Source organism: Bombyx mandarina, chromosome 15 (genome assembly GCF_030267445.1).
Source record: "Bombyx mandarina strain Sakado chromosome 15, ASM3026744v2".
In the NCBI taxonomy this organism is placed as follows: domain Eukaryota; kingdom Metazoa; phylum Arthropoda; class Insecta; order Lepidoptera; family Bombycidae; genus Bombyx; species Bombyx mandarina.
Genome location: NC_143221.1, coordinates 6,687,470 through 6,806,550, shown reverse-complemented (window position 1 = coordinate 6,806,550; position 119,081 = coordinate 6,687,470). Strand labels below are relative to the sequence as shown.

At 35.8% G+C, this 119,081-nt stretch overlaps 9 protein-coding genes, 3 long non-coding RNA genes and 1 pseudogene across 23 annotated transcripts; 6 read left to right on the top strand and 7 right to left on the bottom strand.

Annotated features, from left to right (window-relative positions):
• Window positions 1-1,955: 1,955 nt before the first annotated feature.
• Window positions 1,956-6,396, bottom strand: LOC149501445 (uncharacterized). The gene is made up of 2 exons (XR_016324178.1): window positions 4,015-6,396; window positions 1,956-3,933 (listed from the first exon to the last, which is right to left on the bottom strand). It is a non-coding gene; the product is annotated as an uncharacterized LOC149501445 (long non-coding RNA).
• An 11,662-nt stretch (window positions 6,397-18,058) lies between these two features.
• On the bottom strand, window positions 18,059-19,056 carry LOC114247147 (leucine-rich repeat-containing protein 57). Its single transcript, XM_028180011.2, has one exon. It carries the CDS (start codon window positions 18,862-18,864, stop codon window positions 18,148-18,150), a length of 717 nt encoding a protein of 238 aa, XP_028035812.2. The 5' UTR covers window positions 18,865-19,056; the 3' UTR covers window positions 18,059-18,147.
• Window positions 19,057-20,541: 1,485 nt separating this feature from the next.
• On the top strand, window positions 20,542-31,476 carry Pcl (polycomb protein Pcl). 3 transcript variants are annotated; one of them, XM_089732702.1, is made up of 11 exons: window positions 20,542-20,898; window positions 23,153-23,365; window positions 24,464-24,757; window positions 25,041-25,186; window positions 25,447-25,542; window positions 26,201-26,283; window positions 26,976-27,147; window positions 27,646-27,813; window positions 28,537-28,640; window positions 29,109-30,003; window positions 30,688-31,476. In XM_089732702.1, exons 1-11 carry the CDS (start codon window positions 20,883-20,885, stop codon window positions 31,087-31,089), a joined length of 2,589 nt encoding a protein of 862 aa, XP_089588828.1. In that variant the 5' UTR covers window positions 20,542-20,882; the 3' UTR covers window positions 31,090-31,476. The 3 variants fall into 3 exon arrangements, with proteins under 3 accessions (XP_089588828.1, XP_028035831.1, XP_089588829.1); XM_028180030.2 differs by having other exon boundaries at window positions 26,952-27,147; XM_089732703.1 differs by lacking the exon at window positions 20,542-20,898 and adding an exon at window positions 21,798-22,851 and having other exon boundaries at window positions 26,952-27,147.
• A 2,865-nt stretch (window positions 31,477-34,341) lies between these two features.
• Window positions 34,342-37,954, bottom strand: LOC149501444 (uncharacterized). Its single transcript, XR_016324151.1, has 4 exons — window positions 36,778-37,954; window positions 36,530-36,601; window positions 35,954-36,074; window positions 34,342-35,862 (listed from the first exon to the last, which is right to left on the bottom strand). It is a non-coding gene; the product is annotated as an uncharacterized LOC149501444 (long non-coding RNA).
• A 3,302-nt stretch (window positions 37,955-41,256) lies between these two features.
• Window positions 41,257-44,267, top strand: LOC149501443 (uncharacterized). The gene is made up of 4 exons (XR_016324152.1): window positions 41,257-41,847; window positions 42,024-42,095; window positions 42,551-42,671; window positions 42,763-44,267. It is a non-coding gene; the product is annotated as an uncharacterized LOC149501443 (long non-coding RNA).
• A 1,995-nt stretch (window positions 44,268-46,262) lies between these two features.
• Window positions 46,263-78,014, bottom strand: LOC114247133 (bromodomain-containing protein 3). 4 transcript variants are annotated; one of them, XM_028179998.2, is made up of 21 exons: window positions 77,532-78,014; window positions 71,871-71,935; window positions 70,728-70,881; window positions 70,193-70,249; window positions 69,945-70,115; window positions 69,661-69,855; window positions 69,296-69,577; window positions 68,843-68,941; window positions 61,902-62,051; window positions 61,620-61,799; window positions 61,300-61,547; window positions 60,885-61,213; window positions 60,384-60,647; window positions 60,149-60,307; window positions 59,939-60,061; window positions 58,916-59,032; window positions 55,188-55,255; window positions 54,136-55,113; window positions 53,861-54,003; window positions 52,630-52,840; window positions 46,263-52,113 (listed from the first exon to the last, which is right to left on the bottom strand). In XM_028179998.2, exons 3-21 carry the CDS (start codon window positions 70,770-70,772, stop codon window positions 52,048-52,050), a joined length of 3,885 nt encoding a protein of 1,294 aa, XP_028035799.2. In that variant the 5' UTR covers window positions 70,773-70,881; window positions 71,871-71,935; window positions 77,532-78,014; the 3' UTR covers window positions 46,263-52,047. The 4 variants fall into 4 exon arrangements, with proteins under 4 accessions (XP_028035799.2, XP_089588824.1, XP_089588825.1 ...); XM_089732698.1 differs by having other exon boundaries at window positions 58,916-59,029; XM_089732699.1 differs by having other exon boundaries at window positions 70,193-70,253; window positions 77,532-77,971.
• On the top strand, window positions 63,298-64,413 carry LOC149501442 (uncharacterized). Its single transcript, XM_089732708.1, has one exon. The coding sequence runs from the start codon at window positions 63,488-63,490 to the stop codon at window positions 64,244-64,246; it is 759 nt and encodes a 252-aa protein (XP_089588834.1). The 5' UTR covers window positions 63,298-63,487; the 3' UTR covers window positions 64,247-64,413.
• Window positions 78,015-79,551: 1,537 nt separating the features above from the next.
• Window positions 79,552-86,756, top strand: LOC114247163 (Copper transporter 1A). Of its 2 annotated transcripts, none has more exons than XM_028180035.2 (7): window positions 79,552-79,881; window positions 81,190-81,294; window positions 81,866-81,985; window positions 82,546-82,658; window positions 82,759-82,881; window positions 84,676-84,705; window positions 86,352-86,756. In XM_028180035.2, the coding sequence occupies exons 2-7, from the start codon at window positions 81,190-81,192 to the stop codon at window positions 86,551-86,553; spliced, it is 693 nt and encodes a 230-aa protein (XP_028035836.1). In that variant the 5' UTR covers window positions 79,552-79,881; the 3' UTR covers window positions 86,554-86,756. The 2 variants fall into 2 exon arrangements, with proteins under 2 accessions (XP_028035836.1, XP_089588823.1); XM_089732697.1 differs by lacking the exon at window positions 79,552-79,881 and adding an exon at window positions 79,990-80,292.
• Window positions 86,757-88,582: 1,826 nt separating this feature from the next.
• LOC114247166 (uncharacterized) lies at window positions 88,583-89,608 on the bottom strand. The gene is made up of 2 exons (XM_028180037.2): window positions 89,224-89,608; window positions 88,583-89,142 (listed from the first exon to the last, which is right to left on the bottom strand). The coding sequence occupies exons 1-2, from the start codon at window positions 89,472-89,474 to the stop codon at window positions 88,839-88,841; spliced, it is 555 nt and encodes a 184-aa protein (XP_028035838.2). The 5' UTR covers window positions 89,475-89,608; the 3' UTR covers window positions 88,583-88,838.
• Window positions 89,609-90,831: 1,223 nt separating this feature from the next.
• On the bottom strand, window positions 90,832-94,841 carry LOC114241977 (uncharacterized; annotated as a pseudogene). Its single transcript, XR_016324162.1, has 2 exons — window positions 94,148-94,841; window positions 90,832-91,014 (listed from the first exon to the last, which is right to left on the bottom strand). The product of XR_016324162.1 is annotated as an uncharacterized LOC114241977 (transcript).
• A 28-nt stretch (window positions 94,842-94,869) lies between these two features.
• LOC149501441 (uncharacterized) lies at window positions 94,870-98,481 on the top strand. Its single transcript, XM_089732754.1, has 4 exons — window positions 94,870-94,986; window positions 95,393-95,474; window positions 95,562-95,630; window positions 95,711-98,481. Exons 2-4 carry the CDS (start codon window positions 95,394-95,396, stop codon window positions 97,922-97,924), a joined length of 2,364 nt encoding a protein of 787 aa, XP_089588880.1. The 5' UTR covers window positions 94,870-94,986; window position 95,393; the 3' UTR covers window positions 97,925-98,481.
• A 2,858-nt stretch (window positions 98,482-101,339) lies between these two features.
• Window positions 101,340-108,261, top strand: csul (protein arginine N-methyltransferase 5). 4 transcript variants are annotated; one of them, XM_028180044.2, is made up of 10 exons: window positions 101,340-101,854; window positions 102,090-102,362; window positions 102,511-102,690; window positions 103,863-104,034; window positions 104,727-104,768; window positions 105,391-105,576; window positions 106,471-106,624; window positions 106,872-107,110; window positions 107,718-107,975; window positions 108,051-108,261. In XM_028180044.2, the coding sequence occupies exons 1-10, from the start codon at window positions 101,454-101,456 to the stop codon at window positions 108,204-108,206; spliced, it is 2,061 nt and encodes a 686-aa protein (XP_028035845.2). In that variant the 5' UTR covers window positions 101,340-101,453; the 3' UTR covers window positions 108,207-108,261. The 4 variants fall into 4 exon arrangements, with proteins under 4 accessions (XP_028035845.2, XP_028035846.2, XP_089588821.1 ...); XM_089732695.1 differs by having other exon boundaries at window positions 101,350-101,854; window positions 105,397-105,576; XM_028180045.2 differs by lacking the exon at window positions 104,727-104,768 and having other exon boundaries at window positions 101,348-101,854.
• Window positions 108,262-110,177: 1,916 nt separating this feature from the next.
• Coq4 (Coenzyme Q4) lies at window positions 110,178-115,688 on the bottom strand. Of its 2 annotated transcripts, none has more exons than XM_089732694.1 (3): window positions 115,111-115,688; window positions 112,407-112,613; window positions 110,178-110,527 (listed from the first exon to the last, which is right to left on the bottom strand). In XM_089732694.1, the coding sequence occupies exons 1-3, from the start codon at window positions 115,642-115,644 to the stop codon at window positions 110,492-110,494; spliced, it is 777 nt and encodes a 258-aa protein (XP_089588820.1). In that variant the 5' UTR covers window positions 115,645-115,688; the 3' UTR covers window positions 110,178-110,491. The 2 variants fall into 2 exon arrangements, with proteins under 2 accessions (XP_089588820.1, XP_028035863.2); XM_028180062.2 differs by having other exon boundaries at window positions 112,451-112,613; window positions 115,111-115,686.
• Between the last annotated feature and the right edge of the window lie 3,393 nt (window positions 115,689-119,081).

Genomic DNA, 119,081 nt, shown 5'->3' with positions numbered 1-119,081 from the left:
ACACCGCGCACAGAACAAAAGAGTTTTTAGAGCAAGAAAACATAGAATTATTAGACCATCCGCCGTACAACCCCGACCTAAGTCCTAATGATTTCTATACTTTCCCTAAAATAAAGAATAAATTGCGTGGACAGAGATTTTCATCACCTAAAGAAGCTGTGGACGCCTACAAAACGGCCGTTTTGGAGACCCCAACTTCAGAATGGAATGGTTGCTTCAATGATTGGTTCCATCGCATGGAAAAATGTGTCAAATTTCGCGGAGAATACTTCGAAAAACAATAAATACATTTTTAAATAGTAATGTTGTGTCACTTCGTTAATTCCCGAAATTTTCAGTGCCGCCTAGGTATATGGCTACTCGCAAGTACTGCCTAGTTGCCTACCAATGCTTTACTTTGTGATATTGGTAATATGATAGATGAATGATAGATGATATGTACGATAGAGTAAGCGATGATGTAAACTTTAAAATGTAAATTAGTCCATCCTCCTATCTAGTTACCATTTCGCACATTCTTATACCGCGACCTTCACGAGTTTGAGTATATAGTTCACACATTCAACAGTATTCCATTTTTGATGAATAAATATTTGGAAAGTTGAGCGACGGACATATTCATACAGAACTATATTTATGATCTATAAATTAGAGTTAGGGCTTAGTCCCATGTGGGGTCTGTAGTTCGGTCTGTACAGGCAAAACCTGTCCATTATGTATCTATATTACGTTGTTTTTCTGTAACATCAGTGGGAAGACTGAAGATTGTCTCTTTTTTTTTCTTATGTTTAAGCCTATGAAACGATCAATAGATTCTTTAATAATAATAGTTTAGGCTAGGGCTTAGAAAACTAAAACTACTGAAATTCGATTTCGTTTCATTCAATTTCATTCTAATTCAGTTACACTTCATTTTATTCCTTTACATTTCATTTTTTTTACAACAGAAATGGTTTCTACCTTTGTTATTAAAAGATTTGGCTGTATGAGCTACATTCCTATTACCAGTCCAAAGGACGAATCACATTAAGAACTAAGAACTCTAAAAGAAAAAAGGGCGGGAAACGTCGAAAGAGCGGGAGTTTTTTTTACAATTTAAAATTTGAAAATATCTTTTAAAGATCAGATAGGTGTAAAGTAGTGTAAATATTTGTTATTTTAGTTCTTTTTAGTTTATATTTTATAGTTAGTGTAAATATTTCTTCGTAGGGTAAGTTTTTATTTATTTATTTATATTGTTTTCCCCATGGGGGACGAACCTCCCGATCCTGGGGGCACAGTCCCACAGGTATCTCATTATGTCACAATTGAGCATTGTGAATCTTCAATGGATACGGATGCAAGTTCTGTAAATAATGCAAAACTGCTGAGAAAACGCACAAATACTTTAAGAATATGCAAACATTGCAATAAAAAAAGAAAACGTCATGGCAAGACAGATAAAGAGAATGGCTGTTCTTGTTTAAATGAGGATAATAATAATTGTGACCTTTCCACACCTATCACAATGACCACTAGTGCTCAAGGTGATACTAAGATTCCATCTAATACAACTCGTCCTTACCAAGCCTCGGATATTGGACCTTATGTAGTTCATATTCAAAAAGAAATAATGTCTCCAGATGAAAATGTCTCACTTCACCCTGTCTCGTTCGGCCGATTTCTTAAAAATAATTCATTCAAAAATATCCTAAATGGAAGTTTGAAGAGAATCGGCAGAAATAGGCTCTCTCTTATATTTTCGAACTTTTCAGACGCTAATAATTTTACCAGCGACACTAGGCTTTCGAATAACAGGTTCAAAGCCTTTATTCCATCATTTAATGTTTCTCGAATGGGTATTGTGAGAGGGATTCCCAAAGAATGGTCTACAGAAGAGGTGATTCAGAATGTTTCTGTTCCTCCAGGTTGTGGTAGTGTTTTAAAAGCTAGGCGACTAAAAAAGAAAACATTCATTGATAATAAAGCCAGTTTTATTGATACGGAAACAGTTGTCCTGACCTTTGATGGCCAAATTCTTCCTAAAAGAATTTTCATATGTTTTAATTCTTTTCCTGTAGACTTGTATATTTTCCCTACTATACAATGTTTTAAATGTTGTCGATATGGGCATGTCAAGGATATGTGTAGATCAAATCCTCGCTGCTTTAAATGTGGCAAGGATGGTCATTTTGGAAGCAGCTGTACATCAGAGGATGAGGCATTTTGCTGTATTTGTCATGGCTCCCACTATGCAACAAATAAAATATGTAAAGAATTTTTAAGGCAAAAAAATATCAAAGAGCATATGGCTAAAAATAGTATTTCTTATGCAGAGGCATCCAAGATCTTTCCTACAATAACCAAATCATATTCTGATGTTGTAACAACTTCCACGAACACTTCCTCAACCCCTGTCATCAACAGAACTCATATAAATAATAATAAAGATTTGCAAAATGTTTCCTATAAGAAGACTGTATTTTTAAAACCTCATCAATATTTAACATCAAACAAAGGATACGATGTCAAGGCTCATAATGCTATCATAAATGAATTTGATTTGCCTTCCCCTAAAAATGGTTGTGCACTTAACAATAAAACAAATGATTCATCTAAACAATCTATTGTCGAACTTATAATTGCTTTATTAAATATTTTAAATCATAATCAACCGTCCAACGTAGCCCAACCAATAATGGAAATTATCAATAATTATATTAGTCATAATGGACAGTTGCTCCAAGGCAATTCAGTGGAATTGTCGTAGTGTAAACAGTAAGAAAAGTGATCTTATCCATATTATTAATAAGTATCATCCCACCATAGTATGTCTTCAAGAAACCTGGCTTAAACCTGAATCCGTTTTTAAAATTCAAGGATATTCTTGTATTAGAGAAGATCGATCTGATGGCTATGGTGGTGTTGCAATATTAGTAAAACACCCTTTTCCTTTTTCTCATGTAAATATTTCTTCTCATGATAAAAATCTTTCAATCATTGCTATCATTGTAAATAACATTTGCTTTGTCTCTATATATATTCCTCATCCTTCTTCTCAAATTTTAAATGAAGTTAAAAATATTTTAGTATCTCTTCCCAAACCTATACTTATTTTAGGTGACTTTAATGCTCAACACCAGTCATGGGGTAGTTCAAATAACAATAACTATGGACATGAAGTGTTGGATATTGTAGATTCACTTAATCTTTGTATTTTAAATAATTGCACTCCTACACGAAGAACCAATATTAATGAAGGTAAAAGTGCTCCTGACCTTTCCATTTCTTCACCTAGTTTAGCCTCATCATTGATTTGGCAAACCTTAAACTCCACTTATGGTAGTGATCACTTCCCATTATTATTATCATTTCCAACCGGCAATAATAACAATAAAGTATTACATAAAACATATTCTCCTCGTCTAAAATATAAGCTTAATGATGCTGATTGGGATTTATATAAAGATCTAATAAAAAACAAAATTATTACACTTCCAAAAATTAATCCAGGTACAGAATCTCAGTGTGCAGATTCTTTGGCAAGAACCTTTATTGAGGTCGCCAATGAAATTTTTCCTATTAAAAATAGCTCTTTGGGTTTTATTCCTTCTCCTCCTTGGTGGGATAATGAATGTACTCAGGCAGTAAAGAGAAGAAAATATGCTGAAATTACATACTGTCAATGTTCCACTGATGAGAATTTTGAAATTCTTACAAAAATAATGGCAGAAACTTCAAAATTTCTAAAGAAAAAGAAATTTGATGGCTGGAAAACCTTCTGCTATTCAATATCACCTGATGTCAAACCATCTCTTGTATGGCAAAATATAAGGAGGTTTAGATCTGCATTCAAATATTCATCTCCAAAATCAATACCTTCTCATTTAGTTAATAGCTTTTTAGATAAATTAGCTCCTCCTTTCGTTCCCGAAGACTTAACAATTCCCTACCCTGTAATAAATATAAATAATCATAACTGTTTTGGTCTAAACAGTCTATTTTCTCTCACTGAATTAAAAGGTGTATTATCACATGTTAAGGATTCTGCTCCTGGACTGGACGGTATCCCTTATTCATTTATCTCTCATTTAAATGATGATGCTTTATTTTATTATTTATCTCTTATAAATTCCATAGTGACATCTGGTAACATCCCCTCCACGTGGAAACGCCAAGAAATAATTCCCGTTCTGAAACCTGATAGGTGCTCTTCAGACCATTCTGCCTATCGCCCAATCGCACTTTCTTCTGTTTTGATGAAAATTACAGAAAATCTTATAAAAAATCGTTTAGAATGGTTTGTTGAGCATAACGGTCTATTATGTGAATCCCAATTTGGTTTCAGACGTGGAAAAAGTACTATTGATAGCTTAAGCATATTCGTTTCTGATATTCAATTATCATTTTCAAATAATAAATCAGTAATAGCTGCGTTCTTAGATATCAATTGTGCGTATGATAACGTCGTGATAAGTATTTTAAAGAGTAAGCTTTTACAACTTAATATACCACTGCTATTAACAAAGTTTATCATAAACATGCTCTCCGAAAGATACATAATCCTGAAACTAGATGACGGGAAGTCAGTTATTCGACTTGTTTCAAAGGGCCTTCCTCAGGGATCAGTACTTAGTCCAATATTATATAATATTTATACTCAAGATTTAAAATCATCACTTAATAGTGTAAATGTTCTTCAGTATGCTGATGATCTATTAATTTACTGTTGTGATAAATCTATTGAAAAAGCTAGTTCGTCTGTAACACAATCGCTGATAAATTTAAAAACTTGGTTGGACTTAAATGGCCTTGATCTATCACCTGCAAAAAGTACAATAGTTTTATTCACGAGATTAAGAACGCCTCCTCCTATCTTTATATTTTATGAGGGTAATCAGATTCCAGTCAAAGCTAATATTAAGTTTTTGGGAATTGTCTTAGATTCGAAACTAACTGGTATCCCACATTGTGATTACCTAAACACTAAATGTGAACGTGCTCTTAATATTTTAAGATGTTTGTCAGGTGTTAGGTGGGGTGCTCACCCTTTTTGTATGAAATTGTTATATAATGCACTTATAAGAAGTATGTTAGATTATGGTACATTCTTGCTGGAGCTTGGGAGTGTTAAGGCATTTAAAAAACTAGATCTCATACAGTCCAAAGCTTTACGAATAGTTTCTGGTGCTATGCGATCAAGCCCTATCAATGCTCTTCAAGTAGAATGTGGTGATCCTCCACTACATCTACGTCGTCAATATTTAGCAGACAAATTTATATTCCGATCTTTTCAGTTTCTTAACCACTCTCTTTATAACAAACTTCAGCAACTTTCTCATTGTATAGATACATCTGAATATTGGAGACATAAAAAACCATCTTGTCTAATCAATAGTTTTAAGAAATTTATTAACATAAAAGCTCCTATTCACCGATCCATTAATTACCCTCTTTTCAATACTAGCTTTGAAGCATTAATGTCTCTTCCAGAAATCCATTTTAACTTTGATTTAAACAAGCACGATATTTGTACAAAATTTTCATTTAATCTTCTTAAAAATACTGTTTGGGTTGATTACCATCATATTTTCACGGACGCGTCTAAACACTCCTCTTCTGATCCTGTTGGTGTAGGTGTCTATCATGCTCAATTTAAAATATCACAGAAAATCAAACTTCCTCCGGAAACATCCGTGTTTACTGGGGAATGTTACGGTATTTTTAAGGCTATAGAATATATTATTCTATTTAAACTTCCAAAAACAATAATTTTCTCTGATTCAAAAAGTGCCTTACAGTCTCTCAATAGGTTCCCATTTAAATCAAAAAATATTTCTTCTGTTGTCATAGAAATAAGAAATCTATTATATAAATGCAATCATTTTGGTCTTTCTGTGGTCTTTGTATGGATCCCTAGCCATAGTGACATTCCTGGTAATATAAAAGCAGACCAACTAGCTAATGAAGCTGTGGAAGATGGCGACATTTTCCCCTATAAAGTTTATTGTCAGGATCTAGGCGCTCTTCCTGTAGTTCACCTTCAGGATCGCTGGAATAGTCTCTGGACTGAAACTGGTCAATCAAAAGGCAGGAGATATTTTAACCTTCAGCCACTTATTTCATTTAAGCCATGGTTTTTCCGTGCCAAATGCAATAAGCTAGTATGTTCTTCTATCATAAGAATGCGTTTGGGTCATGTTTGCACTCCTGTTCATCTTAATAGATTAGGCATTGTATCTACTGACATATGTGAATGTGAATCCGATAAATGTGATCTAGATCACATTTTCTTTTCATGTCCTCTATACGACCGCTCCTCATTCCTGAATGATCTAATATCTCTTAATGTTCCTTTTCCTACCTGTATATCCTGTATAATTATGTATCCATGTATATTTTATAAAATATTGTCATCTTTCATCCTTCAGAACCATATTAAAGTTTAAATATTTTATTTGTAAGTGTATTTATGTATATTTATGAAATTTTTATTATCCGTTTCAAACTTCTTACTACCTACCTGATCGTTTCTCGTGTTTCGTATCCTATTTTAACTTGGTTTCCCAATCTTTTAATTTACGTCATTGGCAAAAAGTAAACGCTATTGCCAAAAGAAAAAAAAAAAAAAAAAAAAAAAAAAAAAGAACTCTAAAAAGAGACTCAAATCAACAGGTGAATGAAGTTAGCCCCTAAAAAAAATTTTTTTTTCCTATTTTATACTTATTTTCTATTAATTCGTTTGTTCATCATTTGTTCATGATTGTTCACTGTTAATAATTGTTTGTTCTGCATTTATTTATTTAAAAAAAATATTTAAAAATATACCTACAAGTTAGCCCCTCTAATGCAATTTTTAATATTTTTTCATCCTTAACGACTCGTAAATATTCATTTTCGATTGTTCTTATACAAAACACGTTTGTTCTCTTTCGAAATTACTCGTTTTTTGTTTAATTTACTATTTTTATTAGTTGAATAAATGTATGCAAAATATGTGTACTGCGCATGCGTCAACTATAATGCCTAAACTTTCTACGCGGTTTTAATCGTGAAAAAAAAACAAATATAAATCCTGAAGGAGCAATTAATTAGTATACAGTTTAATTAAAAAAATTAAAAAATAAATAAATGAAATAATGTGCATTGGCGTTAAGTTAGACCAAATACATTTTTTCCATCCTCCTACTTATCGTTATGAAGGTATAAAAAAGATAGGGAGTTCACATAGGTAATATAAACAAATAAGTAAATATGTTCATGATGAAAGAGAACAAACGTGTTTTGTATAAGAACAATCGAAAATGAATATTTACGAGTCATTAAGGATGAAAAAATATTAAAAATTGCATTAGAGGGGCTAACTTGTAGGTATATTTTTAAATATTTTTTTTAAATAAATAAATGCAGAACAAACAATTATTAACAGTGAACAATCATGAACAAATGATGAACAAACGAATTAACAGAAAATAAGTATAAAATAGGAAAAAAAAATTTTTTTGAGGGGCTAACTTCATTCACCTCAAATCAACGTCATAGTATAGATACACTCTAGAGTCTAGAGCATAGACCTATATAGTAGGTTTCCTACTTCAGTGGTCTAGAGTGTATCTATACTATGACGTTGACTAGAGTCTAGACTCAACGTTAGAAGTATTTATATTGGTTTTAACAAACATTAATGTTAAATCGAGAAACCCAAAAATTAGGATGTGAAATATTTTCGATTGTAGTTTGATTTTTTTGGAGTTACGAGCCAAAAATATTTTTGATTTGGAATTATTTTGCGTGTTTCTTCTATTTCAAACATTCACTCTTTGAAGCTTTACAAAGCCATAAAATATAAAAAAAAACTTGAAGGATGAAACTTAAATTAAGTGTTATAATCTATGGATGAAACAGCCGTTGCAATATAATTCAAACTTTTGAGAAATTAATGCTGAACACCTTATATCTCAAGGGGGCTGGCAGCACTCACATTGTGATGTAATTACACTCTGTTAACCACTTAACAGTTTAATACCATGGTGGACCATGAGCGTGACTGTCCATCGAAAATAGGTAATAAAAAAACGATTTACTGTCCATATTCTTTGGGATCTAAACTATGGTGATAGAATTATCTGTGACCCTATTTATAAGCTCTAACATCATTAAAAAGTACTTAAGCGGGTCCACATAACATTTTTAATTGCAACTCAATAAGTAACTTGTTCTGGACGAAGTACGCGATAACAACTATGATTCAAATATATTAAGTGTATAATCTATGACTATGATCATTAACCAATGACCGAAAATTATGCGTAGGTAACCGATATTTTGCTTAACTGATTTATGTAGCTGTTCTCAACAATGAGTTTAGAATTCGAACACAAGTAATGCGTCTATTTACGCATTTAGGTAGGAGTTTTCAATATGTAATATTTCAAGGCTTTTTATGTTGTTTTTTTTTTTTTGAAATACGAGGATTGCGATTGGTTATCCATTCATCATGGAAGCCATTGCCACTTAGCCAAGATGAATGGGTGAACACAAGGTCTCGCCCTCACCCATGCATTATTCACCATTTGCATCTTGGCGTATTTACCATCCCCAAGAGGGGACGATAAATACGAGAGCACCCCTAGAGGAGGCCTAACAGAGCAACTGCCTACAAATGCATCTATAGCGGCCTAATGCCCTTAACGTCAAACTCTTGGCCGAGTTCGACGTGTACCGTTACCTTTGCCTTAATTGCGTTTACTAGTAGCTTGAAACAAAAGGCATGGAGGCAATTATTGAAGGCGTCATGCCCTAAAGCATAGGATGCCCGGTGCATTCGTATCCAGAGCAACTACTGCACCAGTGCGACCACGCGACAGCCGACTGTTCGCGGGTCAAAGAAACCGCGACCGAACCGCCGAGCTGTGTGCTCTGCCAGAAGCAGAGCCACACAGCCAACTACCGCGGATGCCCCAAGGCCCCGCGGAAGCGTCTGGCCAACGCGCCATCGAAAACCGTCGGCCCAAAGACTTCGGCGCCCCGCGCGCCGAAACCTGCCTTCGTGCCGGCACCGGTGCCCACCGTCTCCGCGTGGGCAAAACCGCTGCCGCTCACGTTGGCAGGAAAACCACCGGCACCCCAGCCCCTGCTCGCGCCGCGCCCCGCCCTCGCGCCCGGTCCCGCGCCTCGCCCCGGCCCCGCGCGGCCTGCCGTAAACGACTTCTCAATCGTGCGTGATTATATCGCCGCGATTAACATCGATCGCATGCGCTCGTTCGCCGACGCCATGCGCAGGGCGGTCACGGCCGATGACCGCCTATACGCGACGTTCGACCATATGGACGTCATCGAGTCCGTCCAGCGTACGCTGGCTTGATTACCGGTAATCAATGGCCAACAACGGTAGGGAAAAACCGCGTTCCTTAAAGTTAGCATTCTATAATGCTAACGGACTCGCGCGTCAGCGCGACCAAGTATATGAGTTTCTCCGCGATAATCTCATCGACATCCTTCTGGTGCAGGAGACCTTCCTAAAGCCCTCGCGTCGCGACCCCAAAGTCGCGAATTACGTCATGGTTAGGAATGACAGACTCTCCACCCGCAAGGGCGGGACTGTCATTTACTATAGGAGGGCCCTGCACTGCGTCCCTCTCGATACTCCCTCGCTCTTACATATCGAGGCGTCAGTGTGCCGCATCGCGCTGACGGGACACCAGCCGATCGTCATCGCATCCGTTTATCTCCCCCCTGACAAACCCCTCCTGAGCAGTGACCTCGAGACACTGCTCGGTATGGGGGACGCGGTCATCCTGGCAGGCGATTTAAATTGCCACCACACTAGGTGGAACTGCCATCGCACGAATGTGAACGGTAGGCGTCTCGACGCGTTCATAGACGACCTCACATTCGAAATATTCAACCCCCCGACCCCCACGTGCTATCCGTACAACGCCGCGCGTCGTCCGAGCACAATAGATCTGGCACTGCTGAGGAACGTAACTCTGCGCTTACGCTCCATCGAGGCAATGTCAGAACTCGACTCAGACCACCGACCTGTCGTCATGCAGCTCGGTCGCCCAGTCAACCGCGAACCAGATACGAGGACCATGGTGGATTGGAAGAAGCTGGGCACGTGCTTAGCTAACACCGCTCCACCAATCCTCCCTTGCGGCCCGGATTCAACTCCATCCCCCGAGGATACCGTCGAATCCATAAACATCTTCACTGATCACGTCTCGACGGCGATCATAAGATCTTCTAAGCAAGTCAATGTGGAGGACTGCTTCCACCGCATCAGACTTTCCCCCGATCTTAGGGACCTCGTAAGAGTTAGAAACACGGCAATCCGGGCCTACGATCGATATCCCACGGATTCAAACCGGACTCGGATGCGTCGCTTACAGCGGGAGGTCAAATCCCGCTTAAGCGACGCCCGAAACGAAAACTGGGATAGTTATTTAGAAGAACTCGCGCCCACTCACCAAGCATACTGGCGACTAGCTAGGACCCTCAAGTCCGAAACTATCGTCACTATGCCACCTCTCGTACGCCCCTCAGGCCAACCACCGGCTTACGATGACGATGACAAGGCAGAGTTGCTGGCCGATGCACTGCAAGAGCAGTGCACCACCAGCACTCAACACGCGGACCCCGAACACACCGAGTTCGTCGACAGGGAGGTCGAGCGCAGAGCTTCCCTGCCGCCCTCGGACGCGTTACCCCCCATTACCACTTCCGAGGTTAAGGAGGCGATCGATAGCCTACAACCACGGAAAGCTCCCGGCTCCGACGGCATCCGCAACCGCGCGCTTAAATTGTTACCAGCCCAACTGATAACGATGTTGGCCACCATATTAAATGCTGCTATGACGAACTGCATCTTTCAAGCGGCGTGGAAAGAAGCGGACGTTATCGGCATACACAAGCCGGGCAAACCGAAGAACGAAACCGCGAGTTACCGCCCCATCAGTCTCCTCCCGGCGATAGGCAAACTATACGAACGGCTCCTTCGTAAACGCCTCTGGGACTTCGTATCCGCGAATAAAATTCTTATAGACGAGCAGTTTGGATTCCGCGCCAGACACTCGTGCGTCCATCAAGTGCACCGCCTCACGGAGCACATATTACTAGGGCTGAACAGGCGGAAACCCATTCCGACAGGAGCCCTCTTCTTCGATATAGCGAAGGCGTTCGACAAAGTCTGGCACAACGGTTTGATATACAAACTGTATAACATGGGAGTGCCAGACAGACTCGTGCTCATCATACGAGACTACTTGTCGAACCGTTCGTTCCGATATCGAGTCGAGGGAACGCGTTCCCGACCCCGTCACGTCACAGCCGGAGTCCCGCAAGGCTCCGCCCTCTCCCCGTTACTATTTAGTTTGTATATCAATGATATACCCCGGTCTCCGGAGACCCATCTGGCGCTCTTCGCCGATGACACCGCCATCTACTACTCGTGTAGGAAGAAGGCGTTGCTTCATCGACGACTTCAGACCGCAGCTACCACCATGGGACAGTGGTTCCGGAAGTGGCGCATCGACATCAACCCCACGAAAAGCACAGCGGTGCTCTTCAAAAGGGGTCGCCCTCCGAACACCACGCTGAGCATCCCCCTCCCGACTAGGCGCGTCAATACCCCCGCCCCCGCCGTTCGCCCGATCACGATGTTCGACCAGCCCATACCGTGGGCCCCGAAGGTCAAATATTTAGGCGTCACCCTCGACAGTAGGATGACATTCCGCCCTCACATCAAGACGGTACGCGATCGTGCCGCCTTCATTCTAGGACGTCTCTACCCGATGATATGTAGGCGAAGTAAAATGTCCCTTAGAAATAAGGTGACACTCTACAAAACTTGCATACGCCCCGTCATGACCTATGCAAGTGTAGTGTTCGCTCACGCGGCCCGCATACACTTAAAATCTTTCCAAATTATTCAATCCCGTTTTTGCAGGATAGCCGTCGGAGCCCCGTGGTTCGTCAGGAACGTCGACCTCCATGACGACCTGGAGTTAGAGTCCATCAGTAAGTATCTGCAGTCGGCGTCCATGCGCCACTTCGATAAAGCGGCACGACACGAGAACCCTCTCATCGTGGCCGCCGGTAACTACATTCCCGATCCTGCGGACAGAATGGAAAGCAGTCGACGTCGCCCAAAACACGTCATCTCGGATCCGCCCGATCCACTAACGGTGCTTTTAGGTAATTCATGTTGGAGTTAATGGATATAGAAACTCCTTATCAAAAACATATACATAGAAAGAAGTGACAAGAGTTGTCATAATAAGAAGAAGTGAAGAAATGTCTGACACTTCGTGAAGTACAATAAAAAATAAGAAAACTGTGATTTCGATAATATATTCTAAAACATCGACGTAACTAATAATAATATATAAAAGTGTGTTAGTAGGTATATTATTTCGTAACTGCCTGCACTCTGCGTTTTGAAGATTGGACTCTGTGCTACCAAGAACTTTAAATCATATCAGGTTACGGACCCAGCACTACGAAAATGGAAGGTATCACAGGAAAGCTTCAGATCGGCCTCCTAGATGGAAAAAATTGGGACACCTGGAAATACAAAGCCTTATGCTTACTACGCACCGTACCGTCGGCCCTAGAAGTAGTTGAAGGATCGTTCCAGGAGCCTACTCGTCCACCTACCGGATGCGGCGATGCTGAATTGGCGGCTTATCAACAACAAAAAGATAAGTTTGATAAAGCTGATGCCAGCGCTATCCTAATACTTACCACCAATATGCAAGAAGACACACTTCGAAAAGTTATGCGGTTCACTAAAGTACGTGATGTCTGGTTAGAGCTCCACAGGCTGTTCGACGGAACAAATGCGGACAAAACCTACAACCTGTGTATGAGTTTCTTCAGCTTTAAGAGGGATCAAGCAGACGACATAGCCACTCACATGTCAAAATTAAAGAACATCTGGACTGAACTGAATCAAGAACTCAAGAAGGACAGTAACCAAGAGCTACCCGAACTGCTACTTGTTTGTAAGATACTGGACACGCTTGATGATTCATACTTCAGCTTCAGAAGTAGTTGGCTCCTACTGCCCAAATCCAACCGTACTGTAGAAAACCTAACTAGTCATCTCTGCGCATTTGAAAGGGCACTGCAAGGTAACAACGTACCTTCGCATCATTCGGAAGCCCTGGTTTCGAATACGGAAAAGAAGAAGGACAAGAAGCTTAAATGCAACTACTGCCTAGGTATTGGCCACAGAGTACGCAACTGTCAAAAATGGATCCGTGACGGTAGACCTCCTAAGAGCCAAAATCCGATCCAGACAGCAACGCCTTCTACTTCAAAGACCGCTAATTTGTTACTCATGTCTTTAGAAGATAACGAAATCTTCACAGTTTCACGGGACAACGAGAACTGGTACATAGATAATGGCGCAACAAGCCACGTCACCAACAGAGCTGACATTTTCCAAACCTACGAACATTTCAATGAGAACTACACTGTTACAACGGCCGCTGGTAATGAAGTCCGTGCCAAAGGCAAAGGAACAGTACAGCTCAGAGGATATGTTAACGGGAAACAAATCGACATCAGCCTGCAAGACGTCTGGTACGTTCCGGCCATAAGCAAGAACCTCTTCTCCGTACTCGCACTTCACGATCGAGTCCCGAATAGCACCTTTTCATCCAGGACAACTGAATGCAACGTCATTGTCAACGGGAAAGTATGCTTAATAGGGAAGAGACAAAAACAAGGTGGCTTATATCGACTGGAAGTAAAACCCGTACTGCCAGAAAAACCACCCGAAGTCTTTGCAACTACAGCAACGATGCAACTTTACCACGAGAGACTCGCTCACCAAAATAAAAGACACGTAAGAGCGACGATCCAACGGGAACTAGGTCTAATCCTGCCGATGGATAAAGATACCTGTGAAGGCTGCATCTTTGGAAAGGCGCATCGACTTAAATTCGGTACAAGAACCCGAGCTACCGCGCCCGGAGAAATCGTACACACTGACGTTTGCGGACCGTTTCAACCTAGCTTCTCAAACTATAAGTACTACGTTCTGTTCAAAGACGACTTTACTGGCTACCGTATGGTGTACTTCATACGCAAGAAGTCCGAGGTCAAAGACAAATTAGTTTTGATGATCGCTCAAACTAAAACAGTCGGACACACCATAAAGTGCCTTCTAAGCGACAACGGCGGTGAATTTGACAACGCGTCCATAAAAAATGTTTTAGACACACATGGAATAGCACAGCGACTTGTCACCCCGTATACACCTGAACAAAACGGAGTAAGCGAAAGGGAGAACAGAACCCTAGTTGAGACAGCAAGATCAATAATGTACGCTCATGAGCCATTACCGCAAGTGCTATGGGCAGAGCTCATTAATACCGCCGCATACATACTGAACAGAACAGGTCCCACAAGTTCAGATAAATCTCCGCATGAACTTTGGTATGGAAAGAAACCTATTATTAAACATCTCCGAATAATAGGCTCAATCGCATACGTTCATATTCCAAAGCAGAAGCGTAGAAAACTCGACAAAAAGGCAATAAAAGGTCGACTTATTGGGTACGACGAAGATTGCTACCGTATCTGGGTCACAGACGGAAAACACTCGACGCTCGTCCGCTCTCGTGACGTAATCTTCGATGAGAAACCTCTTTCCATCTGTAACAGTGAAATTCCTAAAACAGAAGTTGAGACAAGAGAATACCCGATTACCATAACGCCAAATACGAACTTAGAAAGAGAAGTTGCAATTCCAGAGCAAACACACGTTCACGAGGGAGATACAACTACCGAAACAATCTCCAACGACCATGATCATGTTCTCGAGGGAGAAGAATCGGATCAAGTCCTCTACGAAGACCATGACCATGAAGACAAAACGACAGTTCCAGAAGAATTATTTTATGATGCTGAACCACCGCCAACCGGCTATAATCTTAGAGATCGCTCACTGATTCGACGTCCTGAGAGACTAAGAGATTACGTCTGTATCACTGAAACATTCCCAAATAATTTCGCAGACGCTATGAAAAGGGACGATCGCGAAGAATGGCAAAGGGCAATGGGTAGCGAATTGAAATCCTTCGAAGACCTGAACGTTTGGACGCCGTGTGCATTGCCAAAAGGACGAAAAGCACTTCCCTGCAAATGGGTTTTACGGATCAAACGAAATCCAGATGGCACGATCGACAAATACAAGGCTCGACTTGTCGTAAAAGGGTACAGACAAAGGAAAGGAGTAGACTATGACCAGACCTTCAGTCCTGTCGCACGCCTGACTACTGTACGAGCACTACTCAGTGTTAGCGCGCATGAAAACTTACATCTGGTCCAATTCGACGTTTGCACAGCCTTTCTGAACGGAAAGCTCGAGGAAGAAATATACGTTCAACCGCCAGAAGGGTGTAACCTCACGGAAGGAACGTCTACCGTTTTCAAGCTTAACCGTAGCCTGTACGGACTTAAACAAGCACCAAGGTGCTGGAACTCGTGCTTTCAAGAGATCCTATTGGATATGAACTTCAAACAGTCCGAAGCTGATTGCTGCTTATATTCAAGAGAAATTAACGGGAAGAAACTACTGATCACGTTGTACGTCGATGACGGATTAGTAGCTGCCACTGATGAAGACACGGCTAACGCTTTCTTAGAAGATTTGAAGAAGAGACTGCGCATAACGACGAAACCAGCGACATATTATCTTGGTCTTCAAATCCATCGAGGAAAGGATGGCTCCATCTTCATCAACCAAGAGGCATACGCGAAAAAGGTATTAGACCGCTTTCAAATGAGTGACTGTAATCCCGTTTCCACACCGATTGAGAGAGAGGCTATTCAAGAAGGGAAAGAAGAAACGGAAGCTTCCTGTTTCCCATATAGAGAAGCTGTCGGTGCTCTGGCATACTTAATGGTTGGTACTCGCCCTGACATTGCTTATGCCATCGGAGTTGTCTCAAGAAAGTTGGAGAAACCTGTAAAGACAGATTGGCTCAAGGTAAAACGTATCTTGCGCTACATCAAAGGTACCTTTTCGCATGGGATCTCATATAAAGCTGGTCTCAAACCTGGAATCCTAGAAGGATTTAGCGACGCCGACCACGGAGGTGATCCAGAAACCGGACGTTCCACAACGGGAGTGATCTGTCGCTATTCTGGAGGCACAGTTTCATGGATCAGTCAGCTACAAACATCGGTCGCTATCTCCACTACAGAAGCCGAAATTGTGGCAGCTAGTGAAGCTGGCAGAGAACTAATGTGGCTTGCTAGACTATACCAGGCATTGACTACAATTGCGGACGTACCGGTTCTGCATGTGGACAATGAAGCTGCTGTTCGTCTTGCTCACAACCCCGAGTTTCACAAGAGAACGAAGCATATCCGGCTCAGACATTTCTACGTCAGAGAATTGGTAACTGAGGGTATCTGCAACGTTGTACGGATCGGAACAAAGGATCAAGTCGCAGACATCCTTACCAAATCACTACCTCGTACGTCATATGCAGTTCTACGCCAGGCACTAGGACTGTGTACTATGTAAATGTTTAGGGAAAGTGTTGGAGTTAATGGATATAGAAACTCCTTATCAAAAACATATACATAGAAAGAAGTGACAAGAGTTGTCATAATAAGAAGAAGTGAAGAAATGTCTGACACTTCGTGAAGTACAATAAAAAATAAGAAAACTGTGATTTCGATAATATATTCTAAAACATCGACGTAACTAATAATAATATATAAAAGTGTGTTAGTAGGTATATTATTTCGTAACTGCCTGCACTCTGCGTTTTGAAGATTGGACTCTGTGCTACCAAGAACTTTAAATCATATCAATTCAAGCACCGGTCACCGTTCTCGTCGAACCCGTCGCTTGCGACGAAGGGCTCGACGAGTAAACTAACTCTCAGACACAGCCCACTGAGTTTCTCGCCGGATCTTCTCAGTGGGTCGCGTTTCCGATCCGGTGGTAGATTCTGCGAAGCACGGCTCTTGCTAGGGTTCGTGTTAGCAACATCGTCAGGTTGAGCCCCGTGAGCTCACCTACTAAAGTTAGGGTTACGCTGACATAGCCTCTCAAGGCTATCAGCTTAGGTAGGAAAAAAAAAGAAAAAAAAAAAAAAAAAAAAAAAAAGCACCAGTGGTCGAATCCCGCAGACAGAAACCAAATTTTGCGAGCCTGACTTCTTGTGACGTCTTGTGAGCGCGCACGCGCACCCTGACTATTTCTGCCGTGAAGCAGTAATGCGTTCCGGTGGGAAGGGTAGGGCAGCCGTTTTTCTATAGAACTGAGACAAGTCATAAATCAAGTTGACGATGGCATTTGAGTTGTTGATATCTATGAGCTCTGGTAACCAATTGACACCATGTGAGCTGTGAGCTCATTGACCCACTCACCAGACACAACACACCAAAAGGCTGTAAATTTTAGGCCCATTCAGCCAAGAAGCAGACCTACAGCAATATTGATTAAGGTACATACAACTAATCAACTAAACTGAAGCACACAAATCTCAGATAGCAAAATTGCTTGATATAGCCTGGATTCTTCACACCTTCTCTTTAGAGAATAGCACTGGGTCTACAGGGAACAGCAGGTTTATTGGTTTCAACATAGTTAGCCATCAAAAGTTTAGTTAATGCATGTGTAAGTGTGCTTACTGCAAATTACACTGATTAACCTATTATATCTTAGTAATGATAGATGAATTTTAAACTAAATATTCGGTACAGAAGAGATTGCTAGTGAGTCTACAAGAGTAACCAATTTCTTACTTTGTTTTGAGATAATCAACAAAGCCTAAAGGAAGCTCTGCAATGCTGATAATACAGCAACTACAATAGACAAACTATGAGGTAATAAATCAAGAGTGCAGAACTACATTACAGTATCATTTATAATATAATTTCCAGACAGAGTACTTTGTGTTGAGAAGTACATTTTAATCCTAAAAGTGTACTTTCTATCAGTAAAATGGTCAGACAAGATTGCTAACGCATTTTGCAATTCTTTTTACACTTTTAGTATTTGTCATTATTACAGCATACACATGAATAGACTTAATTAAATTCATCAAAATAAACAAAATGTACTTTAATTTGTGAAACATTTATACATAACAGTCTATATATACACATTATTATTTAAACTAAGGTATTTATAAGAAATCAAAACATTTTTTTCTTCATTGCAGTATATCTTTCACTGTATTCATTATAGCCCTCAAGTGATGCTAACTGTTTAGGCTCAAATAAATTACCATCTACACTAATAGTGTGTATCTTGGAATCTCGAAGCAAACTTGGTTTGATTTCATCCAAACTCAAACAGTTCTCATCCAATCGCAATATCTTTAATCTTGGAGCTTGGTGTAAGTCTTCTCCAATCAAAGATATTTCATTTTGACTCAGATTTAACTCTATCACATATAATTCTGACATTCCATATGGAATCTCTGTAATCTTATTATGTGACAGATCTAAAACATCTAAGCTCTGTAATCCAAGTATTTGTTTCGGAAAAGCCTGTAATTTATTATTAATTGCATAAACCTGTTTTAAATTATTTAAATTCTTCAAACAAACTGGGAGTGTTTGTACAAAGTTGTTAGATATATTTAAAACTTCAAGTTTTTTTAAGTTTATGAGTGATTCAGGTAAAGCTTGAAGTTTATTACTATCTAAATTTAATTGTTTCAGGTGTTTTAATTTGCTTAAATCGTCTGGTAAAACAGAAAGTTTGTTTTTTGACAGATCTAGATTTCGAAGCACATCACATAAACTGAATACGTCGATGGGAATTTCTTTAAGCTTACAATCAGCTATTTGCAACACACCAGTTTTCGATGCAGTTTCATAATGTTGTTTTAAGCCAGCGTTCCCCATCCTGGACCCTTATGTTTCAAGATTTCGTTCAAAGCACGGCTTTTAGTGGGTAATAAACAAAAAAAGAAAAATTCCGTTAGCTCTGGCGTATTTTCAGTGTGCTAGCAAGAAAGATATTTTCTAATCAACACTAAAAAATTGACTTTTAGAGGAATTTAGATAAACACCTTTTATTTAATAATGTACTGTCACAACATGTCAGACAGACACATGATAATTTTTTTTAGATTCATCCGTTCAAGCCAAGAAAATGAAGCCCATTCGGTCAATTTCGATTTTTTGAAATGCCATTGAGTTATGTTTATGAGGCGAGATAAAATAACGTCGTAGGTATTGGATGAGATAAAATAAAATAATATCTCTGTAAAAGATGAGATTTTTAATAGTTCATAGTTTAGTAGTTTAGTAGAGAGTAGAGATTTTTAGGCAGCGGCTTGGCTCTGCCCCTGGCATTGCTGACGTCCATGAGCGACGGTGACCATTTACCACCAGGGGGGCCGTATGCTCGTCTACCTACAAAGGTAATAAAAAAAAAAATTTGTTCGACGGAACCTTTTTGGAATTACTCTAGAAGGCTTGAAGCCATGTTCAGGAAGTTTTTATGACATTTCTATACTTATGTAGGTACTTTCATAGATGCTAATACAGTGGTTTCAGTTTGTCGACAGACAGAAGAGATATTTAAACCAAATAATTAATATTGTATTGTATTAATCAGTCCAGTCTGTTCAATAAAAAGTTAATTGAATTGAAATGGAAGGAATCAAGGCGAAATTATATGATGAAAAACAGTTGAAATTATTAAGATGTCAATGAGACCTAATCCAATATAAAACCAAAAAGCCTTTTTTGGTCCGCGAACTAAATCTCCCCTCGAAATCCCCCGCCGTGAGCTCACACATGGTATGCGACACTATTATAGCCACCCACTACACGATTCTCCTACGTTATCGCCCAAAATAGAACTCGAGAATGATGATCCCTCCTGGGTGACCGCGGTCAAAACTATAACCAGACGCGTGGCTTACACCAAGGACCTTTGACGAAGGAAACTTCGTTGTGACATTGCCTTATTAAATGAAAACATCGATTTCTTTAAACTATGCATGCACTGTACATCGTACGTTGATAGTACTTTGATTGGATAGTAAACAAAATATATCCTGGAGTGCCAAGCACAATAATACTAAGTTTCATCACAATTGGATGAATAGTTCAGCTACACATAGGGCATTAAAAAAACCGATTGCAATAATAATAAAAAAGAAGAAGTTTCATTTTACCATTAAACCGCAAAATAAAGTAAAATTAAGGAACACCTACACTTTTGTTTGACAAACGCTTGCCATCAGAAAGTCGTATCATGGTGCTCAGTAGATGAAGTCCCTTTTAAAACTTTATCTCAACCGTTACAACAAAAATTTAATTTGCAGCGTTTTAATTTTTAAATTTAAATGAATTGAAGGATTGATGTCGTGACTTAAATCTGAAAATCGATCAAATCGACTTCAAAGGCACCAAAAATCGGTTATATCGGCTTAATTCAAGCTAAAATTAATTAAATCTTGAAAAAATCGATCAAATTGGTTTTTTCGATCTTCCGAAAATGTTTATGTCGATTGTTGAACGAATACCTATCGAAAAATGTCTCTGTCTACTGTCGAATGAAATTGAATGAATGTTAGAACTCTTAGAACCAAGAAAGAAAGTCCAAAATAGTCTTTCTTTAGGTTAATTTGTTGTAGATACAATTTATAGAAAATGAATAGTCAATTGTTAAATTTGTCGGTTTACATATTCTTAAGGAATTCATGTTAATTACATTATCTAATTTAAACATTATCAATGAAGTTTACTTTTTTTTTGATAAATATCATAACCGCGGGAAAACTGTGCAACGTTTGACTACCTTAATGGCCGCTGAAGCGCCAGTGTTAGAGTTTGATTTAACTTATAAATATTGAAATTTAATTATGTTATTACCGTGTTGTGTGTGAATTATTAAGACAATACTTGAGATGGACATCAAGGCTGGTACGTAACAAACTTTTATGTTAATACTATGAGCAATTTCCATTGAATGCTTACATGGACGAATACGATAGCTTCACCTTCTGTTCCTAACGTGTATCTAAATAATTTCAAAGGATAAAGTGTAGTGAGATGCAAAGATAAAAGTATTAAATATTATCCGATTATTAACTTGTATCCTATACTAGGACGTTGAAAAATCTATTAGTACATTTTGAAATTAAAATCATAAGAATTAACTACATGAATCGAAGTACTTACGAAGATATGGGATATGGTTTGATCCAAGACAACTCCTTTATTGTCGATGAATTTATTACGGATTAAACTGAATTCTTAAAATATTTTAATCTTTATTACTAAATTAAACGCCACGATAATACCAAACCAATACATATCTTTAAAAATAGGTTTTCAAACTGTCTATGAGGGCTTAGAATTAATGTACAAAATTGACAAAGTGAAATTGTCAAAAATAAGTGATTAATTGAAAACAATGTATTGTGTACCAATTAAAAATATTAATTCTTTATTATAAACTACTAAGTCATCTCTCTATATTCAGTAATGGAATGTTTTTCATGCTTTATATTATGCTAATGATTCTTCTTAGCATTTCCACTTTGTTATCAAAATATCAAACAAAAATAAGGGTTTGTGTAGTTGAAACAAGCTATAAATATCTTTAATTCTTCTCATTCATCAGCTTAAGAAAAATGTTAAATTTCATTTTAAATCATAGTAGTTACATATTTCAATTTTATGGATATAAATAATCCATACACTTAATCTGAGTTATCAATATCACTCATTGACATTAGCATCACAACAAGGAAATTCAAGACTAAACAATCTAGTAATTAAGTAGAGGTACTATCATACAGAAGTCTTACAAATTTTTCAGGAAATATAACATAGCATGTGTTCAAAATTGACTTTGAAACTGGAGGATCTTTACTGAAAGATATGATTACATCTTTCAGTAACGATCCTGAAGATTGGCTATACACAAGAGAAAAATACATATAGGTCTCAAAATGTTAAAAATATAGTAAAGTAAAATCTTGTAACAGTTGGTGAAACTAGAAACTAACATATTAGGTAAAGCACTAGCTAATCAGCTCGCATATAAAGTTATTTAATCGAAGAATAACATTTCTAATGAAATATTAGCAGATTTGTAGTCACTCAGCATCTGGCAAGAGTGTTACGGCCTTCCAAATAATTTTTATCCTCTTTTGAGCAGTTTCATTTGTGGTGACATTTGAGCTTTGTGATTTATCTGTCCAATTTAATCTTAGTTACTATTTATGTCAATCATATTCATCACACATTTTCATTAAAATGCCCCAACTTGTGTCTTGAATTTAGAGTTTTCCATGATAATAGTTATCCGTGAAAATAAGCAAGTGATCATGCTGTTATTCCCTAACACTTTAAGTGTCAGAAAATCGCAAGCTAAACCTATATTCACTAATGTGTTTTTTCTGATACGTATGAGAGGAATAAGTGAACATGTAAAATCTGCTGCCTCATTTATCACACAGGAGGTAATTCCTACTGCACTTGTTAGGTTACAGCTTTGCAAAATGAAATTACCAAATTAAAAAGTATTTATGTAATTGTTTGCTTCAGGAAAAAAATCCTTATTGACAACATCAATAGTGATGTCTGAACTTGTATCATTGCTTGTTTGCATTGCTAATTTGAAAGCCTCTTGATCTATTGTGATAGCTAATTAATATTTTCATAAAGGTCTTATATGTTTTTGTTTTCTTAAAAATGCATTTCAATTGCTTTCCCCACTAAATTATTGTACCTAACTATTATTTTAAGTATAAAATTTTGAAATGATGCTCCTAACAAGTATATTACTGTGTTAACTGCAAGATTTATAAACCAAAAATTTAACTTCATTTTTTATTTTGGCTATCAAATGGATATGGTAATTTTCATGTGAGTATTTAAACTATGTAAAAACTTATTTTTTAAAGGCTGCTGATGACGTAAATACAAAAGTTCAAGAGAAACTGAAGTCACTCGTTCGAAATTAAGACAATTAAATATTTTAAACTGGATGTTAACAACAAAATATAATCAGTTGAATTCTTTAAACATTATAATAAAATAAGAAGTTTATTATAACTATGAAAATTAGCATTCATTATTCACAAGTAACACAAAAAGTTACTTTGAAACACAATCATATGTGTAACTTAATATTATATTGGAATAAGTGGATATCTTTTGTCAACAGAGGTCTCAAAACAACTGTCACTAATAGACGAACTCCTAAGGGACCTTGACAAAACGATTACACCATGTGCTAGTAAAAAGAATGAAAAAAAAGAAGAAGAAACACAGGATGCAATGCCAGACTCAACAACTAGCACCGAGAAAAACAATGCTAACCCATTCCACTGCGGAGATGATGTACTTGTGGCCAATAAGGATGGAAGATATTATTTAGGTAAGTTGTACTTGTCATATAAAACAAAATAATGGGCTACACTTAAATTAACAGAACTATAAGCGAAAACAATTTAAATTGTATATCTAAAACATGTAACTTTAATAATGTGAAATCAAATGATAAATTTTCTTGAAAATGCTTCACTTTGGAAACTTACATTATGTGGCTGAGTATACTATATAGAAATATATGTAGTATAAACTATGTATAGCCTCATTAAAATGACCACTTATGTCCATTTGTAATGTATTCATTCCACTCTATGATGCCAATTCTTGTATACTGGTTTGAGGATCAATTTGGGATTAAGAAAAGAGTTAAAATGCCACTTTACAGTTCAAGCAAATTGTTTTAGTGTACGTTTGATACATATTGCTTTCAGTTTATTTATTTTCATATTTAGTTTTCTATATTTTAAAATATTACGGGATGTCATATTGATTATTTTAAGGTGTTTATCTGAAACTGAAACTGCTAATTTTTAGGCTGCCCCAATTTATGTATGTGTGTATGCATATTGTTTCAACCCTTAGTAAATAATGTAGTAGATAATATTATAGTACTGTTTAAATTGCATTTGTTTAAATTGCAATTGCATATTCTTGTAAAGTTAAATTTTTTACATCATTACAAATTCATTACCACACTATTTCTATACAGGGGCTACTTTTAAGCTAAGCTTCAAATTCATACAAAGTTAAAATGTTTTAAATCAAATAGAAGGTCTATCCTAAATAATTTTTTAAATTGTCATAGCTTACATCATTTGGTTCACCTCACAGTATATTTAAGTAATAAAATAAGCTAACAATCATTGATCTTGAATTAACCAAAACCATTTATAAATAACTGCACTATGCTTTTGTTGAAAATGGTAATTTTTAAATTACAACTGATGCTGTATATTCATAGACTGATCTGTTACTGGGTTAATTCAATTTGCATGCTAAGATATATAACTTAAGATAAACGGAAAGCAAGTTATATTAGGACAGTAATTTCCTATATATTATCTTAATGTTTGAAGAAAAGACCCTAATTGCAAAGGCAACCTATTTACTGAGCAACATCAACACATATATCGTCTTCGTCCAGGAACAATAATAGAGTTAAGTACGAGTAATGACAACGACTTGTGTGAGGTGGGCGCAAGCGTGGCCCGATGCTTAGTCAAGTTCGGCGACGGCACGCACTCATGGGCGCCAGTGTCGTCGCTAAAGCTGCTCAGCGTACCGCCCGCCGATGACGGTCGCATCATGTGCGTGGTGTGCAAGCGACGCGAGGGGCCTGCCACTGGACCGGCCACCAACGCTATCATCGCGTGCGACATGTGTGGCAGGGGCTACCACGCCAAATGTCACTCGCCCCCCGTCGATGCCTGGATCAATGGTTAGTCTCAACGCAAACAAATAAAAAATATTTAACTGAATGTGGTGGATATTTTGCATAGACTTCACGAAGGCTATAAGCATGCTTTGGTAGTAACCATTGCCCATATCATCATCATTACGACACGCACAGCTGAGGCGATATTAACCATGATTGCTTACAACCTACATCACCTAAGCATTAAATTAAAACATCTAGATATTAATTCCTAACTAAGAATTTAGGAGTATAATTTACAAGAATATGTGTTATAACTGTGTACTTAATAAAATTAATATTACAGGTGCATCGTGGCATTGTAAAAGGTGTGTTGACCAAAGATACAGAGTAGCAGCAGCAGAAAACCGGGCATTGAAACGCTCAGATCTATTCAGGTTCAAAGGAGGACAACAACGAAGGCAACAGCAGGAACTCACTCCACCTTGTGATGTAGGTTTATTGCCGTTCCAATTGTCACTTAATAATACTAAAAATTGTATTTATCTGAATTTAAGTAATAAATTGATTACGGCTTTATGTAACCCTAAAGACTACTAGGAAAGTAAAGAAAAATGCGATTAGATGAACACTATGTAGGAAATGTTTTGTGGTTGTCCTATGACCTAGTTATGTTATGTATGATATTTTATACATAACAAAATAATACATAATTAAGAGACTGACCAGAATTTAACTTCTCTGACTGACAGACTGCATCCACTACTTCATCAACCGCATCTGAAGCTGGAAAAGATCAAAATGAAGCACATTGTTATTGTGGCGAAAAGAGTGATTGGCTTGCTCAGGTTTGTTATTCCAACCATGATCAGGTTTCATTAGTACAAAATAGATTAATATTCAATATTAACTATATTCCCATTTATCTAAGTTTTCCAGCAAATCTTTGCTTTCACTTTTAATCATTCCCATTCGTCGTTTTATAGTGTCAGAATTAAAATCAACATTATCTTTTACAATTTCTTTTAGCACTTGGAACATCAAATACCTACATCTTCCACTATCACTCAACTCTAAATTCTCATCATAATAATTATTTTTCTCCATATTGCTCACCATAAAAAGTCAAGAAATGCCTCAATCGTAACAATACAGTCTGCCCATGTTTTAATTACAGTGTGCTTAGTGCGAGTTTTTTGACGTTCTCGATAGCGTAAAAGTTAATTCAAATTTGTATGCAGTTGGAACGTTTGCCAACGTTTGTCTGGTTGCTGTCCAAACTGCATACAAATTCGACTTAACTTTTACGCTATCGAGAACGTTAAAAAACTCGCACTAAGCACACAGATAACAATTGTTACCGCCGACGATTCCGCAGCATCTTAGGCGTAATCATGTTAAAAATATTATTTATATATTATTATTAGGCTGTTATACTTTACAACATGCATACCGAACACTGAAATCCTTAAAATCACTTATTAAAAGCATAGTGGTATCTTACAGATGTTGCTGTGCTGTCGTTGCAGCCGTTGGTTTCACCAAAGATGTGTTTCAAGTCTGCAATATCCTCTCTATGCAGGAGATAAGTATGTACTTAAAGTAATTTTCATTACCAAAACAATTAGTTACATGGGTTTTATAACATTATGTATTAGTCACAATTTATTTTAAATAGAATTGATCACTAGAATTTTTCATAAAAGAATAAGTAAGTAAAATAATGATTATGAGAAAGATTTTGACTATACAAATGTTTTTTTTATTGCTTAGATGCTTAGGTGAACGAGTTCACAGCCCACCTGGTGTTAAGTGGTTACTGGAGCCCATAGACATCTACAATGTAAATGCGCCACCCACATTGAGATATAAGTTCTAAGGTCTCAGTATAATTACGGCAGCTACCCCACCCTTCAAACCGAAACGCATTACTGCTTCACGACAGAAATAGGCGGGGTGGTGGTACCTACCACCCGTGTAGAGTCACAAGAGGTCTTATCGCCACTAATTTATTATTAAATATAAATTTGCGGGTTTTGATTTTTATTACAATATGTTATTCCATCATCGTGAAAGTCAATCGTGAACATTTTGTTAAGTACGTATTTCATTAGAAAAATTGGTACCCGCCTGAGATTCGAACACCGGTGCATCGCTAGATACGAATGCACCGGACGTCTTATCCTTTAGGCCACGACGTCAAATGTAATATAATGTGATAGTAGTATAAGTAGTGAAATGTTATAGTGGCTTCCAGGTTGTATATATTCGCTTGTGCTAGCTGTAACGGTGGTTCGGAGTACCTACGGCGGCTCGAGTTATGCTGGCTGGACCTGGCGCATCTTGCGCTATACAACCTCACCGCCTACAACGCGCCCAACTACTTTGATCTCGATAATGTAATCATGCCGTACATTATGGACAACTGGCACGCCCTGCAGTTACCCGAGAAAGTAAGTTTAAAATCTTATTTAAGTTTTGAACAACTGTTTGAGCTGATCATATGTCATCTCATTTTAACCACCGGACCGTAATGCAAATTGGCGCACTGGATTCATTCGTAGTGCATTTCTAGATCTTTTTTGATATTTTCTATCTAGCTATAAAATAAACTTCACACCATGGTATTTCCATCAGGTATGCCATATGGTCAAATGTTTACATGCGTTATTAAAAAAATTATCATTAAACCACACACAATTCTGTAGAGCAGTCCGTACTTCAATTCAAGCATGTTGTATGAAGGGTAGAAAAGCCATATACCTCCAATACCTCCAATTATTCCAATATAATTAAGACTTTTTCTCAAGTGCGATGTTCATTTGCTCCGCTCAGCACGTAATAACAGGCTAAGAATGCGGTACATAACTTTAAAAAATTCCTATACATTTTAAATGCAAATATGTATTAGCGAAATTGTTTACTTTTTGAACGTTTACGTTGTGAAACAGATGTGGCGAACTCCCGTAAATGAACGACGGGAGAAAATTCTAACAGCACTCACTTCGTCTCGAAAAAGATTCAAATGTGGTCGAGAGATGAAAAAACGAGCTACAATCTGGGGTCTCCGGCTACGTCGACCTCCACCACCTCCGATGCAACTTTCAGCTTTAGAACAGGTAATTAATTATCTATGCAAGTCAATAAAAATTGTGTCTGTCTTCGATACCGACACGAGTATTTTAAAAGCTCTGCAACAGATTGATGGTTCTATGCCTATAACTTTCTCACAAACTAACAAAGTTTGATGGCAATCGGCTATACAGTGGCAGAGCTCAAAATACTGCTATGTGCTGAGGTTCAGGATAACATATGGAGATGTTTTCGCCAAAGTCATCCTTTTGTACTTTCCTTTGCTCGATTTCAGTGTCAATAAAAATACGAACTACATACGTACGTACAACTTAGACCGATCAATCTGAACCAAGCTTCAGTGGTGATGTGGCACAGACGGTGCACGTGCTATCCAAAGTATACTACTACTACTAGGTCTATAAAAACCTAGGTCGGGGAGCGCGGCCTTCCGTCACTCGATTGATCTTTTGCAGTGCGACAACGTGTCGGCATCTCGGGCTCTTTGCCCCCGCCGCGGTGAATGCGGATCGGTGCGGAAACAGAAGAGCTCTCACGCTCCGCTCCTACGTCATAGTGCACTCACAAAAAACGACCATCGCCTGCCTGAAACTTGAATACAACATCAACTATAGCCATTACTCATTAACGCTTAATGGTAACCCTAATGTTGGTCGCCGCCGCGACCTTATAATATTTATTGTGCTATGCTCATAACTTGCTGTTCCATACTTTTTTCCGTTCAACCGTATTGTTTTATTTAATCCTAGATAAAGAAAGGAGAACCATTGACGGACGACTTGGTGCAACAACACGCTCCCAGACTCCGGTTTCTACCTCGTGCTCCTACACCGAAATCTGTTGTTGATGACAGGTATTATATACTTCATTTCTTTCATTTCCTGAATTATGCAGTCTACCATAAGATATTCACGTTCATATAAGTCACGTTCTGTATTAGATTAGTACTACATTTTTTGCTTCTATTATGATTCATTTTTGTTATTAAATAATAATACAGTATAAGGGTAACTAAATAACTTTTTTAATTTCTATCCGCGATGGCCAGTTGTATTGTAAATCATTGCCAGCCCTGAAAGACATCAGTAATACAAAGAACACAGCAAAGCCACCAACCAACCTAACTGGTAGTAGATACTTGGAAAACGAGGACAATAATGCAATTTTTTTTTCTGATTTAGGGAATACATACACGCAGACGAGCATAGTAATTTGTTATTAATGGAATTGAGATTTTAGAACTGTCATTAACCAATTACCACTAATTTAATAACAATGAGTGATGTCCAACAGTTTCAATATTTTCCTTTCTTTTTTTCAGTTCTCAGCCCTCTAGCAGTAATCCTGTAAAATGTTCCTATAAAAGTAACCATCAACGAATGATTGTTCCCGTTGATGGGCACTGGTTAAATTTAATGATGGGCAAACGCTTCCATGAGAACCTTAATTCAAACTCAAATTCAGAAAACGATTCTGCCAGTTCCTACGAGTCCATCAAGCTTATTGAGGCTGATGAACAAAACTCACCGTCCGTGTCTACAACTAATAGAAAATCTGAAGCCAAAGTTGATAATGTAGAAAATATAAAAGAAACCCGATCCAATGATAAACTAAGCTATGAAGAAGACCCTCCGATATCAGTGCCATCAGTAGTTCCGTGTTCAGTAAAGTTAGATAAAATATCCAAAGAGAATGTTGATCAGACTAGTATCTCTAAAAGTGAAGAAACTCATTTAAATTACAATGCCCATACAACAAGAATAGCTACAATGAATTTGGAAGTATCCAAGCTGTCCACAAAAAACATAATTGAACATTCCAAAATAATGTCACTGCAACATATGGAAACTGTACCATCATACACTAGCTTTAACCATGACCTAGAATCATCTGGAGATGAAACTTCAAGTAGAGGAACTTTGGATGCTATTATACCGCCCCTGAAGAATTTTCAGGGAAGAAATAATCCTTTTTTGATGCAAAATACATCATCAAAAAAACCATTTTCGTCAATGACGAATATTTACCTTAAACCAAATAAAAAAGTGAACAATTTTCACTCAAGGTTTTCTTTGCCAGTACTATTCAATCCCACAATGGGACCATTAATAAGACCTACGAAAAGAAAACTTAGTGAAAAGGATATTGTTATTGGACCAAATGGAGAGGTGAAGCGAAGAAAATATCGACGACCAAGAAAGTATCTACAAATGCAGGTGAGTGTTATATTTTTAATGCATATTCTTATTTTTCTAACCTGTTTAAAGTAATGTAATTATTATATCATTAACAAATATACTTTAAATCTGATAACTTTTGGAACTAATAATATAAATAGATTAAAAGAATAAACTAGGCCGTGTAAGTAATCAAAGAACATATTTTTTGTACAATGAAGGCCAAGAATATCTGTCCCACGAAAGTAGTCCACTTCGTTTAGGTGTAGGCCAAATCTGCCAATAACTGTAATTCTTTCCTTTATCATTGTATAAATAATAGGATCAAAGTCCTCATTAGGATTCTAAGCTTATTGCTTATTATTATTATTTTTGATTGTGGTTCCAAAATACTTTTATCATATAATTTTCCTAGTATTCTTTGCTAGATTAGTCTTCATTTCCAATGACGTTTCCTTCCTTTCCTCTAAGCCACAATGAACAAGGGTCAGCTAACTTTGATCCAATAAGAGAAAGTTGATTGTTGGATTCATCCTGATTTCAACAACTTCAATTGTGTTATTTTTACTTCCTGAGAAGCTATGCCTCCAAGGGCCCAGCTCGTCGGACTGATAATTCCAATTATATTTATTTATTACTATTGTGACTATTCATACCGGATTATCTCTCTTGACAAAATAACAGTACCCTTAGTAAAATTGTATTATTTCTGTATAATTTCAGTTAAACAAATCATGCCCCCTGCCTGATGACAGTAATAAGACTGCACCAACGCCGATGCCAACAGACAATGTCGAAGCACCATCTCAAACAGGGCACATCAATAACGTGAAATTTCACGGTAGAAGACTGAGACAAAGACAGGAAAAAAACTATTACGAGAATGCTAGACGGAACACGAATAGTAATAACACGGGTAACAACAACAGTGTGAAAAGCCTGCAGCTGAGCCCTCACAAATCGAACAGTAGTGCAAATGAAGTGAACGCTGAACAATTATCTGCTCTGAAGTCGAGTGTCCAGTCATACTTCCGCGCAGAGCAGACTTTCCGTGTACTGGCCAGACGACTCTGTCCGGGCGCGCCTCCTGCCTACCTCATTGAATGGGACTCCAACACATCATAAAACTATAGTATATAAATGTATATATGTGGCTCAATTGATTGTATGTCTATTGTAATAAAATTATTTTTCTCTTTTGGAAAACTGATCTGTTATCTATGTTACATTAATTGTTGTGCTGCTTATTTAAGGTACGTAGTCGCGTGGAAAATGTCTGTCTACACGTTTATGTACTCATTATTGAAAGACTGCTACGGCGTAGTCAAATAAAGTATGATGACGATTACATTTGTGAGCAAGTGAATATGACTTGTTTTTAATATGTGTAAATGGGTTTTACATGAATTTATTTAAATGTCTATACATGTAATGTATGTAATAGTTTTTTGTCTGTAGTGTAGTTGTACAGTTATATCAAGGAATGTGATATATATTATTGTTCCATCTGGATTACTTTCGTTTTATTTTTCAATCAAGTTCCACTTCAAAAGTGATTTTCAGTAAAAGCGCCGTGTTTGATTTTTTTGAGATCTAAAATTCTATAAATTACACCCTTGGTCACTATTTTTAAAGGCGGGTTCACTAATAAAAGTAGTATATTCTCAATATATTCGGGTGCGCTAATAAAGTATCTTACTTTTAAACTGCTATCTTAGTTTTATTATTGTATGCGGCTAAATTAAACGAGTCCTAAAGTATCCACTTTTTTCCTTCCTTTTCTAGTAACCTCGAAAGGTTCTAGATTCACCGAACTAATAGGTGAGCTCGCGGGGCTCAAACTTGACGTTGTTGAACCACCGGATTGGAAACGCGACCCATTAAGAAGATCCGACGAGAAACTCAATGGGCTGTTTTGGGCGACGTCGACTATTTACCGATCGGTCCGTAGGATCGAGAAAAATTCCACATTGATGAGTCCGACATAACACTGATAGTCAAACGAAAACAAAAGATGTTTTATATGGTTGTTAATAAATGCCAAGTGTTTGTAAGCTTGCAGTTTTAAACGAAGGCTAGCTGCGGTTAAAAGGTCCCATAATATAGATATTTCATGTAAAAATAAAATTCTAAGTCGCATTTTAACTGAGACAGTATTGCGTAATGAGTAGAAGGTATAATAGCCGGCAAACTTCTTGAGCATTTGTTGACGTAGTGGGGGTAAGTTCGCGCATGGTACACTCACGTGCAAAAACATTATTTACTCTGCGTCATAATGCAATTAAATTATTAAAATGAACTAATATGTATTTATTTATATATTTATTAGAACATCAACAAAAAATATAGGTTAATAATTGTAATAATTTAATCTTGGGGTACAATAGATATTCCTTCTATTAAGTCAAAACTAGAGCTGTTGCCAGGTCTTGGTTCAGTTGAAGCGAAGCTGGTATTTGTAATTTTTTTTTCGTTATCATAATCTTGACCATCATCATCATTGTTTTTATCACCCGAGTCGCTATCATCGTGATGAGTCGACATAGGGCTCATCGGTGTAGTTTACAACTCGGTCGATTCGGTCTTCTTTTTGTCTATAATTAATTATTTTTTGAAGATATTCGATTCGTAGTAATCGAATGCAACTTTTTTCAATTACCAGCTTCCGATTATTTTTTGTTTTTTTTTTCCATCTGAAGCCTAGCTCGTTCATAATTCGTCGTAAACTTCATACCGAGCCATTAAAATTTATATTTTCTTTAAATTTTTCGAAGCCTTTCTACGGTACGGAGTTTCGCTGCTTGTTATGTAGTTATTATGATTACATCTTTTTATTACAGATTGAACGAAACTATCCATTCCGGTAACATTCTTCTTCCCTGATCTTTTCTTACCCGGAGTCCGAAACACGGCGAGCAAGCCAGAGCCTTTAGCTTCGTTAATAATGCACCTAACAGTACTCACGGATGTTTTTGTTGCTTCCGAAGTCTGTTTTACTTTTTCCATATCATTCTTCCCCTGTTTTATAATGAAGCAATATACGTCGTACACAATTTTTCTACCCTTTCTTTTGAATACTACACCAGTTTGTCGCGGCATAGTGTATTTTTTATAAAAAATCAAAAAACACTCAACATATAGCAATGGCAACAAAGTCAACAAGCAATTATAACAAATAACTTAACGATTAATAACGATAGACTTTTCACTGTACGCAAGCGTACTTTTGGGAGCAAGCGGAACGAAGGCGCGGTGTGGGACGCAAGGTTCGACTGATCTACCAATAACGCACTCGATACGATTTCCCCTGCCGTCGCGCCTCACCCTCACCACCAAAGTGATCTAAAATTCGGTTCTGCGCAGTCAAGGTCATTTGCTCAAGAAGTTTGCCGGTTACTATATATGGTGTATTTAAAGGCGATGCAGAAACCAAACTGAAAGCTATATTTTAAACGAAACTTGTCAAGCAACCCTTAGGGTCGTAATAAATAATTGCAATAAATCGTTATTGGGAATGTATACAGATATTCGTAAAAATGGTTTAGTGATAGCTAGTGGAGAAAGGGGATTGCCCACTCTCCATAGTGTGCTAGGCCCAAGATGGACATCAAATATTACTATAAAAATGTACTGATTCAAATTCTTAAATGTATTGGATATCTAAAAAATATATTGAAATTGACGCCACTATTATAAAAAATATAATAAAAATAAAAACTCGTTTTGAGGTTAATTTTCTATATAAATAAGTGTCGGATTGTGAGATACTTCAAGAACTTTTCTTTTCTTAATGTTTAAGATGTTCCTAATTTATTTTTATCCAATAGGGTATAAAAACACACTTAATTCTTTAAATATCTATATTTTCTTCATCTTCATACACAATTAGTATCATCTAAAAATAGCAAAGGAGAGCATATACACGGTTTTAAATCTCGGTCAGGGTAAAACCACAATTCACACAATGTTTTTTAGTCGTAGTATGAAACGTTATTGATAAAAGTAAAATAAATCGAAGAAAAATCAAAACACATCCATTTTGTACGCAAGCACAACACCATAGATTATACACTTAATATATTAGAGATAGATGCGCAACTCTCGTTTTTATTTTTGCTTTAGTTAAAGCCCGGTCCAGCAGGCGTCGCTACGGTCGATTATTAGTCTCCCTACCCCCCACCAGGTGGCTTTTTTAGTAATTTTAATATTTTTAATAACTCTCTTTATGAAAAAATCTTATCGTTTAGAATCGCTGGAATTCCCGGTAGTACTTATGAGATATTAAGGAATGTTTGATTGTGTTCAGCATTCTAATCGATAAGATCTTTTCATACAGAGAGAAAACAGTTTTTTAAAATAAAAAGCTGTAATTCTCTGTAAGCTATTTAATTTCCCTATATTAAAAACAATTTTCGGTTAAAAGATTGTATGAACGTACAATTGTATAAAACTTCGAATAACAATAACTCCTCTAGATTAATCCTACTAGCGTACTTATTAACATTAAATCGAAAGTTATCTAAAAGTTAATTAAGTCTAGATAATCAAATCATTCAATGTCAATTAAGTCATTTGTGCGAAATATAAACATGTCAGCTTTCCATTATAAACATAGTAGACAATTTGAATTAAATTTAATAAATTTGTTTCTTAATGATAGCAGTTCTTGCTTAAAGTTGATCGTGACAGATCATGACCTTGTATGAAAATATTACATCTATAAATACTACCTATGCTTCGTCATACAATAATTGTCATTTAAACTAGCATTGTAGAGATAATACACACACTAAAGTGAATACTAAATTATTCTTAGCATTCTTATAAACATTTAGAAATTTAAGAAACGATCAACCCACAATCATGTTCATAACATGTGACATTTTGTTCTGCACAAACGTTTTGTTACAAGATTTGAAAAACAAAAAAAAAACAAAAAAATGTTTAAAAAATGTAATGATGATTTAAAGTACTCTTAAATATTGATAGTTTGTACTTAAGTACAAAGTCATTAATGACACTTATAGTAATCTTAGACATGATTACAATAGTTATACTTTTATTCTTTAACTAAATTATTTCTATTCTGACGTTTCTGATGCTTTAGCTTTGGTAATACTAGATGAAACAAACAGCAGATTGAAAGAAAATCATCTTAAAGTTAATTACATTCATTACAAACCATTAGTTTGCATTTTGTTACAAAAGAAACTGATGTTCGTTACATGCAAATGAATTATAAACATGCAAACATAAAATGTAAATTTATCTTTTAATCCAAATTAAATGTACATTAATATTACATCTAAATAATAGAAAGGGTCTCGAAAATTTTTATTGCACTCAACAGCAGACGAGCACACAACCCGGCTCATGATAAGTGGTCACCAGTGCTTATAAACTTCAGCAGTGTCATAGGGGTTGCTGTCTATCACTTAAGTTTTAATAAATTATTAATATACTCAGTCACAAGCATATTGATTTCACATAATGAAAATGTAAGAAACATAATCATGTTTGGGCATTTTCATTTATATCTGCTCATACAGAAAACACAAGTTAGCAAATATATTCCACAGTTAATCTAAATAATTGCAAATAATGCTTTTGAAGATCGTTGACTTTTGATCATTAATTAAAATCATCTTCTCGTAGAATTTACAAAAGCTCATTTACAAAAATTTATATCAGTATTTTCATATATTACTAACTTACTAATTACAACTATTCAAACGTAATAGTATAACTATAAGAACTAAACAACCTATTTTAAAACAAAATTGGCATCAATTTAGTTCTTATGAACTATTTCATCTATTAATTTATAAATTATAAACATATTTAAAAAAAATTAAGATCCCTTGTGAGTTCACATTCCTTGCTGAATCAGTTTCTCTTCTGAAACGGAGAAACAAAGTATCTTAAGTATGTAACAAATATTGAAAAAATACGACCATGAAAAATTTAGTGTTAATGTAATCATACTTACAAATTAATATATTACATAACACGTTCTGGTTCAAATATAGTGCATCAATCTTTTCATGTTTCAGACATTTTAGTGCTCCTTATAATTTTTCCATAAAATTTTGTCATTATCAAACCTTTGTCTACAAAAATAAAAACATTATTTTATATTGGGTAGAAGGATGAACGTGGTCACAGGCCACTTGGTGTAACTTGGTTATCAAACACCAGGAAACAAAATGTGAATGCCATCATCTAACTTTGGATGTGAGATCAATTGTGCTGTATTTTATTTAAACAGGAAAGCATGACTGATTGATCATTCCAAAAAACTAGTTCGGGCCCACTTGACAATAAGCATATAATACGCTGAGTTGCAAAACATAAATACTTCCACCCACTCGAGACAATTTTATTATCTGAGTTGTGTGTGTGATAGTACGAGACTTAACACCGACTGTTTTAATCAAACTTAACATATATGATAGCTAGGCAGCAGAAATAGGAAGGACCATTAGTTGGTGCTAATTCATTTAATTATATTATGAATAATAATTCTGTTAGCAAATAATATACCGGGAAAATAGTGTAAACTCACCGTTATCAAGGCATCCGAAATAGCATTTCATTTTCGATCTTCGAGGCATGCTGATTTTTAATAATAAACTTTCTGTAAGAAACGAAAATTGTTACACAGGCTTACGAAACGCTAACGAAGAAAAAAGTATTGGAACCAAGTTATGTCTAAAGAGAATTCAAAACAGAGTTTCTCAATGTCTAATCGTCTAATATTCTCATAAAGCTAAAAGATGCTCTAAATTAATACTACAACGTAAAATAACTCACACCAAGACCAAAAAAAAACGATTTAAAAAATTAAATCGTTACGACATTTTGAAAACTTTTTTTTTTTTTTTGAGATTGTTTTACGGCCCTGGAATTTTGAAAACTTCAAAGCAGTGTTTCCACTTAAGTTTTTTTTAACACATTTTACCCTAGTTTCTTTTGAATTTATCCCTAAAATTTCCTAGACAACTTTCATAAATCCTTTATATAGAAAGCATAAATAAAATACAGAAAATAAACCACAGCATATTATTTAATGTAGGTATATATAATATAAACGCCCCCAGAAGATCATAGATCTATAGGATTAGAATTTTCAAGGAAGTCGACGCATTTCTTTTATATTCTTTTGCTGCACGCAACCTAACACTGTTCGGTTCTAAAATTGAGCAATTGTTTGCTGGCAAAGTTGGGAACTTTCTATGAAGCAAGCCGTTCAGGGTTTCATTAGAAAGCCTGTTTCTTTTGTCAGTTTTTACATTTGAGAACACTGAATAATCTTTCCACCTCAGTCTTTGAAGAAGGAACTGCTAGCAAAAGTGAAATGACAATTACAAGGTTTTCGTAAATGAAATTACCATGATAATCTTTCATGGTACATGAAGTACCTGTATATTACAATACAAGTAAGTTCTGGTGACATCAACGAAAATAGGTAAATAAAAGTTTGGCGGATTATACTTATTGGGATTCTGGGGAATCCCTAAGAAAAAAGCAGTGGCTTAATCTATGATTTACTTTACTAGAGGGTTACTGTTGAATCAAACCTTCTTAATAGTTTTTATACACAACTCTGTTTTATTCTTTTACTTGTCAACTCGACTTAATGTCATTCTCTCTCCATAAAATAAAATGTTCATTGTTTTACTTTAAAAACCGTTTATTTTAAAATTCACAACAGTTACTAGTATAGGCTTTGCTTTTTATATTTTTTAAATTGTCTTTATCATCCAAAATATCAGCTATTTTTCCCTAAAAAAGGGAGAATTCCCTAAAAATGGAAGCACTGCTTCAAAGTACGCTAACCTTTTTTATTGAGTCAGAACTCGTATCTGCCATCTAGTGAGTTTATTAGTTCATTAAGGCCAAAACGTTTCAAAAATGACCTCGCCGGTTCCTAAAGATGACGCTAGTTGTATGTTATTTTCCTTTGTATGGGAGTTGCACCCCCCTGCACAACACCACAAGCAGCAAGCGAAGTGTCAGTCAGTCAGATTAAATTCAGTGTTGTCAGTATAAAGAAAAATAATTACATGAAATTCATATATCGATTATTTTTTAAATAACCGATAATTGATTTATATCTTAATCTTTTTTTTACGAGTACACATTATTTTTTATGTTTTTGTTTTAGTTGTACATATTTAAATAACAATACTAGTAAAGTTTTTTTTATTGCTTAGAAAGATCCTGGAGTGGCGACCACGTACTGACAAGCGCAGTGTGGGACGGCCACCTACTAGATGGACCGACGACCTAGTAAAAAGCGCTGGGTCTCGTTGGATACAGGTGGCAATGGACCGGTCGCACTGGAAATCTATTGGAGAGGCCTATGTTCAGCAGTGGACGGCGATAGGCTGAAATGATGATGATGATGATGAGATGGGTGGGCGAGCTCACAGCCACCCTGGTGTTGCTAAGTGGTTACTCGAGCCCACATACATCTACAACGTAAATGCGCCACCCACCTTGAGATATAGGTTCTAAGGTCTCAAGTATAGTTACAAGTTAAAGTCTAATGGGTATGTCTTCGATGTTATTTTATGTGCATAAAATCCATTAAAATCGTTTGATTAATGATAATACTTAAAATGATTTATTTATATACTCAAAATATTTACTTCATACGTAAAAGGATTTGAAGCTGGCAATATTTTTCCCGCAAAAATAAAAATCCTTGTTTTTTTCAATAGAGTTACTTTTTTTAAACTACTTATTGTAAACTATAGTGGCGCTTATTTGCAAGAAAGTAAATGCATATTTATTTATGACAAAATTAATGCACTAAGTATTTTTTCTATAATCTATTGTCCGCTTTGGGCCGAAAATGGGCCATCCCCTTTATGTGTATTATCTATGGTCGAAACAGAATAGCTGTTGGTGCCTTAACAATTTTCAGAACTTTCACTCGTATATTTTAATACACAATTAGGTAAACCACAAATTGATAAATAATACTAGCTCCAAATTCTATGGTCGTAGTAAATAACACCATCTGCTGCTGGGGGAATATCTTATCTGGCCAAGTTTGCAAAAATTCACGCAGGTATAGGTAATGCGAACATAATGTTCAATTTATACCTAAAAATACGGAATTCCAACTCTGATTAATATAATTCGGTCCCAATATAAGATTAACCAAAACCTTTACCTTTCGAGGAACATACCTATAGATAGAGAATCAAATTTGAGAATCAAGGCGTGAGGTTTGACATAGTAATAGAAGACTATTTTAAATCTGGTAAACGAGTTAGCAGCCAGAGCTGAGCGAACGCCCTCCTCTGATCCCAGGCTCGACGGCGACGGTACAGCGCCGAGACGAAAGAACAGCTCTCCCTCTCCCGTTACGCCGCCGTTTTCTGTGAGATGGCAGACACGCAGAAGCAGAGTAGAACTCATTGCTGCCGAGCATCGTTGCTACGGGTCCGTATTATCCCCTCGCGACGAGGTGAAGATAGCGGTCGAATCAACCATGTTCTAAGCACCTGCGTCACCCGGAAGGTGAAACGTTCTCGGTCGTGATTCACCCAGCCCGAGAGAACCGGGCGGATGACCACGATGCCTCTGGTTTGAATTTAACATAAAATTTGACTTTAGATCTTCAAATACTAAAATTTAAAGTCGCAAAGTGAAGGCCTAATATGTATATAACGCCTATTGTGCTCATATCGAGCGATACAACTATGCCAGTGTTCAAATGCCACATGCAGGTACCAATTATTCTAAAGATGATTGAGATGATACGTACGTACTTTGCTCATATTCACCAATTTCAACTTTCACGATGATAGCTATACAATAAATAAATAAAAAACTAAAATCCGAGGCATTGTTTACTATAAAGTCGAATTGTAAACTTATATTTATAAATTTTGGTCTTATAAGTGTATTAAGACGAAATAAAAATATCTAATACAATTTAGTACTATTAAGTACTTACTGTAAAATTATATTTAAAAATCTCTCTAACAGTACCTGTGTTAAAAACGATATTTTAAAATCGAATACAATTCGGTACTTGCACAGTAAAGCACAATCACATTTTGCGTAAGTTAGTAGATAGGTAAGTATAAAAAGATGTGAAAAAATCGAAAGCAAATTACGATACTCAAAAATGTATGAGCGAGATATTTATGGTGAGCCCAACGGAATATATTCGCCGTCAGACACAAAAACAACTTCGTTCCTAATGGGAGTCCCCCCGACCGCACGTTTCTTTTTTGTTTTCTTGGATTGAATTGGTTTTACATAATTAACTCGTCAGTATAGTCCCCGGCACGTAACTTGGCAAGAGTCGCTCGATGCGCACAAGTCGTTTTAATGGTAGCCATACACGTAACGATATACTTGTGCAAGTTTAGACTTGCACAGGCATCCGGGTGTGTCGTTGGATGAAGTTTTGGCAATAGTTTGCTTAATATTTGCTACCAAAAAACTGAAAAGACTTAAAAGAAACCGAAATATATGGTGTAAAGACTGGTTAAAAAAAAAGAGAGCATTGTTCGCACATCAATTTATTAAATGAATAAAAATTTTCAAAGACAGACTTCATTTCTGTAAATATTAATAAATTCCTCCAAATTGTCTCGAACTCCATGTCTCTCACTCGTCATTTTAGCGCGTTTAAAACGACCACAAGACGTGCGCACAAGCGGGCGGTTTCTGTACTACTGTACAGGGGGGTGCAACTCCCATACAAAGGAAAATAACATACAACTAGCGTCATCTTTAGGAACCGGCGAGGTCATTTTTGAAACGTTTTGGCCTTAATGAACTAATAAACTCACTAGATGGCAGATACGAGTTCTGACTCAATAAAAAAGGTTAGCGTACTTTGAAGCAGTGCTTCCATTTTTAGGGAATTCTCCCTTTTTTAGGGAAAAATAGCTGATATTTTGGATGATAAAGACAATTTAAAAAATATAAAAAGCAAAGCCTATACTAGTAACTGTTGTGAATTTTAAAATAAACGGTTTTTAAAGTAAAACAATGAACATTTTATTTTATGGAGAGAGAATGACATTAAGTCGAGTTGACAAGTAAAAGAATAAAACAGAGTTGTGTATAAAAACTATTAAGAAGGTTTGATTCAACAGTAACCCTCTAGTAAAGTAAATCATAGATTAAGCCACTGCTTTTTTCTTAGGGATTCCCCAGAATCCCAATAAGTATAATCCGCCAAACTTTTATTTACCTATTTTCGTTGATGTCACCAGAACTTACTTGTATTGTAATATACAGGTACTTCATGCACCATGAAAGATTATCATGGTAATTTCATTTACGAAAACCTTGTAATTGTCATTTCACTTTTGCTAGCAGTTCCTTCTTCAAAGACTGAGGTGGAAAGATTATTCAGTGTTCTCAAATGTAAAAACTGACAAAAGAAACAGGCTTTCTAATGAAACCCTGAACGGCTTGCTTCATAGAAAGTTCCCAACTTTGCCAGCAAACAATTGCTCAATTTTAGAACCGAACAGTGTTAGGTTGCGTGCAGCAAAAGAATATAAAAGAAATGCGTCGACTTCCTTGAAAATTCTAATCCTATAGATCTATGATCTTCTGGGGGCGTTTATATTATATATACCTACATTAAATAATATGCTGTGGTTTATTTTCTGTATTTTATTTATGCTTTCTATATAAAGGATTTATGAAAGTTGTCTAGGAAATTTTAGGGATAAATTCAAAAGAAACTAGGGTAAAATGTGTTAAAAAAAACTTAAGTGGAAACACTGCTTTGAAGTTTTCAAAATTCCAGGGCCGTAAAACAATCTCAAAAAAAAAAAAAAAAGTTTTCAAAATGTCGTAACGATTTAATTTTTTAAATCGTTTTTTTTTGGTCTTGGTGTGAGTTATTTTACGTTGTAGTATTAATTTAGAGCATCTTTTAGCTTTATGAGAATATTAGACGATTAGACATTGAGAAACTCTGTTTTGAATTCTCTTTAGACATAACTTGGTTCCAATACTTTTTTCTTCGTTCGCGTTTCGTAAGCCTGTGTAACTATTTTCGTTTCTTACAGAAAGTTTATTATTAAAAATCAGCATGCCTCGAAGATCGAAAATGAAATGCTATTTCGGATGCCTTGATAACGGTGAGTTTACACTATTTTCCCGGTATATTATTTGCTAACAGAATTATTATTCATAATATAATTAAATGAATTAGCACCAACTAATGGTCCTTCCTATTTCTGCTGCCTAGCTATCATATATGTTAAGTTTGATTAAAACAGTCGGTGTTAAGTCTCGTACTATCACACACACAACTCAGATAATAAAATTGTCTCGAGTGGGTGGAAGTATTTATGTTTTGCAACTCAGCGTATTATATGCTTATTGTCAAGTGGGCCCGAACTAGTTTTTTGGAATGATCAATCAGTCATGCTTTCCTGTTTAAATAAAATACAGCACAATTGATCTCACATCCAAAGTTAGATGATGGCATTCACATTTTGTTTCCTGGTGTTTGATAACCAAGTTACACCAAGTGGCCTGTGACCACGTTCATCCTTCTACCCAATATAAAATAATGTTTTTATTTTTGTAGACAAAGGTTTGATAATGACAAAATTTTATGGAAAAATTATAAGGAGCACTAAAATGTCTGAAACATGAAAAGATTGATGCACTATATTTGAACCAGAACGTGTTATGTAATATATTAATTTGTAAGTATGATTACATTAACACTAAATTTTTCATGGTCGTATTTTTTCAATATTTGTTACATACTTAAGATACTTTGTTTCTCCGTTTCAGAAGAGAAACTGATTCAGCAAGGAATGTGAACTCACAAGGGATCTTAATTTTTTTTAAATATGTTTGTAATTTATAAATTAATAGATGAAATAGTTCATAAGAACTAAATTGATGCCAATTTTGTTTTAAAATAGGTTGTTTAGTTCTTATAGTTATACTATTACGTTTGAATAGTTGTAATTAGTAAGTTAGTAATATATGAAAATACTGATATAAATTTTTGTAAATGAGCTTTTGTAAATTCTACGAGAAGATGATTTTAATTAATGATCAAAAGTCAACGATCTTCAAAAGCATTATTTGCAATTATTTAGATTAACTGTGGAATATATTTGCTAACTTGTGTTTTCTGTATGAGCAGATATAAATGAAAATGCCCAAACATGATTATGTTTCTTACATTTTCATTATGTGAAATCAATATGCTTGTGACTGAGTATATTAATAATTTATTAAAACTTAAGTGATAGACAGCAACCCCTATGACACTGCTGAAGTTTATAAGCACTGGTGACCACTTATCATGAGCCGGGTTGTGTGCTCGTCTGCTGTTGAGTACAATAAAAATTTTCGAGACCCTTTCTATTATTTAGATGTAATATTAATGTACATTTAATTTGGATTAAAAGATAAATTTACATTTTATGTTTGCATGTGTATGTTTATAATTCATTTGCATGTAACGAACATCAGTTTCTTTTGTAACAAAATGCAAACTAATGGTTTGTAATGAATGTAATTAACTTTAAGATGATTTTCTTTCAATCTGCTGTTTGTTTCATCTAGTATTACCAAAGCTAAAGCATCAGAAACGTCAGAATAGAAATAATTTAGTTAAAGAATAAAAGTATAACTATTGTAATCATGTCTAAGATTACTATAAGTGTCATTAAGTACAAACTATCAATATTTAAGAGTACTTTAAATCATCATTACATTTTTTAAACATTTTTTGTTTTTTTTTGTTTTTCAAATCATGTAACAAAACGTTTGTGCAGAACAAAATGTCACATGTTATGAACATGATTGTGGGTTGATCGTTTCTTAAATTTCTAAATGTTTATAAGAATGCTAAGAATAATTTAGTATTCACTTTAGTGTGTGTATTATCTCTACAATGCTAGTTTAAATGACAATTATTGTATGACGAAGCATAGGTAGTATTTATAGATGTAATATTTTCATACAAGGTCATGATCTGTCACGATCAACTTTAAGCAAGAACTGCTATCATTTATTAAATTTAATTCAAATTGTCTACTATGTTTATAATGGAAAGCTGACATGTTTATATTTCGCACAAATGACTTAATTGACATTGAATGATTTGATTATCTAGACTTAATTAACTTTTAGATAACTTTCGATTTAATGTTAATAAGTACGCTAGTAGGATTAATCTAGAGGAGTTATTGTTATTCGAAGTTTTATACAATTGTACGTTCATACAATCTTTTAACCGAAAATTGTTTGTAATATAGGGAAATTAAATAGCTTACAGAGAATTACAGCTTTTTATTTTAAAAAACTGTTTTCTCTCTGTATGAAAAGATCTTATCGATTAGAATGCTGAACACAACCAAACATTCCTTAATATCTCATAAGTACTACCGGGAATTCCAGCGATTCTAAACGATAAGATTTTTTCATAAAGAGAGTTATTAAAAATATTAAAATTACTAAAAAAGCCACCTGGTGGGGGGTAGGGAGACTAATAATCGACCGTAGCGACGCCTGCTGGACCGGGCTTTAACTAAAGCAAAAATAAAAACGAGAGTTGCGCATCTATCTCTAATATATTAAGTGTATAATCTATGCTACTGTAACTTCGAACGCCGGCATGCCACACACGTTCAAGTAAACTTGCGCAAACGGAAATTTGCACAAAGTAGGTATGGAGCCAAATGCAATTTTTAAAACTCTCCATACGTTTGGTATTAGTAAAATGTTTGTGTCCCGGGCTATTAATAGGTGCAATGAGACCTCTGTTTGTGACAGAAAAAGATCTGGCCGTCCACGTGGTGTTCGTACGAAAAAGGTGGTCAAAGCAGCAAGGGAAAGAATTCGAAGAAATCCTGTCCGAAAGCAAAAGATTTTATCTCGGGAGATGAAGATAGCACCTAGAACCATGTCGTGTATTTTAAAAGATGACTTAGGACTTGCAGCCTGTAAGAGACATACTAGTCATTTCTTAATAATTTAAAAGAGAATAGGGTGGTAAAATCGAAACAACTACTGAAGCGGTACGCAAAGGGAGGTCAGAAATTTTTTGTTTACGAATGTGAAAATTTTTACAATTGTTCAACATTTTAACAAACAAAATGACCGTATTTATGCTCAAAGCTCTAAGGAAGCTTCCCAATTAGTCGACAGAGTGCAACGTAGGCACTATCCAACTTCAGTGATGGTTTGGTGGAGCTTCAGCTATGAAGGAGTGACTGAGTCATGCTTTTGTGAAAAAGGTATCAAAACATCGGCACAAGTGTATCAAGATACCATTCTTGAGAAGGTAGTGAAGCCCCTTAACAACACCATGTTCAATAATCAAGAATGGTCCTTCCAGCAAGACTCGGCGCCAGGTCATAAAGCTCGGTCTACGCAGTCTTGGTTGGAAACGAATGTTTCGGACTTCATCAGAGCTGAAGACTGGCCGTCGTCTAGACCCGATCTTAATCCGTTGGATTATGATTTATGGTTAGTTTTAGAGAGTACGGCTTGCTCTAAACGCCATGATAATTTGGAGTCCCTAAAACAATCCGTACGGCTGGCAGTGAAAAATTTTCCCATGGAAAGAGTGCGTGCTTCTATTGATAACTAGCCTCAACGTTTAAAGGACTGTATTGCAGCCAATGGAGACCACTTCGCATAAGCTTTTTATACTTTAAATTGTTTTATATTTATGTATTAAACTAACACACTGTAATAAATGTTATTTGCAATAGTTTTTTTTTTTTTTTTTAATTGTAACAGTATTTATAGCCAGACTAAGTATGCAAGTTTGTAAATAATGTATATCTTCTTTTTTACAAAAAAAATACACATTTCAGAATTTTCCCATTACTTGTTTCTGGCTTTTTGCTGCTTCTCGTACGATTCTGGACCAACAGAAAGCACTCCATAGGTTTTTATAAGTGACAAAATATGAATATATCTTTATAATGCATGATCGAAACTACGGTACTACTGAAAAACGTGTTTTCCGGCTTCGATATATTCTATTATATTGTCTAAAGAGCTATGAAACATCTGAATTATTTCAAAGCAGAGTTTTGGGGTTCGGGCTCACAATTCAGATTATACTAAATACGAAGAATCTCAATAATTTTATTGCTCTTTTCAATACACTTACAAATATTTCTTTTTTTTTTTTGACCTATAACATACCAAGGCATGATATTAAAAAATATTATGTTAACAATACTTACTGAGTACTTAAATGGATGGAGTAGTCAAATAATTCCAACATAAACGATGTACTAAAAGCAAGATAAACAACGTAATACAATGTGGAATGTCAATATATTTTACTTCATTATCTACATTTGATTTAGAGTTTTCGTGTTATGACTGAAATTAAAAACTTCTTAACAATATACAATAATTTGTAATAACCTGTGATCGGTATAATGTTCCATAGCTTATAAAGTTACCTAAAACGTTTAAATTATTATACTACAAGTTATCCACTGGAGAATCTATCTACAAACACAAAAGACATAATCAATTATGAAAGAAAATATATTTCAAATCAAATGTATGACATTTGATCTGCTTTCAAACAGCGTACTGATAAAAAATCTTTTAAAACATCTACGTAATATCTATCGAAAATTTAGTTTCTAACAAAAATTTCATTCACTATAATATAAATATAATCATTTAATACGTTTTTACTCATTGCAAGTTATGTGATTAGAGTGAAGGAATAAATTGCAAAATTTCATAACATAAACAAGTGTTACATGAATGATATAGATTTAATTGTATATCACTGGATTACGTCTATTAAGCAAATTTTACATACATTCTCGCAATTACATTAAAATTAAATAAGCTTTAAAACGGATGTTTTTAATAATTTCGTGTCTTGACGTAAGATTGACTTTTTTTTTGTTTTCACCAAAAACCATCACTAAGGACCAATTTGTATAGTAATCCTGTTAATTTACAATACTGTTAATATATTAATTATTATGTATTGTAAATTAACCGACTCGATTTGGCGGTGCTATCAGTGGTCTTTGTCACTCTAGCATAATTACCACTACATAAAGAAATGTAGTACATACAGCATTTTTGTTTTTTTTAATACCAACTTTTTTGTGATAAATGGGCAGTCCAGCTCACGTAACACTTGGACAATGCAAAGTCAATGCAGCCGCCTATCTTGAGTTTGACCCATTTTATTGCATAGACTGGTGAACAAGTTACATATCACAATGTTAATGCCACCACCACCTACCTCGAGATCTAAGTTCTAATTGTATAGGGTGACGGCTTTCTCGCTCATAAGACCGGAAGGCATTCTGTTTCCCCGCTAAACTAGGTGGTGCCTACCACAACGTATGTCTTCATTTTTTGAAGTCAATCGTTATCATGAGTTTAGTATTTAATTACAAAAAAATATATCTATCAGCCTGCGGGATTTAAACACTGGCATAGTAGCATCGCTTCATACGTTTACAGAGTTCTTTAAGATCTCTTAAAGTGTATAGTTTTAAAAGAAGTTCTTCTCTTTAACTGCTACTACTACATGTTTTTATTTAATGCTTAGATGAGCGGAAGAGCTCACAGCCGGCCTGGTGTTATTTGGTGACCAAAGAGTTACAGACATTAACACTAATCATACAAACTCTTACTGGTACCTATTTCTAACATAGCGGGTAGAAAACGGTACACGAAAAGTATTACATAAAATAAACAATGTTAGGTAGGTAGTGAAACTATGTTAGGGGCATATTTCATTGGACAATTGCCATTACCTGCTTGGAATTCGAACGACGGCACAGTAGCGTCGCTCGATACAAATGTACTGGACGTCTTATCTTTCATGACGACTTCAAAACCACTACCCACCCAGGTTTATAAATTTTGTATTTGTTAGTTTTTATTGGTTGGATTATATTACATGAAATTTTATAAACCAAGAAGTCCTCCATCATCGAGGTGAGAGGTATGAGTTGACGTAGTAAAAATTCCTAATTGCCCCCTTTTTCTTTCCTACCTAAGGTGATGGTCTTCGGAGACCATATCAGCGTAACCGGGCGAGAAGGTGAGCTCACGGGGCTCAAACCTGACGTTGTTGCTAACACAACCCCTAGCAAGAGTCGTGCTTCACAGAATCTACCACCGGATCGGAAACACGACCCACTGAGAAGATCTGGCGAGAAACTCAGTGGGCTGTATCTCTGGGTTAATATACTCGCCGAGCCCTTCTTCGTAAGCGACGGGTTCGACGACAACGATGACCGGTGCTTGGGGTATATAAAAGCACCGTTAATGGTGGTAGGACCTCTTGTGAGTCCGCACGGGTAGGTACCACGACTCTGCCTATTTCTGCCGTGAAGCAGTAATGCGTTTCGGTTTGAAGAGTGGGGCAGCCGTTGTAACCATATTGAGACCTTAGAACTTATATCTCAAGGTAGGTGGCATGGCAAAGTAGGTGTCCATGGGCTCCAGTAACCACTTAACACCAGGTGGGCTGTGAGGTCGTCCGCCCATCTAAGTGTTAAGTCTTCTTTTTTGGGTCGTAAAGCTTAAACGATTTAAATGTTTCACGTGCATGATAATTACTCAGCCTCATTACAAAAAACATAAACGTTTATTATAATTATCGTCGTTTATTTATTTCTTTATAATTAACGTCTTAATTCTCTTATTAGGATTTGTTTTGCGTTAGATATGTTTTGGTTGTACATGGTTTAAACATAAACCGATAGGTTGGTTTAAAAGAAATGTAAAATAAAACTGTCAATAGTACAAAATTAATATTGTTTTTATATACATACTAGCTGACCCGGCAGACTTCGTAGTGCCTCAATCGATAAATAAAAGACCTAAACTTTTATATAGAATAAACTTAAAACAAACAAAAGGAATCCGTCCGACGGGGGACACGTCAAAGGGAAAACAAAATTGTTATTTTTATTTAATTCCGAGAATTTTCATATTTTTATACCTTTTAAACCTTCTCTGGACTTCCACAAATAATTCAAGACCAAAATTAGCCAAATCGGTCAAGCCGTTTTCATGTTATGTCGTGACAACGGAAAACGGGTTTCATTTTTATATATATAGATATTGCGTATTCGAATAAAATGCAATATTTGCAACAAAGTCTGAAAACATTATTAATTAAGGCTTCTCATGATTTTGAAGGCATTTAAATAAACTATATGAGATATTATCAATTAAGTTATAACAGACTAACTACACTAAGCACTGAAATCCACGGAAAAGTCACAGACTGAAAAGGTTTCTGTTGACAACACAAAAACTTAATTCATTCTGTTACTAAATTCCTATAAAAATCAAAGTAAGCATTTCTTATTATTTTTTTATAAAGTAAATATTATTTCCTTGATATTATATTTTAATGAAATACACGATAATAACGTTCACAATGGCAACAAATTATTTTTTAATATTTGTTACTATTCAAAACTAAACTTAAATATAGAATTGTTTATGGTTTAACAGTTTCAAATTTAATTTCTGTGCTGCTGCAAATGTAACATATAATAAAGTTTATCTAAATTTATTTAGCTATCTACTATAGCTACTTAAACTTTAGTTTTAGCACGGTTTTGTAATGATATTTATTAAGCTTGGTGAACCAGTTTCAAAATTTGAGAACACTATTTCACTAAATACCTAATTGTGAAAACTGGGCGTGTGTCGTTTTTTGCAATGAGGCTGTCTTGTTTAAGATAAGTCAAGATACTAATCTGTAATATTATTATTTACTTAAGCTTGTAAATCAAGTAGAAATACATAATATTCAATTTTAGGAATATGAATTAAAAGTTTTGTGATTGTACAGATTAAAATTCATCCTATTGCATGTTTTTGGTTCTCTTTTCAACTTTTTTTTAAAGTAATTTGGAGATTTAAGTCATGCGCAAAATATTATCGATATTATCAACCAGTCCGAGGTGCGAACACAGTTGAAGTGATCGAATGTATTGCAGAACATAAGGAAGGTTGTAAACTCTATTTTGGACATCCGGAACATTTAAAAAATGTATTTGAGCGCCTACAAGAGTATGGACTGCTTATAAACGAAGCTAAATGCTCTTTTGGAAAAATTCAGATAACCTAGGGTGTAATATCTCGGCACAAGGTATACAACCACCAGTTTAGAGAGTAAAAGCTATACAAAAAGAATACACCCCGCCAAAAGCTGTAAGCCTCGGTATGCTTAATTTCTATAGACGCTTCATTCCGCAAGCTGCCAATGATCAAGCATCATTACATGAAGCTATAGCTGGATCGAACAAAAAGGATCCTCAACAAATAACATGGACACCATATCACGCTCGACTTTGTTGGTCCAGTCAGCTTTAAATTCACCGCTCACCCGACCGATGCTTCTAACACGGCCTCCTTGGGTGCGGTTTTGCAACAAAGAATTTCTGGTGAGTGGCAGCCTTCGGAATTCTTCTCAAAGAAATTGAACAAGGCACAGAGGATGTACAGCACCCACAACCGTGAGTTGTTAGCAATGTACAAAAGCATAAAACACTATAGGTATATGTTAGAGGGTCGACACTTCACTATAATCACAAACCTCTTGTCTATGCATTTGTACACAGAGAGAGATAATGCTCACCTAGGCAGCACAATCAAATGGATATCATATCGCAGTTTTCTACGGATATCAGATACATTTCCGGTAAAGATGATGTGGCCGCAGATACGCTGTCACGGATAGACAATATCTTCGGTTCCACCAAGCAGCGAAGAGATAGCAAGAGAACAGAGTAAAGATGGGGAGCTGAAAGAGCTATTGACTAGTAGGAAATCATCCCTGAAAAATACAACGTAAAGCTATCCCTGGTTCGCATTTGGAAGTATACTGCGACGTATCTCAGCCTAAACCTCGTTCATAGGTACCTCTGAGCCTGCGTCGTCAACTTTTTAATGCTGTTAATAAGCACAGACACCCAGCTGCGAAGTATAAAAAAAAATATTCACAGACAGTTCACATCCGCGCTTTTCAAATAATTCACCGATTTTTGTGGAGCACAGATACGTCACACCACCGCGTACCATCCAGGAGCAAATGGTGTAATTGAATGACTGCACCGGACACTAAAAGCATCAATTATGGCTCATGGTGAACGAAGATGGACAGATGTTCCCCCTACGATACTTTTGGGCTAGAGGACCAACCGCTCGGTGGAAGATCTTCCCTGCGTCGTTAAAACATTCCACACTGATAACGCAAAAAAAATTAATGGCACGACCTCCGGTCTCGGAGGGGAGTGTGTGGCGCGTCACTATTCAATGCATGCGCCCATCACTACGCGACCGCGAGACGAGGTAGCGCGCGGGAGGACAGGAACAAACTCAGGCGCCGGCAGGCAACGTCATGATACCATAGTCCCTAGTGATGGTTTTTTCGACACAAATTTAACAAAAACTTTACCGCTTTTTACAGATTTTATTTTAATTGAAATGTGTTATTTCGCTTGATTTATTCTAGAATTTGCAACTTTTGTGATAATCCAGAGATATTTATTTAGCTTTCTTGTATTACGTTTTTATTTATGTAAAACATGCAATGAGAAAATTCGTCAAATTGTGTAGATAATTTTCATGGTTTTTAGTCGATTTTCTTATATATTAAAATATTATCGATTTATGTTAATCTAATCTCTACCGTCCTAGCCGTCATTAGTAGGTCATTCATTACATTCTATATAAAACAAATGTTGGAAGGTAGAAGTCATCTTAGAACGCTGTATAAATAGTCTTACACTTGTAAAGAGAGTTCTTTTAGTTTAGGAGCTTAGATATATACTTATGATACACGTAAATTAAAATGCAGTCCACTAATAAAGGCTCAAATACACAAGCACAAAAATCTATATTGGTACAACAGTTTCAAACGTGTATATCTATTCACAGCACTTGACCACTCGCTCATCGACCGTCTAAATAAACGCACTACACGACCACATAACAACTCAGAGTTTCATATTCACTTCATCGATTGCATTATTAATATTTATAAGATTATCTATTATATTTACAAAAAAATAAAACGTCCACTGAACTACATTAAAGTGATTCTTCAAAAGCCGCCATCATATCACTTTGCATATTCATGTCTATCTGTCCTGCCATCTGAAAAATAATTTTAAATTCATAATTTTGCGGTTTTTTTTCATCATAATAACATCAGTCGGCTTTACTAGCTGTCCGACATTTTCGTCGTTTAAAGTTTTTACTTTAGAAAAGAAACGACACTAGACTATGTCGAGCTTTTTTTTCCTACCTAAGCTGAGAGCCTTGAGAGGCTATTTCAGCGTTACCTTAACTAGTAGGTGAGCTCACGGGGCTCAAACCTGACGACGTTGCTAACACGAACCCTAGCAAGAGCCGTGCTTCACAGAATCTACCACCGGATCGGAAACGCGACCCACTGAGAACATCCGGCGAGAAACTCAGTGGGCTGTGTCTGAGGGTTTATTTACTCGTCGAGCCCTTCGTCGCAAGCGACGGGTTCGACGAGAACGATGACCCGTACTTGAGGTACCTAAAAGTACCGTTAGTGGTTCGGGAGGATCCGAAATGAATGTCGAGCAAATTTTGAAATTTAGGTGAGAAATAGGAAAGTTTAAAAGACGAATGGTTACTCACCGCCTCTCGTCGACGTCGTTCCTGTTCTCTTAGACGTAATCGTTCTCTCTCGGAGGCGGCGGGCTTGTCTGCGCTCGCGGCAGCCGCGGCGGCGGCGGCTGCAGCGGCGGCGGCGGCGGCCGGCGGGGACGCGCGCGCCACCGGCGACCCGCTCGGCGGGGAAACCTCAGCGCTCTCCACTTTACCACCCGATCTACTCACTTGACCAACCCTAAACAGGTACAGTTTGACAGATTGAAAAACAAACCCTTTTAAGACCTTTTTCACTTCGTATCGACCACGGCCGCGAGAAATCGAACGCAAACCAACATAAATACTGATTTTTCAAACTTAACTTTTGTAACTTTGTTATATGTAGGTAAGAAACCGCGCTAAGGTAAATTGCGATAGATTATACCATGATTTGACGTCAATTTTAAATTTGAACTTTATTAACTGAGCGAAATAAAACAATGTTTAATAGAAATTATACAAAACCGTATTCTATTATTTGACGATATACGCTCTTTGATTCATTCGCAGTAAACGCCATATTACAGTTAATGTAATCAAACTGTTAATAAGCCGAATAATTTATTATAAATAAAAGTAGTAGTAGTTAGGCCACGATCAGGGAAATCCCCAGGCTGTAGTTACAATGTTTGAGTCCTTTTGAAATGCCCCTATCGCGCGATCTTATAGATTAAAATCCCACTTTAAACAATCATTGAATCATCACGCTATTGCAATGCCATGTTTTTCACATTTTATTAGTAACTATGGTAACCTTTGTACCCCTTTTTACGAAAATGCGCGGACGGAGGATTGTGAAATTTCCTACACTTATAGAGATATATAGAGAAGTGCAGAATGGTAGTATGTATTACATTAAATCAATAAAAATACACACACTACCACGTATGTGATACACGCACACATATATTATTATATATTCTAGTTTATTGTTAAAAGTCTGCGGTCAAATTGAGAATAGATAATAATGTTTGTCTTTAATATTATTTGATTTTGTGAATAGTGTAGTCTTGGCGAAATCTGTGAATAAAGAAGTATAATAAATAGTCTTTGACAATAGAACCAAAATAATGTTCAAACTTATGATTTCAATTAATTATAATCGAACTTCGACTACTGGGGGACCGCTAGTTACAATTATTCTTTAATCAATCATATATCATCATACTTACGAAGCGATGTGTGAAAATGTTTAAGTAAAACAAAAGTCTCCTCCTACCTTGATTTTTCTTCATCTGGGTGTCGCCTCTCCGTTTCTTGTCTTTGTCTTTCTCTTTCCGCTTGTTCTTTTTTCCTTAATTCCTGTTGTTCTATTAAAGCTCGTTGCCGATCAATTTTTTCCTTTGCTTGTTTTTTGAACGCCTAAAAATGTATATCGTATTTGTGTTACATTTACTGCAAGTCTTATTATCCCTTTTAGATCATTCAAATGTTTCCTTATTGCAATAGTTAAAATTGAATTAAAGGCACATCAAACCATCAAGTTAATCTTACCTGAAAACTATCCATAACCGGTTTCTGCTTAATTTGATTGTTGGTTACCATGTTTGGTACACTTTGAGGACTGCCAGCCTGAGCCAAAGACGACCAAGAACTTGCGTTCTTTAAATTTTGCTCTTGTTTCAATTTAAATGCTTGAGCAAAATTTGAATTTTTTGTGTCTTCCATTTTTTTGTCTATTTCATATTTAGCTCGATCAGGCAAATTGTTGACCATCGCAAGCGGAACACCCATGAGATCTTCAATAGGTTTGGGGGTCAGTAAAGGTTTACTGTCTTCTTTCTTTACTGCGGGCGTTATAGGGCTAGGGGCACTAGACATATTGTGATGAGACTGTGAAATAATCGGCAAGGGTGTCGATGAGATGGGATCAAATATCGACGATACCGTGGTCACATTACTCAAATTGGGTATGTTAGGATTTATGTCGGGTCGTATGATATCGCGGTCTTGCGACGCGTTTTTTTCAACGAAACCGTTGTGCGCGGGTAGATAAATATCAGTTTTCATCTGTTCTGGTACCCGGGCGACTTCAGTTATGCCACTGAGCTGCGCCATAAGAGTCTGATGCGCCGCATCCGGAATCGTCTGCGGTTTCGGAAGAGCAAAGTCGTCTTCGAGACGAATCGATGAATCCGAGACGCTCACGTTTACGTCCATGGGTACATCGGCTTTTAAGCTTCGTTCCAAACTGGCCAGGGAGCGTTCAATAGGATCTATGTAATGTGAGGTATCCATCTTGTCAAGACCGTTTCTCGGGTCCGGTTTGGGGTCGGGCGGCGCAGCGGCGGGAAGCGGCACGGCGTCGGGCGGCGTGGCGGCGGGTAACGGCACGGAGACGGCGGGCGGGGCAGCGACGGGTTCCGGAGCCGGCTTCGCGTCCGGCGGTGCGGGCCCTCCGCCATCAGAGGCGGCGTTCGACACACTCGTCGGTACCGTCGCAGAAATTGCAGCAGCCGATGCTATTATCTTCTAAAATTATTCATAAATTGGTGTTACGAAGAAAATCGAACTGAAAATGAAACGAGATCTGGAAAGATAGTTACGTTTTGCGGCGGTTGTTGCACAGGTGGCTTCTTTGCTTTCTTTTTGGGTGTCCTGCTGGGACCGGTGCCTGAAACGAAGTTAGTGAACGAATGGTAGTCAAGATGAATGTCCACGAATTGAACCAATCCACTTTTCACATTTTCTGCATTCAAATCAAGATAACAAAGAAAAGCTTCGTTTTATATGTTCTTGAGAAGGAGAAGCTCGACTTGTAAGTTTTGTAATAATTGCTTGGTTTTATGTTGCGGGTTTAAAGAGGGATATGTTCAGATCTCAAGGTTGGCTAAATGAAATTCATTTTAAGTCTCAAGATTTACTTAAAACTGCTCTATATTGAAATATATACAAAGTTTTATCGACTCACTCTTAATTCTAATACATCATAAGTCATGAGTTGATCAAATCAATCCTACATAGACACGCACGGTGTTTTTATATGCACATAATGCAACTATCTATATTTAACTTACTAAGTAAATTATGCGCTCGAACGGCTAATTGCACCTTGTATTAATTTAGTTAATTCTTTAAACTGTCAAGTGCCCATTTTTTTCATTCAAATACCACGTTATATAATAATTTCACAGTGGTTTACACCCAAATTCTATAGCAATGTTTTCAATGCCAAGTACAAATCATTTACAAAAACAAAATAAAAAACAGATGGCGTATGCAAATTTGACAAAAAATTTCGATACATGGAAATTAGCATTTATATATATTGAATCATTTTGTTCTCATCTCATTCGACCCCTCTGGGAAGTAAGGAACTCTAATATAATATACGCTCTCTATTAACTAACTTACACTTAAATAAGATCTATTGAAGCAACCTGTAATTGTACTTATAAAAACAAATTATCAAATATCAGAAGTGGTATGCATTTACATAAAAAAAGAGACTTTAACAATAAATAATTTTAATATTAAAATTTGATTTCTAAAAAACGTACACAATAAAATTTAATTAAAAGCAGAATTAAAACTTTAAAAAACATGACGAATGATCAGTCACTGAATAAATAATAATAATTTACATCACAAAGCATCTGTGATGGATAACTTAGGACAGTTCATTCTCAATTTTCTATGCAAGTGGAGGCACAAAACATATATTTATGATGTGTTGAATGCACAAGTTTTTCCTGTACTCATTCATGGAACCATTAAAATTTCAATACCTAATCTTAATGTGATGTTTTCAAAGTATTTACAATCAGATTATTTATCTAAAATTTAAAACACCTTTACAAAATTAATTAGGCCATACCAAAGAGCAATTTTTCTGTGTGTATGTTTTTATCATAAAAATTTCCAAGTTTTTAAATATAAACAAACTCAGTTCTTTTAAGGTAGTTTACAATGAATATCAATGTAATAAGTAAAAAAAAATCATTGCACACTGGCTTAACAATTTTAAGCCATCTACTATGAAGGGTGAACTATCAGAACAATTTTGTAAGAGTAGTTAAAATAACATTAAGCAGTATTAAATTGACGTACAACATATGTAAAAAGAAAATGTTATGATTATTGCTGTTACAGTTTCTGATTAAATATCATTTTTTATGACAGAAAGGACAGTGTGCATTGTTTCATTTGATTTTTAGTTGGTATCATTTGAGTTTTTAAAAATCTTTGTTTTGTAGATACTATCAGGAACATACGAGGTACTGTCAGACACAGCTCTAACTTTAAAACTGCATGAAATAAAATCTTTGCACTGCAAATGTATGTTTAATTTATTGTTTGTCGTTAATAACTTTTAGAGTACAAAAAATATATTTTTATCGCTTTATAAAAAAAATACTTTTATTCTCAAATTATGTTTTGATAATTAATTACATTGAAATTTTCATGCATTTAAATTACAAAAAAAGGTTTAATTCTTCCAACAGATTCGTTGTATTAAAATAAATAAGATTAAAATTACAGTGCTTTCGGATAAATAAAATACAGCTAAACCTATATAAAATTGTTCTTCAATAAGTTTGCAAACAATGTGTGAAGGAGGGAGCCAGCTTTAGATATTTTCTATACGTTAAGTACAAACAGGATCACACGTCACATATTTTTAGGAGCAAGCATCGAAATATTTCAAGCATTTAAACCGATAAAAACATACCTTTTCATTAACACATTTTTAACTACAACATGTCACAGAGTATTTTATTACATCCTTGTTGTAAGAACTAGAGAGGTGAGTGGTTGGTTAGATGTTTGCTTGCTAAATAGGTATCCGTCCTTACACAATTGTTTGCATAACTGGGTCGGTTAGGGTCGGCTTAGGGTGTAGTGCGCGTGTGGTGTCGGCGATCCTCTTCGCTACGACGCACGCTACGACGCATGCTACGACGGACGCTACGACGCACGCGGCGACGCACTGGACGTTTGTCGGGTGCTCGTTAAACCTACCCGCGCGAACCGTTCCATAATCAAATATTTAACTAATTTATTAAACTTCACACTCGAAAGCAAATTAGTAAGTACCCTGAGATCTGAACTTTTCAATCATTACTAATAACAGTAGGACTGAAATTTTAAGGATGCCAATGAAAAAAAAATCTCAGTTGAGGACATGATATAGTTAAAAACATTAATGTGAAAAGGTATCTTCTGTTGGTTCATGGAAGCAAACCAAATAAAAATGTCCTTACCAGCGCTGAATTGAATATCAGCTGCAACACCAAAGCTGGCTTCTCCTCCTCATTAACAACTGTTTTATGCCTTTACCAACATTTTATGTGTTACATATTTTGACTTGATCATTAATATGAATTAATTGATTAAATATGAAACGTATGTAGTATCTCTTCCAATATCACAGTAATAAAATATTTTACTAAATTAACTCCATCAGTCACTCATGCTCACAACACAAATCGTAAAAAAATTTATATCTACATGAAGTAAACTTTCTTTTTCCTATTTCAATCATTTCTCAGATGTAACATTCTTGTCTTTAGCACCTTACTTAAGACTCTTCATTTCTATTGTGCTTCGAAATATGCCCTCAAGTTAAATAAATATTGGGCTGGCGCTGGTATGTTTAGATGCAATAAAAATATTATTTACGACTGAATAAATTTAAAACTTATCTAAGAGTCTTTGTAATGAAATACATTATTTGTTCTTTGATGATTATGACAAGCAAAGTTGATATTTTACTACACTGTATTCATTCAGAACCAATATATCATAATAATCATTTGACACTCAGTCTGTTTTAACACCCATGTGACAATTTCAGACTAGAATAAACATAAATGAATTAATGAGTCAATGAAAAATGCATCCTGTTGTTTTAAAGAAACTCATAAAATTGTCCATTAAAATACTGGCAAAGGTAAAAATTTAACATCAGTTTCATATTATTAGAATGCCTTATTAGACATTATCATGTACACACAGGTATCTCAAGCTTTTTAATGGTTATACATATCAAATTTATGTTCTTAATTTAAATGCCTTTATCAAAAAATAAAAAAAAATACTAAAATAATTTACACTGAATGGTACAGTACAGTACAGTACAGTACCAGAGGTATCTGTACAGCTTCAACTGAGCGCGCGATAGCCTACTTATTAAGAGAAGGTTCTTACTCATTGTATAAAACACTGTACAGCCAAGAGTAATCTCGTATTGACAAGGACAATCGCGCGCTAATTGCGTTAGCTGTTTTTTTAGTGTGAATGTGGCGCGACGCTTAGACGTAACATGTCTAACCTGCTTCACTGTCACTGCTGTCCGAGGAGCTGGTGTCGGTGCTCGAAGACGAGTTGGACGAGTCTGACGAACTCGAAGACGACGACATACCACCACCCAAAGTTTCTTTACAACCTTCTGTAACAATAACCCATTAAAGATTTCATATTTCGTCAGCACTGTCAGTTGTTTATCGTGAGTGCAAGGTAAAAAATCAAAATTGAAAAATTTACTACGGTGCTTAAGATGTTTTGGTTGGAGAGATTTAGTTGTGTTAAGCGATCTAATCTATGTAAAGGCTACAGTTATGAGGCTGAATATGGAATTTGACTAGACCACTTGTATTTTTATGGCTGCAGATGGGCAGACTAGCTGATGGCGATCTTGGATGTTAAATTATTTCGGGAGCCTATAAACATACAGGCAAGGAAGTCGCCAACACCCTTAGAGATGACGCCGAGGTCTTGTACTGTATTGTCGGCTGCTCTACCACTCCAATAGGATTGCTAGATCGCTGAATTTTTTCTACATTTCCTCTATCTAGATAATCCTCATAGTTTGTGCTTTTTGTCGTATTTCACGACTACTTCAATTTTTCGTTACTGTTATTTTGTGGATTTGTTTGAAGGACAGTGTCATGCATGGATCCGTCACGCAATAAAATCGGAACTTGGACCGTCAGTATTAGTGACGGGTGGCGTTATTCCCAAACCCACCCACACCATTAAACCCCCTGGAATAATGGTACAGCAAGCAGTGTGATGTGAATGCAACAGTTGTAAAGAGCAAAGTGTGCAGAGTTGAAGTGCTTAATATAATAACATTTTGTACTGTCTTCGAAAATATACCACTTGCTAGTGACGCCACCCTATTTGGTTGCTTTTCTACAGATACTTTATTATACAGTGTGCTCCTTATCTTATACCTTCTATAATTATGCATTATCTAAAACTTAGTAGTAGTAATAGTAGTAATAACAGATGACATTGTGTTTCCTGTGCATAGTGTAGGTTCTGTTACTTTTACAAAGCTCAGAATACTTGCCTTTTTTCTGTTGTTGCTTCTTATGCGTTCCTAACTGTCCGGACACATCCTGAAGTCGTTTTTCAAGTTCTTGTTTCTTTTCCGCCATTTGTTCATCTTTAGATTTCCCTGATACTTTACGATCTAAAAGTAAAAAAATAATTAGGAGTACGGAAACGCATTTATGTAATATTTACTTTAATTTTTATTAATATTTACGAATGCACTTACGAGTCTTTTTTCTCAGACATGAGGCAACATAGCTTTCCAATTCTCTGAGTGTGGAAGGTTTCAAAGTTTCAAAATCTATTTCTATTTCGTCCGGATTAGAATCTCGCAGCGACGGCTCTCTATTCTGTATGATATGCACCACTTTTCCCAGTTTATCACCTATAAAAAATGAACATTACAACAAACGAAATTGTGTTTAATCTAGATACAATATAAAATAGAGAAACACGCATACCTGGTAACTTATTGATGTCCAGCGAGAGCTGTCTTTTTTCATCATAGGACATGGGCTTGGCGAGGTCCTCGTCGTCGGAGTCGTTGTGCGGGGGTGGATGTGGCGCAGGCGCGACAGCGGGCGTGGAGGAGCTCTTTTTCTTGGCGGGCGCGGCAGGGGCACGCGCCGCCTTGCCGGCCGCACCGCCGGAGGTAGCGCCGGCACCCAGTCCTCGCTTGCCACCCTGTTTGCGCACGCCACCGCCGGTCGCCGCAGTATGAGAAACTGTTTGAACACATTGAAATAAATATATGAATACAGCGGGAATACTTCTTGAATCACGCCTTTAAAAGCGACATCACTTCTCAATAACTCCAGCGTACATTAAAATATTTCCTCACTTGTATTCTATTATTCATAAACTACTAGAAGAATGACATTCCTTCCATAATATAGTTATATCTTATAAAATATGAAACCTGCAAAAATCATATAAAAAACTTCTGAGATTAATTATCTCACCTGTGTTGTCTGCAATATTGTTAGTCTTGGCCGTATACGCCGGAGTGGGTGGAACCTTAGGCGTGACTCCAGTAGTTATTTGTTTCTTCTGTTTCTCCTTCATTTTTTTCTTTGCTTTCTTTTTGTTACTAGACTCCTCGACGAGTTTCCTCATTTTCTCTTGCAATGCCAGAAGTTCTTTTTCGAGCATCTTAACCTTATTGTTTCTTTCTTCTTCTGAATCATCTGATTCTGAATCGGACTCTGATCCAGATTCTGAACTTGATGCAGAGCTTCCTTTTTCTGCATGTGCCGCAACATGAACAGGCTCATCAGGAATCTTTGCATATCTATTACAATAATCATAGAATATAACAACTATAAAAAATGTTTTTTTTTAATTAATTATATTAAAAAATATATAATCCCTGCTTACCTCATTTCAAAAACGTCTTGTAATTTACGAGCCATCGCAACAACATCATGGTCTGGCGGGTTGTACTTGTAACAGTTTGTAAATATAAGACGAACATCTGCAGCAAACTCTGCAGCTGACTTGTAAGCTCTTCCATCCATCTTATTTTTTACTGTACCGAGATCCATAGGCTTCTTGATGATATCAAAATAGTCATGTAACCCAAGTAATTCAGCATCAACAGGTTTATAAAATGGCCAGGCATAGCCCTGTCAGAAAAATGTTTTTTTTAGTTTTCTTTCCATAATTTTATGATTTATAACTAAAAGACATCAACTTACAGAGTGTTTCTTAGAGAAAAGTTCTTTAAGAATTTCATTACAGCTTTTGAGTGCATCGGACAATTTCTCTTTTCCTTTAGCAAGTTGCGGAGTCAAAACTGAATGATGCGAAGTTCCAGCGCCTCCGACACCAGGTGAAAGACCACCCATTTTGAAATTTTCGTCACCAACTCTATTAGCCTATAGTCGTTAATAAATTGTGGTTAACAGGATAAATTTTGGTGTGATTACTTCAGTCGCAGGGACACATGATATCAGTTATGTTTCTATAAATTCGTTTACCTTTTTTTGACGTCCGCTTTCTCTTCTTGTAGATATTTTTGCAGGTTTGGGTCCACTTTGTTGATCTATTGTCGGAGTGGTATAACCTCCTTCAAATGAACTACCCATAGGAGTAGTCGTGTCAGCTTTTCTTTTGACACCTTTTTTGACCTATGAAAGACAACAAAATAACACACATTATTACTCTGCCGACACTGACCAGCCGCAATACGAAATACACAAGTGCAGTGCGAAGTTTTATTTCCGTATAAAATTACTATAATATTACACAACAAACTTCGGACATGATGACATATCGCTTGCTAAACTTATTAAAATTATGTCCGATTACAGTGACTGACAATATTCTTAATAGCTGTGCATGTTATGTGACTCTTCCTCTGTTCGACGTTTGATACATGCATGGTACTGGCTAGTTTTCTCAGTGACAAAACAAAAGTTCAAAGCATTGATATTTGATCAAGTGATGTTTTTAATATGTTCAAGTTCATTGTTTTCTGGGTTTAAATTTGCCAGTTTACATACATGTTAAAAAATTGGTGATAGCAACAATGTGATGAAAAGTATTAACATGGATTAAGAACGAATGAAGTATAATATTTTCACCTAGCATCTATTTATTAAAACATAATTTTTTTTTATCAAATAAATCATATTACCTACGTATTTTAGCCAAAGGACAATGCCCATTTTCTATGGGCGTTTGGGCCCCTAAAAAAAGTTGTCGGGTGATGATGATTTTAACTTAATTTGATAGACAAATAAATATCGTTTCATATTCAGAAAGCGATTTTTATATTCTCAACCAGGTTTAAGAGAAATCTGTTTTTTTCTGCAGCTAAAATTAAGTTGTTAATTGTTTTCTTCGAAATCAATAATCGCTCTCATCATTATTTACAGTATTAAATAAGTTAATTGTGGTTAATGTTGCTAGAAATAAGCCCTTACGTACATTTTATTATTATTATATCCTCATAATAATAATAAAATGAAATCCGGTAGCCGGCAACGATATTGTTGTTGTTATTTTTAAATTCGCCAACAAGCAGGCAAAGAGCGTAGCCTATACAGCCTAGTCTGTCATAGTTATATTTTTTATGTTAATAAAAATCCGGTGTATTTCTTTTTATTGCTTTTTGGGAGTTTTGACGTCAACTTGATGAATAGCACATTGAGTGAGCGTGAATTTCCGCAATCTTTTATCTTGAAAAAAAAATACAGTCACTGCTATGATGTTAGCCACAGTTTTATTCCAATGACATTTAATACACAAAACAACACCCAATTTGTATATTATACATCACAATAAGCTATTAAAAAACATAAAATAAAACTTCAAGTGACGCTTCACTCGGGTTGCTGCCAAAACTCTCTGATCATATATAATAAGAGTTTTTTTCGTGAGGGTAGTCTAAGTGACAATACTAAAAAATTTGTGTTCTAAGATTTATTTTAATTTAAATATAATACAGCTTATATTGTTATGATTTATTGATACCAGGTTGATCACTGACCTCTAATACTCTCATTTCAACAATTATTTCTCCTCTGAACTCACTCAAACTAAAAACTTAATTATCATCACCATGGATATTTACTCCAAACTATTTGCACAACTGGAAGACTTGTCTACAACACTGAATTTAAGAATGGCACAACACGAAGAAGATTTGAAGAATGCAGCTACCACAGATCTCCCACATAAAACCATAGCGAGTTTATCCCGTGAGTTTGCTGAATTTAAATCGTTTGTGTGTAATGCACTAACTGCTTTGAAAACTCAAACCGAGTTGCTTACTTTGGGCTTGGACAGACACGAAATGATGTCTCGTCGAAAAGTACTGTTGCTTCATGGGGTCAACAATAATAAAGACCCTTCAGCTACTGTTTTGGATATTTTAAAAGGTCCCATGAAATTGAGTCATATTATTTCAACTGACATAGTAACTTGTCATCATCTTGGAGCTAATAAAAGCAAGCCTCGTCCAGTTTTAATAAGGTTCAAATGCCATAGCCATCGAAGTGAAGTTTGGAAGAATAAGGTGTTGCTGAAGGGTTCTGGTTTAACGTTGTCTGAATTCTTGACGAAGTCCCGCCATGATGCGTTTCTGGGTGCTCGCAAACACTTTGGCCTTAAGCAGTGCTGGACATCAGAAGGCAAGATAGTAATCCAGCTGTCTGATAAAACACGTCGGAAGATAGAGACTGTCGCTGAGCTCCGTCTGTTGATAAATCAGTACCCTGTGGCACCAGCGCCTGGTGATGAGTCTGCTGAAGCCGTGAAAACCACAAAGTTGCAGGTCAAGAATACGTCGGACAAGAGGATCCGTAAACCGCCTAAATAATAATGTTTCACTTTATTTATTTTATGGAAAGTATAGCATAATATTTATTTTTAATTATTTTACTTCGTTATAATTCTTTGATGTATTCCATACTCATTTTTATGTCTATCTTTCTGTTTTACTTGTTTGGCGTTTGTTAATTTTGATATATAAATTAATTTAGTTTGTGTTTGTTGGTTAGACTTAGATAAGTATAATCATGTATTTCAACATACATTGCTAAGACTTTGACAAGTTTGACACAATGACATGTTTTGGTATGCTACCTACCTCCTTTACAATAGAACTTTGGCTCTGTGGCTTTTGGCCATCAATTTTAGTTGTAGGTATACCAAATCACTGATGATTTAAAATAATTGTTTTTAATTTGTTGTTCTTGGAGGTTCGTTTGATAATATTATATTTTGTATTTTTAGAAGTTATTAAGGATATTAGGTGTAATTTTAATTTTTTTGTTTTCGTTAGTCTTTGTTTATTATTTTATTGGTATTATTGTTTTTTATTACTTATTTAAAGCATTTCATGTACAGTGACACTGATGATAATTTTTTGTCATGTTCTTCTTCTGTTTCTTCTGATAGAAGCTTTGCTAGTGCGTTTGATAATGATGATTCCACTCATCTACGCGATCAACTTGCTTATTCCCTTTCGTCTTCTTCTAAATGTTTCAACGTCGTTCACATCAATGCTCAAAGTGTTCACGCACATTTTCCTGATCTGTTATCTTCCTTTGACTCAGACCATGTTCACGCTGTGCTTATCTCTGAGACTTTTCTTAAGCCTTCACTCCCATCCTCGCAATATGCACTCCCCGGATACAAACTTTTGCGAAATGACAGGACGGGTCGCGGATGTGGTGGTGTTGCAATCTACCTCCGTGCTGATCTGAAGCATGCAGTCATTGATCAGTCACCAAGCGAATATACTCAATCTGCTGAGCACCTCTTTATAGAGGTAGCTATCCAGCACACCAAGATACTTCCCGGTGTTTTTTATAGTCCTTCAAGTCACATTGATTATTTCTCATCTTTTGAAAGTATGTTAGAAAATGTATGTTCTATATATGACCATGTCTTGATCCTTGGAGACTTCAACACTTGCCTGATCAGGGATGACGCACGGTCTCAGCGATTCCTCTCTCTAGTCTCTTCTGTAAACATGCACCCTCTTCCCTTGGGGGCGACTCATCGTGCTCCTCACTCTACTCCTTCTCTTTTAGATCTCATTATTGTCTCTGACCCTTCCAAAGTTTCAACGCATGGACAGTTATCAGCTTCGTTCTCTTATCACGACCTTATTTACCTTTCTTACAAAGTTCGTTGTCCTCGACGCAAATCTAAATTTCTCCTTCTCCGCAGTTTCAAAGATATTGCTCTCGAGCGTTTGAGGATTGATGCTGGTAATCTGGACTGGTCGTCTGTTTACAATTGCAATGACATCGACAGTAAAGTTGCTGCCTTTAACAACCTACTATTAGATCTCTACAACAACCATGCACCTCTCAAGAGAATCAGGGTTAGGCACTTGCCTGCACCATGGCTCTCTGATGAAATTAAGTTGTTTATGAGTAGGCGCAATAAAGCAAAAATGAGGTATAGGAAGAACTCGTCTGAGGAAAACTGGGCAGTCTACAAAAAACTTCGCAACCGTTGCAGTCGCCTGTGTAGGGATGCAAAGAGACGCCACATTCACAATTCCGTAACTAATCTCGATACTACACAAGTATGGCGATTTCTCAAGTCTCTTGGTATCGGTAAGGCTGTTGAGGAGAATACCGTGATGGCGAATATTGACGCACTCAATGCGCATTTTGCCAAGCCTCCAGTCACGCTCGATGCCACCATCAAATCTTCTACTCTTAACCATCTCTCAAATCTTTCTAAGCCATTAAATACTTCTTTTTCCTTTACACCAATTGCTAAGCGGGATATTAAAAAATCCTTTCAATCCATTTCCACCAAGGCAGTAGGATGTGATAATCTGCAGCTTCAAATGTTCACACTTATCATGGAGGAAATTGCTCCTGTCCTTTGCCACATAATAAATTTTTCTCTTGAGTCCAGTTCCTTTCCGTCACTTTGGAAAAAGGCTCATGTCCTACCCTTGCCTAAAATTGCAAAACCTGCTTCTTTGTCCCATTACCGTCCCATCTCTATTCTTCCGATCTTTTCCAAAGTCCTCGAGAGTATTGTTCAGAAACAACTGTCTTTTTACCTCTCTTCGAATAACCTACTGAGTCCGTATCAATCTGGATTCCGTCCAGGTCACAGCACTGTCACCGCGTTGGTGAAAATCACCGATGATATTCGCTTGGCCATGGAGCGGAAATCAATTACTATTTTGGTTTTACTGGACTTTAGCAATGCTTTTAATTCAGTTGATTTTGACATTCTTCTCGGTATCCTATCCTCTCTTAATGTCTCGTCTTCGGTAATTCAGTGGTTTAATTCTTACCTCCGTGGACGCTCGCAGTCGGTTCGCTATGAAGAGTCTTTCTCTGAGTGGTGTGACCTCACTGCGGGTGTTCCACAGGGTGGCGTACTTTCTCCTCTCCTCTTCTCTGTGTTTATAAACACAATTTCTCAATCTTTATCTTCACACTTCCATCTCTATGCAGACGACTTGCAGCTATATCGTCATACGAGGGTTGCTGACGTTGGGGCTGCCATTTCGGCAATCAACGTGGATCTCTCTGCGATTTACAACTGGGCCAAGTCCTTTGGTCTTTTGGTGAATCCTTCGAAATCGCAAGCTCTCATTGTTGGTGGTAGGCATATGTGCGGCCTTCTCGATTACAGCTCGTTAGCGCCCATCCTCTACGACAACGTTCCGATAGCGTATTCGAAATGTGTCAAAAATCTAGGTTTATACATCGACAGTCACCTCTCGTGGATTAATCACGTTTCCGAAGTAAGCAGAAAAACAGTTTACTCCTTTCAGTCTCTGAAACGCCTTCAAAAATTCTTGCCTCTTCGCACTAAAATTTATCTTGCCCAAACGCTTTTAATTCCTCTTCTCGATTATGCTGATATCTGTTTTCTAGATGCTTCTGAATTGCTTTTAGATAAACTCGAACGTCTGCAGAATTTGTGCATCCGCTTCATTTTTAGTCTCCGGAAGTATGACCATGTCTCTGATTTCCGGGCTGAGCTGGGGTGGCTGCCGATTAGGCGACGTCGAGATTGCCACATCCTCTCTTTTCTCTATTCTATTCTTCACAATCCTGATGCCCCTATCTATCTCCGTGAACGCTTTGAATATCTGATTCCTGACGGCAAAGTTAGTCGACAAGCTACTTCTCTTCTTTTAAAAACTCCCATACACAGCTCTAGTCGCTATAGTGGCTCTTTCACAATACAAGCAGTGCGATTATGGAATTCTCTCCCTCAACCTATTCGTGCTAGTTCCTCTCTAGAAGTTTTTAAGAGTCAAATGAAGAAACATTTCCTGTCACTTTAATCGTATTTAAGTTATTGTTTTATGTATTTTTATTTATATATATTTTTCATTTAATATTAGATATTTTTTTTTAATGCTTAGTTTAAAAAACATGCTTTAATAGCTCTTATATTGTACACTATTCCCCTCTTATACATCGTATTTCTCTCTGATAATGGTTTGCTGGAAGAAAACTCATGAATGAGTTAAGCTCGCCTTTGTACATAGTATTTAGACATTCTTTAAATCTGTTTTTATTGTATTTTCTTTTTGTGTACAATAAGTATAAATATAAATATATATAAGAATAGAGTAATGGTAGGCCATTGAGATTTTTACTAATGGAATCATTAATTTCAAATTCATGGTTTTAAGTAATAATTATTATTACAATACATAAATATTGAATTGAACAACAATAAACTAAAAAGTCTGTGAATTATAACCATTAGCAATTTTTTAAATTTGTTGTTCAAGTCACAGACAACTCTTTCGTTTGTCAGCATATAAGTTTACTATAAGGCTGTATGGGCAAATTTTCCCTTTGTCTATTGGCGAATTTAAAAACTATGGCACTCAGTTTTGGGATGTTATCAAATAAGTAATTTATTTTTTTGTAAAACAATGCCAGGGTGAAAGAAATGTTGATACATAAACTAAACAACATGAAAAAATAAGGCATAGTTTTTCAAGTACAAATAGTTTTGTCATGAAGTTGGCCCACTTTTGGGCATTGTCCTTTAGAGGAAATTAAACAAGTGCGTATAAAACAAAATATCACGCATATTATGATAGTTGAGTTTTTTAATTTGGCTTTAGCTTATCAGTCAAAAAAGATTATAAAATAACTAAAATTATCAAAATTATGAAATACATAGAGAAAAATTGCAAGTTTTTTTAGTATTTAGTTTCTTATATTACTCATATTTTAATAATTGTATTGGGAAAGCTAGAACGCAGTACTTAGTGTTGCCACGCCCCATCGTTTGTGTTCCTCTCAATTTGTCCACGAAAGTGTTTTTTAAGTATTTAGTATTTTTGGTAAATGTATTTTGTTATAAATTTTTTGCTGACTAAGAATGGAGGATTAAGACTTCTTTGAAATTTATGCTTGGGTAAATGTTCCATATTATTATTATTATTAATATCGAATACTACCTTCGCGGGTTGTGTCTGCGATAATGCGACGGTGGGGATCGACGAAACCGGAGTCGCCGGGGTTGGCGTTACATGAAAACTAGAAGGTTGAGACGCCACCTGAATGAAATAATTTAAAATAATATAAATTCAACATAATAAAAGTCACGTATAGTTTATAAAAGCGTTTCCAAAACAGTGTCGCCACACATTGGTTTCTCGAATGCCTTTACCACTGTGTCTTGAGATTTAGGAACACAATATTTTTATCTTAGGTGACCCGAGACAGTGAGGTAAATTCCTAGATGTTAACTGTAAAACTACTTTCAATAGATTAATGCTGTTTATCTAAAATTATCCACTATAAAAAAATCTTGTAAGTATGTTAATTTGTAAGGTGTATGTTAATGCATCGCCACGTGAAAAAAATTTAAGAGCCACTATCAAAGGGTTAAAAAACTACAATAGACGTACTTGTTGTGGAAGTCCAGTATGCGTGGCAGGCGGCGTAGGCGGCGGTGCGACAAGCGTGGGCGCGGTGGTGGTGTTGGTGGAACCGACGAGCGCGGAGTGTGGCGGCGGCGGCTTCACCGCGACCCGCGCGCCGCCTGTGGCCGCCGCCACTGCCACGCCGCCACCGCCGCCACCGCCACCGCCGCCGCCGGCACTCCCACCAGTTCCCCGCTTTTTTGCTACGCCTTTTCCGGCCTTCGAGGGTGCTTCGATTTCTTTCTCTTCTTTGTCCATTTGTGCTATCTACAAGTGAAACAAACCTTTAATGATGCATAATAATTTTATCTCTACAGTTGATCTTGTGAAATATTACTCTGTAGACTCACCCGGTTCAAGAAGAGCTTCTCCAAAGTTTGAGCCATCACAACAACATCCTCGCCAGGTTTGTTGTAAACGTAACAATTAGTGAACATCGTGTTGAAGTCTTGGATGCATTCTTGGGCGGAATAATAGTAGTTGGATTCTAACCGCTTTTTTATGGTTCCGAGATCCATTGGTTTCTTTATAATTTTGTGGTAATCCTATGTAAAGATAATTATTTTAAAATTGTGATATTTTTTCAGTATTTACTTTAGACCATCGTTGAATGTAATACGTGATTATCACTTACAGGTAGGTTTAACTTTTTTGCATCTACTGGTTGGTGGAAAGGCCACGCAAATTGGTGTTTCCATACTGCTTTCATTACATTTTTCTGCAGAAATTGGAGCTGATTCGTTATGCGGCCTTGTCTTCGGGGGGTATCCTCCGGTGGCGTACCATTAACAGGCTCCGCCGCCGGCTGTACAAGTAAACATACAAAGAAATTAGATACTAAAAAAACAGTACTAAGAGTTCAAATTTTAACAATTTATTCACCGTGCTTGTTGTTGCCAAGGGATCAACCGCCTGCTGCATTGTGCTGGAGTCAGCAATCTACCTGCCAAAGTGACTCTATAACTGTAGTATTTGTAATCAAATAAATAAACAATTATAGTAATCTCCCTTACAACACGGTACTCTTAAAACGCATATTCAAATTACGTGATTTCAGTCCCTCGTATAACACGAGTATTCCACACATAACGCGGGGATTTCACACGTTATACATATTTCTGTACTGTGAATTTGTAATTATTTGCACAATTCATAATGAATTTCGGGTACATTGCACATTGTGTCAATTGTGTTCTTAAAAATTTAATTTAATTAATTTATTAAATTTATGTTCCTAGTTTGTTTTTTTTGTAAAAACATTGGTTGTATTGTACAAATACATTAGTACATAACGCGTTACATGGGTCATACAAGCGCGTTATGCGAGAATACTCCTACAACACGTTTCCTATAATGCGGAACCAATCTACCGAGTTATAGGCGGGATTACCGTATTTCAGTAAACTGTAAACCTCACCTCAATTGTAACGAGAGGTTCATCCAATTTCTGACTCAGTGGCATCAGCTAAACCCTCTTATTATACTAAACTGTTCTATCATAATATAAATTAGTTTTGGTGCTTTTGCACCTAAAAGTACTTCGCTCCACTCATGGATAACTTAAACCCTACCTGAAATAAAAACAAATTAAAGTTAAAGTTCCAGTTTAATGTTTTTTTGCAATATAAAAGTGAATATTATAATAAATATTATTTTACAGTAACATAACCCAGCACTAGCCAAACAAAAACAAACAACCTAATGACATGATCATGACTTTATAACATTTTCTTCGTTTTTATTAAGTCTCAGAAATATTTAAGACCGCTTTTACCGTTTAATTTACCAACACCTGGGGACCCTTTTATTATGAAACCAATATATGCAATATAATGAAAAATTAGAAATATTTATTAAAGAATAGACAATATTCAAATGTCGATGAATAACAACTTAGTCGTCGTCATATTTTGACGACCACACGTGACGATTTCTAGTACGATACAACGATGTCTGTAAAGTATTCAAAATGTCTGCAATAATATGACAGTTAAAAAAACGAGGGATTAAACCGTAAATGTAGTTTTAATTGTCTAAGACTTTCGAAGACCAAAGAAAAATCTATGTAGCAGAATATTCAAATATTGACTAATCACACCAAAATCAAAGTAAAATAAGTTTTAATTCTGAGCCTGTGACTACCAATGCACATAAACAGGATCAATGCAAAGTCCAAGACCAAATAAGGCTCTAAAGAGTCCCCAACGCTAGGCAGCGACTTAGTTGTGCGTTATTAATGTCTATGAGCGTGCGGCAATTACTACTCGCTATCAGAGGAACCGTATTCTAGTGTCTTGACAGGCAGTAAAAAGTACGGCATATTTCAAGAATGTAATCTGTTTATATTTACAAATTTGTCTTCTTTTAGTAGCTTAGATTAGTTTATGAGATCATGGCCCATATGATATTAAATGGTTACCGAAGCCCACAGGCAACACAATGTGAACGCCATCACCTAGGTTGTGACACAAGATATGTATGTAGGCTTCCTTGTATTGTATAACGGCTGTTACACCCTTCAAACCGAAATTTTCTTTTTAATATTTCTATTTCAGCTTACCTTGCATATAACTGCAGGGTAGTAGCTGTATCTGTCGGAGCGCCTGACACTCTTAGGTAGTAAATCTGCAAATAAAGTTAACAAATACAGATTAATTTCATTGTATCTTTTATCTTATTTGGTTTTCTCTATTTTTCTTCATTATATTATCTATTAAAAATACTCAATCTAAGCAGCACTAAATTAGGTTCACTAGAGATGTTATATTAATCGTAACTGGAGAAAGGCACAAAGATGATGATTATCAAAACATGCAATAAACCGAATTTTCAAGAGATTTTGGCAGAGCGAACAATATATGAGATCCCCAGTTAAAGGATGTAAGTGGAAAACTGTGGTCATGACTCATCTGAGGTAAGAACGAAGTTCTAAAAAGTTAGAGGGTTACATTGGACACAACAGCAGAGGAGTAATCCGCCGGGATACATTCACTTTTATTTATTTATGCAGTTGTAGGCAGACGAGCACAAGACCCCCGTTATGAGAAGTGGTTACCGTGGCTCAATGCCGTCAGCAATGCCAGGGCCACAGCCAAGTCGCTGCCTACCAATGGCTTAAATTAATTTTATTTGCACATTCACGAGTGACAATAGACAGTTACTATCAGTAGTATCGGTAACTATCAGAGAACCGTATGCTCGTGTGCCTAAAACGGCGAAAAAGGGTTTTCCTTGCAGCCACATCATTAAACGCTCGGGAGAGAGGTACTCTCAAAGTAAATTTATTAGAATGGTATGGTGGCGGTCAGTAATAAGGAGAGGGGGGATATGTAAGGGGGCTGCTACGTACGGATCTAGGCACCATTGAGAACGAGTCAATAACAGTGGCACAATATGTATCTGATGTTATAGCAGAAATTGTAGTGCCATTTGCTCCTTTCAGACATGGATTTTTTCATGTAGATAAAATGCACCCAATTTTAAAATTTTGTTCTTAGTATAAATTAATATTATGGGGTAGCTCGCAACCTTGCCGACCTTTTAGATCATAGAGAATGTGTGTGAGATAAGCTAAAAAGGGTTTAAAAGGTAATCCTAGCCTCGTTAATTTAAGATATCTAAAAACGAATTAACAGGAAGAATGGAATGCAATCTCTTAAGATTTCTATACTAATAATATTATAAAGAGGAAAGAGGAAAGATTTGTTTGTTTGTTTGTTTCGAATAGGCTCCGAAACTACTGGACCGATTTGAAAAATTCTTTTTCCATTAGAAGCCGACACTGTCCCTGATGAACATAGGCTACTTTTTTAAATTTTTTTTTTTTTTTGTTTCATGTGTGTTTTAATGTTTCCGAAGCGAAGCGAGGGCGGGTCGCTAGTAATTGATAACTTTATTAGCGAAGAATATGTGTAAGTCTTGTATTTTGCAATCAATAAAGTTTTGGTATATTTATACTTCTTGGAATAAAAGCTTATTTTTTCAAGAATATTCTCATCTAAAAAGCAAAATTGATGCCATACTGCACTCATATTGTATACCCAAACTATCCAATAGGTTTAATTGGATGGCAAAAGCCAGTTAAGTAACTATAATTTTTTTCCAATTCCGTGTTTAATACTAAAAAAAACCTGGTTGTTGTTCAATAATCTTTACAAACGGTAGTTTTCTTTATTTTTGCTATTACTTTCTTCAGGGTTTTCCCGCCTATAGATAACTCTTTCAATACGAAATGTAAGCGCAGTGACTTCCGATGTACGCTGAAAACTTGCCGGACCGAGACGGAAAAATAGCTAAATGGATCCAATGAAATTAAAAATTACGACAAAAGAAATTTCTTAAGAATGTCTCTTACGAATCTGAAGAGATTGTATACTATAATTTATAGAAATATTTGCTTCTTCATGTTTTTATAGATAGTAGTGGCAGTTCTATACATACCGTGAAATATTATTTTAACTACACCCATTTGTTGAAAATTGTGTGCACCGATCATACATTAATGTATGTGCCAGAAACCTTACCTGAATTGGCAACCAACTACTCTACAAATTTCAACTCAATCAGATAAGCGATGCGTGAGCGAAGGAATAAGAAGATGAGGAAATAGCATCTTATTATGCCTCAGTACTTCAGATTGCTTCATATCTACACTAAATAGTTGTATGGTATGCCTCAATTAAATAAAAAGCTGGCTAGCTGAAAGAGCAACAATAAAAAGCTGGGTGCTAGAAAAGCAACAATTGTCTTGATTAAAGTTACGTGCAGAACCTGCTGGAAATATTTAAGGAAGTGTCTATTGCTATCTACTCGCCCTTACCGCACTTGCCACAACTAAGTAGAATATTCCTAGTTCCTGTTCTTGACTTTATCAGTGTCACACAGGAAAGGTTGTATAAAATGAGCAAATATACAAACCATTTAAAAAAAAAATTTTTTTTTAATTATTAGTATACAGGCATTCTGTGCCTATTTAAATAAATTTCTGAGTGTTATTCTTATTTTTCTTGATTTTTTGAACTTCTGTCATATCAAAAATATTTATAAAATACAGATATGTTTTATGTATATTTACTTTTTAATATAAGTTGATATAAGCAAATTAACGAAATATTTATAATGCATTTCAACAACACTGAAGAGAATGTGAAAATATGCCGTGTTATTTTGTTTTTCTAAATTAATGATTCTATCATTGAAAATGTGAAATAATGGTGGTAATCAACTGCTTTATGTGCAAATAGAATAAAATCACAAGATTTTTTATAAAATGAACTAATCGGACAAGTTAGTCAGGGAAAAAAAATATATAAAAATTTTAATGGTTACATGAATTATATATTATAAATTTTATGATTATAACCATTTTTTACCATAAAATCGTTTGTTCTATCATACTCATATAAATGGTTATATGATTATCATAGAGCGAAAATATATTTTTTGCAATTTTCAGTCATTCAAAATTTATTAATTACACATGCTTTTAGATTTCCATTACACTAAACACTAGCAGAGCTATTATGTTGTGGATTTAAAGTACATTCAAATACTCTATAGTTAATTTATTATAATTTTCATAAATTAATTAAACAATCATTATATTGTATTATATTGTTTTAATTTATATAAAATATATTTTCCAAATTCATATTATACATTGTTTATAAGATAAATAGAACATTTTATAAAGGGAATTATTTGTATGTTTATTAAAATAAACAGAGTTGAATGTTATTTTCTTTTTTGTGTTAACCATAATTATTAGTTACTATATCACTATGTATGATTACAGATATACCTAGTTTTTTTTTATTACAAATTATAGCACCCTGTCCTTCCCTGCGCACTTTAGCACTATATCATCAAGTATATTGTTTACACAGCTTCTCTAATTCCACTCTAAATTTTATCAATAGACTAGATAGCGATTAGCTATATGATGTGCTTTGTAAATGTAGCAAACTAGTAGTAGATGCAATAGTGAATCTTCATATTTTAGCTAGAACATTTTTATATTTGTACATTTATTTATTTTTTCCAGTTTTTGACTAAAGATTTCAAGCATGTAAAAACCATAGTTCTGATATTATCCTACTACCAATCTTAGTCATAAATAATACAGCTACTTCAAAATAATCTCTACTTTAAAGTTTGTGTCTAATATGGCGACTATTTATAAATAACATTCTCTTACACATATCTATTATGACAGTTTTAGACCATTTTATATAAAATTTAATAATATATAAAATTATCTGGGACAAAATGAATAAATACCAATATTAAATGATAATGTTTTTTGTATGAGAATCATAACAATAGCGGCTTTAGAGATTATGTGGGACCAGCTTTTACTTTTCAATTAACTACTTCAATTTTACTTCCATCAAAGGTCTTAACACTTTTTAACATATTGATATTGATTGATGCCCAACTGATACCCTACTGTACCATACCATGTACAAAAAGTATTCTGCTTCATGAATCATCTGCAAGAGTACCTCTAAACGACAATCATAAAAAATTGAGTTTCTTCACAGAGAAGATTAAGGCTGAACACAACAGTGTTTGCAGACATGTCAAAGTAAGCATCTCACAAGGGTGCAACAATTACTAACATGCTCTTTCAAAACTTAATTGGGTACAGCTGCATAGGATGCCAAGTGTCCTTGATTACACATTCAACATGAAGAATTTTATTTGACCTCCTAGAGGAGCTGGGGAGCAGGTGGAAAATACTGTATCCTATTATAAAGTATAATCCAAAAATAATCCCACAATTCAATTTTCATCTGCAGACTTAAAAGAAGACAAAATAGCATGAATATTAAACTCCTTTCTGACATAAAATAATTAAAATCTTCTCTTTAATTCATGGTTGTCAACTTGTAATTTAATTTCAAATAGCGTAGGTTTGTAAAGAGTCTCTATTAAATAAATGTTCAATAAAGTTAATGATAGATTTTTCTTTTGATTATTTATACCTTTAAATACATCATTCATAGTACTATTTATTAATTTTAAAACAGGGACATAAATAAAATGCCATTTTAGCTTTTCCTATTTATTAAATGAACTGCTATTATGCTGATAAAAAGAAATATTAAAACCTTAGTTTACATATTTTTTAAATATTAATACCACATAACCAAAATTTAATTTGTATAATTTATGTTAAATATTAGGTACTACATAGAAACGATTCAGGTGACCTACAGTATGTTGAATGTAACATAAAGGTACTATAATGATTGTTTTAAACAATTTTACTTTGGCTTTGATGATCAAGATAATTCTGGGTATCTAATTTTGTTATCATTTAATTTAATGTCTTGACTTTTTGAGGAATTAAGATTTGTTTTTTTCAGATTGGTTAATTGGTCCACAGCATTTGACTCTTTTTCTATTACTCAATTAAGCGAAATTTTTATTGACATATTCAATTCGCATTTTCATGTACTATAAACAACATAATTAAGAGACCAAACGATTTTAAATCCCAAAAATGCAACTGCATACCTTGAAGTTTTCAACTGCTATAGTAATATCAATTATTGGAAATGAATAGGTTTGGTGTAAATGTAAATCTGCTCTACAAATTATGGGACAACTATCACATAATAATATTTACATTGATTGTCTGTAACATAACCTCAAGTTAAGTTTATATATTTACTGCCATAATTTACAGACTTGGAGATGTATACTCAACAATGTAGTTAATTCTAGAGAAGATCTAGAACATTCTTTTTGGATAGTTTTGTATGTTCTATCTATACAATCATGATCCTTAGAAAGTAATAGCCTGGAGAAGCATTAACGTACGTAAACAATGAGAAATGCTTTAGATTACGCATCAAACAAAGATGTTTCGACAAGATTTCACGATGAATGCATGTGAAATTATGGTTGGGAGATTGTTTTCGAAGTGTTTCCTAATTAAGACTATCAAAAATTTTCAACAACTTTAGCATATTATGTACTATCTAAGAGTAACTCAAAGTTAAATAGTTTTCGGAAATAGAATACGATGTAGATGGAAATGGTAAAATACGAGTTAAGGAGGCCATGAATTCAAACCCGAAAATCTGCAAAATACTTGAACATGCAAATTGAACTACAATGTACAAGAAGTCATTGGCTTTAAAATTACTATTTTACACACAAATTCTAATGCAAAAATTCTTGCGTAAATCTAAAATTATGGAAAAAGACTTACGAAGGGATATTAACGCCAATATGGCGGATGGACTAAAAATATATGTTTGAGACTTCTTCACATACAAAATGTACCGATAGGCATCAATTTCTAAAACACACCACAATTAACTTTCTTTCACAATAACACTAATAACAAGAAAAATCATTGTTTTTAAGACGTAAACTCAATTTAACAAATAAAACATTTACGAATAACACAGCACAGTCTCCCAAGACACAACGAACTTCAGACATGGCGGCTAAACAAGAGTCATGAGCGTCCCTGTGTATGGCGAATAATTAAAGTAAATAATGGTAAAATATGGGTTCCAAAATATTGTTAAATGCATAATATAAGCTTTTATTTGGTTTTCAAAGTAAAACAATCATGCAAGTCCAAAGATTGATTCCGATGCATTATTTCTTTATTTATAAATTCTCCGATTTTTTTTTTTTTTCCTCGCTTCGAGATAGAGGTGTCAACTTAAGAACAATCTGAACTGACCAAATTGATTGATATCAGTTCAATGGTGAAGCATACATAGAAAAAAATGATAACACGGGAACTATTATAAACTAATGTCGTTTTGTGGCGGTATTGACTTTTTGGTGGGAACGCGAGGAGTGAAGTTGTGTGAATTGTTTTATTTAGTCTATTTGGTGTTTCTTCAGGTTTAAATGTGTAATAACGGCAGTTTATTAACTGTTTAATATCTGTGAAAGTGCGCAAATGTGGGAAAATGAAACAAAGCCGCTGGATGGAACTTCTCGCGATCCTCCAAAAAGTCCACTGAAAAAATCGCAGTAAATTACCACCATTTTACTGAGATTATATTATTTAATCCCATATCATCTCATCTCATTTCATTTCATTTAATTTCATCCCAGTTGATTAATGTCTCAAATTAATCATCTTCATTTCATTTCATTTTACTTCATAATATCATTTTTCATAAAAATAAGAATATCAATATGTGCCAATATGTGGCGTTTTATATGATGCGTAAGTCGGAACGCACGAGAGGTGGGAAAAAAAGAAGATAGTCTGTGACACGGGACCTTTTTGCCGCCGAAAATTTAAAAACGTAAAAAAATAAAATATAATGTATAATAATATTTAATCTTCTTCTTCTATCTTCTATATATATATATATATATATCTATACTAATATTATAAAGAGGAAAGATTTGTTTGTTTGTTTGTTTCGAATAGGCTCCGAAACTACTGGACCGATTTGAAAAATTCTTTTTCCATTAGAAGCCGACATTGTCCCTGATGAACATAGGCTACTTTTTTTTAATTTTTTTTTTGGTTTCATGTGTGTTTTAATGTTTCCGAAGCGAAGCGAGGGCGGGTCGCTAGTATATATATAAATGAATCGCTGTTCGTTAGTCTCACTAAAACTTGAGAACGGCTGGACCGATTTGGCTAATTTTGGTCTTAAATTATTTGTGGAAGTCCAGAGAAGGTTTAAAAGGTAGATAAATATGAAAATGCTCGAAATTTAATAAAAATAACAATTATGTTTTTCCTTTGATGTGTCCCCCATCGGATGGATAAAGCTTAGGTATTTTATTTATCGATTGAGGCACTACGAAGTCTGCCTGGTCAGCTAGTAACTAATATAATATAATATCTTAGAATGATTTTTGCCGTTACAACAATAAAACTAATATTGTTTGAACTGTGGTGTTAATTACATAAAACACGATTTTACGGCGAAATAAAGAAGGGACTCTATACGGACTCCCTCAAATATGTTAGCAGAGTTGAGATTTAAAAAAAAAAAATATATTTTCGCAAGCCATATAATATACTTTAAGCTCGAGAATAAACTTTAAATGTAGTTTTAATTATAGTAATTTTCTGAGATTTTACTTAGAGATTATTATTTTTCTATTCATTCCATAATCATTTATAATTTACTCCCACACAACAGAGAGTTTGAGTCTTTTTAGAACTACTATCCATACTGACTGTATGGGCTGCATTCCCTATGCCAATCAAATTAGACAATTCAAATCAAAACGACAGCTGTACAATTAAGTAGGTATGTACCAGTATGTACCTACCTATCAAAGAATAAAGTATAAAGTAATAGGTGCCAACAGACATTGCAATATTATGTACATAGATTATACACTTAATATATGATTATGTATTCATAATTTCAGTTGCGGTTTGCAACGTACCACGTATTCTATTTTCATAAAGTTCGTTACCAATTAGACTAGGCTTTGGTGGTTTATATGATCACATTAAAATTCAAAACGCTTTTATCCTCGTAGTTCACAGTTCAAATTAATATTTACAAAAGTTGAAAGTTTCTTTGGTTTTATTGCAGTGCACCTACGTAGCCCCGTACTAGGTTTGTGTTTCATTAATTACTATCTATCGCCCAAAAATTGTAGAGCTTAATTCTTAATTTTATATTATGACAACTTTATGGTCAACTTAAATGAATAGTTAATGGTAAGGTTTTCTGATTAACCAAATCGCTTAATGCATTTTTCACATTTCGCGTATGTAGTCACCTACGTCTTTCATAAGCAAAATTGTAACCGTGATGAAAACAATATGCATTTTCATCACGAACATAATTATTTAATTAGAAATGTTTTGTTATCAATAATGATATTGAACGTTTTGTGACATTTCCAATTAGAGTATTTCATTGAAAATTTTGATTTAATTGTAATCTTCCTTATTTTTTCACCAAAACCAATTTTGGCTTTCATTTGGTTACATTTGGGCAAGTTGTTTCATAATGTATTGTTATGTAAGTTGCTACCAATAATTTAAACTTTACATCCACAATGATACTTTCACTTTAGAAAAGTAGTTGGCCCTGATACAGTTTGCCACTCATGACATACAGTGTAGTACTTTCTAAACAAAACACCTAAAACTAAAATTCAAGGTGAAATATCTTTCAATTAGTTTTCTCAGTACTTTCATTGTTGTATAATTTATCAAAATCTAACTTATTTTTTAACTTGTTCTAATTATATTAAAAAAGATGTAACGGAATTATATCAGAAGCTGAAATGTTGTTCTTGTAAATTGTTAAATTAAATATTAAAACTTATCACTTTTGTTAATTCATATTGCTTTGCCTCTCATTCTAAAGCAAAGGCTGGTGTATATAAAGGCTTAGCTGATTTTTTAGTTAAAGTGGTATGTTTAAAAAAAAATTAAGACAATTTTGTTCAATTATCAACTAATAAAGACTACAAATATTTCTGTAATAAAAGCAATGATTGACTGGACATAAAAAACTAAAAGCTAATAAATTTCCACTGATAAACAACTGCATTGTTCTGAGTAAGAATAATTACAATAAATGAATAGATAGCAGTGGACAAATAATAAAGTAATCTCAAGTACACTATTTAATAATGATTATTATCAAAGGTTGTAAGTAACAATGGCTATGCTTATCTTGTACTGTTTTCAAACAAGCTCTGCTTTAATGATTTTCATAACAACACTACTTAATACAATATTGATATAAACTTTATTCATCAATATTTACTTTTTCATTATTTGTCTTCCTTTGAGCGGCGTTTCAATTGAATTATATAGTGTCACTGTTAAGTCTACAAATATTTCTGTCTGTCTATCAACATTTAAACCTAGTACTTTTCTGAAATTAATTTCAAACCTTTTATTCCAGATGGACGAACATCATGAACACCACAATATGGATATGGGCCATGCTGGGCATGAACACCATGGAATTGATCATTCAAGACATATAGGCCACCAAATGCCTATTAATGTGAGTTAAAAGTAAATAATATAAATGATACAGGAAACAAAGGATTTTCCATTTATCTAATGTATAATTAAAATATTTTCAAATGCTTTAAAAGTATGGAATCCATTGATATCAAGTAGACTATTCAACATCGTACAGTATATGAAAACAGCTGAGAGGAAAAAAACACAGATGTCATTATGTTTTTTTTATCAAATAGAAAAAGCTTAAAAAATAATTGAAATAAATATATAATTGTTTACTTATTTCATTGATTTTATTCAAACAATTAAATTTGCTGCTAGTAGGCTTAGATCTTATTTGTTTTTTTTAAATAAATAATTATTAGTATGCATCAAACTTCAAATACAAATGTCTGTCTTGTTCAAACTGCAAGATACATGGTTTTTTGTTCCGTTTTTTTACCTGCTATTATACTAAGTAGGTTTTTTGAATAAAACCTGAATTTGGATGGGTAGGCACTTTGGCAGTTATCTGCAACTGATCACAAGAATTCAATTACTATGTTTATTTTAGTGAATAATTTTAAGATGAAATGAAAACTGTGTCAAACAAATTGTAATTATTTCAGGGACTTCTTAATTCATCGTATAACAGAATTGTGCACAACACAGATATGAATGATCACAATGTCCACACTTTTTCAGGCCATGGTGATCACAGTAGCCACAATATGGGCATGTCCATGACGGTAAGCAAGATATCTCCTAATGTTTCTAAAACATGTTTCCTTGTTGAATATGCATTTTTGGGTATAGATTAGCATGCTGTCTTTATCTATGTAGAGTAAGTTTAGAATAGCAGCACCCCATTTCTTTGTGGATGTCAAAAAAGAGACTGAGGCTTATAGGAGATGGCCAGCAGCTTTTTCTGAGTATTATACTAACGGATTGCGATCGCCAACCGGCATTTAGTAGGAACTAGGTAGCTTGAAGTCATCATGGCCATAGGATAAGACGGTACATTCGTATCGAGCGATACGACTGGGTCGGTGCTGTTTCTGCCGTGAAGCAGTAATGCGTTTCGGTTTGAAGGATGGAGCCTCTGTTGTACTGAAAAAACAGACTTAAGCTCATATATCAAGATAGAGCTGCATTAACATAGTTCATGTCTATGGTATTCAGTGACCATTTAACAACAGGTGGTCCGTGAGCTTGTCCATGTGTCCATTTCTATGCAATAAAATAAAGAAAATTTTCTCCTGGTCAACATTACTTAAAATTTTCAACATAAATTTTATTTCATTTTTAGTTTCACGGTGGCTACATCGAAACTATTCTCTTCTCTTGGTGGAACGTAACAGAAGTTGGTGAATTTGTGGGATCATTTTTTGCAATATTTATTATAGCTTTGCTCTATGAAGGGTGAGATATGTTTATAAAATGCAGTAAACAATAATAAAAACAAAAACACGAGCCTCATTTCTGAGTTTTTATGCTGAAATGTTACGTTTTTGTGTTGCAGCCTTAAATATTATAGAAAGCATTTACTATGGAAGACATATGCAGGACTACAGTATTGTGCCGTAGCACCACCAGACAAGGGAGTTGCCAATATATGTGCAGCAGATGAACCACAAATTGTACAGTAAGTATAATCAAATTGAAAAAAATTTATCAAAACCTAAAAAGATTTTAAACCTTTCCAAAAGTAATGTCTTGCTTAATTGTACATATCTAATGATCTTTATCTGTTTTCGAACATTCTTAAATTATAAGGTCATTCCATAATATGGTGAAAATAAATCTAAAATATGTTACCAACATGTCAACTCAGTACTCATAATTTTATATTCAAATTATTTTAAAAACCCAACCTCTCAAACTTATGTGAATAAACACAGTTGTACACACACTGACTAACACACGCAGTACACTTCCTTATTTTTAGTTTTCTTTAGTGTGTTAACATAATGGTCTCTCAACTTTAATAGAATCACATAGTTGATCGGCGATTCGTCGGATGCGTGTATCAAAGGGTTAAGGAGAACGAGGGAATTCAGGAAATAAATTTCTACCCCTTCTGTAATAGGTGGGCTTCGGATAGCCTGCCGATCGAGAGGGCTGGTGGTCGTGGCGCCGACGACCACCGGCCCGGCGTCCCGAGGAGGAGGGTGATGGGAGAGATGTGCTCCGCACTAAACACTTCACTTTACCCCCTTTGCCTATTCATGAGTTCTCTCATGCGAGGCTTGGACGTGGGTTTTTGAACGACAGGAGGTTTTAGTCAGTTCGACTCCGGCATGTCCCACCGTCCATCCTCAGTGGAGGGCGGAAGTCCGGCGATTTTCTCCTATCCCAAAAACAAAAAAAAAAGAAACAATGCGATACCATGATAATTGGCTTTCTTCTGGTTACTAAATCTTAACGTTCAGAGCATTTTAATGCGGTCCCCGCTCAGCTACGTGCTATAGTGTTGGGAAGAAGTGAAAGGCAAATATCCGATGTAAGCAAATTAACGTTTTTGTCAAAAAAGAAAGTATGTAAATCGCAAGATCACACGTAAGACTTAATCTAATAATATAGGTAGATTAATATTTTTACAAAAGTATCCAAAATTTTACATCACATCATAGATTAGATAAGAACATTTTAAGGCTATGTTCCGTTAAACACTGCCAGCACTCTGCTCTTAATAGAGAGAAATTCGTTCCGGTATGGACTGACAGTATACAGTCGCAGTATTTTAGGGAAATCTATGACGTCATAAATCATCGGCATTGTTCTACTGTGAACACAGGTGTTTCCGAGGCAAGGTGCTCTCAATACTTTGATCACGTGATCATTTTTACCCCATTTCAATAATTCAGTTATTAAGACATTACATTCTACATTAAATTGTTTAAAAAACAATATTTTATTTTATTAAAAAGTATACTTACTTTTCTGAAGCGATTAATTCAACTGACAATCTCTTAAACACCTATTTCTAAATATAACCAAATTTAAACAATATTTTTTTGTGAAAGTGAAAAACATCGCCAAAAAACGTCGATGACAGTATACTGTACTGCATTACACTACGTTAATTTTTAAAACGGAAATGTAACCGGTATAGGTTACTATAAAGGAACGGCTTCGCACTTCGCAGTAATAAATTAACGTCACACCTTTAGTGCTCGCAGTGCAAATCAGAACATAGCGAATAAACAAACCACCACTCTACTCTCAATCGCGGTTTTTTTTTAAAAGTTGTGCACTGATGTTTACTGTCCCATAAATTAGCCTTTCCTTAGGTAAAATTAAATTAAAAAACACTAAGCATGCTACTATAGATAGTGCTGTTATCTAATTGTATTTTTTTTTTTAAATCGCCAGAGATTATCCTCTACTCGTTTCTTCTGTCTCTGTGTATCATTAATTACTTAATTTTTTGTTTTAGGCCAATTCCTCATATGCTTGAAAGAAATGTGTAAGTACCAATCTGTATTGTGGATGAATAAATCGATTGTATTAGTAAAGGCCGTTCCAGCCTTCAAACTGAATGCGGGTTTTCTTCGCAGTCAGGATGGTAGTGCCTATCCATGCAAGCTTATTATATTCTGGTATCACTGGTAAATGGCGGTTCGCAATCGCATTTCTAGGTATAATACTCTGAGAACACTGCTGCCCAATCTCGAGTGAATCCCCTATGGTCTCCTTATACGATACGCATGGGAACAGATGAGGTGGTTAAGACAGACACCACACAAGGCATCTACTAATCTTTAATACCTAGTTTTACCTTAAAAACGTTTGCCTCATAATCATTAAATAAGTTAATGTTACAGAAATCTCAAGATTTAAGTGTAAAATGAAATTTATTTTACTTCTAAATGTTAATTGGCCGTTGCCTAACTGAAAATCAAACAGGTACACCAAAAAGATTCGATAAGAATTGATTAAAACATTCTATTAATAGAAAGGATTGCAGTAGGGAAAAGTATTTTTGCAATTTTGTTGATTTCAAAACATTTAAAAATAGCTATCTTATTGATTCATAGAATACCTATAAATCAATAGCCATTTGATTATTATGTGCATACTGCAACCCCTTGAAACAATATGACCGACGCGACGCTTACAAAACTTTACTGTTCAAGTTTTATGATGAAAACACTTAAAAAGGTTTTTTTTTCCTATGCTGATAGCCTTGAAAGGCTATTTCATCTTCACCCTAACGTGTGTAGGTGAGCTCACGGGGCTCAAACCGGAGTGTTGCTAACACTGACCCTAGCAAGAGCAGTGCTTTGCAGAATCTACCACCGGATCGGAAACGCGACCCACTGAGAAGATCCGGCGAGAAACTCAGTGGGCTGTGTCTATGGGTTAATTCGCTCGTCGAGCCCTTCGTCGCAAGCGACAGGTTCGACGAGTACGGTGACCGGAATTAAAAAGGAATTTTGGGTATACGGAACATATTTAATGGAAAAATAAAAGAAGTCTTTAAGTAATGTTAAATAATGTGATATAATTAGTACATCACTGTCTGCTTTTTAACGCGAACCCAATGAGCGAAGTTAAGTTATTTGTTTTATTTTGATAATTGTATATTTCTTCAGGATTAAACTTGTAATTGTGGATTATTAAGCGTTTAGTATCAATGAATGTGCAAAAGTACCTATGGGAAAAAAGAAACAAAGTCGCTGGACGTGGCTTCTTCCTCTTCTTCTCGGGTCCTCCGCAATTTTCCCGCAATTTACTTGGGTGTTATTTCATTTCATTTCATTTTGTTTTATTCAATTTCGTCCCAATGTAAAATGTAATAATAATAATTGAAAACTTTTAATCTCTACACTGGCTCGCAAGAAGCCAATTGCCATCGTGAAAAAAGAAGCATCCGTCAATCATGGTAATTTTTGTTTTTTGGAAATTACGACTAGAAAACTGCCAGGGAAAACTGAGTTTAAACTGGAAAATGATTTTATAACTTCGGATCATTTTTTTTTTCGTATGTATTCTCACTCTTGTCAGAGCGGTCGTGGTCGTCATCCAGCATAATTGCTGTAGGATGGTTTTATGATGATTTTCGGATCATTTTACTTGTACTTTTTTAATTTTCTTATTTTCTTGTTTCAGTCCTACGATGATGAGCACAGCACACGCATGGCAAACGATACTGCATGGGGTTCAAGTGCTAGTTAGTTATATGTTGATGTTGGTTTTTATGACTTACAACACATGGCTGTGCGCTGCTGTAGTATTAGGATCAGCGACAGGGTACTTCCTCTTTGGTTGGCGCGAATCGGTAGTTGTTGACTTCACTGAACATTGTCACTGATGAAAAATGTTCGCAATTATAATGGTGATTAGTATTAGTTGTGAAGACCTTGTTCCGAATACTGCTCAAATATAAAAATCCATGTTATAAGAGGAAGATTATATGAAGTGCTTTTGAATGATTTATACCAGTTATACAATAAAAAAATGTATCATTTTATGTTTGTACAATCATATTATTTAATAGAAGAATATATGACAATATTTTGTTATTTCATTTTTGCTTGAAGAAAGGCAAATTGGTAGGTATTATTTATAATTTTTTCTTAATATTAGTTTTTAGACATAACGCACAATGTGTTAGCTAGTTAACTAGTAAGAATAGTAAAAGTTAACTTAGCACCTGGCCTAAAAAAAAAGAAAGACTATCAAATGCTGCATTCTATTGCTACATTCAGAGCACCCAGTTACGGCTTTGAAATAAATTTGTTAATGATTTTTAATAGTGCTTGCATGGGTGGATGAGCTTAGAGTCCACCTGATGCTAATTGCTTACTGGAGACCATTGCTAACAACATAGGTAAATGCCGCCACCTTCCGTTACTACTTCACAGCAGAAATAGGCAGGGTGGTACCTACCTTTTTTTTTTTTTTTTTTCGGGCCGAGGGCCGAACCTCCTACGAGGTCCCCGCGCCTAGGGGGCGCGCGGGGTATGTGAGACTCTACGATCTGCAGGTGTTGAGAGCAGACCGCGGGCCCAAGGAATTTAGGGCCCACCCACTAAACGACTCCCCTGCACTCTTACACCCGGCGTCCGATCTCCGTCCGGGGACAAAACCCGGTCAGAGTAGGGGGGTTCCCGCGGTCAACACTACAACCAGACACGCGGCGCCACCCCGAGGACGCCCGACCGACGGGTCGCCGAGGCGATAGTCGACGACCAACGACGTCAGTCTCCGCGGTACGGCGGCCCTTCAGGCCGCCCGGGCGATGCCGCTGGTGTTCCGAGATACCCCGCTGGGCCAGAACCAGCCTGCCGGGTCGGAACGCGATACACCGCCGACCGGGTTGCTCTTCCACAGTATGTTCGACGACGACAGCGACGACGAAAATGCGGGCCGCATCGCAGTCCGCAGCCGCCGACGCGTCGTCCCGTCCTCCTGGTGCCAGCGCGCTAGAGTGACGGTAGCGTGCGGCGCAGTCTCAACCCCCTTAGGTCGCCCCGTGACCATCACCGGGAGGAGACTGCCTTCTCATAGGGGCCGGAGCTGGACAAACGCCCTCCTCCGACCCCCGGCTCGACGGCGGCGGCACGGCGCCGAGAGGGAGGAAGAGTTCTCCCTCTCCCGTTCCGCCGCCTCCTTCTGCGAGATGGTGGACTCGCAAAAGTCGAGCATCGCCTGCCAGGACTCATCGCTGCCGAGCATCGCAGCCACGACGGTCGGAAGCGGCAAGTCCGGTCCTATTTTTGCAACGAGGACGCGGCGCTGCTCCGCGAAAGCGGGGCAGCACGCGAGCGTGTGCTCCGCCGTGTCCTCGTTGCAGCCACTGCAATGGTGGCACTTCGGCGTCGGCTCCCTCCGGGCGACGAGGTGCAGGTAGCGACCGAAACAGCCGTGTCCCGTGAGCACCTGCGTCGCTCGGAAGGTGAGACGTCCTCGGTCGCGATTCACCCAGTCCGAGAGGACCGGGCGGATCGCCTCGACGGTCCGTCGCCCGTAGGCGGGGTCCGCCAGGCGGCGAGACCACGCCTCGAGCACGGCACGCCGAGATTGAAGCTTCCGCGCTCGAACTTCCGCCGCGCCGGGACGCGGCTCCCCCCTGGAGCGGAGATCACATCGCCACGCGTAATCCGCAGCGAGCGCCTCCGCTTCCAGGTCCCAGGGAGGCGTCCCGGCGAGCACGCACGCCGCCTCGAACGAGACGGTGCGGTACCCACGAACCGCCCTGACCGCAATCGCGCGCTGCGGACGTCGCAACGCTGCGACGTTGTCACGGTTGAGATATAAGGGTGGTACCTACCTATGCCAACTTATAAGGCCACCTACCACCAGTAAACAACATTATAATAAAATAATTCAAACAACAATTCAATTTATTTTTCTTTTATTCAAATTTTCTGGCTGTGAATTATTCAATGAAAAAAATAGTCCTCATAACATTTCAATGTTAGTGTTTTATTGGCACTTAGTACTAATAAGAAATAAGATAAGTCATAAAAGTTTATTTTATATGAATAATAAATACTCATATTAAATAATATGACACATTACACTGAATTGTAGTATGGAATTTTACTCTAAAAAATACTAATCTAGAAAACTCAAATATGTGTCATTTTTGTTTTAGTTATGATGTCGATGCAAACAATGTTTTTTAAGATTTGAACTACTATTGCATTTATAATTACAATGTTTACACTGATACGGCCTATCTGATGAATGAGTTCTTTTGTGGACTTTGAGAGAATTGATGAAGTTTGATCTAAATGAACACTTTTCACAAAGATACGGTTTTTCATTGGTGTGAACCCTCTTATGTTTTAAGAGATTTGAAGACAATTTAGAACTGTATTTACAACTAGGAAAGTCGCAAATAAATTGCTTATGATCCATCATGTGCTTTTTATGACTCTTCATGTCAGCACTTCTGAAAAATACAATTTATTATAATATTATAATTGTTTAGTATGAGTATGATTATGATGCAATTGTTTTGGATTGAGAATACCTATGAGAACAAAACCCACAAATCAAATTATATTTTTCACAGTCATTTGTTTCAGTAATTTGTAGACTTGCTTTAGAAACATTGTCTTGACTCTTTTTATGTTTTGATAAAAATTCAGCAATTGTTGATTTAGGCTGAGGACTAAAAACAATCGTGTTTCTTGCGTTTGGTCTACCTCTACTGTTTCGCACTGATTTATCTTCTAACCGAGACGAAATATGCGTTTGAAGTGGATTCTGTTTAATTTCCATAATAATTAATATGCTGTCATAGTTATAAATTTACTGATTTTTTATTTTCATTTCTTTATAAAATTTAATTTTCTCTCATGATATCTTTCTTCCGTTGATAGTGTCGATACCATAGATTATACACTTAATATATTTGGTCGATACGGTCATCAAGTTTCATTTTTTGTAAATATTTTTGTAATATTTTTTTTTTAATATTTTGGGTTTGGTAATGACTCTTTTGAGCCATTGTAATTTAGTACAATAACATGACTTTATATAGAGCCTATTAAGATTGAAATATATTTTATTTTAAGGGATTTTATGACCTGTAACTAAAACCTTTAGGTCATGTCTTATTTTAATTTATATTCTTATTTTTATGAAATATGATGTGAAATAGAATGAAAAGAAGATAATTAATAATAGATTAATCAACTGGGATGAAATTAAATGAAATGAGATGAGGTGATATGGGATACAATATAATCGCTGTAAAATGGTGGTCATTTACTGAGATTTTTTCAGTTGACTTTTTGGACGAGAAGTTACGTTCAGCTGCTTTCTTTCATTTTCCCACATTTGTGCACTTTCACAGATATTAAACAGTTAATAAACCACCGTTATTACACATTTAAACCTGAAGAAACAATAATAAAACAAAATAAAACAAACAACACAACTTCACTCCTCCCACTCCCGCCAAAAAGTCCTCAATGTCCTCTCTCCGGCTCTGTAAATTTGGCCCCTCTTTTTTTGATTTTCAGATTTTTTTTATTTTTAATTATTTGTTCGTTAATGCTCGAATGTAAAATTGTTTGTTCGTCTTTTATTTATTTATAATTAATTAAACAAAGGATCACTCTTAAGTTGCCTCTCCTTACTAGATATCTTTATTTTTATCGCTGAGATTAATTCATTTTGATCAATTATCGTTTGTTCGACGACTATTGGTGATTGTTCGAAAACAATTAAATTCCCAATTATTAATTATTTTATATCTAGCAAACCATCAATCACCTCACGCCTACATTGCGCATACGCCGGTTTTGTCAGTCAGCTGGCAATGGCCATATTTACTAGCGTTTTGTTTACAAAAGCGTTTATACTCTCCAATTATTTCATATCGCACGCTTAGTATTAAAGGGACCTAATTCCTAAGAAGTCTAAAATGAGTTAGTTATACTTGCATGACTTTTACAACGCCATCTAGAACGTGACGCTAAGAAACTAATATAAAAGTAGTTCTATCTTACTTTTATAAACTTTCGGTCTCTTTCACACTCGTGTCCTTGATCACGTCTTTTGAAATATGTTGCAAATGATGTGACAATAAAAACCAGCAGCGTAACGACAAGTTCTTTTATTTGTGCAAGAATACAGAAAAAGTAGGTAGAAATGGCTGACACGGCTTGTTTTATTAACACTATCCCCCCTTCGTTGGCTTTGGCTGGCGGCGGTGGCAGTGGCGGTGGCGGAAGGGGGCGTGTTAACATGGCTTGGCGGCTTGGCTGGCGGCAGGGCATGACAGCTGACGTCATATCCGTTACATTCGGCCATCCTGCAACAATTGCTCCCGCAATGGGGAACACACAAAAACATTTAGTTCTCAAATAAATCAATAAGGTCTTTAGTTTCGAGCTGCTCATCGGAACTACTAGCGCTATCGGACACATGGGCTATACTTTTATAGGGCCTTAATGAATCTGTTGATACCAGGCCAGTGAAGTTTTTATAACTTCGTAAACCTTTTAGATATACTTCTAATTCGATTCCGATTGTTACCTACTACTTTAGTTACTAGATACGGACTTATCGTCTAATTTAGTATTAATCCTAGCGGCGCTGCTAACCAGTTGGAGCCTGTCTCTACGATACAAAATCTCTTTTCTTATAAACATGAGCATTTTTTTATATTAATGTTGTGTGTAATTATTGTACTCGCTCGTTTTATCCTAGCTGTAGCTATCTTACGCCGTGCGTCAACAGTTTCTGGTTCGCGACCAGGAATCGAAACATCACATATTGACCTACCAGAGCGCGCAAAGATTAAATCACAAGGCTTGTAGCCGCTGCTACTTTTAATTGTGTTGTTTGTGCCTCAAATGACGGAGTTCACTAAATTATTTGAAGCATCACTAGGATCAGTTGCCCGCAACACATAAAATTTTATGTTTAGTTTGTTCAACCTGGCCAATTAGCGTGCGGACAAGCAATACCGTTTAACGTATGCCTAAACTGTTTATCTTCTGATATTTTTTTAAGTACCTACTCGTAAAAGCTTTTCCATAGTCTGTCACCACGTGATTCGGGTATCTGGACAAACCCTATTAATATATTTTTCAATGCACGAATGGTCCCGATTGAATTTACAGTACGCGTTAGTTCAGCTATCACAAATTTAGACAACGCATCATTCATTACGATCATGTACTGGTTGGTGCCCTTTAGATGTCCTACAGAAGGGCATCATGTTATCTATTTGTACCATGCGCATAGTATCAAATGGTTTAGAGATCGGATATAGACAGTCTTCTTTTTTTTAACATTGTTATCCTTCTCATGTGTACAATAAAGACATGCTGCCACGTATTTCCTAATAAAGTGTGTCTGTCATTTTAAGAAACCAATATTGGCTTTTAATCAAAGCTAAACGATGATTTAGATCCACGTGACAAATGTCATAGTGCATTTGTACAATTTTCCATTTAGCCGAAGGGACTGCGAGTCTGTTTCCGTTAAAAGTTTTTCGAACTAGTTCATTCATAATTATCTTTAACATCAGCGCGACTTCGTCCGCGTGGAATATAGTTCACAAAGAATGCTTTATTTTAGTACAAATTGATTAGCATAAAAAAAACGTTATAGTGAGCCAACCTTAACATATGCTATCGCGGACATTTTTTTTTTTAGATCTTTTAAAGGGGTACAATTCTGTCACATTATTTTAGCGAAACTTTAACCGTTTCTGCAGCGCACGCACCGGAAGCTCTCGAAAGGGAAAATGACCCGATTTTGAAACATTACTTACTGGTACTTCGCTTGTATTGGTCTTAGCGTGACACAGTGATGGTCTTAGCGGTGCTAGCGTTATATAGCCTATAACCTTTCTCAATAAATGGGTTATTTAACACTGAAATAATTTTTCAAATCGGACCAGCAGTTCTTGAGATTAGCGCGTTCAAACAAACAAACTCTTCAGCTTTATAATGTTAGTATAGATTGCTTTATAAACTAAGCTTTTCGTCCTGACATTGCACAGTACAGAATCAATCAGTAACTAAGACGATTCACGTTCATCATGTCAACAGGATGCCTATTAAGCGCGTCTACAAATGTTCCATACGTTCACCAGGTCTATACTCAACACTAATGTCATAATCTTCTTTCAAAACTCACCATCGCCCAATGCATGGTATAATGTCGCGTTTGGTAAGGGTAGCACAAACCACAGTACAATCAGTTTCTACTATATCATGTTTACCTACTTCATAAACACGGAACCTACGTAGCGATTGTTCGACCGCCAGGTTATGAGCTCTTAACTATGATATACATTCTTCCTTCCTAGTAACCCGGCTAAAATAGTATAACAGGCCGCAGTGAGTTGTCAGTTTGTTTTTGTAATAGTATACCAGAAATTCCTAAGTTACACGCATCGGTTTGTATTTCTGTAGGAAGCATAGGATTATACAGAGCTAGCACAGGTTTGAAACGTAAGCTGTTTTTCAGTTGTTCGAAATCGCGTTTTGTTCACGGCCCCACACCCATGATTTATCTTTTTTTTTTCTTTTCAAACCAATAAACTGTCGCACACTATAAGCATTATTTGGCACAGGACACTGCGAAACGGCCGTCAATTTTTGTTGCACCCGGCTGTATACCGTCTGAAGATATTTCATGACCTAATAAGTGACTTGTTCCTCCAAGAAGGAGCATTTACTCATATTTAATTTTAAGTCTCCACCATAAAATTTCCCAAGTAATTTCTCAATAATTATTGAACCTGATTTTATACCAACTGAGGGTAGAGGTAAATCGTTTAAAATTGCTAGTATCTCGATTTGACCTACATTTATTTTTACCCATTTTTTTTTTCCCTACAGACTAATTATTTTATTTATTAAACGCATTTAACTACCCCACCTAGTGGAATAAGGTGGAGATAAAGAAGAAACGCATGAATACAGATGGCGCATTTGCTAAACCAAAAGGAATTCTAGTGTACTAGAAATAATGACCTTGCGGTGTAATGACAGCAGTTGTGTGTCTGGCACAATGCTCAATTGATGGTAGCCCTGGGCTAAATCTAAACTCGTGCAGTACTGTTCGGTGGATACTTTTATATTTTACCATAGCGTTTAACGCACGATAATCAACGCATAGCCTACTGTCGCCGTTCTTTTTCTTAATAAGACCACTGGTGAAGCATGACTAGATTCAGATTATTTTATATCCCTTGATGTCTAAAAGTGGCGATACACGGGCTGATCACTAGTAAGCTTAATTTGCATTTGAACTAAATTGGCAATACCTAAATCATGTGTATTTTTAGCAAAGCAATGCTTATACTGTATTTTTTTTAATCTGAATGACTTAATATTTAATGGCTCCTTTTAATTTTTTTTATTTCTACCCACAAATCTCGAAATATTTGTAATGGCATGGCTAGGGCAAGTAGAAATGCAACACACCTGGCTGTTTGGCTGTGGCTCCTCGCAGCTGTTGGCCCTCGGCAGGACCTCACCCGGCGGCCACATGATGGTCTCCGAGCCCACGTTGATGACTTTGATGTAGCTGTCTTCGCCGCGCAGCAGCGTCGCAGGCAGGGAGAAGGAAGCTCGTAGCCGTGAATCTCGTGAAGCGCCGTGAAGCTCGTAGTGCCGCACAGTGGGTTACTCCACGTTGTTGCTCTTCTAGTTTCCGTCCACGTGAACCAGAATGATGGAAGGACAGGGCGGCGGGCGCTCTTCGTCCGACGACGTCGATATTTCTTTGGTTTGATTGTTCCAGGTTCTTCATCCTGTAGCTCAAGCATCGCCTTGTGGACCTCCTTCTGAAGCAAATTTTTCAACACCTTCCTCGCCAGTGGAATAGGAGCTTCATCTTCTTCAAACTTGTCAGAATACCGAGAGATCTGAGCGTGTATATGACGTTGTTTCATTTCTTAATGCCACTTCTGATTGTTGCAAATGATGTGACAATAAAAACCAGCAGCGTAACGACAAGTTCTTTTATTTGTGCAAGAATACAGAAAAAGTAGGTAGAAATGGCTGACACGGCTTGTTTTATTAACACTATCCCCCCTTCGTTGGCTTTGGCTGGCGGCGGTGGCAGTGGCGGTGGCGGAAGGGGGCGTGTTAACATGGCTTGGCGGCTTGGCTGGCGGCAGGGCATGACAGCTGACGTCATATCCGTTACAAATAACACAGACATATTCAGTGTTCGATCAACTGTTACAATTGAAACATTTCGGCGGTTATTTTAAAAGTGTCTTATTAGTGTTTAGGTCAGTTTCATAGTATTATTTAAGGTAAGTTTTATGCATATTTTTTGTAATATTTTGACTTTCTAAGCAATGAGACTTTTTAATAGTAAAATTGTATTGTAGTTATACAGATTAATCAGTTTTAAGTCCATTTAAAACTAAAAAACGATAATGTTTTTTGACCACATTCGTGTTTCAGTCAGTTCGAAAGTAAAAATGTAGTCAAAAATATTTGTATTGGCGTACAATTCAGTGTTAGATCTATTTATTACAAATATTGATAACATGTCTAGAGTTACATACAGTTAAGGGACTGTACTTGATTAATAATAATGCATATTTTTATTCACGGAATTTGCGATGTAGCTGTGTTCAGGGTTGAGTCTTATTATAACTAATAATTGCTAAACATTTATTCTTTGCTTTTGGACTTATCAGAGTTTTCTTTTAGGATGTCATCGCGATCAAGAAAAATTCTTGATTTAATTCAGACTGAAAATAGTAAAAGTCCTCATCAAAATCTTGACAACCAGGTAAGTAATTATTGAATTGAAGGCACTTTATTTCGCCTATGCTTACCTATATTAATCACCTAAAATATAATTATTTATCATTTATAGGCAGATACTTCATCTAATGAGCTGATAAAACCTAATGATACTATTAAAAGTCAGAGTATTGAAGTTCAGGTACGTTCTTAACTTTACTTTTACTTTCTATTTATTTATTTATATGAATCTATATAGTAACCTTTCCTAATTACTTACAGATATTATGTGATATTAAAAATAAACCTGAAAATCAACAATATATGGATGTATCAGAATATTTTGAAGCTACTAAAGGCCGTAAAAAGACACCTATAGATTATCGCGTTTCACCTGTTAATCCTGATGAAAGCGATGCAGATTTAAGCGATGGTGATCCTTCTTTTCAAATACAAAACGAGAAACGGGGTAGTGTTTTATTTACATCTATTTATCGTTCGAGTTCTAGTAGTAGTTCTTCTTCTACCTCAAGATCAAGTTCTTCATCATCTAATAGCTCTAGCGATGAGTCTGCGGAAGAACATAATGCTCATAACAAAGAAAATACTAGATCGGGCCCATCAATCCAACTTGATAAAAGAACAAGTGACATAATGAAAGATACTATAATGCATGATTCAACTTCGGCAGCAAATAAAGCAGCTGTTGCAGATTTTACTAAAGGTAGAAAACGCACTAGACAACCGGAAAATTGGAAACAAACGAAATGTAAGATTTTGAGAAATTCAGGTAAATCATATATTAATAGCAAAAATACAATAACTAAAGCTCGTCAACTCAAACCACCATGTAATGATACATGCAGATTGCGATGTTTTACCAAGATTAATACTGTTCAAAGGCAAAATATTTTTGATAAATATTGGGGAATTGGGGATATTCATAATCAGCGATCTTTTATTTTGTCATGCTTAACTAATATTGAACCCAAATATAAATATACCAATGCTTTGGCCCCAAGAAATTGTAACAAAGCTTTCCATTTTACTGTTAACGGTAATCCAATCCGCGTTTGTAAAGTTTTTTTTCTTAATACTTTGGATATATCTGATCGTGTGGTTCGTACGGTTAGAAGTAAGACTGACGAACATGGAGTTTTGAAGACTGATTTTAGAGGAATGACTTGTAACCGTAAATCAGATGAGGTATTAATTTCTGACATCAAAGAATTTATTAACTCGATTCCAAGAACAGATTCCCATTACACACGCCAATCATCGACGCGTGAATACATAGATGGTAGTAAAACGATAGTCGATCTTTTTAGAGATTTTGAAGAGGTACAAAAACAAAAAAATAAGTCTGCTGGAAAATATTGCACATTTTATAAAATATTTACCACCCAATTTAATATATCATTCTTTCGACCGCGTAAAGACCAATGCGACCTATGTCTGCAATATCAAAATTCATCCGTTGAGGAGAAGCTTCTGATACAAGAACAATATAATTGTCATTTGGAAGAAAAAACCCTCAGTCGACAAGCAAAATATAACGATCGATGTAAAATCGACAATAATAATAAAGTAATTTTATTTGATCTTCAAGCAGTTCTTCAAACACCTAAAGGGGATACTTCAGCCTTCTACTATAAAAGTAAACTCAATAGCTATAATTTTACTGTTACCTCTTTAAACAAAAAAGTAGAAGGAAAAATTCAGGATTCATATAACAGTGTGCATTGTTATTTTTGGTCCGAAACAGACGCAAAAAGAGGTGCCAATGAGATAGGGTCATGTTTATTAAATTATTTTGAATATCTTTGTACTGAAAGCAGAGCTACAGCTACTAATGACGAAGGCTTTGATCTTATACTGTATTCGGATAATTGTGGAGGGCAGAACAAGAATAAGTTTATCGTTACGGTGTATCTTTACGCAGTGACACATTTGAATATAAAATCTATTACACATAAATACCTAATAAAGGGCCATACACAAAATGAGGCCGACAATGTACATAGCCTTATAGAGAAGGAAATCAAAAAGAATTTGAAATCGGGACCAATATATTCTCCCCATCAATATGTATCGATCATTAAAAATTCACGAAAAAAAGGTTGCAGCTTTATAGTTAATGAGTGTTCTTTTAATAACTTTTATGATTTTAAAAATCTGCAAGAATGTTGGGGGTATAATTTTAGTAGAACCAAAGATGGGAAAACTGTTGTATGGAATGACATAAAAATGATTAGGGTAACAAAGAATAACCCGTTTTCTTTTTTTATTAAAGAATCATACAAACAGCAGAATTTTTCTGAAGTATATGTCCGGAACAGGCGAACTAAAATGTTGCCTTTAAACCAATTAACACTAGTTAAGGCTTACACAGGCAAACAAGAGTTGAGCGAGAATAAAAAAAAAGATTTACGCGAGTTAATTACTAAGAATTTGATACCTAATTTTTATTCTGATTTTTATGATTCCATTCTGTAATGTTAGCTGCAAAGAAACTGATTTTATTTTTTATAATTTTAAATTATGTAAATTAAATTTATAAGAAAAAAGGATTAGAAAAGGTTTGCGAAACCTTTGTGTTGGATTATACGATTAACCTCTTTTGAAAATTTTTATAATATAAGCTGCTGGAACTGATTTAAACCAAAGCAGCCCAATCAAGTTTAATGTGAGACTGATTCAATTATGTCTTAGAATTTAATTACTTATAGTTTGTTAGTTAATTAGATAATTATTGGTAACAAATTAAAAAGTTCTGTGAAACTATTAATTATGTTAAGTAAATAAACATAACCAGATTCTATTAATTAGTTTTATAATGAAAGTGTATTTTTTAAGTTCTAGTAACATAAGTGCAACAACGTTAATAATTTTCGGAGTTTTAATACAAGTTTGTCTTTATTGTTGATTTTAGTTTCCATTAAAAGAGACCAAACTGAGAAAAAATGTTATTATTTTTAGTAATAGTTTGACTTATACCTAAAATGGCCAGTCGCTTTGTATGTGTGTTTAAAATTAAAATGACTTAAAACAAACGAAGTTGTTATACTTTTTAACGAATAACCTTTCATTTAATATTAAAAAGACCTAAAACTACATTCACAATTTTAACAGCCAGTAATATACAAAATAAATAATATTTAATAAAAATTTAAACTACGTTTAAATCCTAATTTCATATACTTTGATAAACGCAAAAGTTAAACTGTAAAATTATCATATTGCAATATTTATAGCTAAATAAACAGCCTGACCTCTAATTGCAAATTGTTTTTAGCGATTTGCCAAAAAAGTGATTTTTTTAATTCAGTCACTTTAATACTAAGCGTGCGATATGTAGATCAAAAAAATATTGAAAACTTGAACAAACTTCAACAATACTTCAACAAAAAAATGTCAGTGAATTGAATGAAACGGCCAATTAGTCGTTAAGGTACGATTAGCGCGGTTTTAATAATTTCAGTTATTTTTATTGATATTGAATATTAACAAGCACATTGAAATTTCAGTGATTTCTAAATATTTTTAAGAATATTTTAGGAGTACAACTTTCGTGTTAAAATGATACTTTTCATTACCATGCAATAGGAGATAGTTATGATACTTGTATATATATAAAAACTATATATAAAAATGAAACAGCAATTCATTTTTATATACTATATGTATAAAAATGTATTGCTGTTCGTTAGCGAGAACGGCTGGACCGATTTGGCTAATTTTGGTATTGAATTATTTGTGGAAGTCCCGAGAAGGTTTAAAAGGTAGATAAATATGAAAATGCTTGGAATTAAATAAAAATAACAATAATGTTTTTCCTTTGATGTGTCCCCCGTCGGATGGATTCCTTTTGTTTGTTTTAAGTTTATTTTATACAAAAGTTTAGGTCTTTTATTTATCGATTGAGGCACTACGAAGTCTGCCGGGTCAGCTAGTTTTATAATAAAATTAATAATTCCTAAATTCATTACGTAGTTAAAAAAATGTAAATGTAATGCACACAAAATCTGTTTTTGTTGAAATGATAATTATTTATAAGTTCAAGAAATATGTTGCAGGGACATTTAGTAGAAATTCATTTAATATGGAAGAATAAACTTATTATGTATATATATATATATATATATATATATATATAAACAGGACTTTATTTAAAAAAATATATATTTACGTCTATATTAACTTAATTATTATTATCGAGAAGTATCTTGATTGATATATATTACAAGGCTTCGTTTTTTTTTATGATCAATCAATCACCAATAGTCGTCGAACAATACTAAACGATAATTGATCAAAATTAGTTAATCTGAGCGATAAAAATAAAGATATCTAGTAAGGAGAGGCAACTTAAGAGTTATCCTTTGTTTAATTAATTATAAATAAATAAAAAACGAACAAACAATTGTTACATTCGAACATTAACGAACAAATAATTAAAAATAAAAATAAATCTGAAAATCAAAAAAAGGTGGCGTGAGGTGATGGTTTGCTTTGCTCGACTTCTACGAGTCCACCATCTCCTAGAAGGAGGCGGCGGAACGAGAGAGGGAGAGCTCTTCCCTTTCCGCACCGATCCGTCGCCGTTGAGCCGGGGGCAGGAGGCGGGAATACGCCCGTACATCCCGGCCCTTGTAGGTAGCGGTTTTCCTACGGTGAAGGTCAAGGGGCGACCTGAAGTCCCAACCCGGCAGGCTGGTTCTGGTCCAGCAGGGTATTCCGGGACACCAGCGGCACCGTCTGGGCGGCCTGACCGAGACGGCCGACGTTTCAGAGCCTTCGATTCGCCTCGAAGGCTCCGTCGGCTGGGCGTCCTTGGGGTGAGCCGCGCCGTCTGGTTGTAGTGTTGACCGCGGTAACCCCCCTACCTCATCCGGGTTCTGGCCTCAGAGTGTAAGAGTGCGGGGAAGTCGTTTAGTGGGTGGGCCCTAAAATCCTTGGGCCCGCAGTCTGCTCACAACACCATGCACATCGTTGAGTCTCACATACCCCGCGCGCCACTTATGCGCGGGGACCTCGTAGGAGGTTCGGCCCCAGGCCCGAAAAAAAAAAAAGGTGATGGTTTGCTTATTAGATATAAAATAATTAATAATTGGGAATTTAATTGTTTTTATGATCGAACAATCACCAATAGTCGTCAAACAAACGATAATTGATCAAAATGAATTAATCTGAGCGATAAAAATAAAGAGGTCTAGTAAGGGGGGCCCACTTAACGGTGATCATTTGTTTAATTAATTATAAATAAATAAAAAACGAACAAACGACGAACAAATAATAAAAAATAAAAAAAATCCGAAAATCAAAAAAAGGGGGCTAAATTTACAGAGCCCCTCACTCCTCATACATAATTACTTTTTTTTTTTAAGAGATTTTATGACCTTGTAACTAAGACCTTTAAGTCATGTCTTATTTTACTTTATTTTATGAAAAATGATAATATGGAGTGAAATGAAATGAAGATGATTAATTTGAGACATTAATCAACTGGGACGAAATTTAATGAAATGAGATGATATGGGATGAAATATAATCGCAGTAAAATGGTGGTCATTTACTGAGGTTTTTTCAGTGGACTTTTTGGAGGAACCCGAGAAGTTACGTCCAGCAGCTTTGTTTCATTTTCCCACATTTGTGCACTTTCACAGATATTAAACAGTTAATAAACCACCATTATTACACATTTAAACCTGAAGAAACACTAAATAGACAAAATAAAACAAATCACACAACTTCACTCCTCGCGTTCCCGCCAAAAAGTCTACATAAATTACAGTTATTATTAGGTGCAGATTACAATAGTAGGTATATTAAGTAGGTATATTATCTAATGTATCTATGACATGACCATAGAGGTTGGCCTAAAGGTCTAGATATCAGGCCATAAAGTAAAAAAAAGAAGGACAATAGTCATAGATTAAACACATTAAATGACAATAGTTGGATAATGGAAGTTTGTAAAATGTTTTGCGACGCCGTTAGCTTCTGAAAGAATTAAATAAAAAAAATGGCACAGCAAGAAATATCTTGTGGTTATGAATACATAATAACTGCTGATTTACAAACATGTCTCACAGAAGCACTTCAATGCAGTTATTCATTTATAGTTTCGCCCATTATTCACCCACGTTTTCGTAGGCAATCCACAAATGCCGGTAAAAATGGTGGTTTTACGCGGTCAGATATGGTTCTATCACCTCAAGATTGGACTAGCAGGATAGTAGCTAAGCTATCTCCGTACATTAACGTTGATTCACCTTCAGCGACTGTTAGGCAGCGTCACGAGGATTATTTGAATGAGGAACTATCATACTGTAGGGGACTTGGTGTGCCTGCAATCATGATATCAATACACGGGAGAGAGAGCAACAATTTAGCCAGAATTCTCCAAACTTATTATGAAACGAGGTAAGTCCGAGAAAATGACAATAACATCAATATGCAATGCAGTTGCAATATTATTATTGACTGACACGGTAGGTAGCGCAGTGGTTAGCTTTCTTGTCTGCTAGGCTGAGGGCTGTCGACCCGGTTCGCACTTCAGCAAACATTCGTGTGATAAAGTATTTCTTTTATGCCATAAATAACACTATAACCCTATTGCTTATTAAAATCCAGCAATTTATAAATATAAACATTTCAGCCACCATCCGTCTCTAATATGGGCATGTGTACCTATGCTATGTAGTAGAACATATAGAGAATGCACTGAAGATGATGAAGAAGAGAAAGCTTGGAATGAGCCCTGGTACTGGTGGTCCAAATTCCATGAGCGCCTTGATTGGGATAAACGTGTTGGTGTTGTTTTGGAGTTGTCTGCAGATCTTCCATCACAGGAAGTAGTAAAGAGGTGGCTTGGTGAACCAGTAAAAGCGATTATTGTACCAACATCAATATTTCATAATAACAAAAAAGGGTGAGTTTTAAATGAAATAAGTATTGGTTTTATTGAGTACTAGAGTTTATGAATTAGATACAATAAAAGCTGTATTTGTCAGAGATTTTCCAGATGGTTTTCTTGAAAGTGATTGTAATTCTATATTTATTATTATTATTATTTCAAGATATCCTGTTTTGTCTCGGGCTCACCAACAACTTGTAGTTAGTATGGTAGAACATGAAGCACAGGTTATAGTTAGTGGTGCTCGAAGATCCAACATTGAATTCTTCGTACAGTATCTACACCGGGTGTGGAGAAGAAGGCCAAATCCAGCAAATGATCCTATGCTCAGCTATGCAAGAGGGTAAATATACTTACACTGATAATTTTTGTTGACATCTTTAGCCAAAACTGTAAAAGATGAAAATTTTTGCCTAAAAAAAAAATGCAGTCATTAGAATTTTATGCTGAATTTTCTAATTTAGCTGTAAAGCATTTAGCTAATTTTTTTGCAGCCTTGACAAAACAAATAATCTTTTTAATATACATTTCCAAAATCAGAGCAGAAGTAGAATACATGCTATGAAGTGGTTGCAAACAAATATTCCCATTCTGATTTACACATTTTCAAGAGTTATTTCTGGATATTTTTCCGGTTATTTTTAGTATTTCCGGATTTTGCAGTTCCTAAATTTATGCTACAATTAAAATGTCTGTTTTTTAGTGAGCAATATGATATTTTAATGGAATTTTGTAAAGACTAATGGATTTATCTTAGCTCGAAAATACTTTTGATTGACTCATTAATAACTTTATGAGGAGTTGATTTTTATAATCTTGCAATAGCAGACCATATTGAAGAGAGTCCTCAGTAGTGAGTAGAAAATTAGCTATGAATGAGTAATCATAGTTGCTTATATGCTTGTCAATACTTTTCTTGTGAAAGTATGGCCCATGATTTCTTTGGATCTGACAAAGACAATTACAGTTTTTAGTTGTTGGTGGTGTCTACAATTATTTAGCTTGTTTAAAGTGTTCAAGTTTCCTTTACCATACAAGATATTGATTGGTAACATGCTTGAAGGCTACATTCTGTCAGAAGGGGCAGTAATTTTATCATTTTTTTGTGACCTTTGTAAGAATGAGGTAATCATTACTAATCATTCTTGGTGAAAATATATTATGAAATTGGGCATGCCCCACTGAATAAAGAGTTGTTTGTGGCACTCTCTGATCTATAAACTACAATTTCGATTGTTGTCTGTTTTCTTCTTCAATATTTCATGTAAAACAGTAATTGATTAAGTAATTTTATTCATTTTAGCTGCTGTATTCAATGTTACCTGGGGTCATCTTGTTTACCACTAAAGGATTCTATCTGTTAATTCAGATTATAAACGGTCGTTGTATGAAATTTCATCCAAAACTGTTGAAATCATTTTGCAGGATTGACTAACAAATATAGAAACTTTCATAAAAGATTAGTTATGGTATGTTAATGTTGTTTTCTAGTAAAACATAAAAATATATTTTTAGATGGGAAGACTACCTACAAACACCACTGCAGCCCCTGGCAGATAATTTAGATACACACACATATAATGTATTTGAAAAGGATCCAGTTAAATATAATCAATATCAAAAAGCTATTGCACAGGCGTTGATTGATGTACAGAAGGACCGGGCTGTGAAACAGATTGCTGAATATGTAAATATATTTTAAAAATAGTACGCGATAATATGTTTAATTATTGCTAACATGTTGAATATGGGAATACAAGCTTTCAGCTCATTTAGTATTAAGCCCAGAAACACTACAATATGAATACCTACTAATGAGAAGAGGTCGAAGTTTAAATTGTTTTATGTAAAGTCTGCCTCTATGCTTTTAACTGAAACATAAGACTCCTTAGCAGTAAAAATAGACATGATTGATATATGCTTATCATATACCGTACCACCAGTCATATTTTGGTTTCTACTGTCAGACTATTTGAACGATGGCATAGTTGCATCATTTGATATAATAATACAACCAGCATATTACCTATTTCGTCATGGATACTTCGATGTTTACAAAATCTTCTCATGGCTTGTAATGATTACGAAATTCTCATTGCCAAACAAAAGGTGAGACTCAGTCTATTAAAATGTTGATACGTCTATCCTTTTCAGTCCAAGAGTCTGAAGAGATCTTCGAAAGCCATATTTAGCTATTGTCCATTTTCATTTGTACTCATATTGGTTACCACAATAATTTATATTTTATATATTTACTAAATTGGATACAGTGTTTTCTTTGGTTGTACAAAAAACTATACTGTTACGTGGTAATTTTTATTTAATTATTATCTTAATATGAAATATCAGAGATTGGACTATGTTTTTATTATATTGCAGCTGGAGTCTGTGTCCATTAACGGCAGTAATCCCTTGTGTCAGGTGGGCCAGACTAAATAAATTTTTCAAATTAAAGCCCCAACAATGTTTTACTTATGTAGTTCCAATTTGTAATGTCTAATTTGATTCTAATTAAATTATCAGTACTTGATTTTCCTAGTACAGTAGGCGCGCGAGTTCATGTCCATCCTAAGGAATGCGGTAGTGCTGTGACCTAGTTAATTATGGTAATGTCGATAATAACTACCGATTTAGTCAACAGCTGTCAATTTGGTTTAATGTAACTTAAAGTAATTTTGAAAGTTATTAAATAAAATAAATGTGATAAGTAATTACTTCTTTATTTCTAATAGAGAAAAATATATTTTTTATTCCAATTCAATCACTTATCAGATGAAAAGACAACTGACAGATCAGAGTCAGAATCAGTATATTTTTTCAGCAGGTTTTTCTACCTGAACTTGTTGGAAGCGAAGTAGTCATGGTTTATTCACAATGAAATAACACAATAGCGTTAGCGTAAATTTTCGATATCGCAGACAAATGCGGGGAGGTGGGCGAAGGCGGCGCGAGCTGTCCCCCGCGCGTCGCCTCTGGCCCCGATGGACATGAACTCGCGCGCATACTATACTTAGTTGATAGCACTTTAAAAAAATCTCAATAGTTTCAGAGCAAAGCGAGCTGTAATGTGTCATCTATCAACCAATGTTCAAAAAATGAATTATGCGACAACAATACGAAAGAGTTGATTAGAGATGATCCTATAACTGTAATGGTACTTGGTGCGGGCCGGGGACCCCTAGTGAGAGCCACATTCAATGCTTCTGATATAACAAATACCAAAGTTAAGGTTTGTATGTTTATTTATATGGAATGCTCTATTTCACTTTTATTGCATCGATAGGTGAACGACCTCTTGACGTAACTGGTGTTGGGTGGGTAATGCGAGTCTAAAGACACCACAGCGTGATTGCAACTGTCGACCTTGAGTGGTTAGATCGAAGTTTCAATTGTATTGTGTAATGGCCGTCCCACCCGTCATTAATTCGCGGCATAAATAAAGAGGGCGATACTACCTATCTGTGCCATACGCCTTGCCACTTAATTAACACAATATCTGTGCCATCTTAGATACGATACAAAACACATATTTGTAAACTATTACCCGATGCTATCCTTCCATCGTGGAAGTTGGTCGGGAACACGTGTTGAGTACGTACGTTATTAGGAAAATTACGTATCGAGAGGTAAAGGCTATTTGGTTTAAGCGACATTTATCTTTGTAATTAAAGGTGCGTTTTATTTGGTATTAGCATTAACAGTTCGATGGTTTTAATTAAACTTCAATAAAGTTTAATCCATTCAAATAGCTGAAGATGGTTTTTTGTTATGATATTTTTTCCAAATTTTAAACTTTAAATGGCTCTCCTGTAAATTTGAAAAAATTTCGCTTAAACCAAATAACCTTTCATCCCTCGCTTTCGCTTCGCTTCGGAAACTGCAGTTTATTATAGATTTCTCCACTATTTCATGGATGTTATTATACATATAAACCTTCCTCTTCAATCACTCTATCTATTAAAAAAAAACGCATCAAAATCCGTTGCGTAGTTTTAAAGATTTAAGCACACATAGGGACAGAGAAAGCGACTTTGTTTTATAGTATGTAGTGATGGTTTTGTTTTTATTCAATCAAATGAAACCTTAAAAAAAATCCTTTTGTTTTTTTTTTAAATACTTTTAGGTAATTGCCGTTGAGAAGAATCCATGTGCTGTAGTAGTGTTAGCTGCACAGGTACGAGAAGTCTGGCGTAATCGTGATGTGGTTGTTATACCTGGGGATATGAGACAAATAAACTTGTCACCGAAAGCTGATATTATAGTTTCTGAATTGTTAGGTAAATACTTTTCATATATCACTTAATATTATCCAACAATAACTTGATTACCCCTTTTTTTATAATAAATAAAGTATAATAAAATAAATAGATAAACAACTTGATGGAATTTTTTTTTCTGAATCTTGAAAATTAATTTGTTGGGTTATTATAGAAAATTACTTGCTATTCATGTGGAAGGTGAATATGAACTTGATTAATGGTTTGACTGAATGGGATGCTTTTAACTTTAACTTGACTCTTACAGGTTCTTGGGGAGATAATGAGCTTTCGCCTGAATGCTTAGATGGAGCATCGAATCTTTTAAAACCCGGCGGAATATCGATTCCAAGCTCATATCGATCGTATGTTGCACCCATAACGTCTCCCAGGTTATGGGCTGCCGCGAAAATTGCAACTTCAGGAATTCCCCAACAAAAAGATAAGAACCTCGAAACATTATGGGTTGTTTACATGCAGAATAAACATGATATTGCAGAAACAAAGGTATATTATATGTTGTGTATCTTTCATTATTAGACACGTGTCAATCATGTTGCGACTGATACGGTTAGATATTAATTTATTTCGACGTTCATTTGTGGAAGCTACCCGTGTGTCCCTTATTGTATGTTGGGGTACAATATAAAAAATCTTCCCCAGAGTGCCAAACTTGTTCTAATTTTGATTAAATTAAATGATACACGTGCCAGTCCGTAAATAACGAAAAAAACAAACACATAAGGGTGCCTGTCCACCGGAGCGGAGAAACGGAGAAATATTAACCAATAAGATTGCACAAAATCATTTTGCAATCCTATGATTTTGACTATATCCTATTACGCTGAAATAGCCTCTCAAAGCTATCAGCTTAGGTAGGAAAAATTAAAAGTATATATATAATTTAATTTGCTTACAACCGTTGAAATCAAACAATCTTAGTAAAATGTTTTAGGTAGAAAACATGCCAAGTCAATCAGGTAAGTTTCTATTCAAATGTTTAAATGGTTAGCGCCTACGCCTATATTCATGATTTTATTTCAAATTCTAAATCAGTAGTTCAAAGATCATATAACAAATAATAAAGAACTTTAATATTGTATAACATTTCTAGCTCGTCTTCACGTTTAACCATCCATCCAAAGCCGTAAAGGATGAAGAGGGATGTGATAAATCAGATTACAGAGGATTACCACTAACCAACAATAGGCGTCAGGCCACCCTTACTTGGGATGTTCAGCAAGACAACATTATGCATGGCTTTGGAGGGTATTTTGATTGTACCCTTTATGGTAATGAAATGATCAGTATTGTTCCTGGTACACATAGCCCAGGAATGATCTCCTGGTTTCCAGTTTTTATTCCAATTAAGGTATACATTTTTATTCAATAATTCAAATAGAAAATGTTATTAGAAATGTGTTAATAAGGTTTTAATTTATTTCAGACACCAATGCGAGTACAAAAGGGTGATAAAATAACAGCAACGTTCTGGAGGTGTGTTGACTCGCGTCGTGTGTGGTACGAATGGGTAGTTGAAGTGGGTAACCGATCAACACCGCTGCATAATGCTAACGGTCGTAGTTCGGAAATGTTACTTTAAATAGGGCCAGTGCACTGTAACAATTGCGCAATAAAATAATGTAATCTTAATCGACCATCTATTGTTTTCATTTATAATTATTTATATATTTAACTTGTAGACACGTAGAGATCAAGTGTCGTGTCGCCGTCTGATGTGAGTCTCATAGTGCCAGCCTAAGAATATGTGAATGGTGGTGTGTAGAATATGGATGTCTCGGCTTTGACAATCCAAATATCTGACTTCGAAGCCCAGTAACATAGATTACTGAGTGGTAGCACGTCTTGTGAGTCCGCACGGGTAGGTACCACCACCCCGACTATTTCAGCCGTGAAGCAGTAATGTGTTTCGTTTTGAAGGGTGGGGCAGCCGTTGTAACTATACTGAGACCTTAGAACTTATCTCAAGATGGGTGGCGCATTTACGTTGTAGATGTCTATGGGCGCCAGTAACCACTTAACACCAGGTGGGCAGTGAGCTCGTCTAACCAGCTAAGCAATAAAAAAAAGGTTCAAAGTAAAATTGCAGTAAAAATTGTACTTGCAAATATGGTGTTATGGAGATATTAAATTGTGGCAATTCCTTTACATGATGAATGGTATTTATTAAAAAGCACTTGTAAGCAGCCCTTCAAGCTGAAACGTGTCACTGCCTCAATTTTTGCGAGTTTTATTACACGATGTTTTGTCTTTAACGTCGAAGTCATTTGTGAACATTTGATACGTACGTATTACATTAGAAAAATTGGTACCTGTCTGCGGGATTCCAACACAGGTACCGCGCTCGATATTAAGCACGGGGCGTCTAATACCGCACGCCACGACATTAAAAATTTTAAATTTTAAAACTAATAAACTATGGATACGCTCTATCATTGACGACAATTTCTTTGGAGTGTGGGTAGATACCGTCTTGTCACTAGGAATACACGTATCAGATTCTGGCGACAAAGCAACGCAAAGCTGTCGTCACCCAAAAAAATACTTGCAAGTATGAAAGTATATAGTCTTTTCGCATTAAAAGTGTACAATTTCCAAAACTATTCAAAATTGAGTTAATATGCGGAATCCTTTGGTATCACCAGTATTTTTCTCATAAATACTGTCAAAAGAGCCTAGTTTAGTTCTTTTTTTTTTTTTTAGTTTACCTATATTTTGACTACTATTAATAAAATTAATACATAATGTTATCTTACTTTAAAAGACAGATAATGTAACCGGTAAAAACTAAAAAAAAAATTTGCAAAGATGATTAATATTAAAAATATCACACTTTCTTGTAAAATTAGTAAGATTTGAGATTATACAGTTTTAATGCGAGAAGACGATATGTGCTGAAGTCGGATGCTTAAAAAACTTGAACACTCACATGAAAAACTGAATAGAAAAATGATTCATATCTTATTAGGAATAAAAAACACAATCAGATTTGAGAATAAAAAAAATACTTTGAACTTCAAATCTTTTTGAACTTACTTTGAACTTCCAAGTAATTTTTATTTATACGATTTTGCTCCTTATTCGTCACAGAATACGGTTTGAATTCCTATGCAAGTATTTTCAAATTTGCAACGCAGCGCAGAGTCCCAAATAGTACGTACGCGTACGGAGCTCGGCGCGTTGACGCACTTGACGCGCAGGGAGTGGGTTGCCGAACCCGAGTATTTCCGATGAAATCCGAATGCATGAACCGAAAATTTAATGCACATGCCATCTGATCGGGTCGGGAACTTGTCAATCAAATAAGCTAACTTATCTGAAATTATATTAGGAACATAATTGCGTGAACATGCATTCATAAAATATTGATACTTAAAAATCTTTGATACAACAAATACTTTATTTTTAAAACCTGCTTTGAATTGACCCTGGTATTTTTCCGTACTCGTACTTAGAAGCCCTGGTATTCAATTTTGCAAGTATGTCTCATCGCTAATAGTGAATATATTACAAATTAATTTTATTTAACAGATGAAATAAATGCAAAAAAAAATTCAACTAAAATGTGTTTTATTGAATTTTAAGTTACTACAATCAACGAAAACTTCCAGGGGAAATTCACACTTCGCTCAATTCAATAGACGATGAAATAAATAACAAAAATATTTTAAATTAATTTAAAATGTTTCATCACTATTTTGCACGTGCACATTAAAACCACCATCGCTGCATTGCAGCGTGCCACGAGCGTATCGTGGTTCGCATCGTATCGAAACGTTTGTAAGGTGTATTATTGGAATATTGTTATTATAACTAAAACTTATTTTTTTAATAATCGAACAATATTCATCTCCTTGTGAAAATCATCTATATCTTGTTCCCATCTTTTTTCAAAATAGATACCTGAAAGCAAAACGAATTTATTTATGTAGGTACAGTGAATGTTATCTGTTATCGATCACCGTGTTCTTAACCCAAACCTATACGGCTATATAGCTGAATTGTCTGCAGGGTCCTTCTTAAAAGAAGGCTAATTTTTACCTACTTAATATCGGAAATGATCAAAGAAAATTATTTGTTAAATAACAAATGATTTAAATTCGACCAATAAAAGATGCGAGATGTTCAATTTCATGTTTATTTATCTTTATATATCAGTGTAAAGCGCGAACTTGCGAAACCGAACTCTGGGCCCATAGATAAATTGATATGTGAATGCCCCTATCCACCTTGACACACGAGGTCGCAGTTTCAATGGTATTATTTATTTATTCTAATATTTTCACGTATTTCGGGTTTTGATTAAATAAGTAGCCAACATAGTCCCTTTAAGTTACAACGGTTTTTAGACTTACAAAATGGGGTATTGTTATAGTTTAAAAAAAAGTACAAGGAAATTTGTGTCACCATTTACGTAAGGTATCATTTTTATTTGAGACTAGCTGACCCGGCAGACTTCGTAGTGCCTCTATCTATAAATAAAATACCTATTTTCATATTTATCTACCTTTTGAACCTTCTCTGGACTTCCACAAATAATTCAAGACCAAAATTAGCTAAATCGGTCCAACCGTTCTCGAGTTTTAGCGAGACTAACGAACACTAATTCATTTATATATATAGATTATAATGTCATTAGTACCAATTCAGGGACAAATAGTTATTATACTCGTAAATAAATATATCGTTAAATAAAAACACTTAACAGTTACAATCGTATAGGTACTATCTGAGAAAAAACATTGGAATGTTTTTTTAACGATAAAGCTCACTATTTGAGCGGAAGTTCTATATGATGTCAAAAATATCATTCTGAATAATTGCGTAAAAATTTCGATAGTATAAATTAACATTTATACATCTTCATATTATTATGCATCTTCGTAGAAAGGCCCTTCCAGTTTCACCAGGACAGGTGGGCGAGCAAAGGCTCAGCCAGGAGGGATGGGAAAAGCTAACAGCTGCCCGAGCGCTTCCAAAAAAGAACTAATAATTCAAGAGCAGCTGCTCTATGAATGAATGAATGTATGAAATTTCTTTTGAAATCTCGTACGTAGAATTAACAAGTTTATCCTATGTACGGTACGGTACGGTTCTTTGGTAAGTATTTGAAATTTGTAAAGTTTTATAATATGGTTAGCGCCAAGAGGTATTGACAAACACCAATGTTTAATTAACAAAGTTTAACGAACTACAATTAGAAATATAAAAAATGGATATTTAAAAAACAGTGGCGTTAATTAGTTATTATACTATAGACCAGCCTTTCCCAAAGTGGGCGATAACGCCCCCTTGTGGGCGCTGCAGGCCTAAAAGAGGGCGGTAAGAGACCCAGAAAAAAAAGGGGGCGTTGTGTCGATGCTTGGGAAGCGATTTGTAATTTCATCTAGGAGAACCACTATAGCAAGAGCTCTCGCTATAGTGGTTTTTAAGTAGGTGAAAAAATGGGGGCGCTAAAAAATAATTTATTCTCAAAGTGAGCAGTAGATAAAATAAGTTTGGGAAACTCTGCTATAGACTAATATTAAAAAAATTAACTAGTTCATGAATTTCAATTAATGAAGCCTAGATCAAATTTGCAAATAAACAATACAATTTTTAAGGTTCTATTGTTTTTGACTCGTTCGTACCAGATTATTATTACCGCGTGTCTAAATTGGAGGCGCCGCGCCGTTATTAACATAACATCTATATTTAATTTTGAGGTTTTCATGTGTTTGGGAAAATCGATCAAGAGTATATTTTTAGTGTTGGGTTATTACGTGCATCCGTAAGTACTTACGGAACACACGGCTTTTTTGGCATTGTACAAATGTTTTAATTTACCCTGTAAGAATTTCGCATTGTTTCCGGTTCGAATGGCCCATGGTAAATAATATTTCAAATACATTTGTCTATGCTTCGGCCGAAGACGTGCTGCACCCCAAATGCCTCCACCAATACACATAGGTAATTTAGTCTGGATGCCTTCTACCCATTTAACAGTAACCTGTAAAAATAAACCTGATTAGACTTGTTTGGTTTCGCCATACAATAAATGTTGAAAATGTATTTTTTTTTCCCTATCTATACTGGTAGCCTTGAAAGGCTATTTCAGCTTCTCCTTGACGTGTTGGTGAGCTCACGGGGCTCAAATTGGAGTGTTGCTAACACTGGCCCTAGCAAGGGCAGTGCTTCGCAGAATCTACCACCGGATCGGACCCACTGAGAAGATCCGGCGAGAAACTCAGTGGGCTGTGCCTATGGGTCAATTTACTCATCGAGCCCTTCGTCGCAAGCGACGGGTTCGGCGAAGACGGTGACCGGGAAAATGTACCATGCATGTAAAATAACTACTATTCGTAAATAATATGTGTAATAATATATAAATAAAAATAATGTATAGTTTAACAAAAATTGTTAATTAAGATATACCCATAAAATGCTAGATTGTCTATGATTAAGAAAGAACATACTACACACACACACCACACACACACACACACACACACACACACACACACACACACACACACACACGGCAGCGGCTTGGCTTTGCCCCTCGCATTGCCACCATCTCGTAGAAGGATGCTGCGGAACTATAAAGGAAGAGCGCACCACTGTCCACACTGATCCGTCGTCGCCGCGCCGGGGGCCGGAGAAGGATTTTTGCCCGACTCCGGCCACTGCAGGAGGCGACCTACCCCCGGTGAAGGTTACGGGGCGACACCACGTGGGGCGCTATTTGCGCTCTAGCGTGCTGCTCCACGGAACTGCCGTGTAAGAGCAACCGGTTGGCGGTGTATCGTGTTCCGACCTGGCAGGCTTGTTCTGGTCCAGTATACCGGACTACCGGCAGCCCTGGCTGGAGCAGCCTTTTCAGCTGTAGTACCGAAACGGCCAACGTAGAGTCGTCGACTATCGCGTCGACGACCTGTCAGTCGGGCGTCCTAAGGGTGGCGCCGCGAGTCTGGTTGTAGTGTTGAATGAGGAAAACCACTACTCTGTCTGGGTTCTGACCCCGGGCGGTGATCGGACGTCGGGTGTGAGAGTGCAAGGGGAGTCGTTTCGTGGGTAAGGCCCTATAACATCTTTGAGCCCGCAGTCTGCTCCCAACATCTGCAAACTGTCAAGTCCCACATACGCTGCACGCCCCCTAGGTACGGACACCTAGCACGACAATTAAGGTTGTCCTTAACATAATTCTTTTTCTAAAATATATAATGCTTATAAGACCACTTTGGTTTCCAAATGTACAGAGATATTTTACCTGTTTAGCTGAGATTATTGTAAATGCTTCTAAGATCCCTTTGTATTCTTCTTAGTAAACAATATCATAAACTCCCAAAAGTTTAGAAATATGTTTAAGTACTATCTCCCGTACCTAATTTTGTTTTATCTGATTTTTTTCTAGATAGCTTTATCAAATCCAATCCTGACTTTTCACTTTCACTTAGTTGTGTTGTGATTGAGAATTTGTAGTTTCATTCTAATTCTTATTTCAAACAATTTTATTATTATTTCAAATAATACATGACACAGCAGCAGGTCTTTAAATTACCATTGCCATGGTTCTAATGCATTCAGTACTGCATTTTAACAACACCTTCCGTAAGTCAATTTTATTCCTATGTATCATTGTGTAGAGATGTATAAAAAGTTAACAAGAAAACTGCATTTCATATGCAACAATTTTGGGGCATTGCCAAAAGACAATAATTGACTAATTTCTTTTCTAGGCGACTATGCCACTTCAACTTTCTATCAATCATGCCAAGACTCTTGACATTTGTTGATAGACTGAATTCTGTGTGAAATAAAGTTAACAGTTTTAGGTCCCTAAAATATGTTTGTAAACATTGCCAATTTCATATTCCTTTTTTGACTTTCCTTTCTGTAAAACTGTTTTGGTACTAATGTTTTTTTATTTTTTACTTTCTAATACATTAATTAAACCGTATATAATAATGTATTTTGATTTCTACCATTAAGTAAGCAACTACTAAAGTGGTTTTCAAAAAATCACTAAATTTTTTACCTTATCATACATTTTTTGTACCTAAAAACCTACCTATACCTTCTAAATGACTACACAAGTTTTTTTGTAATGTAAAGGACATTGGACATGATTACCACTCATGATGTCCAAATATCAGTACCAATAATGGAATTAAATAACAGAAATAGTAGCTTAACAAAATTGAGCAATATAAACTTATATTAGTGATCTAAATAAAAAGATTGAATTATTTTTTATTGCATATGAAGGCAAACGTGACATGAAGCTGAAGCCTTAATTGTATAGTTCAACAGCTGCCCTACCATACAGATCAAAACCTAGAATTGCTTCTTAACAAAACTGCTCAGGTTGCAGGTGACTACACATATGGGATCACTGTAAGCCATTAAATATATAATATCAATTATTATTTTATTTTAAGCTCCACTGAATATCACTATAAAACTCTGCCTTAGCTTAGGCTGTTGTAAATTAAATAAAATCAAACCTCTCCCAGCATATTTGTCTTCATGAATAAAGATGCGTGTACTAAGTCATGGACTTCTCTGTACCTCTGCATTACGTAAGCTAATTCAGGGTCTGCAATGAATTGTACTGGTAAACGAGAATCTGCAGTTATATTATTATCCTTCATGAAGTCGGCATAAACACGACCAAGGCTGTTTTCAGGCATCTGAGACAAAGTTTCAAATGCAATCGTTTTGGAATTAATACGAGGTTTGTTTTTCAAAATGTCTTGTCCCTCTTCAGTTTGTAACATTTTACTGTGCATATATTTTATAGCATTTTTGCCAGTAACTTCGCCTAAGCAAGCAATCATATCACCCCGGTGAGGGTCGAGCAACGCTATCACTGCTGAGCCGCATGTTAATAATGTTTTTTGGAATATGTTCGTGGCAATAAAATTATTCTGCGTTTCTTCATTATAAGTAACTTTTGCATTTTCAGAAGCAGTATAGTAGCGAATTAATCTTATTTGTACTTCTGATTTTATTTTTTGTATTGGTTTGCGTAAATACATGATCACAGATCACTTTTATGGTATTTGTGACCTGGTAACTAAGACCTTCAGGTCAAGTCTTAACAGATCTCTTTACATCACAGAATAATATTAGGGATGCAAGAGATAGTCGTTTTATACATTTATCGAACTTTTTTCTTAAAATCGATCTTTAAAAATATTTTTATGTTTTAAAACCAACAAATTGTTGTTTTAGTTGTTATCGACTTGAAAATGTTATTAGTATGTTCAAAAATGCAATTTTCCGATTAGTTACAAAAACACAAAAAGTGATTTTTTCCCCCTCCGAGGACCAACCTAATTAATATTTGGTTAAGGGTAGAGGTAAAATCATTAACACGCTCAAATTTGATCCAACATGACGTTGATAAGAATTTTAGATGAAAATCTAATTTAAATTTAAAATATATTGGCGAATGAACCGCGAAATCTTTGAAGATTTGGTTAAGCCTCTGATCACAAAAAGTAATACTGTTATTTATGAGAAAGTCTGTTTCGGAAGAGCGATATCAATTGTGCCATTAATGCCACGTTAAAGTATTTTGCATTAGGAAGAGAACTTCGAGAATCGAAGTTTAGCTCAAGTTATCGTCACAATTACTCTTCCAATAATTTTTCTTTCTCGTTTCTTCGCCGTTCTTAAATTTCTTCTTCAAATTTTCTTCGAAGACGTCTTTTTTGAATTTTGAGTAATACTCTTTAAGTATTATAAATGTTTGCTTTCGAGCATGTCCGATGCAATAAGGCTCGTGAGATGTTTCCTTCAAATATGGAATATCTTTGTATAGTTGAAGAACTTCAATTAATACATCGCGTTTGGTAACAATTTCCTCCCTGATTTAAATAAGGGTACGCGCAGCCGTCCTTATTGACGTTCCGCACACGACTAGTTCGTTCGGCTTAATAGTCCACACGACCGGATTTGGTACGCAGCAAACCATATCCGATGTGCAAGCTAGCGGGCCGAGGCTGTTTCATTAATTATTATGCTCGCAGGACTACTCTACAAACGGCAAGACTTGATTCAGAAGCGAACCAAATTCGTGGTCCGATCGAAGCTTGTATTAATGATTTTCCTTAAATGAAGCTCAAATTTGGTACAATGTTGTATAGGGGACAAGTTAAAAAGGTGTCCACCTTTAAACAACAAGTTATTGTTGGAAGATTCACCGAAATTGCGCTAGCGTAGGAAGTAGAAATGATATGAATATGGCAGTTTTAACAGGGTAAAGAATGCTGAATTGAAGTGAAATGTTATTGTTTATGGCGCTGTTTTTAAAATCCTTCCTCTTGCTACTATGGCATCACCTTAATTGGCTTTCTTTCAGCAGACACTTTTTAATACACTAAGATGGTACTTCTTAGTCCAATTCTCCATGGTTACTACGTAATATTTGTAAGCAGCATACATAATACACTTTCTTCTTTGAGCCAGGGAACATATCTCCTATGGGGTCCCCGCATCTAGGGGGCCACAGGATATGTGAGACTGGATGGTTCGCATATGTTGGGCATGGATCGCGGACTTTTGGAAGAACTCGAAAAGCTACATTTAAATTCAAAGGAACACTAAATTACTTCACTCCTCGCGTTCCCGCCAAAAAGTCCTTAAAGTAGGCAAACGGTAATTGCACAGATAATACACTTAAATTAAATGTATTGTCTATGTTGGCGAACGAACGAAGAAAATAAGCTGCCTTGTATTGATAATCTATGTTTACAGTCAGGTCAAGAACTATGGAGGGTAATGCCGGCCACTCACATCCGCGCAATTATTCGCTCATTGTACGAATGTTTGCGCGCATGTGAAGGGCCGTCAAACATTCATTCGCAAACTTAGGGGCTGTGCAAATGGGTTCGGTACTCAATTTGCGAACCTGTTTGCGCTTCCTCCTACACTTGTTTACGAATGTCTCACGAATTTCTCCTCCTTTTTAATTCGTCTATAAAACATTGAAGAGAAAAAGAGTTTTGAATTCTTTCCCAGACATCATTAATAGCCATGCTGTTTTTATGGGATTTCTTTTTATGAAGATACGCTACACAGTAGACGTCACGATCTATGAAAATAGCGAAATGTCCGTTGCCTTCGCAATCCTGGGCGCAACTGGTCACGCGAATGTGTGGGAGACTACGCGAAGGATCGCGGTTCTCGCGCTTTGATGTCTGTTAAAAAACCGACACAGCTTGAAAAACCACGAATGCAGCGAAAACTTTGCATAATCATTTGCAAATGTCGTCCTACACTTGCGGGTTTGCGTATTCGTGCGAATGTGAGTGACTGGTGTAAAGGTACCTCTACCCTCCATAGTGATATGAAATCCGTAACTTCGACTTTTTAAAGTTAGAATTGTGATATTTATACGAAATTGAAGATAAAAAGCTTTTTATGAAAACACAAATTTTTTAACACGTATTCAAATTTAAAAGTATTTAATTAGTCAGTTGTGCTCAAGTTTAAAGGCTTATTACACTTGGCTAAATTTAGTCGACTGAATTCAGAAGCACATTTAAAAGCTTCTGACACTGTTCCAAATTCAGTTACTGAATCAATTGTCAGTTTAACCCACTGAAGTATGAAATAGGTCTATGGTTTAACCGCGACGAAGTTGGACGTGTCGTGTGTGTACGGGGATGGCCCCAATATTGTCTAGACAACAAAAAATTGATCTTCGCGCAGCCGTCGCTGTCGGCTCAATTGAAAAAAAAAGAATAATATGGGTGAAGAAATATTTATTGCTCAGCGGAAAAATAGCAAATATGAACATTATGAGTGATTTAGAATCAGCAGACTTCAGAAATTATCTATAAATTGATTCGAGCTCGTTTGACCTAATATTAAACCTTGTTACACCGTTTATTCAAAAGCAGGATACTATCCTACGATATTCTATTATATATCAATTATATAACTATTACATATCTAATCCTACGATAGTATAAGTCCAAAAGAAAGATTGGTTGTAACATTAAGATTTCTCGCAACAGGAAATTCGTATCAAGATTTAAAATTTAGTTCTCCAATATCCCAACCCCTAATGACAAAAATTATCCCTGAAACATGTCGGGCTATTTATAAATGTCTAGCACATTAAATAAAGGTGAACGAAATTAATACTTTTTATTGGGAAGTAAAAAACAAACTAAAACGTCCTTACGCACGGAGAGCTATGGGACGACTGAAACCATTAAGTAACTAAATGCGATTACACCTTCCTAAAGGTGTTTCTAATTAGGCTTCTAAATGATTTAGTCAGTCAGAACCCCTCCTTGCTACTGAATTTAGTAGGCTAACTTACTTAATGCTACTACACTTCACTGAATTCAGTAGCGACTGAATTCAGTCAACTAAATTTATCCAAGTGTAATAAGCCTTTTTGTAAGGCTGTATTGTTTTTTTTAATGTATCTATAAATGTTATGTATTCGGTTACCTAT

Coding starts and splice junctions, on each gene's coding strand:
- LOC114247147 (XM_028180011.2), bottom strand. CDS start 18,864: ATGGGGAACGCTGGCTTAAAACAACATTATGAAACTGCATCGAAAACT.
- Pcl (XM_028180030.2), top strand. Junction 26,284..26,951: donor CCTCTCTATGCAGGAGATAA/GTATGTACTTAA, acceptor AGTGGCTTCCAG/GTTGTATATATTCGCTTGTG. Junction 30,004..30,687: donor GAAAGTATCTACAAATGCAG/GTGAGTGTTATA, acceptor GTATAATTTCAG/TTAAACAAATCATGCCCCCT.
- LOC149501442 (XM_089732708.1), top strand. CDS start 63,488: ATGGATATTTACTCCAAACTATTTGCACAACTGGAAGACTTGTCTACA.
- LOC114247133 (XM_028179998.2), bottom strand. CDS start 70,772: ATGCCACTGAGTCAGAAATTGGATGAACCTCTCGTTACAATTGAG. Junction 70,116..70,192: donor CCTTGGCAACAACAAGCACG/GTGAATAAATTG, acceptor TTACTTGTACAG/CCGGCGGCGGAGCCTGTTAA. Junction 60,062..60,148: donor ATGTCTGAGAAAAAAGACTC/GTAAGTGCATTC, acceptor TTTTACTTTTAG/ATCGTAAAGTATCAGGGAAA.
- LOC114247163 (XM_089732697.1), top strand. Junction 81,295..81,865: donor GCCACCAAATGCCTATTAAT/GTGAGTTAAAAG, acceptor TAATTATTTCAG/GGACTTCTTAATTCATCGTA. Junction 82,882..84,675: donor GATGAACCACAAATTGTACA/GTAAGTATAATC, acceptor TTTTTGTTTTAG/GCCAATTCCTCATATGCTTG.
- LOC114247166 (XM_028180037.2), bottom strand. CDS start 89,474: ATGGAAATTAAACAGAATCCACTTCAAACGCATATTTCGTCTCGGTTA. Junction 89,143..89,223: donor TGTGGGTTTTGTTCTCATAG/GTATTCTCAATC, acceptor TGTATTTTTCAG/AAGTGCTGACATGAAGAGTC.
- LOC149501441 (XM_089732754.1), top strand. CDS start 95,394: ATGTCATCGCGATCAAGAAAAATTCTTGATTTAATTCAGACTGAAAAT. Junction 95,475..95,561: donor ATCAAAATCTTGACAACCAG/GTAAGTAATTAT, acceptor TATCATTTATAG/GCAGATACTTCATCTAATGA. Junction 95,631..95,710: donor GTCAGAGTATTGAAGTTCAG/GTACGTTCTTAA, acceptor AATTACTTACAG/ATATTATGTGATATTAAAAA.
- csul (XM_028180044.2), top strand. CDS start 101,454: ATGGCACAGCAAGAAATATCTTGTGGTTATGAATACATAATAACTGCT. Junction 102,691..103,862: donor ATGCTCAGCTATGCAAGAGG/GTAAATATACTT, acceptor ATATATTTTTAG/ATGGGAAGACTACCTACAAA. Junction 104,035..104,726: donor TGAAACAGATTGCTGAATAT/GTAAATATATTT, acceptor ATTATATTGCAG/CTGGAGTCTGTGTCCATTAA.
- Coq4 (XM_028180062.2), bottom strand. CDS start 115,644: ATGTATTTACGCAAACCAATACAAAAAATAAAATCAGAAGTACAAATA. Junction 112,614..115,110: donor AGACAAATATGCTGGGAGAG/GTTTGATTTTAT, acceptor TTATTTTTACAG/GTTACTGTTAAATGGGTAGA. Junction 110,528..112,450: donor CAATGCGAAATTCTTACAGG/GTAAATTAAAAC, acceptor TTTTGCTTTCAG/GTATCTATTTTGAAAAAAGA.